Source organism: Anoplolepis gracilipes, unplaced genomic scaffold (assembly GCF_047496725.1).
Source record: "Anoplolepis gracilipes unplaced genomic scaffold, ASM4749672v1 Contig19, whole genome shotgun sequence".
Taxonomy (NCBI): domain Eukaryota; kingdom Metazoa; phylum Arthropoda; class Insecta; order Hymenoptera; family Formicidae; genus Anoplolepis; species Anoplolepis gracilipes.
The window spans coordinates 1544654-1680867 of record NW_027328667.1 but is presented as its reverse complement, the minus strand read 5'-3'; the positions used below and the strand labels follow the sequence as shown (position 1 = coordinate 1680867).

The following is a 136214-nucleotide window of genomic DNA, read 5'->3' as shown; positions in this document are numbered from 1 at the left end:
GTAACCATATAAATTTTAAACATTTACCTTTTATATATTTTATTTGACAGCAATGAAATCTTTGAAGAAAATGTAGCTTGCCAAGACTGATTTTCTAAAAAACTTTGTAACGCACACTCGCACTGAGCTAGACAAACTCAAACTGGTCAGAACTTGTACAACCGCATGCCCGTTAATCTCCAATAGTCTGCATTGTCTTACCATCTTCCGACTTTTCTAAAAAGCTATTGTAACAACTTACCCGTGTAACAACAAGCCCCACTCTCTCCTAAAACATCTTTCCTGGAGACAAAGAGAGATAATAAAAAACAGTTGGACAAAGGTTTGACCACCTGCTGTGCTATACTATTGAAACTTTTCGACTAGAATAACGGGTCATCGAACCCCGACGTTCGTTTATTGAGCGATAATAAAACAGAGATAATAATAAGATTACAGAAAGACCTCCGAATTATTAAATATAAATAAGTAAATAAGAAAGAGGCAATAGGAGCGAGGAGATGTGAATCAAATTATAAGTTTTTTATATAGGTGATGTGTCGCAGGTATATTGACATTAAGTACATTAGTAACATTCTATAAAAAGACGGAAATTATAATAAAAATCTGAACGTTTCGATTCGTGTTTTGAATCCTCTTCAGCATAATATATAAAATAAATAAGTAAATTATAAATATATAAAAACGAAATTAATGAGAAAGCATCGCATAATAAAGGCGTAAGCAATGTGTGAACTAAAAATCGTGATCGTATTCGCATGATTAAATGGATCAATGCTTTAGAACCGCTGTACATATTTGTTGCATGTTAGTTGTATAAATTACATATATATAAAACGATCCAACTTGTTCGACTCTTTTATTGTACGGCTTGCATAATAATCCCGTGAGGCAATTCTCTGAGGTTTCCAGACCGAGGGAGATATGCAGTTAGATTGAGGGGTTAAGTCTGTATTAATAAAATGAGTATAATACCTGTTTGTAATAAAGTTATTTACCGCTACTTTGTGTATAATGGTGGTGACTCAGAAAAAGCTTACAGGATATGCATTCCGTTTGCGTGTTGTTGTATCTATGGTATATATATCGCGCAACTGATATTTAACGTGTGGTTATGCCGATGGTACAGATGGTAATGAGCTCAAGGGCGAAAAATACATTTAAAATGGAAAGAGTTAGATAGGTGACATTAGAACTTAGGCAGTTTGTTTATTATATCATCGTAAATAGATCCAGACTTAACAAAAAATTCGACCATCTAATAAACAAACAACAAAAAGAACAAAAATTATCTACCCAACCTATTCGATATTTTTATCTACATAATATGTCAACACACCAACAAAAATCAACCCATGACCAATCCGTCAATGCTTTTTACTCTTTAAAAAAATTTCCTTTTTTTGACGATAAAATCGACACAAAAATTGAAATCGTACCAAAATTTGACAATCTACATCAGAACAACATATAGACAATTGGTTTATAAATTTATCCTCTACACACTTTCCTAAAGAGATACAAGGCTTTCTACAATTAGGCGATAATTTCAGCGTACCTTCCACCTCTAGATCTAAGATAACTACCGATTTTATCAAAAATTTCGAAAACAGTCTAAAAAAAGTTCCTGTCGAAAAAAGGACATTGTTGAGAAGTCGAACACATACTATCATTAAATCCCTTTCCACATCATCCTCTCCACAAAATGAAACCACTAAAAAACTAATCAACTTACAATCAACTACTAACAACTTCTTAAAGGGAAACTCGAATCTTATCCTTACCAGAGCGGATAAAGGTAATGTTACTGTTGCTTTGGATAAAGACAAATACACCCAAATAATGGAGAATTTATTGTCAGATAAAGAGACTTATATTTTATTAAATAAAAATCCTATTAATAAACTAATCTCAAGCCTCAATGACATACTCAAACGATAAAAAAAACAAGAATACATCTCGACCATTGAATATCGTAAAATGTCCTTCAGTGAAGGTAATTTACCGCGAGCATATGGGTTACCCAAAATCCATAAAATTAACATCCCTTACAGGTTGATTGTATCATCTATCAATAGCCCATTATACAACTTAGCCAGTTGGTTACAGAAAATCATGTACGACAGCTTCCCGAAACCGAATAGTCATATTGCAAATAGTTTCGATTTAGTCAACAAATTATCTAATTTACATATTGATAATGATTATGAGTTGTTTTCGCTAGATGTAATCTCACTGTTCACTAACATCCCGATCAATTTAGCAGTAGAAAGCATATCAAAGAGATGGCAATATATCACAAATAATTGCAACATCCCGGAACCAGAATTTTTAATAGAGACACAGAGGAGAAAGCATTGACATTATTGAATTTTACCCCTTCCATTTACTCAGATACGTAGACGACATATTAATATCGATACCTCCAAAATTTATTGACCAGACATTGACAATTTTTAATTCTTTCCATAACAGAGTACAGTTCACAGTGGAAAAAAATGACTACAACAAGATTAACTTTTTAAACCTCACACTCATTTTAACTAACCATCTAATATGTGACTGGTACCATAAGAACACGTTCTCGGGTAGATATCTCAATTTCCATTCCCAACATCCTAACAACCAAAAAAGAGGTACTATAATAGGCTTAATCGATAAAGTATTCTTATTATCACATCCCATGTTCCATGAAAAGAATATCAAATTTATAATAAAGATTTTACTGGACAACTCCTATCCAACCGATTTTATATTCAAAACAATTAACAACCGTATAAAGTTTTTAATTAACAATAGACCATCCGACAGAAAATCACAAACACCCAATAATAACTCATACTTCACAATTCCATATTTGCATTCAGTAACTGATAAAATAAAGAATGCTCTAAAAGATGTCGACATCAAATTAGCCTACTACAGCATAAACAAAAACAACAAATTTATTAAGACACACAAAGATCCTATCCCTATTCCCATGAAAACAAACGTGGTATATAAAATTAATTGTCTAAATTGCGACGCTTCATATGTTGGTCAAACGGGCAGAAAGCTGAATACTAGGATAAAAGAACATAAGATCAACATAATGAAGCCCAATAACAACAAATCAGTGATCACTGACCACCGCCTAACATACAATCATGACTTTGACTGGGACAATGCACAAATACTAGACAATGAGCCCTATTACACAAAAAGACTGATATCTGAAATGTTACACATCAAACGACAAATAAACAGCATAAATCTACAAACAGATATAAAATGTTTGCCAGCTATTTACGATGATATAATAAACAAACTGCCTAAGATCTAATGTCACCTATCTAACTCTTTCCATTTTAAATGTATTTTTCGCCCTTGAGCTCATTACTATCTGTACCATCGGCATAACCACACGTTAAATATCAGTTGCGCGATATATATACCATAGATTCAACAACACGCAAACGGAATGCATATCCTGTAAGCTTTTTCTGAGTCATCACCATTATACACAAAGTAGCGGTAAATAACTTTATTACAAACAGGTATTATACTCATTTTATTAATACAGACTTAACCCCTCAATCTAACTGCATATCTCCCTCGGTCTGGAAACCTCAGAGAATTGCCTCACGGGATTATTATGCAAGCCGTACAATAAAAGAGCCGAACAAATTGGATCGTTTTATATATATGTAATTTATACAACTAACATGCAACAAATATGTACAGCGGTTCTAAAGCATTGATCCATTTAATCATGCGAATACGATCACGATTTTTAGTTCACACATTGCTTACGCCTTTATTATGCGATGCTTTCTCATTAATTTCGTTTTTATATATTTATAATTTACTTATTTATTTTATATATTATGCTGAAGAGGATTCAAAACACGAATCAAAACGTTCAGATTTTTATTATAATTTCCGTCTTTTTATAGAATGTTACTAATGTACTTAATGTCAATATACCTGCGACACATCACCTATATAAAAAACTTATAATTTGATTCACATCTCCTCGCTCCTATTGCCTCTTTCTTATTTACTTATTTAGAGATAATAATAATAAAACGAATTTGGTCATGTCTGACTGTTTGCGAAGTGTCATCCCGGTGATAATGACAATAAAAGTAGATATGTAAAATTTCGTGTGATTGATGCTATAAAAGGAAAAAGGGTAGTAGAAAGAAACGGAAGGCGATTTAAGGTAAATCGATAAATGTAATGAGATTACTCGCACATATAGAATGGAAAAATATTTTACAAAATTTATTACATCTAATTTTTACATTATTATTTTACACTTTTATTTCTAATATTATTTGTTATTATTAAGTTTTTACATTTTTACATTATAATTTTAATACTATTTGCTATTATAAATTTACAAATTTTTATTTATCACAATTACCTAATACATAAAAACTTTGGTGGTTTACAATAAAATTACGGCTACTGGATCGGAAAATATGCAAATTTGTTTAATGTAATAAAAAAATAGAAGAAGACGCTACTCCGTACATCCATACGGTAGTGAAAACCGACTATTGATAAATCTTCGCTTTACCAATACCGGAGCGCATTCCTTTGTCGGGTCGCGTTACGATCTCGTGAAACGCAGTTCGCCGAATTGCGCTAAAATTTAATTTTATCGCGCTTGTAACTGTTTTATTTTTTCTTCTTTATTCTTTTCTTTTTTTATATTTTCTCATGATTTCTCGCGCTCTAATAATAAGTCTTTAATGCTATTAAAATTAATACGACGGGAGTTTTCAAAATTAAGGCTGTTGTGCCGCGGGACGGTACTGAGTTCGGGATCCGTGGCGGAGAGCAGGTTTCAGGGCGCAGAGAGGCTTCGTTGTTTTCAATAATCGTAGATTCTTTGTAGTAGTTAGAGAATATATATTTTTACCCATACACAGTAGTTGTTTTACAGAGGTTCCTTCTCCTACGGTTAGCGGTGGTCAGGTAGGCCGAGCTCGTTCGGCCAGGAGATAGTTCGAGGAGCGTGGCGGCGTCCGGCGCGGTCGATAGGCGAGTGTCCGCGTGCGTTAGTGATCTCGATCTATGATTATCACTCGTTCACTTTGCGACTGCCCATTGCAGTTATGGCGATTGCCAATTTACTTTTTACTGCCCGCGCGTCCGAGCGCGGGTGGGTTTTTTATACCGTTGGGCGAGCGTCCTAAATTTTGGTCGGGTTGCCCAACTCGCGCTGAGTGCAAGCGCAGCGGATCCAAAGGTCGGATTTCCTAGTTTGCGCTCTTTCGCAACGCTCGCCACGGTGTTCCGGCTTCGTCTCCGATTTCGCGCGTGGCTCGCTATATCAGCGGCACGCGCGGTCAATGCGCCTAATCACGGATATCGCAATGCTTATTGCGTTAGCATTTCGCAATCGCTGTCTTAATGCTTTATCGATATATAATATTTATTTGTATAATTAGTTATAGTCTCGGGCTATAACATCCCTCCCTCGTTGTAAAAAGAAAACGGAGGGACGATGCTTTTCTTACTTTTATTTACATTACTTGCTTACTTTATATATGTATAAATGTACAATTGTTGTTTCTTAACATTAAAATCGTGTACTTGACTACGCTTAAGTATAGGTTTCGGGAATCTATAGTATAGGTCGTCGTCGGATATTCGCACGGACGGTCGTCTGTTTTGCTTCCTTCTTTTGTGTAGTTTAATTAAAAGTATTGTCGTAATTGCTAGCGCTATGGTTATTATGCCACTTACAGATATCGGGATGATAAACTGTTTGTGTGTGTAAAACGTCTCTGTGACATAGGTCATTGTCTATGTTCTGTATTCTATTTTTTAGTTCTGCTAGCTCTGCGCGATGTTGTAGCACGTCTTTCGTTTGTCGTTGTGTCTCATCTCGTATTTCCGTGTCGTCCCGTATGAACGTCAGGTTTGTTTCGGGTAGGAAGGTTTCTAGGTTTCCGCCAAGGATCGTGTCTTTATTTTCTATGGTCATGTCCGGCGTTATTACTTTGCAGTCGCGTATAGTTAGTTTGCTAGTATGTTTTATTTATATTCTTTTTTCTTGCCTTTCTTCGCACGTTATTACGATTTGCGTGTCGCTTGAGTATAGCCAGGCATGTGGATCGTGTAACGGGATCCATATAGCGTTGCTCGTGATGGTGTGCTTCGCGTTACAGTGATTGCGGTACTGGTGTCTTTGTAAGTACATTTGCACTTCGCACGGGCTATCTACGTTTATGCAGCGCATCGGATAGATTTTTTCGCAGGTGTATTCGTTATCTTTCTTGTAACATTCGTTAAGCTCACTTTCGCTTATCTGTAGGTATGTGTGTCCCTCTCGATTTAGTACTATTACCTGATTTTTTACATCCGCGTGCGTGAATATATTTTCTCGGTCATGTGTCGGCAGGGGGATTACCCTAACTACGTCATACGTTGGTTGTGAGATTAGCGGGAATTGTAGTACGGTGAATATTTTCGGTCCGTCTCGATACGCGCTTATCTTTACGTATTCTTCTTCGATATTGGGCTATTCTTCGCTACTTAGTTTAAAGGGAAAGTATAGCCCTTGCGCTCCCTGTGCAGCAGCTTTTTGGAGTTGCGTGATTTTATTCTCGATTGGTGTTAATATCGGGTGCATTGTGCCCTTTCGTATGTACGTTAAGTATTCAATTACATCTTTTGCGTTGCTCGTGAGGTCGGCTATCATTGCTAGTATTACGGTAAAGTGTTCGTCGATCTCCTCGCGAGTACTGTATTCCCTAATCTGGTGGGTTATGAGTCTACCGTTATAGTCTAGCATATTTTCGAGTTTGTCTAAGTGTGTGATTGTGAAGTTTAGAACTTGTAACTGATTTTTCATCGCGTGTTGTACCATGTGTTGTGTGTTCTGTAGTAAGTGTATCTGTTCGTCTATTAATTTTTTATCGTTCGCGTCCATGGTTCCGAATAGAGTTTTGGCTACTGTTCCGATTCCGTCGAACAGTCCTCTACGTTTATTTGTGGTGCGTATAGTGTATTTATGATCGTTATGAGTCGCGTAAGCTGGTCCGTGTCTCTTTTGACTATTTCGTTTAAATTGTGGCAAGTTTTCTGGTTAGTGTTTTCGAGTATCATCTCTGTGCACATTGCGTCCGTCTGTTCTATTTATATTTTCACTTGTCAAAATTTGTCGTTGATTTGGTCGAGGTCTAGTTTGATAACTAGCTTCCATGTCTTCTTTATTTGGTGCAGGCGGCCTATCTTCTCGAAATACAATCCGGGATTATATTCGATTTCTTGTATTTCATAAGTGTCGCTTGCCTTTTCTGCTTCTGTGAGCATCGCGCTCATCCCGTAGGTGAGGTATCTGTAATGTTATATTATATTTCATTTTATTTTTAATTCGCGAACGTCGTCTTAATCCTTATGTTGCGCTTTTTTATCGTTGCGGGTGTTTTTATTTCTTTCGCGGGGTCTGAGGCGGGTCCGTTATATTTTCATTCTTCCTTGCGCGTCAGACTGTTTTCGGCTCCGTTCGCGTCGTGTCATTAGCATTCGTCCCGTAGAAAAAAAAATTTTTTTCTGTCGTTATGGGTCGTCATTGGTTCGTCGATTGCCTGCGGTGCGAAAGTATTTCCCTGCCACCTGCACCCCATTTATTGTCAGCGGTGTTTTTATGATCCGGTTGTGGAGCCAGATCTTTCCGCTGGGCCTTTGGCTCGCGCGAAGGATGCAATTTTTCGGAGTGCGGAGCCGTACTCGCTCCGGGTGACAGTGGACGTTGCCTCCGGCACGCGGTCGGTGCAGGAGGTGGTGCCATATTTCCGTCGGCAGTGGTACCGGTTGATGGAGATTATTAATGCCCAGCGAGAAGAAAAAGAGGAGCTGCTTCTGGCCCTTCGCGGGGAGGATGCTTTCGTGGATCCTGACGCGGATGACTTCAGGTCGTACTAGCCCGAGTGCCTAAGGTAAGTGGCTACGCGAATTGTTTATGTATTTCTCTCTCTCTCTCTTTTTTTTTCTGCGCATGGTGTCCTTTTCTTTCTTTCCTACGCGTCTATGAAAAGCTTGAGCCTATTTACATGCATGCGGGTCGTCTTTTTTCCCCTTTTTACCGTGTAATTTACGTCGGAGTGTTTTTCGGTAATTACGTATGGTCCGGTCCATAGTGATTCGAGCTTTTTTGATCGTCCTCGGCGTAGAGTCTCGTCAAAAATTAGTACTTTGTCGCCTATTTGGAATTTTATTTCTTTCGTCTTTTTGTCGTAATTTTTCTTTGATTTTACTTTTTCGTCTTTGATATTTTCTCTCGCTATTCGGTTTGTTGCCCATAATCGTTCTTTTAATTCTTGCGCGTAATCGCCGTAATTATACGTCGGTTTCGTCAGAGCTGTCGGCATTTCGGCTTGGTGTCCGTAAACTAATTCAAACGGCGTGTATCCCGTGGCTGTGTGTGGGGTGGTATTGTACGTAAACATTGCGTACGGTATCCATTCATCCCAGTCCGTCTGGTCCGCATTAATGTAATGTCGCAAATATTGCGCTAAGGTTCGGTGCGATCTTTCTAATGCGCCGTTACTTTCCGGATGATACGCGGTCGTTTGTAATTTATTTATCTTGAGCAATTTGCACGTATTTTTAAATATGTCGCTTAGGAAGTTCGTGCCTTGATCGGTCAATTCCGCTTCTGGTATTCCGTGTTCGAGTATGATCTTCGTGACGAATTCTTTACTCACGGTGTTAGCCTTCTGATTCGGAATTGGTATTGCTTTGCTGAATTTTGTTGAAACTGTCTTGAAATGTTAGTAGGTATTTATTGCCATTATTCGTTATGGTTAATGGTCCTACTATATCCAATGCGCATTTTTCGAAGGACTTGCTCGACGTGTCGGTTATCACGAGAGGTGCTTTTGTTCGCCGCGATAATTTATTCCGCTGGCATGTCGCACATTTTTTAATGTAATTTTCGACATCTTTTGTTAGACCAGTCCAGTTGTGGTTCAGACGTATTCTTTTTATCGTTCGGTCTGTTCCTTGATGCCCCCCCCGTAGGTGCATCATGGTATTCATATAATATTTGCTGTTTTTTTTTTCGGTGTATGTTATCTCTTTTGAACCATCGTTCTCTTTCTCTTGCTCGATATCTTCTTTGCTGTTGATATCGTGTGTCTTGTTACTTTCAACGATGAGGATCTTCTCTCTCTCTCGTTCGTCGTTGGCGTTCGCGTTCGCTCGTCCGGCTTTATGTATAATTTCGTACTCGTATTCTTCTAATTTCAATTTCCATCGGATTAATCGGGATCCGGGATCATTTACATTGAATAACCAAATTAATGGTTTATGATCAGTAATAATTTTAAATTTCGTGCTATATATGTAGGGTCGGAAATGTTTGACGGCCCGTACCATTGCCAGTAATTCTTTTTCTGTTGTATTGTAATTTTGTTCGGTGCGATTTAACACTCGCGTATGCGACGGGGCGGTCTCTGCCTACCGGCCCCTGTGATAGCACGGCTCCGATCGCGTAATCTGACGCGTCGGTAGTCACGTTAAACTCTTCCGCGAAATCTGGGAATTTGAGCACCGGTGCGGTAGTTAGTTTTTCCTTTAATCTGTCGAATGCGATTTGTTGTTCGGCGGCCCACATAAATTTCTCCGATTTTTTCGTCAGCTGTCAGTGGTCTAGCGATCTTTGAAAAATCTACAATAAACCTGCGGTAATATCCGGCCAGTTCTATGAAGGATTGTATGTCCTTTACTTGTTTCGGCGTCGGGAACTCTTTTATCGCCGCTAATTTCGATGGGTCAGGCGATATTTCGTTTTCGGAAATAATATGGCCTAGATATGTTACTTCCTTCCGCAAGAATTCGCATTTTTCAGGTTGTAATTTTAAGTTATTTTCCCGTATGCGTTGGAGTACTTTTCGAAGTCTTTGTATGTGTTCCTCGAGGCTGCTTCCGTATATTACTATGTCGTCTAAGTAGACTAGACATTTGAGTCCTTGTAGGCCGGTTAAGATTGGGTTCATCAGTCGCTGGAACGTTGCCGGTGCATTTCTTAATCCGAACGGTATCCGATTGAATTCGTAATGTCCATGGGGTGTGGAAAATACAGTTTTTGGTTTATCTTTTTCTGCCATGGGTATTTGATGATACCCTGATGCTAAATCCAATGTGGTGAAATATTTGGCGTTTTCCAACTGGTCCAATATATCCGTGATGTTGGGCAGTGGGAATGAATCGCCTATTGTTATTTCGTTCAGCTTCCGGAAGTCGATAACTACTCGGAGCTTTGGTTTTCCCGATGCGTCGGCCTTTTTCGGTACGACTAGTAATGGTGCGTTCCATTGGCTCGCGCTTGGTCGGATTATTTCATCCTTTAGCATATTTCGCACTTGCCAATTTACTTCCGCTTTATGTTTTTCAGGTAGGTGGTACGGCCTTCTGTTTACGGATGCGGTGTCGGCTCGCGTGCTTATCTCATGTTCCACTGCTGTCGTCCATGTCAGTGGTTCTCCGTCTAAATGAAATGTGTCGCTGTATTCTTCGCATAGCCGTGTGAGTGCCTGTCGTTCTTCTATATTGAGGTGCAGTGTCCTTAACGTCTGTCAGATCTGCACGTGTCGTTCTGTCATTTCCGCTCTTTGTTTTCTTTCTCGCGTTCTGATCTATCACGAGTATTTCTCCGGCGGCCTCTATATTTTCTAGCTCGACTTCTGGTGTTGGTAATTCTATTTAATGTAGTAATTCTCTTTATCTGTCGTATTTATTACGCTAATCGGACAAGAATATTTTTTCGGTTGAACGATGCAGTTCCCTATGTATACTCCTGCTATCGGTTCCTGGGCTTTGACTATACCCGTTCTATTGTGTTTGGTTGCGGCTTTGATTATTGTTTCATTACGAGGCTTTCATATAACCTTGCTATACGGTTGTAGTTTGAGTTTCGTGCTTCCGATCTTTATCTGTTTATTCTTATAGTCGCAAGTCACGGGGTGTTTCCGAAGAAAATCGATGCCTATAATTCCTGCGTGCTCGATGGGGAAATCGTCCCTTACGACATGAATTGTGTGTCGGAGCTTCTCTTTGCCTAGTTTGATTGTCGCGTGCATTTTTCCGATTGTGTTCACGCGATGTCCGGTGACGCCCGTTAGTGTTATTTGTGTATCGTATATTAACGTGTCATCGTGTAAATGTTTTAGTTTTATTAGCGAGATCGTCGATCCGGAATCGTATATCATCTTTGCGTTTCCGCGTTTCGTTTCGCGTATTGGCAAGTCTACGAGTAATAGCTCCGTTTTGTGCGATGTACGAGCTGCATTTTTTATATGTGTAACGCGATATTGTGAGGCAGGTCGCGGCGGCTTCTTGCTGTCCTCCTCTGCCTCTTTCTCGCTTTCGCTGCTCGCTGCGCTGTTATCTGAGTGTCGCGTGTGTGATACTTTTCGTTCGGTCGCGCCTCGTTCGCGCGTTCTTCCATCGGACCTTACGGGTTTTCGTCCGTGTTTCCCTGGTTTACCGTTCAGGCTCCAGCATTCTTCGCGCGTATGGCCATTTTTGCAGTGCTTGCAATATTTATTAATAGTGTTAACTCCTGTTGGCTTTCCGGTTTCGGCAGGGTGTACCTTCCCGATCGGCAATCTCGTCCAAAATGTCCAGATTTTCCACATTTGAAGCACATCGTGTTCGTACTTCGAGGTGATCGCGAGTAACTAGAATCGGGTTTCGTTTTATTCTGATAACTGCTTGCTCGCGCGCTCGTCGGCTTGATAAGCTTCTCCTCGGAGCTCGCGCCGTTTATCGCTTCTTGTAATGTTGAGAAGCGTTGCGACCGTACGAAGGTCTTCAAATCGTCGCGCAATCCGATTTGATAATTAATTAGCGCCTGTTCCTTAATAGTTTGTTGGATGGTGCGTCTTTGCTCGGGGTTATGATCCTTTCCCTCGGTCATCGAGTCGTATAATTTGAGAGCCACTAAATCAACGCGTTGTCCGAATGCGTACGCGGTTTCGGTCGGCTTTTGCTTTAATGAGTTAAACTCAATTTGTAGATGCGTCGTACTTTGTTTCGTTTGGTAACATGCTTCTAGTTGTTTGCGAAATTCGTCGAAGGTACGTATGTCGCGCGTTTCGAAATCTTGTCGCGCTCTTCCGCGTAATTTCGTGTATAAGATCGCTTGCATGAGAGATTCCTCGTCCGTTGGGTTGGTGTTCTGTATCACGTACGTACAGGTGTTTAAAAAATCTTGTAATTTGTGTCGCGACGATCCATCGAATTCCGGGATCATTTGTCTGGCTTCCTTTAGTGTGAGGAAATTCGGTGCCATGCTACGGCGGTTTCTAATATCGCGATCGGTCCGTCCATAGTATATGCTCTCAGAAAGCTCTTCGCGGCGGCCGATATTTTGATCGCGTTGTTATAATTGGATCACTTGCTCTGTTAAACGTTGTATCGCTAAGCGCATTTCTTGTAGCAGTGTGGTTGTTGAATCATTGCCCGTTTCTTCTCGTGGTCGGGTGATTCGGGGTTGGTCGCTAACTATCATGTTTATCGTCGGTGGATTTATTACTTGTCGCATCCGTGCGATCTCAGCTTCCACCGCGTCGTTGCCTATGTTCGCGGAGGTAGATGTGCGGGGAGTTTGTGATTCGGCCATCTCGTTTGTGTGCCAGTAAATTTCTTCGGGATCGAAGATATCGCTCTCGTACGATGTTAAAGAAAATTCTCGCCTAAGAGATACTTGGCTAGGAGTTCGACTGATATACGGTCTCGTTCGTCTCGTTACGTTATGTAATTCGTCGGTGAGGTCAGGCAAATTATCTTTGAGGAGACTTGCGTCGAAAATCGTGAACGGAAATTCGCGTTCTGTTATAATATTGCTCGGTAACTCGGTGTCGCTATCGCTCGAGTATTGTGTTTCGAAATTCCGTCGGACACTATCTCGTATGTCTTGGAGCGCTTCTACTGCTACACTCGCGGGACTGAATTCGCTTAATCTAATTGCTCGTTTTGCCGGTTCGCTAAGCAACCACGACTTATTCGCTATCGGTTTCGGCGCGTTGCGTCCTTCCCATATTCACGCGAATTATGTGTTTAATATAAATTTTCGACTTACAGTATTAATATTGCTCGCATGTTCGCTTGCTCTTCTGCTCGGGTTTCTGCTGACGTTGCTCGGCGGCTGGTACGGCTGGCGGTCGCTGTCCGGCAGGGCTGCGATGTCCGTGAAGTTGATCGGGCGGCTAGGCTCGCGTCCTCGCTCCAATTTCACGTTACACTCACTCACTTTCTTGAAGTATGATGGTGCGCGATTATTGGATGTTACGGATTTTGCACGCTATCTTCTCTTGCCTTGCTTGAGTTTTTGTCCGTCGGTTTTAATTGGTTATTCCGACGTGCCTGTTTAATTTTTCCTTAAAACTGTTACAGGGCTTCTGTACTTCTTGGACGATTCCTGTCGCTACCTTGGTCGTTGCTGCATGCGGATCCCACCGCTGCCACCAGTTGTTGTGCCGCGGGACGGCACTAGGTTCGGGATCCGTGGGGGAGAGCAGGTTTCAGGGCGCAGGGAGGCTTCGTTGATTTCAATAATCGTAGAATCTTTGTAGTAGTTAGAGAATATATATTTTTACCCATACACAGTAGTTGTTTTACAGAGGTTCCTTCTCCTATGGTTAGCGGTGGTCAGGTAGGCCGAGCTCGTTCGGCCAGGAGATAGTTCGAGGAGCGTGGCGGCGTCCGGCGCGGTTGATAGGCGAGTGTCCGCGTGCGTTAGTGATCTCAATCTATGATTATCACTCGTTCACTTTGCGACTGCCCGTTGCAGTTATGGCGATTGCCAACTTACTTTTTACTGCCCGCGCGTCCGAGCGCGGGTGGGTTTTTTATATTGTTGGGCGAGCGTCCTAAATTTTGGTCGGGTTGCCCAACTCGCGCTGAGTGCAAGCGCAGCGGGTCCAAAGGTCGGACTTCCTGGTTTGCGCTCTTTCGCAACGCTCGCCGCGGTGTTCCGGCTTTGTCTCCGGTTTCGCGCGTGGCTCGCTATGTCAGCGGCACGCGCGGTCAATGCGCCTAATCGCGGTATGCGGATATCGCAATGCTTATTGCGTTAGCATTTCGCAATCGCTGTCTTAATGATTTATCGATATATAATATTTATTTGTATAATATTTGTATAATTAGTTATAGTCTCGGGTTATAACAAGGCTTATACCTTTAATTTTATAAATTTCGTGTGTACGACCCTCGGGAGTACGTACAACGTAAGCGTAAAATTTAGGCCCACCAGACACGAACGCCTCGATGTAGCTACCACAACCGTGGCTCTCGAGTTCGTCGGTCATATCTTCCAGAAAATTTCCCGTACGCGGCTCGTACTCGCCAGGCTCACCGGTGCTCACGTAAATGCACGAATCCGTATCGTAATATAAAACGCGACGATCTAAACGTTCTAAATAAGAATATAATTTCAAGCGCGCTTGTGCTGTCGTATATGCAGCTATTACGACATTAGTTATCGGAGAAGGTACGACGGCTTCCTGTCGCAGTCGCCACGAAACATACATCATCTCGTCATTTACAGGCAGTATATTGGTTATTTCGTGTTCCGGATTTGTTATTAGTGTTGCGAAATGCTGTTGCGTTTTAATGATTTCGGTGTTGGGCATATTGGATCGCTGGCCGAATTTTCCCCAAAACGAATTTAAACAAAGTTTCGCGACCGACCATAAACTAGGATTCTGAGCGATGTTATTTTTATTGAGAACGATACCTTCGGTTTCTTTGTACTCCCTCAGGTATCCTTCTTTAGCCGCGTCGTCGTTCTTGCATTCGCTCGGCCATCTGGTTGCCTCTTGCTTAAGTTGCAAAAATGGATTAATATATTCGGCGAATAATCCGCCCTGTCGAGTCGCGTGATTATACTGGCTAACGCTATATTGCCAAATTTTGCTTACCGATGTCACGAAATAACGCTTCGAGTTTCACAACGAAATTCGCGCTCGCTCGTATGTAAGGTCGATCGTGCGTACAGTCCGTCTGTGAAAATGTTTCGCAGCCACTACGACATAATGCGAATAACAATTTTCCGCGAACGCGATAGGGAAGAACCGGATGAAAGAGGTCGCGGGGAGGAAGTACCGTGCAACGAATGAGACCTTCGAGCGAGTCAAAATTATAACAAGGCCCCATTCCGATTAAAGCAGAACATTTTGCACCGACGTAAATATCCGGATAACCGATTATATAAAGAACATACGTTCACGTAATGTATTTTCTCCGTGCCTGTAACCTCATATTGCGTTACGATATTTCCCGTACGCCCGCCGAAAAACGCATCGCGAGGATCGAGCGGAGGTGTTTCCACTAGAGGATGGTTAACGAGATATTCGCGCATCTCTCGATTATTGCGCATTTCGCGATCAAAGTCGCACTCCCACTTTTCCGTTACTGAGTATCCCCGTTGACGAAGCCACCATGACGTCGCGAGAGTTTGCTCGTAACGCAACTCGATCGTATCTCTGCGTTCCGCTGCCGACGAAAGCGTTTTATCGCGATTTAAAGGAAAACAAGTAGGGCACCCGTGCCAAAAACAACCATGAAATTGTAATACGCGCCGTTCTTTCGTTCCCTCAATACTCGTAGCCTCTAAGTATCCATCGATGAGCGTGCCGTCAACCGTGCGATATTCACGCGCGCGCCCCGCATGATTTATCGGATGGCCGAGTTCGCGTTCCATCCATACCAACCACTGCAAAGCTTTACGCGAATAATTACACGTTTTCCTGTATCCGCCTGGAGGAATAACACCGATTTCCTTCTCGCGTAAAAAGTTTTTACGGAAAACGGTCATGCACGTCGAGGCAATAGTTATGCATTCTTCGAACGGACATACGTTACCGCGGTTTATAAAAATTTTTCTAAAGCTATGCACGCCCCCGCATTTATCGTAAAAATGTACAATGCTTCAAATACTCGACTTTGCGTTGTAAGATTTTTCAAGCCGATGTCGATCAAAACACAAAGTACCGTAAAACGTTCTGTTGCACGTCTCGCACTTTACGATTTCTGCGTCGGACTGATCGCATGCGGGCATGGCGAAACAACGCGGACATTTATGTGAGCACCGATGAGCACTTTTTTCGTTTCGATAAGTCGTATTACATGCCGCGCAATAATCACGAGAACCGGCAGCAACTTTTAAATTTAATATCGGATTATAATGATGCGAATGCTCGTAATACATGATATTTAAACGAGTTTTGTATTCGCGTCCAAGAGTAGCGAGCATCGAGATTCCGTCGTACAGCGGTTTCACCCCGCGACCGAAAGTACTAAAATTGTAAACTACGATTGCGATATTGTCGCCGGCGAGATACTATTGGAAGCGCTCGATTTCTTGAAGCCCGCAACTCTCCTCAGGAATCACGACACCGGCGTTGCTCGTCAGGTGTAACGCTAAATTTCGTTGTAACGAGGAATGCTGGTATCTTACCGCATTCCATCTCGCGTGTAATTCCCCCGTACGTAATTTTCCGCGCTCGCAATGAATCTGAACTACTACGAGGGAGCGCGGAAAACATAAATTATCTGTATTTTTGATTAATAATATCGAGCGCTTCGCGATATCGTCGCGTGTTATTTTGACACACCCGCGACCCGAAGGAACCGTGACGTTAAAAACTCGTATATTAAAATTTTGCGCGATATCGAGTCCACTCGCACTCTACGCTACCGAACTCACGAGACGCCAAATATCCTCGTGTGTAAAGTCACGTACCGGACGAAACGATGATCCCGCAGGACCATGAGTCAAGTTTGCCGAATCAAACGATAACTCCACGTAATCACCCGATACGATTGTACAACGTACGCATGAATCTCGCGGAACACGTTTTCTAAAGACTGATAAATACCGCTGCCTTCAGCCAGCGGACGTATCGCGATACTCGCTTCTCTACCGATTACCCCGAAATGTTTAAATTTACGCATATTTTCCGATAATACGTTAATATATCTAAAATTTTCTCCGACCTGCGAAATTTGTTGCACTTGACTATGAGGTTGATGCTGCTGCAGTTCCTTCTCCTCCCCCTCCTTCTCTCCCGCCTGCTCTGTCTCTGAAGCAGATCCAGCGCGATCCCCTGTCGCGATTTCCTCCTCCTCCTCCTCCTCTAGCGCAGACGCATTGTTCCACGCGGACGGTGTTATCCGCGCCGAGTCCACGACATTGCATGCCACGTCGCGTCCTGTTTGTACTTCTGTAAATAAAGATAAAATTAACGTTAATAAAAATAAAAATTGAATTTATGAGATTGTTCTTTATTCATATTTAGATTTAATCATAAGAGTGCTTACTCTGTTAGCCAGTATTTTGTTCCCTACCACTGATCAGTTATTCATATACCGGTGAATATGAAAAACTGGTACGTCGCGGGGCGTAGTTAAAAAAAAAGAAGAAAAAGAAAATTACATTCACTCGTGATTAAATTTAAACATCAATATTCTATAATAAAATAACGACTTTACCTTCTTCCGTTACAAGAGCACCGACGTTCTCTTCTTCCTCATCATCATCATCATCATCGAAGAAAATCTCCTCTATAATGCGCTCTTCTCTACGGTTATTTTCTTTTTCTTCTTGCTCGTGTGGAATTTCGACCACATCTTTACAAAGAGAAACGTTAAATTTTTATTATATAAATATTTTACATAATAATTTAACGTTTGAAAAACTTGTATATTTTGAAAAACTTACCCTGAGTGAAAATCTCAGGATCGGCGTGCTCACAATGTGCATGTCATCCTCGTCCGTTTCGACGTTATGCGCGGGAAAAGGCGAGGGAGATCGTACGCGGACTCTTCCAAAAAATATGAAATTTAATATTAATATTTTATTAATATCTTGTAAATTTTCTGAACATTAATATCTATCATTATCATAAACTTACGCGAAGGTCCAGCTTCAATTTCCTCATCCGCAGGACGCCTTAGCCTTACCACGACGCGAGGAGCCACCACATCGACATTAGGAAGATTATCTTTAATTTTATTGTAAGAAAATTTAGAATAATGAGGGATTTAAAGATTTAACGGTAAATATTATATATTAACTTACCAGTTGGTAAATTTCGGCGGTAGTTTACTAGGAGGAAAGCAACCAGACCTCCGTAATCTTCCTCATCTTCCGTCCTCACGGTATGACGCGATTCTATTATCTCGCCTGCTGTGAATAGCAGGCGAACATCGCCGTAGAACCGACCTAGCCGGTACAAAATTGCTAGCAGTGCACTAGGGCATAGGCTAGCAAATGCAAAAAACACGCGATAATTTGAGCGATAATCATCACTCAACGCGCTCAAATATTTCGCGGTTTCCATCGCCGGCGTGATTTGCTTGCAATAAGCGATGAATTTACTAATTATTTCGCGAATACATGACATTTTGAGCAACTTTTGTTTCACGTATGCACTCAGCTAATTTCAACTATACCGCTACCGAACTTTCAAACGTGCTAGAAGTACGTTAGAGACAGCTTCTCTCGCGAAAAGACGAAACAAATAGTGATTTTTCTTTCGCAGAGCGAGCAATTTATTTAGGCTTTCCTACTTCATCTCCAAAAGGTGGATACAAAAATCACCAATCTTGCGTAGCATACATCATATATAGTACAAATCCTAGGGATTATTTTTCCCTTTGAATTATCTTCTTTTATATACATTCAAGGCAATAATAAAAAGTTTTTAGTTACGTCGTCAAAGACCAGCAATTTTTAAACTTCGTTCATTTCTTGACAAAGGGTCAAAAAAAATATTTTAAGAAATATTTTAATATTTTAAGAAATATTTTAATATTTTAAGAAATATTTTAATATTTTAAGAAATATTGTCTGTTTCCTTGTCTTTGTGAAAGCCCGACAGAACTCTTTTGAATAGGAAAAAATCCATGTACAGGAAATTAGAGGGCGGAAAAAAAATGTTGGAAAAAATTTAAAAAAATCTCGCGCTGGGTTATAAAAGAATTTATATCTCAAACTGTACAATATGTTTGTCATAAATTTAAGACCCTAACAGTTTATGAAAAGCCTGTCATAAACTTTTCTATTCTTTTCTTTCACCCGTTTTTTTTTCTTTGACGTTGACTGCAGAATGTACCGCGCCAATGTGTTGGCTGTAAAAGTACTTTTGCTTTTATGTTATTCAAATTTAATCAAATTTTTAGATCTTTCTCAAAGTTTATCGAACAGGTTTCAACATGAAAAATCCTGATTTTTCACGACTGCTAATTATGCGCGCGCAAGTTATTCCCCCACTTCTCGGATTTTCAACCTATATAAATTGCGCGATAAAGCGCTCGTCTATATTCATTCGAGTCTGCACCTTCAAAGTTTTAATTTAGCTGCGATTTTTCTCGAGATTTTGTTACTTTATCTCGCTGTTGCAACTATTCCTTGTTCGGATTCTCTTTGTGAGAAAAGTGATAACAATGGCGGCATCGAAGAATCTAAACAATTTCGTGAAATCTGAACACGTTTGCGACGTTATCAAGATGGAAAGTAATTCCAACAACCCAATAAGAAACGTACAGCATCATTTATTGCTATCAACAAATATCCCACACCAAGAAGTTACATGTGGGGTTGCAAGTAACAAACGAAGGATGCCACGTGCCGATTGTTAAATTAACAGGAAATTACGTCGACGAGATTTCTTTCGACACCGACACATGGCAGCAGTTTCAACTCAATATGGAGCATATAAAAATATATCTGTGTGAGAATCAAAAAACCAGACCGACTCCGATTATCCTCAATAATATTTCCATTAACTTCACCAGCGCTTACGGCTCGAGAGCGGTGTTGGTAGCATACAAAGAAAATCTGGAATATTTCGCGGAGGGTAATGGCGAAAAGGAAGACCATGCTCAACCACCGGCGAAGAAAGTTCCGAGGAATCTGAGTTTTACGTTTAGACAAAACTTACAACATAGCCGTTGTGATGCAGAAAGCAACTTTCCTCGGATTGGAAAATATTTGGAAAATTGTAAAATGCGTGGATGCGCATCTGGCTCGGCTACATTCTATCGCCGACATTGTTCATATTTGCGAGAAATATGTAATTAACGAAATAGAATTAAAACTTCCTACATCTTACATAGATTACGAAATTATAAAGCTTACTGTTAAAGTTAATTATCAAGAAATTGAACGCAATGTACAAACACAGATAAACAACTTAACGTTTTTAGAAGAGTATTTCAATATTGTATTTTAAAAATTACTCGCTCTTCGGTTTAATGAAATTGTTCGCATAATTTTGTTAAAACGCGAATCTTAATTTTGTAAAACAAAAAATTTTGTAAAAACAAAAAATTTTTAATAAAAAATTTTTTTCTTTTTTTAAAAAATACTGAAATTTTTCTTTATTTACCCTTTTTTCATAAAACGTTTCGATATAAATCAATCGGCGTATCGAGCGGTATTCGAAACGTTAAACGAGCATTTTATTTTTAATATAAGCACACAAAGAGCACCGCATATGAGCTAATAAGCGGCGGTGCTCGAAAAACGCTGGCGCGAGCTTACCGCCGCGAATATGCTTATTCGCGCAACATCCGCGGCTACGTGTCGGCTAATCGGCCGCGGAGCTTTCCGCTCGTACGCGTAGCGGGGAAACGCTAGCGCGAGCATGCAGCCGCCGCGGGTAGGCCCCCCGGAGCGAAGGTAAGCTTATTTCTACGCATTCCTGTGCTCAACATTAAAAATTCATCACGCATGCGTATTTTTAATAAGTTTCATTATTTTTAAGAATGTCTCAAGTTACTTATTTCATTTACGTGTTTGAACGTAAATGGTTCATTTCACAAAATGGATACGCGCTAGAAACATCCTTGGACGTCGATTATCTGCGGGCCTACAGGATGCGGAAAAACGATTTTTGTAAAAACTTTTCTTCGTTATTTATCCGCCATGTGCAATACTCGATTCGAGAGAATTTTATTTTATTATGCCGAGTGGCAAGATGCCTATCAACGTCTGCAGTGTTCGGCAGCTAAAAGAGAAAAAGAAGAGAAAAATGTGGGAAAAAAGAGCGGATACGGTAATAATACTTTGATAAACACAAAGAAAAATATAATCGAATTTCGCGAGGGGTTGCTGCGTCCGGAGGATTATTCCAGCGATCCACTTTCTTCGAAATTAGTAATAATCGACGATCTTATGAGAGAATCGTCTTCGAGCGAGGTTATCGTAGATCTGTTTATGAAAGGAAGCCATCATAAAAATTCAGCGTTATTCTCATCTCGCAAAATCTCTTCCATCAGAGGCGCGGACAGCGCGACATATCTCTAAATGCGAATTGTATAGTAATTTTCAAAAATCCGCGCGATTGTGCGCAAATTCGTCATTTAGCGCGTCAAGTATATCCCGATGATCCAAAGTTTATAGAAGAAGCATACTACGACGCTACCTCGAGACCTCATGAGTATTTATTGCTCGATTTGAAACAATCGACTCCAGAATATCGATTTCGGACGTATCTTTCCCAACGATAAACTGCATTACGCCTACATTTCGCGTAGATCGAGTATTAGAAGGGGCGGAGGCATATAAAAGCACAATATTTACACTCGAAAGCCGTCAGTCGTAAAATTGATGCGTAATGGTGAAAAAAGAAAAGAATAACGAAAAAATCCCTTAGCGGTGACGTCACGCGATTCACCCTGCAGCGCGATAAAAAGTACAGTATTTACACTCGAAAGCCGTCAGTCGTGAAATTGATGCGTAATGGTGAAAAAAGAAAAGAATAACAAAAAAAATCCCTTAGCAGTGACGTCACGCGATTCACCCTGCAGCGTGATAAAAACTGCTAGACGCTCTATCGGTGAGAAAAATGCGTGTCTTTTAAAAACATTATGTTATTTGAAAAAACATCAAAGAGAAGCATTCTTACGCAGCGCCGACAATAAGCTCATAAAGTGTATTCAAGAGTGTGTTTTCAATACTCTTAAGGGACACGTGCCGCTTGGAAATAACGGTAAAAAATGCCTGGCCAAATATAAAGCAATTTTACGACGTATTGCTGCAAAAAAAGGCAATTTGAAAGACAAAAGACAATTGTTAGTTCAACGCGGCGGATTCTTACCTTATCTTATTGTCCCTATACTCGGAGCTATATTATCCCGGATTATTGATGAATAAAAAAAACCACTTTGTATATTCAAGGAAATTTCGAGGAAAAATAAAAGATTAACAAAAGAATAATGGAAAGAGCTAAAAAAATGGTTTTAATTTCAACGGAAAATCTCGAAAAGATGCAACAAATGCAGCAACAGCAACAACCATCAGAAATATCCCTCAATTCGTCGGCTGATAATTTAACGAAGAAAATTAACGAGATACTGAATACTGAAAATGAAAATAATACCGTACGGACACCTGGAATTCCTTTATCGCGACTTGATGCAGAGATTTGGCGTATTCTTATTCTCACGCCTCATGTCACCGAGGAGGAAAGATGGAAAATATAGAAGCAAGTACTGCAACGTTATCTTCACTTTGTTCAAGCTGCGAGAAAACATTTACGCAAAGGTGTAACCGATAATGGCGACGCGGATGAAGAGCAGAACGAAAACACGAAAGATTCGAATGACGAACTCGCAGAAACGAGAACTTTAATTAGCAGCGACGGTAGTCCTAGTTATTACTAGCACTACTACCGTAGTAGTAGCAGTTTCGGGAAAAAACGCGCTCAATCGGCGGAAATGATCAAAGAAATAATCAACACCGTACCGAAATCTTATCGCGACAGAGGCCGCATTCTATTGAAATACTTACTAGATATTCCGGCATCTAAGATTAGCTGGGATAAACGCGGGGTAGTAACTATAGACAGTGCACTCGTAGAGGGAATATCGTTAAATACATAAACGACGCGATACGTGAAAGAAAAGCAGTAAAAGCAACCGGAAGAATTCAGTTTGCTCGATTGCTGTGTGATATAAACACACCTTCCAATCTCATAGGAAATCGCGATTTATTACAGGCTCCTCGCATTGAGAATCCGTTACCTCGCGGGAGCTCCACTCCGAAGAAAACTCCGCACACAAGGTCACGCAGTCGTAAATTAGACGAAACCGACACAGACTATTTGTGTCCGCCGACGAAGACGACGGAGATAAAACATTAACAAGCGACAATGAAGATTCTCCCCCAAGAGAAAAAAAGGATTATTCGCATGGCGGCCGCTCTAATGACGGAGTTTGAAAAATTGTATTACGACCCCGCGTATTCTGCGGCGGATAATTTATCGCGAGCCGTTAAACCGAATTTTACGCGCAATGAGGTTCTCGACTGGCTTAAATCGCAAGACGCGTACACGTTGTATCGCCCGGTACGACGAAAATTTCCGCGTTTACATTATAACGTGACAAATATCGATGACCTATGGAAAGCCGATTTGATCGATCTTCGTAATCTCAAGAACTACAATGCCGGTTATTCCTACTTACTTGCGGTAATTGACGTGTTTAGTAAATTCGTACGGGAATACGAATTTACGTGACAAAACAGCTAGCTGTGTAATAGAAGCCTTTCAACGCATATTCTCGAGAAACAACGGTCGTCTACCCGTATACCTGCAGACCGACAAAGATAAAGAATTTATTGCTCGTCCTGTACAAAAATTCTTAAAAGAAAAGGACATTTGTTTTCGAGTAACTCGCAATCTCGATATTAAAGCAGCTATAGTGGAACGTTTTAATAGAACACTCAAGGAGCATACGTGGCGTTATTTTATGCATAAAAATACACGGCGCTACATAAATGTTTTGCAAGATATCGTTCACGCTTATAATCATACGCGGCATTCCGCTATCAAAATGCAATCAGCGGTCGTTACGTGTGAAAATGCTCGCATCGCGCGTGAAAATATAACTCGTCGATGGAAAAACGAAAAACGCGCAAAACAAAAGGCTAAATACCGCGTCGGCGATCTTGTGCGGATCAGTAGAGCAAAAATCACCTTCGAGAAAGGATACGTGGCGAAGTGGAGCGAAGAGATATTTTGAATTCAGCGGGTTCTTGATTGGCGAAAACCACGGGTGTACGAATTATGCGATTTAACCGGAGAAGACATTGACGGTATTTTTTACGAGCAAGAATTAGCTCGAGTTGAGAAAAACTTGCAGGAAGAAGAGTTTATCGTCGATCGCGAGATAAAAAGCAGAGGCCGTGGTGATAATAAACAGCTGCTAGTTAGCTGGCGTGATTATGCCAGTAAATTTGATAGTTGGATTCCCCGCTTCAAGTTTAACAAATCTTTGAGATGAGGGAGGAACAATTTCTACTGGTTCTTCCGAGCAATAGCAGTATGCGTTATTTTCCGGACAATACTACCTCGTCATTTATTACGGAATTACCTCAAACGATACAGTTACATGGCGAATGAGAAGTCGCGCTCAACGAAATTCAATTCCCCAATACTTTTTTTCATGTACAACGCGGTGAAAATATACTCATATTCGCCGATGTTGATATTCGAAGTAACGGGAAAAAAGATGCTGTGATAACTTCGAAGGAAGACGAAATACGAGTTGACATTTATAAAAATATGGACGAACTTCTCACCGCGATTAATACGACGTGTAAAATAGCCGGTTCGCATTTTCATCTAGATCGACGAGGGTTATCCGTCGGTAGTATAGAGTTTTACCTCGAGTGTGATAAAAATAAATGCAAACTAAATCATTATGTAAACTTTTCCGATAAACTTCTACGAATACTCGGTTTAGGGGATGCACTTTATAATGCTCCTAAGGGGGAAGCGATACTATACTGGGCTTACGACGTATAATCCTGATTCAAAAAAAAAATCTACATCAATTTTTCTTAAACTCGGTTTTGAAAAGGGAGACTTTGGATTCTTTACTCACGAACCCTCTAGTTTGGCTCGCGGTATTCCCGATAAACTATTCGTTTATTGCGATATTTGTGAATTTTATATAATGGGCGATGTACAGTCTCCTCTTCTCCGAATAGTGCCAGTCGAGGAGCATGGTTGCGATTACGAGTACGGAACGAATCAAGTGAAACATTTCTCTCTTCCGTATTATATCCCGTTACGACGAACAAATTTCAGTAGAATTGAAATCGATATAAGAGATCAGTTTGGAAAAAAAATACCATTTGAATCCGAAACATCGACTGTGACGTTACACTAAAGTGTTCGCCTAAAGGCGAACCCGCTAGTATTGTGAACGTCGGCGTCGTTGAGAAAAAGATAGAAATTAAATTCTCAAACGGGTCATGACAGATTAATACGAGTATTACAATTTACAAAGCGATAGGGGTGGTGGAATTCCGTGAGTTTTCGTCGGCGCGCCTTATCAACGGTCATGGTATCGGAAGTTTTTTAGGAGGAATATTTAGACATATATCTTATCTAAGTAGCGGCATACGTAGCGTGGGGAAAGAAGCCTTACGGGCCGGTGTTAATATAATTGACGACATTGAAAATAATATACCGTTAAAGGTAGCGACCGAAAATCGTTTTAAAGAATCGCGCAACAATCTCAAGAAGAAAGCTAAAAAAAAAAATAAGTAGTTCGATGAAAGGATCGGGATATAAGTCAGATGCAAAAATGCGCGTAGCTCAGTTTCTTTTCGCAGGGCTTAACGCTCGCATCGTTAAATCTGCGACAACTTCATCGCGTAAACGCCGTCGAACGAGTAAGAAAAGTTTATCGAAAAAACCCAAAACGAAGAACAAAACATCAAAAAATAAGTGAAGAAGGAAAAATCGCGTCGGTGAAAAGACTTAAGACGTCGTAAACCTAGAAAAAAACGTACATATCCGACATATTCTCTTAAACGTGTACTACGGTAGTAAACTACGTGTAACTACGTAAATACGGTAGACTAACAACGAAATATTGGCCGGCGATAAAAAATTTACGGTAAATAATCATGTCTTTTCTTCATACACATTCGAGCGAGTGTTTAAAAAAGTGAACTCGATCTCTTTTCTTTACCGCCTACGCAGACTAGTATCGAGAGTTCACAATGGATCTATTACAAACCCGTCACTTCGCTCTCGGACGACTCGCCGATAGAATTCGTCATCTCAGGCTACGGAGAAGAATATTTAGATCTCACTCATACCATGCTAAGTCTTCGCGTGTGCATAGAAACCGATCCCGCGATACGCGCGGCGGGTGCCAGCGCCGAACCCAGCCCAGGTCCCGTAAATCATTTACTCCATTCCATCTTCAATCAGATCGACGTGTATTTCAATCAAAAACTCGTGTCGCCCCCGAACAACGCTTACGCGTACTGCACGTACATCGAGGCGTTGTTAAATTATTCTTCACCCGCAAAAACTACCCATCTAACCTCGTGTCTGTGGGACGCGGATACGCCAGGACACATGGACGATCCGGTGGAAACAAAAGGCAATGCTGCTCTTGTGAGGCGCGCTCGATACATTCACGGAGGACGAGCTCTAGATCTTATAGGACATAGGACATCTTCATTACGATGTTTTCAATCAAGACAAGTTTTTAATTAACAGCGTAGAAGTACACTTGCGTCTCGTCCGATCAAAAGATGCGTTCTGTCTTATGGAAAGTAACAGCATATCGAAAATTCGTATACTGGATGCTAGCTTGCTCGTGAGAAGGGCGAAAATTAGCGCCGGAATGTTACTCGCACACGCTAGAATGCTGAGTAAAGTTACAGCCAAATATCCGCTTACGAGAGTCGAGGTTAAAACATTTATGATTCATAGCGAAGTGGTGGGGGAAACGATAGATAACGCAATACTAGGTCAGCTACCGAAACGAATAATAGTCAGCTTCGTCAATAATAAAGCATTTAATGGCGATAGAAAATTAAATCCGTTTAATTTTAAAAATTGGGGTATAAATTTCTTCTCATTATACGTCGATGGTATGCAAATTCCCAGTAAACCGTTACAGCCGATTTTCTCGGTTGAAAAACCGCTTTACGTCGAAGCTTATCAAACGCTTTTTTCGGGAACGGGTATCCATTTTTTGAATGAAGGAAATTCTATAAGCAGAGACGATTATTTCAAGGGATATACGCTATTCGCTTTTGACCTTACGCCGATCTGTCAGCTAATTGCGCCGGACATTGGAATCTCGTGAAACACGGAAGTTTGCGATTAGAAGTGCGATTCGAAAAAGCTTTCTCTGAGACCGTTAATTGTATTGTTTACGCCGAGTTCAATAACGTGATAAAAATCGACGTATCGCGTCAAGTCATCGTCGATTTTTCTGGCTAGATTTCCGTTGTGTTTCGCATGTTATAACACAATACTCGGGTAAAAATTTCCCCCTCCACTTCCTACTAAAATATCGCTACCTGCGTATTTTCCAAAGCGTATATATATATCGTAACAAAAGATGCTTTAGTTTCATTCGAAACGTGAATGCGAACGTTTCGTAAAGAACTTATAACACGTCATTGAAAGTGAATAAATTTCTGCAATATGGACATAGTCGTCGACATACAGCGATGGCGACGATAAATTTATTCCGAAAGAAGTCGCCGTTATCGCAATTGACGTCAGCCATTGGATTATGTTACCTCCGCAACCATTTGGAGAACTATCCGCGAGAGTAAGACGAGAAAACAATTGGCTTTCAAAAAATTATCACGGTATCGAGTGGTTCGACGGCGAACTAATCTACAGTATTTTACTTCGCATCTGCGCGAAATTTCAAGACGCGTACGTCACATTTACGTCAGAGGCAACGAAAAAGCAAGATACCTGAGGAACCTGCTTTTCAGAGATATAAATAATTTGGAAGTCATCTCTCCATCATTTAAAGATTTAATGTCAGAAGAAGAACACGGGTGATATTGCACTTATCACGGATTTCGCAAATTCGGAATCTATCATTGTGCATCGAATAATGCTTATAAATTAAAATGTTGGTTGGTCGCGCAGAATAATCGTACCAGCAACACCTCACTTAGTACTCGGGCTACTTGTAATACTGACGAAAATTGGAAAATAATCGAGGAGGACGAAGACGACTACGAAATCGATATCAGAGATTATGAGTCTTACGATATAAATGAAAATATTAAAATATCTAATGAAATAGAGAACAAAAACCTGTAGAAAACCGAACAGCCAATTGAAAAAGAAGAGATATTCACGAAACCAGAATCATCGACGTTGCCGAATAGAGTTTGAAATAACTAGCAGCTCCACGCAGACTGACTTTAAAAATTTGAAGATACAGGTATAGACAAAAACTCGCTACCAAAAAAGGTAAATGCCGGTGTTATTCAAATAATACCGCACGTTCGTTCGTCTTTAGAGCAAAAAATGAACTCTCGCGAAATTCTACAAGCATTGCAACATCTCGATGTCAGACATGTGGAGTCTATCCTGCCGACAGAGTTCCGAGGGTGTGGACGAGGTCAACAGCCATCGTCGCTAACACCGACAACCACAATCGACCTGGAGAACATTGGGTCGCCTTCTTCCTCAATGCAGATGGTACAGCCACGTACTTTGACAACTATAGATTACCCTCCCTTTGTACCCTGGATTTTTCCTCCGACTTCGACGAAACTCAACCATCCATTAATGGAATACTCAGCAACTACAAGGAATTTTTTTTCAAACATGTGGACAATATAGCTGTCTATTTTTATATTATATGTGCAATGGTTATGATCTTAATCAGTTTCTTACTCTTTTTTCCGAAAATTGTGAACATAACGATCGTTTAATCGTACGCTAATTTCGTAAAATTTTTCTTCAGAAAAAACATAAATCATCAAAATATAACGTATAATGTCATATTTAATCCTGTAGCTCAAAGCACGCATAATATCATATAATTTACTCATATGTAATACTCTTAAGTGTATGTAATAAAAATGCGAATTTTAAAATATAGATTTTTTTATGAAAAAACTAGTATATTAATAAATGCAAAGTTTTTTGTCTTAAATCGCCTTCCGTTTCTTTCTACCACCCTTTTTTCCTTTTACAGCCGCCAAGTTTCAATAGTATATTTTATTATCTTTGTTTTATTATCACTCAATAAACGAACGTCGGGGTTCGATGACCCGTTATTCTAGTCGAAAAGTTTCAATAGTATAGCACAGCAGGTGGTCAAACCTTTGTCCGACTGTTTTTTATTATCTCTCTTTGTCTCCAGGAAAGATGTTTTACTTAATTATACAACAGCGTCGCATCCAGACGCCGTTTTTTCGTAGCACGTGTTTTTTTATTTATGACGCTTATCCTTTCTTTACCCCCACTCTCGCTGGACACTATGGAGCGGACCAATCCGCTGCATGGGCACCATGGAGCAGACCAATCAGAACACTTCCCTCTCCAGACAATCACCCCCCTCAACCAATCAGAACGTAGACATCCTCAACACACGGCGCCGCTGGGTCGGTGGTGGGGGTTTGTTTTGACGCCTCATAGTGCCCACCCTACTACTGTCTTCTAAACAACAAAAATATGTTGCATGTTCAACAGCATAATCGGAATACATTTCAGCATTTGAAGCAGTCCAGGAAGCAATGTGGTTGCGTCAATTATCGCAAGAATTAGTGAATAAAAATCAATTATCGATAGAACTATTGATTGATAATCAAAGTGCAATAAAATTGGCTAAAAGCACAGTACATTATAGATTCACAAAACATATTGATGTGAAATACCATTACATTTGCGACTATATTAATAATAATTTATTATTGCCCATGTACGTTTCATCAGAAAAACAATTAGCTGATTTTTTAACTGAATTACTATCAAAAGAAAAGTTTGTAGGTAATTGTAAGACATTAGCAATAGATTCATTCTCTAACAATAAAGAGGATAAAAAAATATTAACCAATAAATAAAAGTGAGAATGTTGAGAGGAAGGTTTATTTATCGATCACCATATTGATTTTATGCTTATATCGATTTTTATGTTTATCACAGTTTTGTATTTCTTTATTTTCATTTAATTTGATTATCGCGCACTACATACGTTTTTCCTTTTCTTTTCTGCGCGCCCTCTCTTATAGGATGTGTTCATGATAAGCCTTCTGACTGTAAGCCTCTCAGATGTAATAATAAAAGGTGTGAATCCACTAAAAGACTGTTTTGTTGTTTTTCTATTATCCGATTCTAACAGATCGAAGATCTTCTGTGCAAATTACAGAATTGCAACAGTTTTTATATCAAATGACTTGTTTTGGCTCTACAATATCAACAATTTGACAAGGCCAATATGGACACATTTATTGCCCATACAGTTGTTCACACTGTTGTCACGCTAGTTTTATATATACATATAAATTCATGAATATTGTAACTATTTGTCTAAAAAAATTCACAAAAATCATTGTCTTTTATTGTTTCTAACTAGGTGGAAACCCCTTAACTTATTAATAATAAGTAAATTTTACTCTTTCGGTCCGCTATCATTTCTGCCCATACCTTTATTGACCAGATAGTGAAATGCACTTTATCGAATGGTGTGCGGACTTTCTTATCACAACAAGAAATTATGCTGTTAAATATTCTATTGTAAAAGTGGCTTGTCCGTCCACAAAATGCGATCGAAGAAATATCATTCCCCCGACACTGTGCGAGAAACCCTATGTGTATTTTATCGATAGTTAAGATTTTTTAAACATATCACAAACATTAAATAAAGATAATAAAAATACCTTCACAAAAGTAGACACGTTATTCTTCATTTCCTGCTAAAAGTTGCTGCACTTGTTGATAATGATATGAGTGCAATCTGTTCTGATGTAGATTACAATACATCACGTATTGCGAAAGATTCAGCATTCGATCCGCATGATGCACGTACGTTCCAGGATTCTCTCTTCTTCCTTTATGCAATGACGCACTGGTACATCAGCGGTTCGACAATTTAATAGAAGAGATTCTGTCTCTCTGATATATCTCAAAATTACATTAAACGCTGGATGTGGTTCACGTTCGGGGAATCGTAATTCCGCGTAAAGACATGCCACGGCACAAGAATTTTCTTCGGTTTTTCCGTATATGATAATCATATCGGTGTATTCTTGTGCAGTAAATTCTATTTCTTTTTATAATTTTTTATGAAACGTTTCATGAAACATGCACGTCGTATGTTGGGCATTTATTGTTGTGGAGAACCTGTGAACTGTTTTCACCGATAGTAATATATTTATTTTATAGTGTAAATTATTTTTAGTCTATTTCTTTTTAATACGTAAAACAAAAAGCCTAACTAAACATAAAATTGTTATTTATTTAACAATAAAAAAAGGATCAGTCCTTTTAAAGTTTAAATACAATAATTTTTTTTTAAATAGCTACAAATTATATGCATATGAATATTAAATATTATATTAACTTTTTTAACTCTTCTTCTTAACCATTTGCATTAACAAAGCATATAAATTTTCTTTAATGGTATTTTACACTTATAGAAAAACTAATTATGAATGACATTGTAATATGTAGTAACTTTATCTTGTTGACGTATTAGTTATTATTAGGTACATAAAAATGTAATGTTTAAAATTATATAATAAAATAATTAACTATATTGTACTTAATTTTGTATTTTTTATATTCTGTAACATCAATTCATTCCTGATTTTAACTATCAAAAATATATTTTAAAAAATAACAAAATGTCTCATTATTGACTCTCATACTTCAGCAAAAATTCCATGTACTGTATGATATGTATAAATACTGCATCTCATATTTTTTTCTTATAATGCAGAAAGCCTAATCTGATATCTGGGGAGAAAGAAATAGTCTATAGAAATAATATATGATAACAGTTGATAACATATACCAATTGTCTCAATCTTACAATAAGAAAGTACTGGCAAATAATCACAAAATAACTACACATATATTCACGCATATGTTGTTTGTAATGATTTATGTAATAACTTCTTATTTCCTTTATACTTTCAAATAAATCAGTCTATTATATCAATGAAAAGAAAATGAATAGTCTTTTATTACATGTTCGCGCATAATCATAACTATAATATACTATTATTGATATTTTTCGATGTAATATATAGAAATGTATTATTTCCTTATACTTTTTTATCTCACATATTGACAGCTAATGTTTCAGTTGGTAGTAAGATGTTGAGAAAGCTAACACCGGAAAAGGTTATCACTTTCACAAAATTGAGTTTAGTTATATCCCTTTCATGGCCACTACCAGCTACTGCTACGAAGCGGCAAGTTGTTGGTTTTAAAGTGTTACGTTTTTTGACTTACATGAACATATGGTGTCTTTTTGTACCATTGTCTATGACTCTTCAGGATTGGAGTGACCGTCCTGATATTTGCGTCAAATCGATTCCATTAATTGCTGGCAGTGCTCAAGCTTTTATAGAAATGTGGGTATGTCACGGACAGCACAAACATCTTCAAGTAAGAATTAAATAAACTGTAAATTTTTTTCTTTATATATGACGTTTTGTTTCTTTTTAAGTATATTAAAAAATTACCTTTTTAACAAAAAGGTAAAAAAAGCATTGAGTTCAGGGGCGTGTTATACAATTGTGCAAAACAGTTATATTAATTATATTTATTCTTTACAAAAACTAGTAATATATTATTATAAAGAATTGCGTTAAGTTGATAAACATAAAGTAAAATTTTACAAAATGATATTTTAATTATAAAAAATATAATTAGAACAACTCAACGCTGCCAATTTTATTGTAACATAGCTTTGGTAGAATACATAGAACAAAAATAAAAACACTTTCATGATATAATCCGAAAGCCAAGCTATTGATTGAGCCTAGTAAGAACTTGATCGGTTCAGCCGTTATTGCAAAACTTATAACCTGAGATATTTTCAAACTGCCTACTCGTGTAAAGATACACGGTCTTGTTCAACTAAAAAAAAACTGAACTCAACGCAAGACACTACCGTGTCTTTTAATAAATATAAAAATTAATTATACGATGCATTAAATTACATTTAATACAGAAAATAATTATCCTTAGTGAGTGAGTGCGTGCGTGCGTGCGTGTGTTAAGAAAAAAAAGAAAAAAATTTTACTTCATTGATGAAGATGTTAAACTATTTTTTAAAACCCTATTTTTCTATAACCTAAAATTCTTTACCTACAAAGTTAAAGAAAATCAAGAAAAATATTTTTATGTAGATTTCTAGATTTGTAATTGTCATATAATTAATTATATGATAATATAATTGATAATTATTTTCATATTAAAAGCCATAAAAAAATTAAAAGACCGCACAACTATATTCCACCTTATCAAGTATAATAATTTTAATTTAAAATATAGTAATAAAAAAATTAAGTTTTAAATGCAATTTTTATTCTCGATCTCATCACAATTCTTTGATACCTATATAAATATTAAAAATATAATTATAAATATTTAATATAAGTATTTAAAACGTTAAAAATATAAATATTTAACATAATAATTACATATATATCTATTTAATACATATACACATATTTATATGTTTATTTTAAATTATAAATATAAAAAAAGTATATTTTCGTTATAATTATAATTATTAAACAATTTTTTACAAATTATTTCAACAATTAAAAATCAAAATACATTAACATTAATGTTTTAATATTATTACAACATATTCAGTTAAAATATATTAATTTTTTACTAAAATAATTTTTTACAAATGATATATTGCAGTTATTAATAGCTGAGATGGAAAACTATTGTAAACATGCTATAGGTTACGAAAAGGATATCTTGCAACAGTATGTCGACAGATACGCAATGTTTTACGCTGTGACCGCAATGTGGTTTTATTTAACAGCGTTCGCCGTTATGTGCAGTCCATCATTTTTATCTGATCCTTTTCCAACGTATGCTAAATATCCATTTAACGTTAATTATCAGCCATTAAAAACGATCATTTACGTACAGCAGAGTTCTGTTGGTATACAGATGGCATCTATTTTATGTATTATTGTTCTTATTGCACTTCTACTTTGGTTTGCTTCAGCTCGATTTGAAATGTTGTGTAATGAATTACGAATGATATCAAATGTTTACGAATTGGCACAGTGCATTCGGAAGCACCAACAAGTACTACGGTATGATTATAAATTTAACTATAACAATTAATCCTTATTTTATAATAATCAGCTTTGTCAATAAGAATTTTAAAAAGCAGAAAAAAATATTTCTTTTTTTTTTAAATAAGAATTATTTATATTTTATGTGTAATTTATTTTAAGTTTATTGATAAAATTTCATCTAACTTTACGATTATAAAATATGAACATTATATGAATTTACAGATACGCAAATGATGTAACTCACACTGTTCGTTTTCTGGTTTTGATAATAGTAGGAGGAAGTGCAGCGGCAGTATTATTTGTTGGTCTCACTCTTGTCAGTGTAAGTGCTATCAATGGAATAAAAGCTTACTCAATTGTTTTATTCCTTTTTGAAATATTGTTTATTATTATAGTTACTCTCAGTCATTATAATCATTATACAATACATATACATATACAGGCTTTCAAACTACCGTCTTTCTACTAGTTCCAATTTTTCGAAACAAACAAAATTTCAAATAGATAGGGTCGGTGCACCATTTGTGGCCACTTTAAAGATTTTCGACGAAATAAACACATTTTTATGAAATTCTTTTCGTTAATATAATGCTTTTAACTGCTTTAATACATTCATAAGAGTCTTTAGATGATAAATTCAAGATCGACAAGCAAATAAAGTAAAGTAAATATTTTAAGAATAAAAAATTATATTATAAGATCCGATTTCACCGTTTTTGGCCATCAAAACATCAGTTCTCGCTACAATAAGTACCGTTTCTGGTCACATAAATGAAATTGAAATTAATTTGTAATTAAAAAAATAATGAAAAGGTACAGATACGTAATAAAATTTATGATTTGTTTCTAATGTAATAGTTTATTTTTTGTAATAAAATTATCAAATATTATATTAGTCTACAATACAAAATGTATCTTATACATACATGTTTAACTTTTATTAAAATTACTTTTATACAAAGCAATTTAAAAAAACTATATATGGAACTTAAAAAACAACTTAATTAGAATTATTAAAATAAAAAAATATTAAAAAATTAACATATTAATAAAATATTAAAACATTTAATATTATTTTAATCCAGTTAAACTTTTTACTTTAAACTTTTTTTTAGGAATTAGCGATTTGTTTGCATTTTTCGTATTTTTTTAGCAATTGTTTCTTCCTTCTTTTTTTCCTTTTCTTGTTGCTTTCTCTTTTTCTCCATTTCCCTTTTCTCTTTTTTTCTGCTTTCAGTTTTAAATTTTCTTCTCGTTTCAACGCTAATTCTACTTTTCTTTTTTGTTTTTGTTCTAACAATAATTGCTTTTCATTATTTTCTTGTTCTTTTAACTCTAACCAACGATCACTTGTAATCACTGAAGGTAATTGTATTTTATTTTTATTTGTATTTTTCGATTTTTTTATTTCAGGATAAACCAATATGCTTTTTAAAGTTTCTTCTATGTTATTTGAAATTACTTATTTGAGTTGTACAAATTTCTTTAACATTATTAGTTAAATTATTGATTAATTTATTTAAATGTAATTTATTTAAAGTAGAACATTTGTCTAAATTTTGTTCAATATTAGGCAAATTTTCATTAATTTTGATCAAACCTTGGTCTACTGATAAATCTGAATTAATTACAAGAGAATTGTTTTTATTATTTTTTTGTAATTCATTATTGTTTAAAATATTTGCAGCAGAAAATAAATTTATACTTGAAGAATTGTTACTCTTGCGTAAAGGGTCTTTTAACAAATCCATATTCAAGGGATTATTTTCGCAATCCACAATTTCTATTGGGACATCGTCAATCTCTCCGATGAATGTAATAGACTCTGCTTCAAAATTATTATTTGAATAATTGTTTTTACCTACGATGAATAATAAAAATTGTATGTAAAAATTATTAAATATAAATTAATTTAATAATAAGATTAATTTAGTAATAAGATACATTAATTTATCTAATAATTGTACATATTGAAATTAAATTTGATGAAAGGATTAATAATTTTTTATTTTCTTGAACCACATTTATTTATACATACATACCATCCAAAACATTTACATCGGAAATAGGAAAATCAGAGTTTTCGAATAGGGATCTTTTAGTACATATAGTTTTATTTTTTCCATTTACTTCATCGATTACTTTGCTCCATGTATCAAATAAAGCTTCATATTTCATATTTCCATTCCAGACATTTCCATTAGCCTTGAGATCTTTAAATTCTTGTGAAATGTTCGATTCGATATTTTTTTCAAAGATTTCTAGATATTTTTTATTTGATTCATTGTCAGAAATATGGTCTTTGTTCATATTTATAGTGTTTAAATGGTGTTTTAATAGTTTCAGCTTCTATCAGCCGTTTTACTGAATACAATAAACCTTCTCTATTAACTGGAAAACCCATTCTATATGTATTGAGAAGCCAGTTAACCAGAATTTCTTCTATTCGAGAACCTAAAATAGACTCTGGACCAACTCGACCAGATGTTATTGGTGAATCTCCTTTAAGTTTATTTCGCAGAGTTGTTCTTGGAATATTAAAAATCTTGTTTGCATTTAATATAGATGAACCGTTTTGTATTGCAATAATGGCATTTCTTATTTTTGATGGTGAATAAGTAAAAAGTTTTCTTTTCTGTTGATGTTTCTTTTTAAAACGATTCTTATTATCCATCTAAAAAACATATAATGTACATATATAATAACATAATATATAATAAAATATAATAAATAATAAAAAATATAATATATAATAAAAGACATAATACATAATAAAAAATGATAAAAATAATGATAAAAACATAATACATAATACATAATAATAAAAATTATTGTACGTACAATGTAATTATATAGGATATCTCATTTTATACTACGCGTTTTTTTCTATAAAAGAAAAAAATAATAGGTGTCGAAAAGATCATGTATTAATCTAATTCTTTAATTTTGAGATATATATGTTTATATAACTATATATTTATCTGAAAAAAACAATTTGTTTATACAGTGTTTTATTTTAAATGACGAACACAATAATATTTTTTTAAAAAATACATTAAAAATGTTTTCTTTCGGAAACAACCAAACAACTTTTATTTGAAACATTTTTCTTTAAAATGTATTTTTTAAGAGATATTTGAGGTCGTCATTTAAAATGAAACACTCTGTATAAAAAATTTATTATATTAATTATTATTTTATATAGAATTTGTTTCCAAATAAATATGTAGTTGTGTTGCATTTTCATAATTTTACAAAATATACTCACTATTTTTGTTAGCCACAACTGGGATAATACAATAACCAGTTCTGGCCATCCTATGGCTAAAAATAGAGAATTAGATCAATACGTGATCTACTTTTCGACACCCATTATTTTTTCTTTTGTAGAAGTCAAATGCATAATTACGCATATTGAGGTTAACTTTTAGACTTTCCGCGCACCAATTATACAAAGGTTACTCACAATCGTGCCTTTTATACAATTATTTTAATGTTTAACTTACCTCGTATCCTTAACGATTTGCACAAGAAAATACAGAAGAACACACTTTCGTTGGAAAGATCGATTAGTTTTGTCGGAAAGGAAAAAACTTTACAACTGTTAGCGGATAACGTAACCAGTGGAGATGTGAGGAACTAAGTTTTCCCACTTATGTAGCGCGCACTTGAATCATAGACTAAATAATTTAAAAAATTCGTTGAGGTGGCCAAAAATAGAACAGTGGCCACAAATGGTGCACCGACCCTATATAGAGAGATCTCAAGTGGGATATCATTGGATAGAGTTTTTAAAAAGAAACAATTTTTACTACAGTTTTATTAAAAAAAATAGTTTTAGTAAAAAACTTAATTCAATTATCTTTTACAGGTTTTGAGAGAAATGCATTTGTACATTATTATAGATATCCATACATCCAAACGTTTTTCTCGAGATCTATAGGAGATAATTAAATTAAGTTTTAATAAAAGTTTTGTTTCTTTTTCAAAGCTTTAGCTTCCGATACATTTAACCCATATTCCTATTTAAAATTTCAAAGTTGACTTCTGTTACACCTACTTCCGGTTTGTCTCGAAAAATGAAAACACCAATAAATACTTTGGGTGCCCTTTAAAAACGAAAATTTTTTCAACGTAACTTTTTGTAACATAAGGTTCTATTTTTGAAAATGGACGAAGAAAATGGCACGGGTAGTCTAAAACACTCTATATAAGTATATATAAGTTTTAACTCTGAATTATTTAACCAAATTTGAATCAACTAATTTTTAAGAAAATTGAAAAAAAAATTTCATTACTTTCTTAACAATTTTCAATTTTTTATATTTTAGCAACCAAGCTTCACAATAAGATTCTATTGAATTAAAATCTAACTGAATTTATTGTGTTAAGTTTTTTATTTGTTGATAACTTTAAAGTTCTATTTTCATAAAACTCTTGTCAATGATTTATAATTCAAGAATTGATATCTTGATATTTATGAAAAACAAAATAAGCTTTTAATTAATTAAAAAATTAGCAATTAATGGCACTTTTTAGTGTTAATAAGAAAAATGGAGCATATTTGAGATACTGTTGGTAATTTGGAATACTACAAAAAATATATATTTTTATAATATGTAGTAGTAGTAGTAGTAGTAACTTTATTGTTCCCCTTGGGGTTACAATTCACATACAATTCTACCATCAACTTAACCGCCAGAACATAAATACATATATAAAAAAAAAGAATACAGAAATAAAAATAAAAATATAAATGAAAACAGAAAAACTTAAGACTACCTTCGCAATAAAAATCGAATATACATATTAATAATAAATTATATATTATGCCAATAATACATAACTTCAAAACAAAAGAAAGTACTATTCATATAAAAATATAAAAATAAAAATAACAAATAAAATATCTCAAACTATAATTAAAAGAAAAACCAAAACATAACAATCTAACATTATTGCTTGCTTATTCTAGACAGCTGTAGGTGTAGGTTTCTCTTCCTCCACCCACAGCCATCCCTCACACACATACACATGCCGCCTTGGGACTTTCGTTTCCTCTTGCCGTTTTCTTTTCATTCTTTGTCATTTCCCTTTCTCATTCATCCAGTCCATTCACTCCCCATTCGTCTCCATTCTCTCCCTCTCTTACATTTTCTTTCCCTCCTCCTCCCTCTTCCTCTTGTCCTTTCCCTCCTCCCTTCCCTCTCATCTTTTCCCTCTCCAACTCCCTCATCCATCTTTTCCCCTCCCCCTCTTCTCCCAGCACCCATTGCACCTTCTCTTGCCAACTTCTCCCTTCCTTCCCCCATTTCCTACATCCCTCCCATACGTGTTCTCATGTCTCTCTCCCTTCCCCATATAATCTGCACACCCTTTTCCCTTCCTCCTTCCAATACCTACTTTCCCTTACCTCATTTCCCAACCTAAACCTTGCTACTCTCCTCCACTTACTCTCCCCCCAACCCTTTTTCAAATAACCCGGTATCCCCACTCCTTTCACCTCTTTATACCACCTATTGTACGTCGACCCCTCGATCTTCTCCCTCTTCTCTCCTCTCTGTTTTTCTCTATCCCACTCCTCCAATTCCCCACACCAATCCTCTCCCTCTTCCTCCTTTCTTTCTACCTCCTCTATCTTCAACCTCTATCCTCAAAGAAACTTTTTCTCTCCATTTCCCAATCTGACCTCTCCTTCCCCTCCTTCCAGCTATTCTTTTCTCCTCCAAACACTTCCTCGCCAGCTCCCCCTTCTCCCTTCCCAACCTCTTTTCATACGCCCACGCCTTTCTCCCTGCTTTCAATCTCAATTTCTCCCTCTGTAGTTCCTCCCTTACCATTGTAACGAGTCCGCGATCGAATAGCTCGGTCGTGATCAGGATTCGGAACAGAGTCGGGAGGACGAACGTAAGCGTGCTTTCTTAATAAATTTTGATTTATTCTGAGTAAGTGTTTGTACAGTGTATTGGGTATGCAGAGAAAGAGTGTGCGAGTGTGTGTAGAGTGTGTGAGTGTATGAGCAAGTACAGTTTATGTGAGTGTATGCGCGTGTACAGAGTGTGGGAACGTGTGTACGGATATGCGAGTATGTGTGCGGGTACAGTGTATGTGAATGTATGCGATTGCATGTATGAATATGCGGGTACAGATGAAGGCACAGCTTGTCGGTGTGGCTAAGCGGAACGTATGAATTTCGAGCCGTATAAAGGTTGAATCAGATTATACGGCACGGACCGACACGTATCGGCAACGATATGTATTGGCACCAGCACGACAAATTATTGCATTTGTTCAGACTGCTTCGGCAACTGTCCGTCAGTTGACATTTAGCAGTTACAAATTATAAAATGGATGAATCATTCAGCGACGATGAATTGGCTCTTATAGCTTTACTTTTAGACCAAGCTGAAGTCAAAAAAATAAAAAAAAGAAGTCGAAAATGGGTACATCCAATATTAAAAAAGAGAAAACTTGAAGGAGAGCATTGGACATTATTCAAAGATTTACTTAAATATGACGATAAATTTTACCAATATTTTAGAATGCCGCAATGTAAATTCTATGAGTTATTAAAATTGATCGAGCCTATGTTACAAAAACAAAATACGTCATTTCGTGAGGCAATTTCACCGACAGAAAAAACTTGCACTTTGTTTAAGGTAAAACATTTTTATTGAAATTACAATTTTTCTGTATAAACGTATTCTCATTATACGCTGTTTCTTCGCTGAAATGTGACATTGTAAATGAAGATGATAGTAAAAAAACGTGATACATTATGTGGCCCAGTATGATATTGCATTTGTGCAGAATGTTGATGTTGTATGTGTGTGGGTGTATTAGATCCAAAAAATGGTTGTTCTTGCGTAATTTGCTTCATTTCAAGGTCAGTGATAATGGAGAATATTTGCGACTTAGTTATATTTTGATAAAAAGGAGAAAAATTCTTTACTTTTTTTTCAAAGCTCTTCTAAATGAGTTTCGGAGATTCGTCCATGTTTTTTTGCAAACAGCAGCTAGAAAAAAACGAACAATATGTATAAAAATTGACAAAAAAAAAATATATATATATATATATATATATATATATACAGAATGGACCATTTTAATCCATCCATCGAATATCTCGAAAACCAAGCCCGGGAGAGAAAAATGTTTCAGATAAAAGTTGTATAGTTTTGAGGGGACCATAAGATGGTACCATTGGTTTGACCATGAAAAGTCATTTGAAGGTCACGTGAAGGTCACTTCAAGTTTTTTAAATGGAACACCCTATATATTTTTACATATTCTTGTAGCTCATCTCGAGAGCTTTCCAAAACACTTATGACAAAGTATTTTTTATTAAGTATTTTTTGAGTTATAAGGCTTCAAAGTTGCAGTATTTTGACATAAAATACAAGATATCTCATAAAATATTCATTTTTTGATTATCTTACTCTAATACTTTTATACACAGAATAACGAGACGAATCAATTGGCATAATTAAAACACAAAATTATGTTAAAGTAAAAATGTGTAACTGTTAGTTGCAAATTCAGATTTTTACTTTAACATAATTATGTGTTTTAATTATGTCAATTGATTCGTCTCGTTATTCTGTGCATAAAAGTATTAGAGTAAGATAATCAAAAAAAGATATCTTGTATTTTATGTCAAAATACTGCATTTTTCTCTCCCGGGCTTGGTTTTCGAGATATTCGACTGGGTGGATTAAAATGGTCCACTATGTATATATATATATACATAGTGTATATGTATATATATATATATATATATATATATATACATATAATCAACTATATGAAAATAAAATATTCTAAAAAAATACTTTATAAAAATGAGATATTTTAAATTGAATATTTTAATTTATGTTTCGTAGGTTCTTAGCTACTGGTGATTCATTTAGAACAATAGCTATCAGTTATCGACTCGGACATTCAATAGTGCAATTGATTGTTATTCAAGTATGCGAAGCAATAATAGAGAATTTGATGTCATTAACAATGCCAAAGTCTACAGAAGATCATTGGAAAAAAATTGCCGAAGAATTTTGGAATATTTGGAATTTTCCAAACTGTATAGGCGCTCTCGATGGGAAACATGTAGTGATTCAAGCCCCCTCAAATAGTGGATCTCAATTTTTTAATTATAAGAAAACATTTTCAATTGTCCTCTTAGCATTAGTGGATGCATATTACAAATTCATCGCGGTATACATAGGCAGATATCGTAAGAATAGCGATGGAGGTCTATTTTTTTGCTAATTTGAAATTGGGCAAAGCGCTTGAAAAAAATTAATTAAATGTCCCGAAAGATAATGCGCTTCCTAATACGCAGAACGTTATGCCATATGTCATAGTTGGCAATGAGGCATTTCCATTAAAAAAAATATCTTTTGAGACCATATCCTGGTTCGTAAATTCAGGAAGATAGATCGAAAAGAATTTTTAACTACCGTCTCTCACGCGCACGAAGAGTTTCCGAAAATGTGTTTGGAATACTGAGTCAAAAATTTCAAATTTACAATCGAAGGCTGAAATTAAAACCAAAAAATGCAGACAAAATCATTATGACTACGTGCATTTTGCACAATTATCTCAGAGATTTTAGTATTGATGTACAAGATTATACACATAATTATAACACTAGCAATGGCTTGCAAAATTTATTACGCCAAGGTAGAAGTGCAATAAACACTGCATTTACTGTTCGAGACACATTCAAAGAATTTCTTACGACGGAATATGGTCGTGTTGAATGGCAAGACACAATAAATTAAAAATTATAAATATAAATGATTGTTGTGCCTCCGTGAGGGGGCACAGGGTTTTTTCGGGATTCGTGCAGGGAAGGCCGGGGATACGGCGGGCAGTGGCCTCTATTTATTTTAATAAAGTTCTTGTTTTTATATGTGTTTGCTTCTTCCTTTTATTGTAATAAATAACAGTTAGATAGACTCAATGGGTTGGTATTTTGTCACTGCTCCCAGCGAACGTTATGTCACTCGCGTTTGATATCGGTTGAAGTGAGAGAGCGGTATTTCTTGTACGCTCTGTCGCACGGGTAGTCTGATACGCGTCGACTTATCTCAGGCGCGCGTATATCTCTTAGTCATTCGTGTGTGACTCTGTTGAATCTGGTTAACAGCTGCCCGTGACGATTATTACTCGTTAGATTCTAATCAACGACTGCCCGTGACGATTATTCCTCTTTTGGATCTGATCAAAGACTGCCCGTCGCTTCATCGCGGCGGGTGCTGAGCTTCCCTCCGAACTGCATGGTTTTTCGGAGGGGGTCCCTTAGCAACATGACCAAATATGGTTATGTTGCTGAATTCACGTTTTAGTGCAGGCGAGGAAGTTCAAAGTCGAATTTCCTCGCTTGTACTTTTAGCAATTCGGTGACACCTTTCTGGTTTCGTGTTCGCGCTCGGTCTCGGGCGCGCGTGGCTCGCTGCGTCAGCGGCTCGCGCGATTATCGCTTCGCTCGCGATGCATTCCTGCATCAATATAATTATATGTATATATATATATATTATATGTATATATTCATTAAATCTGTAGCCTTTTCTGGGGCTATAACACCCCTCCCCCGTTGGAAAAGAAAACGGAGGTTCAACGTTTTCTGTTTTAGGGAATTTATTTCTTTTTCTTAAGTTTTAAGTTTCCCGATATATATATATATATATATATATATATATATATATATATATACATATATACATATATATATATATACTATATATACTATATGTTTTCTTTTATATTATTTTCTTATTCTAGTTTACAATTTTGTTTGTTTTCGCGTTTACAATATTTAAATATAATCGTTTTTCTTATCTAAAATCGCGTGCTTAGGCTACGTTTTAATATTGGTTTCGGGAGTCGATCGATCGGTTCGGATCGCTCTTCGTCGTATATCCTAATTAATGGTCGCTTCCTTCTTTTATTTTTGTTTCGTATGACTATGTAAAGTACAATTAATATTATTATTATTGTTATCGTGATTGTTCCGCTTGTCGCCATTGGATATACGAATTGTTTTTTCGCGAAGAAATTTTGTTCGTTACTTTTTAAATTGTTGTCTATTTCTTCTAGTTGTAATTTTAATTTTGTCAGTTCCATTCGGTGTTGACCTATGTTTTGTATCGTGTCATTATCGTGTGTTATCGTGTTGCGTTCTCGTACCAGTGTCAAGTTATATTCAGGCAGGTACGTTTCTATATCCGTTTCATAGATTGTCTGCTTCGTCTGTATAGTCATGTCTGGAGTTATTAATTTGCATTTTCCCTTCAGCGTAATTTTCCCAGTGTTTTTAATCACTGTTTTGTATTCTTGTCGTTTGTCGTATTGTATTGTTAATTGTTGCTCGGTAGCAGTCGAGTAGAGCCATGTTTGTGGCTGTTGTAATGCGATCCATGTGGTACGCATTGATATAATGTATTTCGTCTTACAGTTACGTTGACGCTGCTGTGTATAAATTTGTATTTCGCATGGTGCATTTAAATTTACTCTATATGTCGGTGTCGCATGCTCACATGTGTATTGTGAGTTAATGTTAATACAATCTTTTAAATCTTTTTCTGTTACTATAACGTATGTTAGTTTTTCTTTGTCTACCGCAATTATTTTATTGTTAATTTCTGTTACTGCGAATATATTGTTATAACTGAATACAGGTAACGCAATTACATTCATTATGGTATAGCTCGGTTGCGCAATTAATGGGAAGATTAGAATGGTATAAATGATTGCTTTATCGCTGAATGCGCTTATTTTCGCGTATTTTTCTATAGTAAGCCAATCTTCGGTGTGTACTTGAAAAGGGAAGTACAGTTCTTGTGGCAACTGCTGTGTTGCTTCCTTTAAATGTGTTATTATGCTCTCTATCGGTGTTAATCTCGGATGCATTGCTCCGTTTTTTGTATATGTTAGATATTCTATAATGTTATCCGCGTCGCGTATTAATTCTGCTATTACTGCGGTAATTATGGTAAAGTGTTCGTTTATCTCGCTGCGTTCTATATATTCATTTACTCGTTTCTGTAAGAGGTATTCGTTACGTTGTATTGTATTTTCGATTTTATCAATATGCCCGATAGTTGTATTTATTATTTTAATTTGATTTTGTACGGCATGCTGTATTGTTTTTTGACTGTTTTTTAATATGTTAAGTTGTTCGTTAATTCGTTTCTCGTCGTTAACGTCCATTGTGCCAAATAAAGACTTTGATGAGGAACCTATTCCGTTTATGAGTCCTTGTCTAGGTTCACACATGTATCTCGAAGATAATGAGTGTGAAATTTCATAGTTTCGCATAATCTTTCGGTCTGTTTTAAATATTCGTTTATTTGCTCGTATCTTTTGTCTAAGTTTGATAAGTCTAATTTTATTATTAGTTTCCAGTTTTCTTTTGCGTAGTGGATTTGTCCGATTTCTTCGAAGAATAACCCTGGGTTATGTTTAAATTCTTGTATCTGGTATGAGAGATTCGTTTCGTCGTCTTTCGTGTGACCTTTGCTGATCCAGCAGGCGAATGTCCTGTAATATCATATTATATTTCATTTTATTATATTTTATCTCTTGGGTGTCGCTCGCCTTCTCTGACTTCGCGGGGTTCGCGCTAATCCAGTGGGTGATACACCGGTAATATTATAATGTTGGTTTAGTCTCTCAACGACTTTTGGTTGAGGTAGATCTTTAAGATGCTGCGATTTTTGCTCCAATGGAGCCTGCCGATTTGTCGCCAGTGCGATGGATATCGGGATGGTATTCATCCCGATATCTGCCGCGATTGTTTTAGGGGTCGCCTACCGGTTGTGGGTCTACCGCCTCCGGTGGACCCCGTAGTACGGGCGCGGAGCGCCGTTCTCCGAAGTTCCCGGGTCGCGGGGGGTACTTTGTCCCTCCGCGTTACGTTCTCGGTGCCGGGTGTGAGGTTTGTGCGGGCAGTGGTGCCCGCCCTGGACCTAATGCATCCCGTCCGCGTGGAGCTGAGGAAGGTCCACGACCAGTTCGACTTTTTCGAGTTGAGATGTCGCCGGGGGGAGAAGGAGGAGGACACGGATCCTTGAAGAAGGTGAGTACTAGTTTTCTATATATGGCTTAAGCTTGTTTACGTGTAAGCGGGTGCTTTTCCTTCCTTTCTTTAACGTGTAGTTGATATTCGAGTGCTTTTCGATTATTATGTACGGTCCGATCCATAGAGATTCGAGTTTTTTCGATCTTCCGCGTCGTAGCGTTTCATCGTAAATGAGTACTTTATCGCCGATTTTGAACTTTGTTTCTTTTGCGGTTCGATCGTAGTGTTCCTTTGATTTCAGTTTTTTCTCTGTGAGATTATCTTTTGCAACTTGATTCGTGGCGCGTAGTCTTTCTTTTAGCTCTTGCGCGTAATCGTCATAGTTGTATGTCGGTTGTGGTGGTTTCGTTAATGCTGTCGGTATTTCGGCTTGGTGTCCGTATACTAGCTCGAAGGGCGTGTATCCTGTAGCTGTATGTGGCGTAGTGTTGTAGGTGAACATCGCGAACGGAATCCATTCGTCCCAGTCAGTCTGATCATTATTAATATAATGTCGTAGATATTCTGTTAATGTTCTGTGCGATCGTTCTAACGCGCCGTTACTTTCAGGATGATACGCGGTCGTCTGAATTTTATTTATTTTTAATAATTTACACGTATTTTTAAATATTTCGCTTAAAAAATTTGTGCCTTGATCGGTTAAAATTTTTTCCGGTATTCCGTATTCTAAAATTATTTTTGTGGTAAATTCTTTACTCACAGTGTTCGCTTCTTGATTTGGTATCGGTATTGCTTTACTAAATTTTGTCAAACTATCTTGAAAAATTAGTAAGTATTTATTTCCAGTATTAGTTATCGTTAATGGACCGATTATATCTAATGCACATTTTTCGAACGGTTTACTCGGTGTATCGGTGATAACGAGGGGTGCTTTAAATCGTCGCGATAATTTATTTTTTTGGCAAGTGTTACATTTTTTAATGTATCGATCGACGTCTTTCGTTAATCCGGTCCAATTGTGCGTGAGGCGAATTCTGTTTATCGTCCTCTCGATACCTTGGTGTCCTCCTGTGGGTGCATCATGATATTCATATAATATTTGTTTCTTTTCATCTGCGCTATAGGCACGTGTCGCATCGTTGCTATCTTTCTCGTCCTCTTCTTTATCTCTTTCTTCGCTGCTGATATCATCCATCTCTTCGTCTTTGGTGGTGAGGATCTTTTCTCTCTCTTGCTCGTCGTCGTCTCGCGTTACGTTGCGGCTTAGCGCATCGGCGTTCGCGTTCGCACGTCCGGCCTTATGTATTATCTCATAATCGTACTCTTCTAATTTTATTCGCCATCGAATTAATCGTGATCCTGGATCGTTCACGTTAAATAACCATATTAGAGGTTTGTGATCTGTAATGACCTTAAATTGTGTTCCGTACACGTAGGGTCTGAAATGCTTTACAGCCCATACAATAGCTAATAGTTCCTTTTCGGTAGTGCTATAGTTTTGTTCCGCGCGGTTCAGTACTCGGCTGGCGTAAGCTATCGGTCGGTCGCTGCCTATCTTTCCTTGCGATAAGACCGCTCCGATCGCGTAGTCGGATGCGTCTGTAGTTATATTAAATTGTTCAGCGAAATCTGGATATTTTAATACGGGTGCCGTTATTAATTTATTTTTAAGTACTTCGAAAGCATTTTGTTGCTCTGCGGTCCACACAAATTTTTCGGTTTTCTTTGTCAGTTTCGTTAATGGTTTAGCTATTTTCGAGAAATCTTCTATAAATCTTCGATAGTAACCGGCTAGACCTATAAATGATTGGATATCTTTCACCTTTTTTGGCGTCGGGAAATCTCTTACCGCTGTTAGTTTAGACGGGTCAGGAGATATTCCATGTTCTGATATTATATGGCCCAGGTACATTACTTCTTTGCGTAGGAATTCGCATTTATCCGGCTGTAATTTTAAATTATTAGTTTGAAGTCGTTGCAGCACTTCCTTGAGTCGCTTGTTATGATCTTCGAAGCTTGCTCCGTAAATGACGATGTCGTCTAGATAGACCAGGCATTTGAGTCCTTGTATTCCTGTCAATACAGAGTTCATTAATCTCTGAAATGTCGCCGGTGCGTTTTTCAATCCAAAGGGCATTCGGTTGAACTCGTAATGTCCATACGGAGTTGAAAAGGCAGTTTTAGGCTTGTCCTTTTCGGCCATTGATATTTAATGATATCCAGATGCTAGATCTAATGTTGTGAAGTATTTTGCGTTTCCCAGCTGGTCCAGTATATCCGTAATATTAGGCAGAGGGAAGGAATCGCCGATCGTCAAGTCATTGAGCTTTCGAAAGTCTATAACTATTCGAAGTTTCGGTTTACCTAATACGTCGGTCTTTTTTGGTACTACTAATAGCGGAGCATTCCATTGACTCGCGCTGGTACGAATTATTCCGTCTTCCAACATTTGTTGCACTTGTTTATTTACTTCCGTCTTATGTTTCTCCGGAAGGCGATACGGTCTTACATTTACCGTTGAGGCGTCTATGCGCGTATTTATCTCGTGTGCTACCGTCGCAATGCACGACAGTGGTTCTCCATTCAGGTGAAATATGTCGCTATATTCATCACATATCCTTGAGAGTGCCTGTCGTTCTTCAGAGTTGAGATGCTGTGTTCGCAACAATTGTCAGATGCGCTCGTTACGTGGGGTATTTTTATCGTCTGTCCCCACAGCTATTGTATAGATACCGTGCAGGTTATCTTTATCGATGTCGTCTATAGTTACAACAGGTGTACGTATCTCAATAGTCTCGTCTGTTCTGTTAATAACGCTGATTGGGCAGAGAAAGTTTTTCGGTTCTACCAGACATCTTCCTATATATATTCCAGGGGCTGTTTCTTTCGCGCGTACTATTCCCGTTTCGTTTCGATTAGTCGCGGCTTGCACGATGGTTTCACTGCGTGGTTTCAAGATAATTTTAGTATATGGTTGCATCTTGAGTACATCCGTACCGATTTTTAACTCTTTATTTTTGTAATCGCAGGATACCTTTTGCTTCCTTAGGAAATCGATTCCTAGTATCCCGTCGTATTCCATGGGAAAGTCGTCTTTTACTACGTAAATTGCATGTTTAATGTCTTGTCCGGTTAGATTAATTGTTGCATGCATCTTCCCTATTGTATATACTTTGTGTCCGGTTATTCCTATTAACGCTAATTTTTTATTGTATATCAATGTTTCGCCTTTTAAATGCTTTACTTTTATTAGTGATATGGTCGCACCAAAATCGAATCGTATAGCATGTTTATGCGCCCTGTCTTCGTTTCGCGTATGGGCATCGTTACGACGTCGAGTCCTTGTTTATCTCGCGTCTGTCGTACGTGTGTCACCTGATATTCCAGCGCGCGCTTTGCCTTGCTATCGCTTCTTTCTTCTTCGTCGTTACTACGCTCGGAGTCGGAACTCTTTCCTCGCGTCTTATAACGCGTTCCTTTTGAATTATTTTGAATATCGCTCGATTTATTCGCATTATTCGGGTTTTTTCGATCCTGTGGTTTTCCTTGCGGTCGGCCGTTTAAAGACCAACACTCGTCGCGATTATGTCCGCGCTTTTTACAATACTTGCAAAATTTTTCTACCACATTGACGCGTGGTCTTTCGGGTTTCGGCAGAGCGTATCTGCTCATTCGACAATCTCGTCCATAATGTCCTATCTTGCCGCATTTAAAACATATTGCATTAGTATCTCGAGGCGGTCGCGAGTAATTCGAGTCGAGTTTATTTTTATTTTGATAACTGTTTGTTCTCGCTCCCATCAGCTTGATAAGTTTTTCTTCCGAGCTCGCGCCGTTTATCGCCTCTTGCAATGTCGAGAAGCGTTGTAACCATACGAGTACTTTCAAGTCGTCGCGTAGTCCGATTTGATAATTAATTAACGCTTGGTCTCTGATAGTTTGCTGAATCGTGCGTTTTTGTTCTAGAGTATGCTCTTTTCCTTCGGTCATAGAGTCATATAATTTCATAGCTACTAGATCGACTCGCTGTCCAAACGCGTAGGCGGTTTCGCTTGTTTTTTGCTTTAATGAATTAAATTCGACTTGCAAGTGTGTCGTGCTTTGTTTCATTTGATAACAAGCTTCGAGTTGCGTCCGAAATTCATCGAAAGTGCGTATATCGCGCGTTTCAAAATCTTGTCGCGCTCTTCCGCGTAACTTTGTATATAATATCGTCTGCATAAGAGATTCTTCGTCTGCCGGATTTGTATTTTGTATTGCGTATGTGCATGAATTCAAAAAATCTTGCAACTTGTGTCGCGACATTCCGTCAAATTCCGGAATCATTTGTCTCGCTTCCTTTAACGTCAGGAAATTGGGTGCCATACTACGTCGGTTTCTAACGTCGCGATTGGTCCGTCCGTAATATATGCTTTCGGAAAGTTCTTCTCGATGGCTTGTATTTTGATCGCGTTGCTGTAGTTGAGCTACTTGCTCTGTTAAGAATTGTATTGCGTAGCGCATTTCTCTTAACATTGCGGACGTAGAGTCATTTGTCGATTCTTCTCGCGGTTGTATCGGTTGATTAATTGTTCGTCGCAATCGTGCGATCTCGTCTACCGCGTCATTAGACACGTTTGCGGACGTAGACGCGCGGGGATTTTGAGCTTCTGCCATCTCGCGCGTTTGTGCGTAGATTTCTTCGGGATCAAAAATCTCGCTCTCGTAAGATGTCAATGAAAATTCTCGCCGGAGTGATACCTGGCTTGGAGTTCGACTAAGATACGGTCTCGTTTGTCTGGTTGAGTCGTGTAAATCGTCAGTGGGGTCAGTCGGATTATTTTCAACAAGACTCGCGTCGAAACTCGTAAATGGAAATTCGCGTTCTGTTATAACATTGCTCGGTAGCTCTGTGTCGCTATCACTCGAGTATCGAGTTTCGAGGTTCTGTCGGACACTATCGCGTATGTCTCGGAGCGCTTCTACGGCTACACTCGCGGGACTTAATTCGCAATATTTTATAGCTCGATTTGCTCGTTCGCTAAGCAACCACGACTTATTTGCTATCGGTTTCGGTAAGTTTCTTCCTTCCGACATTCACGCAAATTTAATTAAAATTAATTTGGTTCGGACTTACAGTAGTAGTATCACTCGCATATTCGCTCGCTGTCTCGGTTTTCGCTGACGTTGCGTCCTTCGCTCGGCGGCTGATAAGGCTGGCGGTCGCGTTCCGGCGGCGATGCGTCGTCGATGGAGTTGTCGTAGGTCGGGCTGCTTGGCGGCTCGCGTCCTTGCTCCAATTCTGCGATGCTCTGTTTATTCGTGGTCCGTAGTCGTCTGCTCTGCATGTAGTTTTTTCTTGGCTTCTTGATGTCCGTCAGTGTTTGCTAACTTTCTAACGTGCCTGCCTGTTTACGCACTTTGTATTTTATTGCAGGTCTTGCACGACGGTCGGGGTGCCAACTCCTTGACATCCACCGGGGGTGTTCCCTGGATCCCACCGCTGCCACCAGATTGTTGTGCCTCCGTGAGGGGGCACAGGGTTTTTTCGGGATTCGTGCAGGGAAGGCCGGGGATACGGCGGGCAGTGGCCTCTATTTATTTTAATAAAGTTCTTGTTTTTATATGTGTTTGCTTCTTCCTTTTATTGTAATAAATAACAGTTAGATAGACTCAATGGGTTGGTATTTTGTCACTGCTCCCAGCGAACGTTATGTCACTCGCGTTTGATATCGGTTGAAGTGAGAGAGCGGTATCTCTCGTACGCTCTGTCGCACGGGTAGTCTGATACGCGTCGACTTATCTCAGGCGCGCGTATATCTCTTAGTCATTCGTGTGTGACTCTGTTGAATCTGGTTAACAGCTGCCCGTGACGATTATTACTCGTTAGATTCTAATCAACGACTGCCCGTGACGATTATTCCTCTTTTGGATCTGATCAACGACTGCCCGTCGTTTCATCGCGGCGGGTGCTGAGCTTCCCTCCGAACTGCATGGTTTTTTGGAGGGAGTCCCTTAGCAACATGACCAAATATGGTTATGTTGCTGAATTCGCGTTTTAGTGCAGGCGAGGAAGTTCAAAGTCGAATTTCCTCGCTTGTACTTTTAGCAATTCGGTGACACCTTTCCGGTTTCGTGTTCGCGCTCGGTCTCGGGCGCGCGTGGCTCGCTGCGTCAGCGGCTCGCGCGATTATCGCTTCGCTCGCGATGCATTCCTGCATCAATATAATTATATGTATATATATATTATATGTATATATTCATTAAATCTGTAGCCTTTTCTGGGGCTATAACATAACCATAAATATATATATGAAATAAATTATTTATCTTACCTGGCTGGTTCATATCCTTTGCAATTCTCCAAACATTTTCTTTATACACGGTATCACTATATTTCACATGATTCATTACATATAAAGGTTCATGGAACTTAACAATTTCTATTAATTTTTCTTGATCCATCTTTTACTGTGTCCGTTCTCGTACGTTTTCTCCGTTTTTGATTCACACTGACAGACGAGCATCGGAACATCACCGACACGTACCATCAAAACATTCTTTACGAGAATGTCGGTCGACGGAACGTTCCGTTGACGAAACGTGAAGGTTTGTACTGGATAATGTGAACAGTTACATAAAAATTGCATTGTATAATGTTTTGTCGTGCCGATGCCGGTACGTATCGTTATCGATACGTGTCGTATAGTCTGAATCGACCTTTAAAGGTTTATTTATTTATTTATTTATTTATTTATTTATTAATCATTAATTCATTCGTTTATTTATTGATTCATTCATTTATTTATTGATTCATTCATTCATTCATTCATTCACTCACTCACTCACTCATTCATTCATTCATTTACAGGAAACAAAAGTCCCTCTGATACAGAATGCAAATTTGCATAGTAGACAAAATATAAGTAAAGAATAAAGAATAAACAACATAATAGACTATATATAACTAAGAAATAAAGAAAGAATAAACAAATCAAACAGCATAAATAAGATTCACAAATATAAATAATAAGTAAGTAACGCTTGTCGCCACAAAATTACAATGGATTAGAGTCGGCAGAAAATCTTTACATAGAATTGAACCACATTGCCCTGAATTACGAGCAACATTTAAATTGGTAGATTTCTTAACATAGATTTGAAAGGTATTAAGGTATGGGCAGAAGAAATCAAGTTCATGCGAGAATGTACCGAGTGAGCAGAATCTATTTAAAGATTTAAATTTCTTGTAGGACGTGCGGTGGGATTCCTCATGGAAAATAATGTTATTTCTGTGTGGTCTCGCCAGAACATGTAGGTTAATTTTTTTGCAGTATCTCCGGACAATCAATGATTCCATTCAGAAGTTTATACATAAATATTAAATCATAGTTAATTCTTCTATTAATTAATGGTAATAGTTTTAGATTCTTCATTACATTGTCATAATTATGATCCAAGGGCCCCATCGGCACACCCCGGAAATAACAGATTTTACGTAGGAAACGATGCTGTATTCGCTCTAGTCGCAAGCAGTGAACCTGCTGATAAGGAGACCATACTGCAGATGCGTATTCAAGTTGTGTCTTATTAGTGAGCAATACAGTAACTTAAGAGTATTTACATTCTTAAAATAATTATACGGAGTAGAAAGCTAAGTATTTTGTAAGCTTTGCCCAATATCATATTAATGTGCTCACCGAAGGTCTAATTAGAGCAAAAAATTACGCCCAAGTCATGGAATCAACAACCCTGAGAGCGGTTCCGTCCAGCAGATAATCAAAAGAAATATTTTGTTTCTTTTTTGAGAAGTGGATCACATAGCATTTCGAGAGGTTAAAGTATAAATTATTTACTTTTGACCAAGAATTTAAGTTATTAAGATCTTGTTGCAAGCAATAGGCATCGTTCAAGTTTCTCACTCTGTAAAAAATCTTTAAATCATCGGCGTATAGTAGAAAATTAGCAACCTTTATTACTTCTTTGATGTCGTTAATAAATAAATAATAAGGGTCCCAGATGAGAGCCCTGAGGTACACCAGATAGAACCTTTATTTTCCTAGAGACAGCACCATTAAATCTTACAATTTGAAATCTGTCTGTTACAAAACTTGTCATCCATGATAGAAGGGCACCATCAAAGGCTTGCAGTTTTTTTATGAGAAGAGTATGATTCACGCTGTCGAACGCTTTTCTGAAATCAGTATATACAGCATCCACTTGACAACCGCCCTCAGTTTCTGTGACTACATAATCGTGATACAAAAGAAGATTCGATGTAACCGATCTACCCGCCATAAAACCGTATTCCTCACTAATAATTACATTTTTAAGTAATGCGGATAATTGTGGTAACAATATTTTCAAAGATCTTCGGCATTAGGTTTTGTTTACATATTGGTCTGTAGTCATGGTGGACTTGTCGCCGCTTTCAAAAATGGGAGTTACAATACATATTTTCCACGATTCTGGAAAAATTCCACATTGCAAAGATTTGTTAAAATATAACCATAATATCCTTGCCATAATAAATTTACATGATTTGATAAATATCGGCAGAATATTATCCGTTACCAATCCAGATCACATATTTAGGTTATCTATTGATTTATAAACCTCATCTATTATGATATTTAGATTCAAAATATCAACGTCGTGCCTACGTACGTACACATGTGATCCAACAATATTTGTAGTAAAAACTGATTCAAAGTAGAGAGTTGGAAAGATGGCGGGTGGAGAGAAGTTGAGAGAAAGGATAGAGAAGGTGGAAGAGGTTTATAAAAGGAAAAAAGTGATCAGGAGGTGAAAGTGAGGATGGATGGGAGAGCGGAGGACAGGTAGAAGGTGGGAAAGTAGAGTGAAGCGGAGGGCAGGTCTAGAAGGAAGAATATGAGGGAATGAAAACGGGAGTGAAAAGACAGAAGATGATAGAGAGAATGGGACAGTGAGAAAGAAGACGAGGAAGCGAGGCATAGAGGAAGCAAGGAGGAAGGAGAGGAAGGAGTAGCAGGGGGAGAGAAGACAGCGGAGGAAGAGGAAGATGCGGAAATGAAAGAAAGGAAAAGAACAGGAGTGAAAAGGTGGAGTGAGCGATGAGGGTGGAGAGGAGAGAGGAAGGGAAAGAAGAGGATGGTGAAACGTGGTAAGATCGCGGTGACGGTGAGCAGGCGCAAGGCAACGGAGAGAAGGAGTTATAAGGAGACAACGATAGATGGCAGGAGGAATGTGTCGGAGCATACAGCACGAGGAGGAAAGATCGAGAGATCGATAGGATGGCGGAAAGCATGATGAGATCAATTCGAGACGGAAGACAGTATAAGCAATAGACACGTGTGGCGGTGGAAGCAGGTCAAGAAAAAGGTGAGCGGGTGACAGGAGGTTAAGAAACAGAGCGGTGCAGAAGGAGAAGGGTAGTGAAAAGGAAGAGGAAAGGAAGAGAAAAGATAGAGGAAGTGAAACAGTTAAAGAAGAAGTGAAGGAGATAAAAGGATATATAGAGAGTTGTTAACAGTGGTGAAGGGGAAGAGGAGGGAGAGGTGGAAGAATATCGAAAAACATACGGGGAAGAAAGGGAAGTGGAAGAAAAGTCGAGGAAGCAGGAAGTGGAAGAGAAGGATGGAGGCAAAAGAGGAAAGAAGAAGAGTGGAGTGGCAAGGGGAAGAGAGAAGAGGAAGTAAGAAGGAGGAGAGAGGGGGAGAAGAGTGTTCAAAAGCGAGTGAAGAAGAGGGCAGATGTCATCGATAAAGGGGATCGTGAGATAGTGTTTCAAAGCGAGTGGAGAAGAGGGTGGTTCGTTATAAAGGAGTTCGTCGAGATATCAATGGATAGGAAATGACAGGTGCATTTTGGAGATGCAGGTGGTGAGGAGTTGGAACGGAAAGCGGGGAAGAGATGAAGAACGAAGAGGAGCGAGTTGAGAGCACAAGTAGAGCGAGGAGAGAGGAGAAAGAGGAGGGGAGAAGCAGGAAGAAAGGAAAAAAGAAGGAGAGAGGGGAAGAGGAAAGAAGGAAGGAGAGAGGAAGAGGAGAAGATGAAGAAGCGGAAAAGAGGAATAGGAGAAGAAGAGAGAGAAAGAAGAGAGAGAGAGAGAGAGAGAGAGAGAGGAGAGAAAGGGAAAGAGAGAGAGTGTGAGAATGAGGATGAGAGAGTGAGAGTGGAGGAATGTAAACGAAGGGAGAGGAGGTGCATGAGACGGGTCACACAATGGACAGGTGCGGGAAGAAAAGGGGAGGGTGATACTGTATCGGATAAGGGAGGGGGCGGATAGAGATGTAGGGATAGTGTTAGGGGTGTAAGCAGGTAAACAGTGCATATGTAGTATAGGTGTATTATTAAGAAAGAGTAGGAAGGAGTTGTAAGGGGTATAGAGAAGAGAGAGAGAGAGAGAAGAGAGAAGGGGAAAGAGAGAGAGAGTGAGAGTGAGAGTGAGAAAGTGAGAGTAGAGGAACGTAGTATAGTGTAAGAAAAAATGTATAGTGTAAGAGCGCGGAGAGAGCAGAAGGGGAGCAGAAAGGGAGAAAAGATAAAGCGCCAAAGGAGAAATGGGCGGAGAGAGAGGAAAGAAGGGAGAAGAAGGAAGAGAAGACAAAGGATCAGAGGTGAAAGGGCGGAGGGAACAGAGGGGAGCCAGAGAAAGATGAGAGAAGGAGAAGGGAAGCAGGAAGAAAGGGGTGAGAGAGAGAGAGAGAGAGAGAGAGAGAGAGAGAGAGAGAGAGAGAGAGAGAGAGAGAGGATAGAAAAGGGAGAGGAAAGGAGGAGTCGTGAGGGAGGGAGTTGGGGAACAATTTGTAAGGTCGCATAATGGCCAGGCTCGCGGAGAAGGGAAAGAGGAAAGAGGATGGGTAACAAGAGAATGTAATGGGGATACAAAAAGAAGAACATGGGTAAAATTGTATGTTTGTAACTGGTATATTTGTAAATATGTTTGAGAAGAGGAAAGAAGGAGGAGGATGTAAGGGCTTTGATGGTCCCCGGAAAACATCATGATGTATGAGTTGAAAACCCCAAGGGGATTCAAATAAATTTTATCTATCTATCTATCTATCTGATTGAAAGTAATCAGCAAATAGATTTGCAATATCCATATTACTGTCTGTATAAGAATTATTATGAGAGATATAGCTGGGCACGGCATTTTTACGCCTAATAGAATTCACAAAATTCCAAAAATATGTTGACATTGTCTTTAATGGCCATTTCCGACCTCAGTGTATAGTCATTGAAACATTTTAATGATAGGGCTTTACACCTTGCTCTTAACTGAGAGAATTCGATATAATCCGAATATGCGTAGGACTTCTAAAACGTGAATGAGCCAAGAGTTTATTATTTATCTTTAACTACCGATATTAATTCTTTAGTAAACCAGATCGGAAATGAGGACCTACGCACCGGATATTTAGGTACAAGTGTTTCCAAGGCATAATTTATATGTTGATATAAAAAATTTACAGCTTCATTGACATCTCGATTAATCAAGTCATTGTCTTTGATGGCGTAGGATAGATAAGTATTAATTAATCCGCACGCTTAAAGTTATACTTTCATATAGTATTATTCTCACTGGAAACATTATTCTTTAAAAGCACGGTTATAATAATGAGCGGATGGTAGCGATCGGAGGTTTTATCAACGGTTCCTCCATAAGTTGAACCTTTACATTATTCAAGTTTGAAAAGACCAGGCTCAACAGGTTACCAGTCGCATTAATTACATCATTGTGCTGATATAAATTAAATTTGTTTAAATAATCCATTAATCTGTTCGCCTTTTTTTTTTTTTTTTTTTTTTTTTTTTTTTTTTTTTTACGCGAGGAAATGCTTTACGCATCCATCGAGGAGCGGAAACTCCCCGGGGGTATGTGGAGCTTCCCCTATAGACGGGGTATACCCACTAAAACCTCACGATGGTCTTACCCGGCGGTTGAATTGTGGGTGGGCCCTTTCGCATTCTACCAGGACCCACCCCCGCCAATCCCCCCCCCCAAATCTCCATAATGGAGGTGGCATCCGAGTCCCCTGGGAAGAGGGAAGCCGACAAATCAGTCCCCCCCACACTCCACAACAGGGGGCTCCTCCATCTCCTGGGCCACCTGCATCGGGGGAGACGTCCTCCCCGCACCCGACGAAGGCGCCCTTCGCCTCTTCTTCTTGCTCCTCGCTTCTACAATAGGCGAGGGACACTTCGTGCCCCCACCCAAGGCATGGTCGGCAGGAACACCCAGATCAGCGGATAAAGCGCATCCGGGTGTCCCCCGACACCCCCATCCGAGGTGACTGGGGACACCGCACCGGTAACATCGGTCGCCCCGGTACACCTCGGACCTGCAGGCGGCACCAATGTGTCCCCCCCCTGAGGCATTTAAAACACCTCAGGGGGCCACTGATGCCGCCTCCTCTCCTTTTCCTTCCATTATTCGGGGAGGAGGGCCGCTCCGGAGGCCCCTTACTCTTAACAGGTGGGGGGATACCTCCGGAGCCAACACTCCCCTTTTCTTCCCCTCGTCCCTCGCCGCAACCTCTGCCCATGAAGGCGAGACAGCCGCCTTCTCGCGGGGGGCAGGGGAAACCAGGCGATAGCCCGCCTGGATCTTTTGGCGGAGCCCGCTTATTCCTAAGACTAGAGCGGACTCCACCTCAAATCTCACAAAACTGCGAAGGGACTCCGCATCCATACAGTGATGCGGAGCCCCCGCAATCTCCTGGGTCTCCTGGATGGTCTGGAGACTTACACTCTTCATATCATGCGGAATTGGGCATGCGTGGATGCCCACATTCCGCGTCGCCTCCAGGAGGGGTCGAGGACCCCTCGCATGGCCCTCGTCAGATCTAAAAAGATCTGACGGAGCTCATCCAGGTCCCGCTCAGCTCCCATCCGACGCCCACCAGATTCACATAGGTCCACGTACCTACTGTGGGCCTCCATGTAGGCGTCGCACAGTGGGGCCAAATGAAAAATCGTGTTTCATAATTGTTTACAACCTTCAATTCTTAACAGATTTTAATGTTTTTTTAAATTAAAGCTTATTTAATTACTAATAAAGTTATCGAAGCCGATTTTTGAATTTAGGCTTTTTTTCAAAATGGCGGATGTAATACGGCAGCTGAAAAATAGGAAATTAAATCGATTTATACCAAATTATGTATATGCATGTTTTTGATGTTGCAAATTATAAATCTATTATTAAAATTACAAAATTAACTATATAATAAATTGAATATGGCTGCCATAAACAATAAAAATATTATGAATATGAATAAATGATAAATGAATTGTTATGAACTGATTAACACAGCATACGAATAAATATTTTGAAAGTCTTTAATTGTAAATATGTTATAATAGTTTAAGGGGTCACTGATTATTATTCGCGCGAATAGTTATACTTCCCTTATAATCTCCTTATACAACAGTGTTATTTTCACGTTTCATCTAACAGTAGTTGTTGAACTTCGATGTCAATATCTTTCGAAGAATGTTTCCATTGATTCCGTTGACTACTTATATAGGGATCAGACGAAATTAATAGCTTTTTAATAATATCTTCATTTGTTGCAATTCTACAATGTTTTCACGTGTGGTATTCTCTAAAACGCTTGAAATCTTTATTACGTGCTTCCTGCGCTTCTTCAGATAATTCACGGATTGGTAATAAATGTAAATTTGTAATCTTGCTCCCATGAAGAAGAATTTTGTGCACTGAAGCAGGCATGTAATACCAGGGATAAAGTTTTATATACAGTTCTGTTGTTTCAAATGCATATTTTTCAAATTGAACAATATTTATTTGTCTTCCACAAGCAAGCGTCTGTAAAATAATTCCAAATCTTCAAATAAGATTTTCATTAACACCAGTTATTTCAGGATCTCTGAAAATCTTCTCGCCGTGTTCTCATCGTTTGAGGATCCTGAACCTTGTTGTGGAATATCTATATACAGACCCATTTGTTTTTTAAATTTTTCTTGAATATTTTTTTTTATTTCTTTCATCGCCCTATGATCCTGAGGTTCCTTTACAGCCCATTTACAAAAACTTAGCTGATAAGATATATGCAATATACACTCCATAAATCGAATCCACGCGTGCAGTGTTGAGAGACCATATTCAAAATGTTGTACAATTTCCTGCTTGTTTTTAATTTAGAAAGATTATAGAGAGTATAAGAGAGTTCTAATATAGGGATCTGGGGAGGGTGAGGTAAGCGGGGGGAACCGATTACCTCACCCCCCAATACTGATATGTTCGTGGGGGGGTACCAAATGTCCACCCAGATTGAGGGGAAAGGGGGGTACCAAATGTTCCCCAGATTGAGAGGGAAGGGGGTACATATGGTTCTGCAGGTGGAAGGAGTGTCCTTTCCGACTGATTGCGGAGGTCTGAAAGAGAGGAATGTCAACTGTTATAGATAAAATATTCACTCCACTCTGTTTATCCATAATGTATATTTGCAATAAATAATTAGATTAATATTAATAAATTTTTTATATCCCAATGATAACGACGCGATAAACGTTCGCAACGCGGTAGAGAGAGAGAGAGAGACGGTGCGATAGGCGTTCTATATAGCGTAGGACAAGGAGAGCATGATGGTAAGGAAAGGAGAGAGCAAAGGAGAAGGCTGCAGTAAAAGAAATATAAATGTAACTTATTAAGATATTAAAAGTATTCTTGACACATTTCCAATATAATAGCTCAGATTAATTACGCATTTCGATTAAAAAAATATATGAATGTAACTTGTTATTATTATATAATATATAGAAAGAAGGATAGGATTTTATAAAGAAGATGCATAGCGATATATATGTTTAATATATATAATTTTTATTCAAAATATGTTTTCATACATATTATGTGTGTGTGTATGCGTTAAAATTATTATAATATAAAAATATAAAAAAAGAATTAAAATTATAATAGAAAATTAAAAAAATTAAAATATTTATATGTTTAATTATAAAAATATAAAAAGAATTAAAATTATAGTAGAAAATTTAAAAAAATTAAAATAATGATCTAAGGTAGCAGCTCTGAAACAGAAAAAAAACATAATTTTATTAACATCTTAAAAAATATTTTCTAAAATGATAAAAATTATAAATACTCGCAATCTTTTCGGAGTCTCTCTCATCTGACGACCTGGAATGCTCCTGCGGAGTTTCGGGGAGCCACGGTTCCTCTGTCTCCCACACCTCATACGGAAGCTCACCAAAGAGTTTCCGCAAACAAAGACGATCCTGGTTAAACTGAGGAGTCACCTCCTCCGGTTCTCGGGAGTGTCGCCTCAAAGATTATCACGCACCCATGCGTAACAATAATAGTTTTTGTTGTTTTCACATAAGTCCTCGGTGTATGTGCGTGTACAATTCATCTACACTACACAATAATAGTTTTTGTTGTATTCACACACAAGTCTTAAGTTATACAAATCGGACACATATTACAAGGTAATATTTGATATAACAGATTTCGACACTCGCTACAAAATAATTCGAGAATTAATGAGTAAATCTTAATTGCGCGTACCCGCACAGCACGAATCTCTTCAAACAGTTCAGTCACTCTCATAAAACATGATGCGCAATATCGAGTACCATCTGTAGTTGCATAATAATATATACAACACATCCTTTTTAGTTCATCATACGAATTAATTTCCGGTAAGTCTATATCATGCTCGATTCTTTCCGAAAAAACACTTTCATCACTATTATAGTCACTGTCTTCTAAGGGTAGTACTTCAATATCCGATCCCTCTTCGTCAGAATCGTCCATATTATAATCACCATTATTTTCAATATCATCTAAACCGTTATTCACAATATTGCCAATATTTTCATCCTCACTGTCTTCTAATAGTGGCACTTCAATGTCCGATTCCTCTTCGTCAGAAATGATCATTAAATAATCATCACCATTATCTCTGACATCATCAAAACCGTCATTATTCATTTCACCCATATTCTATTAATATTATATACAAAGCACAAATTTACGGAAGACACGAGCACAAAGTACAGACTTACTCGCGACACGAGCACGTAATAAACTTCTTCTTAGAGCGTAGAGAAAAAACTAGCGCCACGCACATTTATCTCAAATATATAACACAAGATCCCATATCTCATCTCTTTCTAAATAGACTATGCATATGATCCTATGAAAGGTAAACGTCTTTGTTTGACTGAGACTAAGATAGCGCGAGGAGGAGGAAGAGTCGTAGAATAAAATAGTGTGAAGAGAAGCATTAATGTTAATAATAATTTTTTACTAAGAACAATAAATTATAATCGGCAATAGAGAGCAAAAATGTGTCATGACAAACGGAATAGGTAATAATTAACGAATGATATAATAAATAACAAAGTAAGGTATATTATAAATGATGTTAGAAAATTTAGGACTTAATCATACATATGTCGCAATACACTCAAGTAATAAATTACTAATAACCAAATTATATATCGTAATAACGCAAAGTTACATAATCGATGATAATAAAAAACGATAAATGTTAAAAAAATTAAAAATACAATTAATTACATAGAATGCTGACGTTTCGAGCTCTAATTTTGAGTCTTCTTCAGCGCGATAATTAAACTATAATTATAAAAATTAAGTGAACCAAGAAATATAAATAATAAATTATACATAAAAATGTAATTAAGCTATCGACTTAACTATTATGGACCGTCTCCGATGGGTGTTTAATTATGATTTAACAGACGGAGTCAACATTACAAAGAAGTCACTGACCTGGTAATATTGTATGTGAATAAATAATGATCGTTGAAATCTGTAAAATTGGTGATGTTTAAAAAAAAAAGTAAAATCTGACTGTAATAATCACTATTCAATAACTGTTGGGCGGTCACTCAGTCTTTAACAATATTTTGTGACGGTTGATAATAATTTGTTGACTCAACTACGTGTACTGTGGAGGTTGCTCGGATAATGTCAAAAAACGATGCAAGTTACGTGTTTATATAATGTTGTTCCCACCACTATATTTTTGCAAGAGTATTAACAATATCATGATCATGATAGACACTCGATAGATTATCCGTGTCAGTTTGTAGATTCAGACCATTCCTTTGTCTTTTGATAAATAGCATCTCAGAGATAGCCTCTTGGTATAAAATGAAGCCTCATCAAGTATTTTAACGTTATCTTAGTCAAAATCATGGTCAAAATCCCGTCTATGATTAGTGATTACCGAGTTTGTGTTTGTATTATGATGTATATGTCTTTTATGCTCTGTAATTCTGGTTTTTAGCTTCCCGGATGTTTGGCCAACATGCATCACAATGGCTACAGTTAATTTTATATATGACATTAGTTTTTAATTCTGTTGGAATAATGTTTTTGTGAGCTCTAATTAATTTGTTCATTTTGTTAAGACTATACTGTGCGAGTTTCACTTTCGAATTTTTTGTTATACTATTAAATTTCTCTGTTAATCCATGTATATAAGGAATCGTGAAATAAACCGGTTTCGCTTCACTTGGTGTGTCATGATATTGTTAATACTCTTGCAAAAATATAGTGGTGGGAACAACATTATATAAACTCGTAACTTGTATCGTTTTTTGACATTATCCGAGCAACCTCCACAGTACACGTAGTTGAGTCAACAAATTATTATCAACCGTCACAAAATATTGTTAAAGAGTGAGTGACCGTCCAACAGTTATTGAATAGTGATTATTACAGTCAGATTTTACTTCTTTTTTTTAAATATTACCAATTTTACAGATTTCAACGATCATTGTTTATTCACATACAATATTACCAGGTCAGTGACTTCTTTGTAATGTTGACTCCGTCGTCTGTTAAATCATAATTAAACATCCATCGGAGACGGTCCATAATAGTTAAGTCGATAGCTTAATTACATTTTTATGTATAATTTATTATTTATATTTCTTTTCACTTAATTTTTATAATTATAGTTTAATTATCGCGCTGAAGAAGACTCAAAATTAGAGCTCGAAACGTCAGCATTCTATGTAATTAATTGTATTTTTAATTTTTTTAACATTTATCGTTTTTTATTATCATCGATTATGTAACTTTGCGTTATTACGATATATAATTTGGTTATTGGTAATTTATTACTTGAGTGTATTGCGACATATGTATGATTAAGTCCTAAATTTTCTAATATCATTTATAATATACCTTACTTTGTTATTTATTATATCATTCGTTAATTATTACCTATTCCGTTTGTCATCACACATTTTTGCTCTCTATTGCCGATTATAATTTATTGTTCTTAGTTTATATTTAAGAGAGCACTGATTTTATTTATTTATTAATAATTTTTTATTTTTTATTTGTTACAAGTATCATAAAGTATATCATTTATAGCACACGCCAACAATTCGCAATCTACGAGTGATTCGCTATCGAATGCGTCACTCTCGCGTATCGCTTTCACAGCATCATTTACATTAGTAATATTGTTACATTACAAAATTGTTTAAACTTTTCATTAACGGGATGTGTATTTTGACACAACCATGAATGCATATGATCGATACATTCTTCAAAATCCAATAAATGTAACAATGTTTGAGGTTGCATATACAAAGACTTATTAGATAATATTAATTTAACAATTCTCGATCCGTTTAATGTAATCATTTGGATAGATAGATCGCAAACCCATAATGGCTGACTTTCAGTCGATTGTACATGTCGTTCAATGTACGTTTCTGCATCAATGAGTGCCAAAGTACGATAGGCAATACTACTCAATTGCCTCGGTTGTCATTAAGTATCAATTCCACATACGACATAGCTCCAACGCTTACTCCAATCTCCAAATATTTGTAAGATGTCGGGGTAACCTTCTCCCAAGTATGCAAACCGCACGAGATGAAACGCTATATAAAATATTAAAATATATTAAAAAATAATATTTAGAAAATAATTGAAACTTACATTTTCTTTGATTGAATTTCACCGTTCTCAATCGGAATGTAAAAATTCATCTTGTTGGTTTCTTTTGTGGAGCACATTTTTTTGCACAACTTTATGTACGAACAACTGATGCGATACTAAACTATTCAAAGTACTGCGAGCAAATTGTAATATCGCAAAACGTAATGAGGAGGGGAGTATTTCTGACGTAATTTTGCAAGTACCAATGTAAGGCTGCTAAAAATCATTAAAAATCGTCCCCACGTGCTTTCTCGAGCGCCGTGAGTGGCTGCCGTATCATGAAATCGATTCAAATATTCGGTTACAAATGTATACGACAAAGCGTGAGATAAAATTTTTGCTAAATGAAAACATATACAGAACGCCGACAGTACGGATGTTTGCGCTAAAGAATAACGTTTCGCATAGTGGGTGGGCATTATCATGTATATTTAATTTGACTATAATATAAATAAATATAAATATAATAAATATAATAAATATAAATATAAATATAAATAAATATAATCCTATACGGATTGTCATATTATATTACATTATGTACAGGATGTCATATTATATTACATTACCAAGAAATATGTGTGAGATAAAGAGACATGATATTATAGAAATGACGGATGTTTACACGAAAGAATAACGTTTCGCAACGCGAAAAAAATATAACGATGAGATATAAATCAGAACAGAGAGTCACATTTGGCCATTATTGTCGAAGCTTGTGCGAGTGTACCTTATATGTTAAAAATGGAGCAGGTTTTAACACAACAATCCACCTTGATAAATTCGGTGGAAGAGTACTTTGCGTGGGAGCTGCGATGCGATGAATATATCAAGTCGTTGGAAGAGCAGAGTCGAATTAAACGACCCCGAATATCAATCGGATATCAACAATTGTTGATCACAAAGATCGCGCGACTCGAAGGACTGAAAAATGCGTTGCGCAAACGTTTCGTACACGCGGGTGCCGGACACAGCGCGCATCAAGCTGCACTATTTTGGCGAGAAATTGATACAGCGTTCGAGAACCGTATATCGACTGGTGCGATAGTCAATATCAATTATATCGAACCTCGCCAGTTTCTCGAAGACGCGAGTGATATCGTGCTCGAACATGTGCTATCAAAACACACTGCAGTGTGAAAGTGAATACCGTGTTTAACGGTGAGTTTGTGACGGGTGAAAAGCACGACAATAAAAGTGTAAATACAAAAAACTGTGAATTACTTCGTACATCTGATTTACGCGAATAGTACGAGCAACGTGTTATCGAGCCCACTTTAGCATCTCTCGAAGAATTTCAAGAACGTGATAGTGGGTGGGCATTATCGCGTATACTTAATTTGACTGTAAATATAAATAAATATAATCCTATGTGTGCGGGATGTCATATTATATTACCGCAAAAGATAATGATGAAGCGAGCGATAGTTATCGTGCGATCCAAAGACAATGCATGTTTTGCATGGGCAGTGACTGCTGCTATGTATCCTGCTGAAAGAAGCATTGAACGAGAATTATCGTATCCGCATTATACAGATGTGCTAAATCTTCGAGACATTGAGTTTCCAGTGATTCTTAATCAAATTAAAAAGTTTGAAATTAACGACAATATTTCAATCAATGTGTATACCATCGAAAACGAAAATATTGTTCCTATTCGTCTTTCGGAGCAAAAGAGGGACAAGCACGCCAATTTGCTCTACATTCAAGATGCGCAAGATATCGGACATTTCGCGTGGATCAAGAATTTATCCCGGCTCGTGAGTTCGCAACTCAATAAACACAATGGACAAAAATATATCTGCGATCGGTATGTATATTTAATATTATTGATTTTTCTTCAAAATAAATATATAATTATTATTTCTATTTTATAGATGTTAAAATATATATAATTATTATTTCTATTTTTATAGATGTCTAGATTATTTTTATTCGAATGAGAAACTACAATCACATACTGTAGACTGCGGGAAGATGACTGCGCTATCCGATTACCGAGCGATAAAGATAAGTGACTCGTTTTTAACAACTATAACAGGAAGGAGCAAGTTCCTTTCGTCGTGTATGCTGACCTGGAATGTGTTTTGAGAAAGACGGACAAAGAAGAAGCAGAAAAAAATGTATACCAGCATCATCAAGTATTTAGTATCGCTTATTATATACATTGCTCGTACGACAAATCGTTATCCACGTATCATTCATGTCGGGATAATAATTGTGTTGCATGGTTTGCTGAAGAATTAAAATTTAGCAACGCGCATAAAAACAATTTTATCTACAAATCTTCCCATGATAAATTTGACGCGTGAAGAATTGGAAAAGTTTAATAGCGCTACTCAATATTATATAAGTGAGAAACCATTCGCGGAAGATACGCGCGTATACGATCATTGCCACCTCACTGAGCGGTACAGAGATCCTACGCATTCAAATTGCAATCTAAATTATAAGGAATCCTTTTATATTCCAATTATTTTCCACAATTTATCCGGTTACGATTCACATTTTATAATCGAGGAAATAGTCACAGCGTTCGAAGGAAGAATCGATTTACTTCCGATAATTAAAGAAAAATATGTTTTATTTACGAAAGATGTTAAACTTACGGAAGACAAATCACGAAATCATATTAAATTACGTTTCATCGATTCTTTTAAATTTCTCACAACAAGTCTCAACAAATTAGCATCTTTTCTCAGTAAAGATAAATTAAAAATTTTACAATCTGAATATCAAAATTTACGTGTAGAAGACTTTGATTTGTTAACGCGAAAAGGTGTCTTTCCGTACGAATATATCGATTGTGTAGATAAATTGCACAATACATGTTTACCTCCGCGCGAATTATTTTACAGTTCCTTGACCGATGACACAGTATCCGAGAGCGATTACGCGCACGCCGAGACTGTTTGGAACCGATTCTCCATTAGAACCCTAGACGAATATAGCGATCTATATTTAAAAATTGATGTCTTGTTATTAGCTGATGTTTTTGAAAATTTTCGTGATAATTGTATCAAGAGTTACGGGCTCGACCCTGCGCATTACTATACTCTTCCCGGATACACGTGGGATGCCATGTTGAAGCATACAAATATTATGTTTGAATTGCTCACTGATATCGATATGGTAATGTTTATAGAACGAGATATACGCGGTGATTTGAGTCAATGTTCCAACAGGTACGCGCATGCTAATAACAAATACATGCAGTCGACCCATTGAAAACGTCATCGTATCTAATGTATTTCGATGTAAATAATTTATACGGATGGGCAATGTGTCAACTTTTGCCTTACACTAATTTTCAATGGGTCGACAATATATTCAATTTTGATCTATCATCGATCGCGTCCGATTCGCCTACAGGCTATATCCTCGATCTCGAGTACCCGCAACATCTTCACGACGCACATACTGACTTACCGTTTTGTCCGACACGTGACAAGCCACCCGGCAAGCAAGAGAACAAGTTGCTCGCAACTTTATACGATAAGAAACGATACGTAATACACTACCGCAATCTGCAGCAATGTACGCGACACGGTCTTCGCGTTACAAAAATTCATCGCATATTATTCGCGCAATCTCCATGGTTACGTGCATATATTGAACTAAACACACAATTTAGAACAATGACGAAAAATGATTTTGAAAAGAATTTATACAAATTAATGAATAATGCAGTTTTCGGTAAAACGATGGAAAATGTGCGCAATCGCGTAAATGTTAAACTTATAACAAAATGGGACGATAGGTACGGCGCAGAGGCAATAATCGCGAAACCAAATTTTCATAACAGGAGCGTTTTTTCGGAAAATTTAATCGCTGTGGAATTGCGTAGACTCGAGGTGAAGTTTTATAAATCAATCTATGTAGGTATGTGTATACTTTATGTATCGAAGATGTGTTTGTACGAATTTCATCACAATTACATGATTCCAATGTATAAAGAAAAATGTAAAGTCATGTACACCGACACGGATAGTCTCATATATCACATTGAGACGTATATGAGAATATGAAGCGCGACATCGGCAAGTTCGACACGAACGACTATGCGATAGACAATGCGTATGGTACACCACTTAGGAATAAAAAAGTTCCGGGTTTGATAAAGGATGAAAACAACGATATGATAATCACAGAATTTGTCGGGCTTAGAGCAAAAATGTATGCGCTAAAAGTAAATGGTAAAAAGAATATGAAAAAGATAAAAGGTGTCAAGAATAGCGTTGTCGCGAAAACGATAACATTTGACGATTACATGCAGTGTTTGAACGAAGAAATTGAAATGACGTGGCAGTAATCGAGTATAAGATCAAAAATGCATAAAGTATATACCATTAGGCAGAAAAAAATTGCTCTAAGTCCGCACGATGATAAACGATATATGATACCTAAAAATATCGATACGCTACCATGGGGGCATTACAGAATACCGTTGTAAAAAGAAAAAAGTGTATATTTGAATATTATATGTAAACTTTATATAATATTTGTTATATTTTTACAATACATTATTTTTATGTATCCAAGAATTCCGTGAACTATCGAATCCCAACCATTTCACAAAAATTTCATCCCCCTCTTTCTCAATATCTTTTCCACAAGATATATATCGGGATTATAACAACACGTTGTAATTCGTATTCGTAAAATCCACCGGTGACGGGATTTCCGCGCGAATCTTTTAATATATATGTCACGGGATTAGTTTTCTGTATCTTAACAATTTCAAACACTTCGGTGGTCCAATTTGGTGTGTAGTCTTTTTCAAATAAAGTCTTGAATTTACTCACGCGCACCGAATCGCCTATTTTAAATTTCGCCGGCACTGCAATCTTTACGTTGCTGTACACCGTATTTAAAAGTTTCTCAGCGACGGCTGGAGTAACATCGACAGGTCTCATACCGATAGTGCGATGTTTTTGCGTGTTGTACTCTTCAACGAGTCTCGATAGTTCGTCGATCCACTTATAGTTTCCATTGAGCGTAAACATTTTCCACATTTTATTCTTCAAAGTACGATTGAAGTGTTCCACGATCGAGACTTCCATGACGGAAAATGTCGAATAATGATTAATATTGTGTTTCTTCATGAGGTTTTGTACATTTGCATTGTAAAATTCTTTTCCTTGATCCCTGTTTGAAAATTTTTCGGGCATCTCGCATCGTCTCGAATTATCTCTGCAATCGCATCAGCCGTCTCACTTCCACCTTTACTCTTGAGCACGACCCACACATACTTGCTCAACACATCGATAACAGTGAGTATGTAATTGTTGACTCGAGCATACGGACGCATCTCGACGATGTCGGCTTGCCACAAATCATCGTATCCCCACACTATGACGTGTCTTCGGGGAAAATTTTTTCTCGCTGGCGCGTGCAGTTCGTTTACCAACTGCCGTCTCTCCAAACTATGTTGATTCTTTGTTTTGTCAGTTTTTCTCGATGGTCGTTTGTTGTTTGCTTTTTTATCACTCATTTTCGTTTATTGTCTTTTAATAACCGTTCTTTAAGTTCCGTTTTTGACGCGTTTTTTCTACGTTTTTTTCGCGTTTTCTGATCCGTTCTTAATCCATTCGCAGCCGTTCTTGCGTTGTTCACCGCCGTCCTTCACCCATTCGAAAATCGTTTCTGACTCGTTCGCAGCCTTTTTCGCAGTCGTTTTTGACTCGTTCGTAGCCTCGTTCACAGACGTCTTTTGACCGATCGTAGGAGTTCTTTGTAACCTTGAGTGTAGCCGTTAAGAACGTGTTCGTAGCCTCGTTCGCAGCCTTGCTTGAGATGCTGAAAGCCTCGTTCGAAGCTGTTGTTGTTGCTGCTGCTGCTGCTAGGTCGTTCATTGCCACTGCCACTTATTGTAGTTAGATAGCAGTTCGGTAATTCTTCGTACCTGTTCGATAATTGTTCGCAGCCGTTCGATAATTCTTTGTAGCTGTTCGATAACCGTTTGATTGCCGCTCCTAACCCGTTCACTGATGCTCATTCAGGTTGATAGCTGTTTCTGAGTTAGCGTTAACCGCGCGTTGAAATTTGTTTAGCACAATCTGTAATGCTCGCACGTCCTTCTCAAGCGAAGTAAGCTTCTCGTCTGATTCCTTCTGTCGATTCATTAATCTTTTAACGCAGGACTGCACGTACAATTTGTTGACGGCATCGGTGTCAGCCTCAGGTTGCGCTACACGGCGAATCTTACGCAACCTTGCATCGAAGTCTGTAACGACGCAACACAGAGCGTTTTCGTGCACATAACTTTTTACCAATCTATCCCAAGAGCCGTTTGTGCCGGTTGCATCATTTCTTGAATCGAATAAGCCAAATTTGTTGATAGGAATTTTTTCCGATGCTTCGTAAAGTGTCACGCGACGCTGATCGAATGGTTAGTTTTGTCGAAACATCATTCAATTTATAATAAGACCAAACTTCTTCGCGAAGTTCTTCGATAGTCGACATGATTTCATTGTCGTGAGCATTGTTACCGGCTCGACGCGAAACATCCAGTAATTGCAGACGAACAACTTGTTTGGATCGTTCCAATGCACGTAGTCGATCTTATTGTCGTTTAGAGTCATAGCGCGCGGTAGTATACCTTTTCCAGCTTTTCTGCTAGAAAGTAACGGTGCAATTACATTTTTATACTTATATCCTTTAGTCCCTAATACTGGATTATATGCTTTGTTCTCACGTTTATGCGCATTCGTCGCTAGTAATATACTTTTATATTTAAGCAAATCATCTTCGGTGTATATTTCATCGTCGGGGATTTTTTTGAAAATTAATTCATAGAGATCCGGCGTTCCCGTATATTTTACTTCATTGCTAATTATATTATCATTTTTGTCTATGTCAAAATGTTTATCACCGAGGATTATTCCATCGTTAGAAAACTTAATGCCATAATCCATAGCTTTATCTCTATCTTGATTCATAAAAGTTAGTATATATTTTTGTCCGAGTGGGCCTAAATGCTCTCGAAATATGTTTACACCTTCGGACGTTTGCAATTCACGTTGAACCGTTGTAACCAACGAATCGGGTGTAGTTTTAAAAATTTCTTCAGCGGGTGGTTGCTCGTCGATACTTGACGCGGTTGCGCAATTTTTATCTGAGTAGATGTGTCCGTCTTTGATTCGGTGTAGAAGTTATCGGCAAATCATTTAATGAGACACTTAATTGTTTTTGCTTTGAGCTCATATCATTCAATGAGATTCTTGATCGTTTTTTTAACTTTAATAATTTTTTTTCCACACGGTCTTTTCCGAATATATCAAACGGCTCGATTTTCGATACGTCAGATTCTACATCGATGGTATTTTGAACAAGCTGTTTTAGAAGCTCACTAATCGGCTTAAACTGTTTCTCCAACGCTACATCTTCCTCAATTTTGCCAGTTTTTAACGCGCGATATTTTTTGCGAATTGACTCGCTCGTCTGTACAATTTTTCGCGCAATCTTTTCACGATCATTGTTATCACTCATGTTTTTTTTTTTATGTAGATGTTGCTCTGTCTTGTTTCGTTAGCAACTGACCACTTTACGGTACCGCAAATTCATTAAAACCTCTTCTGTAGCGTCCATTGCTCATTGAACTGTCTTTATCAATTACTAGAAATCTATACTTGTGCTGCCAACATTTTTGACATAACGCGCTAAAATCATCGTAAGACATGTCAGTATTTACATGATCGTTGTACACATGTCGCAAGTTTGTACCGTCTTGTTTAAATAAAATCAACAGATTAGTATTGTCGCGAATAAGATGCTTGGGTATCTTGGCATACGTTTGACAGAAATAGAAACAATCGACGCTTGAGTGTCGACCCATTGAGAAGTACTCTCTTATCGTATCTTGCTTGTCACATGCCACGTCATCAAAGATAAAAACAGAATTCGGAAGCGCCTCTCTCGATAGAATGACATCGCTGTTATTAGAGAACGTAAAGTAACCAATTTCATCTATCGATGATAGTAACTTTTTCAAATATTGATATTTTGGTTGTTGAAGCAATTTTGACTATATGTATAAATTTTCAAATTTTTATATCGTTTGGATTTTCTATCAAGCTTATCAACAAGTTAGATTTATCACAATTCGAAGAGCCGCAAATGAGACCGCGTATTGTATTCGGTAACATTTTTCCATGTTTGTGTATTTCTTTTTCAGGCATTAGCATATTGTCAAAATTTGATACTTTAATTACGTTGGTTGTAACACGAATCGCATGACTTGTCTAATCAGACTTAACACTACTTTCTGAGAAGGAGGAGGAGGAGGAGAGCCTATTTATAGATGCGCATCAAATCGAAACCGCTCAGTATCAAACACTGTTTCTTTCACTGTCGGATGACTGTGATATTCTCAACCTTACCTCAGAACAGTTACGATATATACCAAAGATTATTTTATTGAAAAAGTTTGTTCGTTACGTGGAGCGTCTGTGGGATAAACTTCCGGAATACATAAAGGCGGATTCGGAGGTTCAGACCTATCGTCGCTGTTTCGAACATTACAATCGACCGTGGCAATAAACGCATATTGACGGTCTAGCGCCGATAATAAAAGATTGTTATGAATGTCAGCGAGAACTGTAAGAGACTGTGGTCAGAATCGCACGATAAACGCACTTTCTATCGAATTACATATTCCTGGATATCAGTTTTGCGGTCCGGGAACTCGTTTACAAGAACGATTGGCTAGAGGTGATCGAGGCATCAACCCATTGGACGTCGCGTGTCGTGAACACGATTTAGCTTACTCGCGAAGCAACGACCTCGGCGAACGACACGTAGCGGATCGTATACTAGCTGCGAGGGCGCGAGAACGTATTACCGCGAAAGATTCGAATTTTAGTGAAAGAGCAACCGCCACGGCCGTTTGGACGGTCATGAAAGCAAAGACGAAAATGGGTATGGGGATGAAAAAGTCGTCGACGAAGAAAAAGATTACGAAAAAACGAATATTTCCGGTAGTGAAACGCGGGGGCGTATTACCGATTCTACCAGTGTTGGGTGCTCTCGGATCTCTGATTGATGGAGCGGCTGGTGTAGCAAAGATGATGAACGACGGAAAAGCTACACAACGTCAGTTTCAAGAGATGCTACGTCACAATCGCGCCATGGAAGGTCGCGGATTGTATCTCGCGCCATACAAATACGGACGAGGAGTCTCAATGAGAAAGAAGTAAAAAAAAGTCAAAGAGACACTAAAAATGCCAGAGGATGCAACTACCAACATACAACTGCTGCAACTAGCAAAACGTATGCACATTCCGTATTTTAGAGGTGTTTTTATGCGTGACTCATTATCGATCGGTGATATATATCGAAACGAGAGCGATATCATAAATTTGGATAACGCTAAAGGCTCGGGTACTCACTGGGTAGCGTATGCAAAGAGGGGGAATCGCGCTATATATTTTGACAGTTTTGGCAATCTTCGCCCGCCGAATGAATTGGTACGATATTTGAATGTGACAAAAATAGATTATAATCACACATCCTACCAAACTTATTATTAAAACATCTGCGGACAATTGTGCTTGCAGTTTCTCCGAACAGTCGATGCACACGAATTTTAAAGACATACATTACGCTATTTAACTTAGCTTAGTATTTGTTAAACAGTTTGGTCAACATATAATAATTTTAACACATAGACAAACACACACACACATTATATGTATGAAAACACATTTTGAATAAAAATTATATATATTAAACATATATATCGCTATGCATCTTCTTTATAAAATCCTATCCTTCTTCCTATATATTATATAATAATAATAAGTTACTGTAATCTTATTATTTTAACGCCGGTGAAAAAATGCGTACCTCTCATTCTTCATACTTTGACAGAGTCAACTTTTTATATGGACCCATAGCGGTAGATTATTTAAAGTCATAGATAAAACTCCGTAAGCGGATTATTCTTAACAAGCTAAAAATCAATTTTCTACACAAATGCATGAACTATAACATACTTCCGCCGCATTGCCATAATTTAATAAAAAACAACAACATAACTTTTCTTAACCATAAATCCCATAACATTTTTACACATTTTAGAAAGAATTTCCTCATGAAGGTGATACGTTTAGAAATCAAAGATTTATACGACTCTGTTAGGCTGGCACACAGGAAAATGTTTGATTTTACACACTTAATCCAATTACACATACCGATATCAGTCTATAACCTATTTTTTATATCTCAAAGTCGACCTCTATACTCTTATTTCATTAGAGAACGATCCAGACTTAATAAAAAATTCGACCATCTAATAAACAAACAACAAAAAGAACAAAAATTAACTACCCAACCTATTCGATATTTATCTACATAATATGTCAACACACCAACAAAAATCAACCCATGACCAATCCGTCAATGCTCTTTACTCTTTAAGAAAACTTCCTTTTTTTGACGATAAAATCGACACAAAAATTGAAATCGTACCAAAATTTGACAATCTACATCAGAACAACATATTTGACCTCAAAGACAATTGGTTTATAAATTTATCCTCTATACACTTTCCTAAAGAGATACAAGACTTTCTACAATTAGGCGATAATTTCAGCGTACCTTCCACCTCTAGATCTAAGATAACTACCGATTTTATCAAAAATTTCGAAAACAGTCTAAAAAAAGGAAGATGGTTGTGTTCGACTTCTCAACAATGTCCTTTTTTCCTGCCGAAAAAAGGACATTGTTGAGAAGTCAAACACAACCATCATTAAATCCCTTTCCACAAAATGAAACCACTAAAAAACTAATCAACTTACAATCAACTACTAACAACTTCTTAAAGGGAAACTCGAATCTTATCCTTACCAGAGCGGATGAAGGTAATGTTACTGTTGCTTTGGATAAAGACAAATACACCCAAATAATGGAAAATTTATTGTCAGATAAAGAGACTTATATTTTATTAAATAAAAACCTTATTAATAAACTAATCTCAAGCCTCAATGTCATACTCAAACGGTGAAAAAAACAAGAATACATCTCGACCATTGAATATTGTAAAATGTCCTTCAGTGAAGGTAATTTACCGCGAGCATATGGGTTACCCAAAATCCATAAGATTAACATCCCTTACAGGTTGATTGTATCATCTATCAATAGCCCATTATACAACTTAGCCAGTAGGTTACAGAAAATCATGTACGACAGCTTCCCGAAACCGAATAATCATATTGCAAATAGTTTCGATTTAGTCAACAAATTATCTAATTTACATATTGATAATGATTATGAGTTGTTTTCGCTAGATGTAATCTCATTGTTCACTAACATCCCGATCAATTTAGCAGTAGAAAGCATATTAAAGAGATGGCAATATATCACAAATAATTGCAACATCCCGAAACCAGAATTTTTAACAGCAATAAACTTAGTCTTAAACTCTACATATTTTGTTTTCAATAACAAATTTTACCAACAAACTTTTGGCACACCAATGGGTTCCCCACTCTCTCCGATCATCGCCGACATAGTCCTACAAGACATAGAGGAGAAAGCATTGACATTATTGAATTTTACCCCTCCCATTTACTTTAGATACATAGACGACATATTAATATCGGTACCTCCACAATTTATTGACCAGACATTAAATTTTTAATTCTTTCCATAACAGAGTACAGTTCACAGTGAAAAAAAATGACCACAACAAGATTAACTTTTTAGACTTCACACTCATTTTAACTAATAACCATCTAATATTTGACTGGTATCATAAGAACACGTTCTCGGGTAGATATCTCAATTTCCATTCCCAACATCCTAACAACGAAAAAAGAGGCACTATAATAGGCTTAATCGATAGAGTATTCTTATTATCACATCCTATGTTCCATGAAAAGAATATCAAATTTATAATAAAGATTTTACTGGACAACTTCTATCCAACCGATTTTATATTCAAAACAATTAACAACCGTATAAAGTTTTTAATTAACAATAGACCATCCGACAGAAAATCACAAACATCCAATAATAACTCATACTTCACAATTCCATATTTGCATTCAGTAACTGATAAAATGAAGAATGCTCTAAAAGATGTCGACATCAAATTAGCATACTACAGCATAAACAAAAACAAATTTATTAAGACACACAAAGATCCTATCCCTATTCTCATGAAAACAAACGTGGTATATAAAATTAATTGTCTAAATTGCGACGCTTCATATGTTGGTCAAACGGGCAGAAACTGAATACTAGGATAAAAGAACATAAGACCAACATAATGAAGCCCAATAACAACAAATCAGTGATCACTGACCACCGCCTAACATACAATCATGACTTTGACTGGGACAATGCACAAATACTAGACAATGAGCCCTATTACACAAAAAGACTGATATCTGAAATGTTACACATCAAACGACAAATAAACAGCATAAATCTACAAACAGATATAAAATGTTTGCCAGCTATTTACGATGATATAATAAACAAACTGCCTAAGATCTAATGTCACCTATCTAACTCTTTCTATTTTAAATGTATTTTTCGCCCTTGAGCTCATTACCATCTGTACCATCGGCATAACCACACATTAAATATCAGTTGCGCGATATACCATAGATTCAACAACACGCAAACGGAATGCATATCCTGTAAGCTTTTTCTGAGTCACCACCATTATACACAAAGTAGCGGTAAATAACTTTATTACAAACAGGTATTTATTATACTCATTTTATTAATACAGACTTAAGTCTGTATTCTGAGGGGTTAACCCCTCAATCTAACTGCATACCTCCCTCGGTCTGGAAACCTCGGAGAATTGCCTCACGGGATTATTATGCAAGCCGTACAATAAAAGAGCCGAACAAGTTGGATCGTTTTATATATATGTAATTTATACAACTAACATGCGACAAATATGTACAGCGGTTCTAAAACATTGATCCATTTAATCATGCGAATACATTTATAATGTATATGTATATGTATATATATATATATATATATATAAATTACATAAATATATATGTATATATATGACTGTATATATATATATATATATATATGTATATGTACATATGAAATGTATTACATAGATATACATATACATACGCGTTAATTTTCGTTCGCATTTAACTAGCGAGACATTTACTACACAATAAAATTGCATATAAGTAGTATATGTATGAGAAGTATTTTATACTATCAGGAATCTATTAAATTTAGATTTGAAAAATAAGAATCGAAAGGACTAAAAAATACGATCACAATTTTTAGTTCACACATTGCTTACGCCTTTATTATGCGATGCTTTCTCATTAATTTTGTTTTTATCTATTTATAATTTACTTATATATTTTATATATTATGCTGAAGAGGATTCAAAATATGAATCGAAACGTTCAGATTTTTATTATAATTTCCGTCTTTTTATAGAATGTTACTAATGTACTTAATGTCAATATACCTGCGACACATCACCTATATAAAAAATTTATAATTTGATTCACATCTCCTCGCTCCTATTGCCTCTTTCTTATTTACTTATTTATATTTAATAATTTGGAGCTCTTTCTGTAATCTTATTATAAGTTACATTTATACATTTTATGAGATTTGCTAATACCCAATCATCCGGCACTAAGAAAAAGAAATTGAACGCATCAAACGTTGCGTTTTTACAATCTTTGGGATTACCGGTGCGAAACATTTGAACGATGACTGACATTCTTAACATCGCGGACAAGCCAATCTTTGACGATCGCATCGTCAAGATTGAGACTCACGCCTACAACTCATTCGCCAACACAACGTTCGGACACAGTGACGAGATAAGAATACCCATACAACAACAGGATCTGTATACTGTATTGCCGTACGAGAGTTTCTTATACATCGAGGGAGAATTGATAATAAACAATCCAACTGACGGATCCAATGTGGTACTGCAAAATAATTGCGTCGCATTCATGTTTGATGAGATTCGATACAAACTCAATGGTGTAGAGATTGATCGCAACAGAAACGTGGGAATAACAAGTATGCTCAAAAACTATGTAACAATCCGATAGAAGCGTGATTATGAGAAATGCTGGCTGGAGTGATCCAATTATTGTGAATGGACATTTTAATTTTTGCGTACTCGATAACACGTTGCTCGTACCATTCGCGTAAATCAGATGTACGAAGTAATTCACAGTTTTTTGTATTTACACTTTTATTGTCGTGCTTTTCACCCGTCACAAACTCACCGTTAAACACGGTATTCACTTTCACACTGCAGTGTGTTTTGATAGCACATGTTCGAGCACGATATCACTCGCGTCTTCGAGAAACTGGCGAGGTTCGATATAATTGATATTGACTATCGCACCAGTCGATATACGGTTCTCGAACGCTGTATCAATTTCTCGCCAAAATAGTGCAGCTTGATGCGCGCTGTGTCCGGCACCCGCGTGTACGAAACGTTTGCGCAACGCATTTTTCAGTCCTTCGAGTCGCGCGATCTTTGCGATCAACAATTGTTGATATCCGATTGATATTCGGGGTCGTTTAATTCGACTCTGCTCTTCCAACGACTTGATATATTCATCGCATCGCAGCTCCCACGCAAAGTACTCTTCCACCGAATTTATCAAGGTGGATTGTTGTGTTAAAACCTGCTCCATTTTTAACATATAAGGTACACTCGCACAAGCTTCGACAATAATGGCCAAATGTGACTCTCTGTTCTGATTTATATCTCATCGTTATATTTTTTTCGCGTTGCGAAACGTTATTCTTTCGTGTAAACATCCGTCATTTCTATAATATCATGTCTCTTTATCTCACACATATTTCTTGGTAATGTAATATAATATGACATCCTGTACATAATGTAATATAATATGACAATCCGTATAGGATTATATTTATTTATATTTATATTTATATTTATTATATTTATTATATTTATATTTATTTATATTATAGTCAAATTAAATATACATGATAATGCCCACCCACTATGCGAAACGTTATTCTTTAGCGCAAACATCCGTACTGTCGGCGTTCTGTATATGTTTTCATTTAGCAAAAATTTTATCTCACGCTTTGTCGTATACATTTGTAACCGAATATTTGAATCGATTTCATGATACGGCAGCCACTCACGGCGCTCGAGAAAGCACGTGGGGACGATTTTTAATGATTTTTAGCAGCCTTACATTGGTACTTGCAAAATTACGTCAGAAATACTCCCCTCCTCATTACGTTTTGCGATATTACAATTTGCTCGCAGTACTTTGAATAGTTTAGTATCGCATCAGTTGTTCGTACATAAAGTTGTGCAAAAAAATGTGCTCCACAAAAGAAACCAACAAGATGAATTTTTACATTCCGATTGAGAACGGTGAAATTCAATCAAAGAAAATGTAAGTTTCAATTATTTTCTAAATATTATTTTTTAATATATTTTAATATTTTATATAGCGTTTCATCTCGTGCGGTTTGCATACTTGGGAGAAGGTTACCCCGACATCTTACAAATATTTGGAGATTGGAGTAAGCGTTGGAGCTATGTCGTATGTGGAATTGATACTTAATGACAACCGAGGCAATTGAGTAGTATTGCCTATCGTACTTTGGCACTCATTGATGCAGAAACGTACATTGAACGACATGTACAATCGACTGAAAGTCAGCCATTATGGGTTTGCGATCTATCTATCCAAATGATTACATTAAACGGATCGAGAATTGTTAAATTAATATTATCTAATAAGTCTTTGTATATGCAACCTCAAACATTGTTACATTTATTGGATTTTGAAGAATGTATCGATCATATGCATTCATGGTTGTGTCAAAATACACATCCCGTTAATGAAAAGTTTAAACAATTTTGTAATGTAACAATATTACTAATGTAAATGATGCTGTGAAAGCGATACGCGAGAGTGACGCATTCGATAGCGAATCACTCGTAGATTGCGAATTGTTGGCGTGTGCTATAAATAGATATACTTTATGATACTTGTAACAAATAAAAAATAAAAAATTATTAATAAATAAATAAAATCAGTGCTCTCTTAAATATAAACTAAGAACAATAAATTATAATCGGCAATAGAGAGCAAAAATGTGTGATGACAAACGGAATAGGTAATAATTAACGAATGATATAATAAATAACAAAGTAAGGTATATTATAAATGATATTAGAAAATTTAGGACTTAATCATACATATGTCGCAATACACTCAAGTAATAAATTACCAATAACCAAATTATATATCGTAATAACGCAAAGTTACATAATCGATGATAATAAAAAACGATAAATGTTAAAAAAATTAAAAATACAATTAATTACATAGAATGCTGACGTTTCGAGCTCTAATTTTGAGTCTTCTTCAGCGCGATAATTAAACTATAATTATAAAAATTAAGTGAAAAGAAATATAAATAATAAATTATACATAAAAATGTAATTAAGCTATCGACTTAACTATTATGGACCGTCTCCGATGGATGTTTAATTATGATTTAACAGACGACGGAGTCAACATTACAAAGAAGTCACTGACCTGGTAATATTGTATGTGAATAAACAATGATCGTTGAAATCTGTAAAATTGGTAATATTTAAAAAAAAGAAGTAAAATCTGACTGTAATAATCACTATTCAATAACTGTTGGACGGTCACTCACTCTTTAACAATATTTTGTGACGATTAATAATAATTTGTTGACTCAACTACTGTGGAGGTCGCTCGGATAATGTCAAAAAACGATACAAGTTACGTGTTTATATAATATTGTTCCTACCACTATATTTTTGCAAGAGTATTAACAATATCATGATAGACACTCGGTAGATTATCCGTGTCAGTTTGTAGATTCAGACCATTCCTTTGTCTTTTGATAAATAGCATCTCAGAAATAAGCCTCTTGGTATGAAATGAAGCCTCATCAAATATTCTAACGTTATCCTAGTCAAAATCATGGTCAAAATCCCGTCTATGGTTAGTGATTACCAAGTTTGTGTTTGTATTATGATGTATATGTCTTTTATGCTCTGTAATTCTGGTTTTTAGCTTCCGGGATGTTGAGTAACGGTTTAGATGATATTGAAAATAATGGTGATGATAATATGGACGATTCTGACGAAGAGGGATCGGACATTGAAGTACTACCCTTAGAAGACAGTGACTATAATAGTGATGAAAGTGTTTTTTCGGAAAGAATCAAGCATGATGTAGACTTACCGGAAATTAATTCGTATGATGAACTAAAAAGGATGTGTTGTATATATTTTTATTATGCAACTACAGATGGTACTCGATATTGCGCATCATGTTTTATGAGAGTGGCTGAACTGTTTGAAGAGATTCGTGCTATACGGGTACACGCAATTAAGATTTACTCATTAATTCTCGGACTATTTTGTAGCGAGTGTCGAAATCCGTTATATCAAATATTACCTTGTAATATGTGTCCGATTTGTATAACTTAAGACTTGTGTGTGAATACAACAAAAACTATTATTGTGTAAGTGTAGCGTAGATGAGTTGTACACGCACATACACTGAGGACTTATGTGTGAAAACAACAAAAACTATTATTGTTACGCATGGGTGCGTGATAATCTTTGGGGCGACACTCCCGAGAACCGGAGGAGGTGACTCCTCAGTTTAACGAGGATCGTCTTTGTTTGCGGAAACTCTTTGGTGAACTTCCGTATGAGGTGTGGGAGATAGAGGAACCGTGGCTCCCCGAAATTCCGCAGGAGCACTCCAGGTCGTCAGATGAGAGAGACTCCGAATAGATTGTGATTATTTATAATTTTTATCATTTTAGAAAATATTTTTTAAGATGTTAATAAAATTATGTTTTTTTTTCTGTTTCAGAGCTGCTACCCTAGATCATTATTTTAATTTTTTTAAATTTTCTACTATAATTTTAATTCTTTTTATATTTTTATAATTAAACATATAAATATTTTAATATTTTTAATTTTCTATTATAATTTTAATTCTTTTTTTATATTTTTATATTATAATAATTTTAACGCATATACACACACATTATATGTATGAAAACATATTTTGAATAAAAATTATATATATTAAACATATATATCGCTATGCATCTTCTTTATAACATCCTATCCTTCTTTCTATATATTATATAATAATAATAAGTTACATTCATATATTTTTTTAATCGAAATGCGTAATTAATCTGAGCTATTATATTGGAAATGTGTCAAGAATACTTTTAATATCTTAATAAGTTACATTTATATTTCTTTTACTGCAGCCTTCTCCTTTGCTCTCTTCTTTCCTTACCATCATGTTCTCCTTGTCCTACGCCTATAACGCTATCCTTCTTCCTCTCTATTCTTTCTCTCGCACCCATATCTCCTTTTCCTATCATCATGCACTCCTTGTCATACACATACAGCGCCTTCCTTCTTACACCACATCATACTCTCCTTGTCCTACGCTATATAGAACGCCTATCGCACCGTCTTTCTCTCTCTACCGCGTTGCGAACGCCTATCGCGTCGTTATCATGGGGATATAAAAAATTTATTAATATTAATCTAATTATTTATTGCAAATATACATTATGGATAAACAGAGTGGGGTGAATATTTTATCTATAACAGTTGACATTCCTCTCTCTCAGACCTCCGCAATCAGTCGGAGAGAACACTCCCTCCACCTACAGAACCATATGTACCCCCCTTCCCCCTCAATCTGGGGGACATTTGGTACCTCTCCCACGGACATATCAGTACCGGGGGGGGGGGGGGTGAGGTAATCGGTTCCCCTCCCTGCTTACCTCACCCCCCTCAGATCCCTGTATTAGAACTCTCTTATACTATCTATTGATTATTCATTTCGGATGGTTTTGCTCCGCATATCACACATGTTGATGCAAATAATGTTCCAGTTAAGGCCTGACATACTTTTCCATCTATCATTGTTAAAATCATTTCATGTTTTACTTCGTAATGACTCGTGCCAGTATCTATAACAGTAGGGATAAGATTATTTATTTGTTTAACTTCAAATATTATTTTTTCTTTTGATTCGGAAGCATATTCAAATTTAATGGGTCGACAATACTTTGTTGATGATGGGCGAAGATTTTTTCATAGCTCTTTCCATTCAGATGAAATGTTAATTTCTAAACGTAAAGGAACCATGGAAATCATGAAAATACTTTCATCTGATAATGTTTCATCAGCAAACTTTTGTTTATACTTTGTATGTCCTGATGCTCCATCACATCCCCATTTTGCTATCAATCGTAATGATATTTTTTTTATCTTGTACAGCAAGTTCAACATTTGGAATTAATAATATGCGATTGACAGTGTGACCTAACAGCTGCTGTAAGTTAACTTCCGTAACCGCTTCTGAGATTTTAAATGCATCTGGCGAGGGAAAGCATGTTTTTTTTATTTCAGAAAGTTTTTTATAAGATGGAAATACAATATATCTGCATTTTTGGCAATTGCATGCAAACGATTTGTTTCATACTGACATTTTGTTAATTTAGAGTCATCAAACAAAGTTAGAGCTTCATAATCAGGAAATTGTACAATATTTTTATCATTCATTGTACTTGTCTCATCATTTTCAGAACGTAATAGCTTAGAAATAGTATTTGCCAGAGCTAATTTCCCATTATTTCTTGAGTATTTTCAATTTCATTGTCGGAATGGGTGTCTCTTAAAGAATTACTCTTTCTCCATTTAACAGACTGAGAACACTCATTAAAGTCTACAAACTTTCTGCCACGTTTTTGAGGAGTAAAATGTGCAATGAAATCAGTATCTAACCATTTCTTGTTACTCGACTCAAATTGATGTTTATTATAAATTGCTTTTCGATATTTTTTCTTAAAAATCGGCATAAAGTTTTGAGAAATTTTTTCACATATTACCTTTAACTGCATTTCACTAAAATTAAAATGGAGAGTTATATAATTATAGATTTTTTCTACATTTGTATTGTCTCCTTCTAACAGAACGTCAGAAAGAATTTTGTTTTTTATTTTAAACTTATCCATATTTACGCTTAACTTATAATTTCAAAAGTATAATTAGAATTTAAAGAAAATTATAATAAGAAATGAACAAAAAACAATAAACAGAAAGCAATGAATAAAACGCAATAAACAGAAGGAAGATATATTTACAGCAAATTAATTAAATTTTAATCAGAAATAAACCTTCAAAACAAAGAACGTAAATAACCACAACTCTTTCAATATTCTCAATAGACAATCTTCAAATACATCAAATCTCAACATAAGATTTGACAAATCTCCTTTAATATGATCGGCGTATTTATAATAGTGGACGAGTAATTTCTATCACGGATTTTGCGTTCTTGATGTTCGCCATGTAGTGATGGCAAAATTAATATCATTGTCAATACCACTTAGATGAAACGTGAAAATAACACTGTTGTATAAGGGGATTATAAAGGAAGTATAATTATTCGCGCGAATAATAATCAGTGACCCCTTAAATTATTATAATATATTTACAATTAAAGACCTTCAAAATATTTATTCGTATGCTGTGTTAATCAGTTCATAACGATTCATTTATCATTTATTCATATTCATAATATTTTTATTATTTATGGCAACCATATTCAATTTATTATATAGTTAATTTTGTAATTTTAATAATAGATTTATAATCTGCAACATCAAAAACATGCATATATTGTATATAATTTGGTATAAATCGATTTAATTTCTATTTTTCAGCTGCCGTATTACATCCGTCATTTTGAAAAAAAACCTAAATTAAAAAATCGGCTTTGATAACTTTATTAGCAATTAAATAAGCTTTAATTAAAAAAAAGCATTAAAATCCGTTAAGAATTGAAGGTTTTAGACAATTATGAAACACGATTTCTCATTTGGCCCCACTGTGCGTCGGCGAGCCTCTCCTTCCATGCAATAGCATGTGCCTCCGGGAGCTTCGCAGGCAAGACCTCGGGTAGCTCTTCACTGGTTGACGACGAGGAGGCATCAGGGACAATAACCACCCTCCCCCCAGCCGGTCCGTGGCATCCGAAACCACGGCTTTATGCCGTTTAGATTTCACCATCTCATAAATTGACTCGCTCTTAGCACCTCTCCGGGTCGCCCAGGGATTGTGGGTCCTAGAATCCGACAACCACACCAGGGTCTCCTTCGGGGTGAACCCCCCCACCACGACAAGGTGGCAAGTCATCGGAGGGGATTAATATGTTCGCCTGTTCTATCACACGGCAAGGTTAGACAACATGAAAGGAAGCAATGCCATCACAATTTTCTTATAAGGTATTTGTTAAGTTAAAATCACCAGCAATCAAAATATCTGCGTTCGATGAGGCTGTAATTAATTTATCAATTGCCAAACAATGCGACTCATAAATCACCGAATCTGAATTCGGAGGAATATAAACAGCACCGAGAATTACATAACCGAGACTTAAGCGAACGTCAACAAATAACTGCTCCCCTGACGCGATCGAGATGCTCAGGGATCGACAGAAGTAACAATCTCGAACCGCAATCAACACACCGCCTCCACGTTTATAAATACTATTTGACGAATTTCTGTCCACTCGGTAAATTGTGAAACCGTCAAGGCCCAGTTCGGCATCTGCTATACCGTCAGTCAGCCATGTTCCCCTAAAACAATTATGTCACAGTCATACAAGTTTATAGGAAATGCACAATGCAACTCAGATAATTTCGTTCGCAGTCCGCGCACATTTTGATAATAGATCAGAGGGAGACGCTTCAGTTTTTTGAATTTCGCTTCTGATCTACATTTAACAACTTAGGCACCCCGTTAACATAACGAGTCAAATTTGACTCTCCCGCCTCCTTCCGTTGAATCAGTTGTTGTTTGAGATCATTGAAATACTGCTTTTGTTTTAACGTTTAATCTTGATAAATTCTTGCCGGGCCCGAGTAGTAGGACCTGTTACATAAAACTGACAACACCTCCTCTTTGATACTTAAAGTAACTCTGATCGGCCTTGCACGTCATGGTTTATGTTTTCCCAGTCTCATAGTCTTTAATTTAAATTTTTTGTCGGGTATGATTTTATTTAAAATATCATCAACAAGGTCACTGTCTTTGATATTATTTATGTTATCACCTTTATCAGGCACTAGTTCTTCCAAGTTATAAAAAATAAGATTGCAAGCCCGTCTCTCTCTGTCTGCTAACTCCTCAATGAGATCCTCTTCAGATGTTAAAGAAGCTGGGGCATTTTGTAATGATAAAGATAAAGAATTTACCGGAGAATTCTCGATTTGATCAATTCTATTCTTCAAGTCCTGTATATTCGTGAAGACCTTTTCAAAGTCAGCCCGATATAATTTCATTAATTCCGTCCTAAAAGTCTTCATTTCCGAACGGATTACATCTCGTACCACATTTTCAATTTCAGAACGCACTTTAGAATGTATTTTAGAACGAACAATATCTTTTATGTTCTCGAGGTCATAGTCCATGAGATTATGCTTACAATCTATGAACCGATTATTTGCGTTCGGGTGGTCTGAACGCGAAACGCATTCTGGGTGGCACGCAGCATCACAACCCGTGCATACTACCGAGTTAACAACCGTGGTGCGACATCCTTTACAAATCTTTTTACCATCCATGATATAAAAGATTAAGATCAAACAGAATAAAAAGAGAACGAACAAAAGAGCTCGGAGCCGTTCAAAACAAACGATATTTACAGCAAGACATATTTTAGTAAACTCTAGTAGTTTAGTAGACTTTAGTAAAATTTATTTCATATATATATATTTATGGTTATTTATATTTATAATTTTTAATTTATTGTGTCTTGCCATTCAACACGACCATATTCTGTCATAAAAAGTTCTTTATGACAGACTTAAATGTCTCGAACAGTAAATGCAATGTTTATTGCACTTCCCCCTTGGCGTAATAAATTTTGCAAACCAGTGCCAGTGTTATAATTATGTGTATAATCTTGTACATCAATACTAAAATCTCTGAGATAATTGTGCAAAATGCACGTAGTCATAATGATTTTGTCTGCATTTTCTGGTTTTAATTTCAGCCTTCGATTGTAAATTTGAAATTTTTGACTCACAAAGGAAGTATCACAACTGTCCGACACCGATTTGATTTTTCTTGAAATATGTTGTTAAACACAAAAATCTAAGAGACACGTATTTTTTTATAGGCGATAATTCATGTTTAGGAGGTGAAACACTCCTTTGAAAAAAGCGGTATTTTCTTTCAAAGTCGAATATCATCGAAACTATAAGAGATAGAAAAAAAATTGTTAAATGAAAGTTTAACGATTTGAAGAGTACTTTAAAGTTATGAGAAAAAATTTTTTATTTTTTTGTTCAAAAAACTTCCACTCATATTTTTTTCAAAAATTGTTAATTTTTTTCACCAAATTAAACCTTATTTTTTTTCGAATTCAACCATATATAATAAAGTTATTTTACGAAATATCATTTTCAAAAATTAATTTAAATACTTCTGTATATACAGGGTATCCCAGAACAATCTTCCGTTTGTAAAATGACGGACGGAATACTTTATAATACGGTACTTTATAATTGTATATATATATTTTTTCTTAATCAAAATAATTTTATAATTTTTTAAAATTATTTTTAAAAATTAAATTCCCGCAATTATGTCATTATAAATGGCATGTTTTATGATATTTATAATTTCTACTATGAATAAAAATTGAAGATAATTTTATTCAAAATTTATTCATTTATAATAAAATTATTTTATCGAATCTTTAAGAAATAAACAAAAAAATCATTATATGTATGTGTGGAATCCACTTACAATAATAATAAAAATATTTTTGAGATGAGTATTTTTAAAATAATTATCGTTAAATAATTGTTCTGGAAGGTTCGGTTAAAAATTCGAACGCCGTTACGACCTCGGGATTTTCCGCGCTCGGTCGTTGGAGTTCGTTGCCTTGGGGAGCATCGAGACCACGTCGCGCGTTCGGGTGTTTACGGCGACGGTCGGGCGGTACCCGACTTAATCTCTCACTCGCCGAGATCCTTTGGTCGTAACGGCCGCGAGTTTCGATGTATTAAAAAAGGGCGCACCGCACTTTCGCTTTTGCCCGGCCGGTGTTCGTCGGGCAGCGGACTTCCGACGGATAGTCGGTCGGGAAGGAACGAGGTTTTTAGTAACGGGGGTACCTCGTTACACCATATATCCCGACGTTCTCTCTTCCACTCCTAACACCCATCTTAAATATCTCTCTTCCACTTTTTCTACCTTCTCCCTCTTCTTCTATCCCCATATTTCCGCCCCGTACCCTATCACTCCACACCAACCTATCAAATAGCCACAACCTTCTTCCCTAGTCCCCCCCAAACCTTCTCGGTCCTATTCCCCACAACTGCCCCATTACCGCCGCTGCCTCTATCCTAACCCTATCCCTCACCTGTGCCTCCTGCCCTCCGTTCCCTTGCAGTCTGTACCCTAAGTAGCTAGGGAATTCTCTCATCTCTTCCAATACCTTCCTCTCCCACTTCTAGTTTCTTCCCACCATCATCCCTTCTCCCTTCCTAAACCTCATGATCTTCATCTTCTCTGAGTTCACGTCTAACTTCTTCCTTCTCACATATCTCGCCAGTCTGTCCATCATGCTTCTGATTCTATCTTCTTCCTCCGCAATTAGCACCATATCGTCTGCATACGCTAGGGTACACACATTCTTCCCTCCCAGTCTCACCCCTCCCCACTTGACCTTTCCCATCTCTTCTTCTAAATCCGCTATCAATATGTTGAACAGCGTTGATCTCAGCGGACATCCTTGCCTTACCTCTCTCGCTGTCCAAAAACTCCTCCCCGGTTCCCCCCCTTACCCTTATTCTGCACCTTGTTTCTCTCACTTCCTCCTCACCAGCCGCTTACACCTCTCTTTTTCATTGCTTCTATCAACACTCTCCTGCCTACCGAGTGAACCACTGCTCTCAGGTTCACAAACATGGCTGCCATCTTACCTTTATTTCTCCTCAATAGTCTCTCTATCAAATAGTTTAATATATAAATGTTGTCATTCGCGCCCATCCCCTCCTAAATCCCGTCTAGTTTGGTGGTATTATCCCCTTATTCACCACCTCTTCCCTCAATCTCCCCGCTAACACTGCTACGTATATCTTATATAACGTCAGTAATAATGTTACCCCCCCCCCTATAATTTTTTACTTGCTCTCTCTCCTCTTTCTTTACTATCGGTACTATTACCCCTTCCCGCCAATCCTCCGGTCAATCCTCCCTGCTCCATACCCTGTTGCAGAACTCCCAAACCCTTCTTTTTAACTCCCCTCCGCCGTACTTCTATACTTCCTCCAGTAGCCCATCTATCCCTGACGCTTTCCCATTTTTCATCCTCCTTATCACTTTTCTAATCTCCTCTAGCCTGATTGCCCTGCTCCCCATCCTCTTCCCCTCTTCTGTCTTTGCAGTCCCTAAACATCTTGCTTCCTACCTCTCCCAGTAGCGTCATGAAATATTCTCTCCAATCCCCCATCCCTATACCCTCGTTTATCTTCCTCCTCTTCTCTCTTTCCCTGTTTACTGTCTCTCATACATCTCCTTCCCTCCTTGCCTCCATCGCCCTTTTCTCTCATCTTCGATTTTTTTTTTCTTCTTTGTTTCGCATATTTTATTCATTATATTCCATCTTCTTCTTTCTATATGATTTTCCTTTTCCTCCATTCCCTCAACTCCTTTCTTACCTCTCTTTTTTTCTCCTCACAGTCCTTGTCCCACCACCTTCTACGCTCCCCCTTCTTTTCTCTCCTTCCCTCCTCCGTTTCTCTTAATGCCCTCTTCACCTTACTTTTTATCGCTTCCCACTCTTCTCCCAATCCCTTCCCTTCTAGCTTTACTTGTCCCATCTTCTCCTTGAACTCTTTCCTTCCCTCTTCATCCCATACCCTCCTCCAACCCTTCCACTTTCTTTTAGTCTCTCCCCTACTTTTTTTCTTCTGCTCCTCACTCTCTAGCCTTACCAGCACTGTTTCGCTATCCTTTTCTTTTCCCCTCCGATTCTCTTCACCTCCTTCACCTTAACCTCCACCCCTGTATTCTTAAGAATCTCCTCCACTAACTCTCTTCTTTTTCTTTCTTTTACCTCCACTTCCTTTTATTATCAAATTCTTTCTCCTTTCCTTTACTTCTCTCATCTCTATCCTCCTTTCCACCTCCTTCACCCTTTTCTTAACTTCCTTTTCCTTCCTCCCCTCTCTTCTCCTTTGTCTCCCCCTCACTCTCCCTTGTCTTCTCTAGCTCACTTACCTTCCTTTCTAGCCCGCCAATCCGTTTCCTCATCTCCTGCCTCTCTTTTCGCCATTCTTTCTCTCTCTCCTTAATTCCTTCCTTAATACCTCCATCTCATCCTTCATCATCCTTCCCTACTCTTTAAAACCTTCTTTTACCTCTTCCTTCATTGACCTCAGATCTTCCTTTACTCCTTTAATTCCCCTTATCTCCCTTAAAATTTCCTCCATTATTCCTTTCTATCCTTTTATCATTTTCTCCAAATCCCCCTCCCGCTTTTTCATTGGTGATCTGTGTTTTCCTGCTTTTACTAACAATCTCAAATCCTTCTCCTTCCCCTATCTTATCTTTTTTCCTTTTCATCAACTCCTCTATGTACATTCCCGTAGCTCCCTCTTCTCTCCTTTCCGCCTATCCTGTCTTCCCATTTCCGCCATTTTTCTCCTGTCGCGTTCCCTACCTGTTCACTTCTCCCTAGATCCCTGCCCTATTCCTCTCTATACTGTCTGTAATCCTTGTTCAACCGTCCGTATTACCACTATTCTTTCCCTTCTTTCTCCTTCCCAATTTCTCCTCCCCTCTTTCCTCCCCACCCTATACACTCACACACCCCTCACACTCACTACTCTCACTCTCTTACACTCTCACTCTCTTCACCCTTCTATTCTTCACCTATTATCTGGCCTTTTATACGGCCACCGAAACTCCACGTGTCACTCTATTTTGAAACGGAAGTCCTATTTTTATAATATGATTTATCAGCAAATATTGAAAGTAAACATATAACAATTTACGGGAAAACATGAAAGGCATAAAGAGCCAAGTACCAGATGAAGGAGCGCAAATAAAAACAACGTTTTGTAGTAAAACAATTAAACTTTATTTTCAAATGTTTCGATCTATTGTTGAATTGTCTTCAATGATAAAAAACTATTTTAAAATATAACAAAGGCGCCCATGATTTCGCAATTACATCAAATTATAACGCTGAGTTATAGTGTGAACCATTGAGTTCCCCAATGGTTCACACTATATAATTAAAAATAATGCTGCTCAAATGTACTCTTAAGATCAAATGCCATAATGGCGAGAATAAAAGAAAAGAAAAAAACCAGAGGGAGACTCATCACAAACTGTGAGCAACGCGAGACAAAACGCATGCGACCGTCTCACGCCGTGTCAGACGCAAGGGTAAACATAAAATGATCCGAGAGCTGTTCATCAGTCGTAAATTATAACTTCAAAGAGGGGGAATAACAAATTTATTTGCGCTCCTTCATCTGGCGCTTGGCTCTTTATGCCTTTCAGGTTTTTCCGTAATTTTAATTTGAGAGCCTTTTAGTCTTTATTATTTATATAACAATTTATATAAAATATCTAAAAATTCCGCCAAAATTCCTGCTAATATTTTATTACAGCTGACAAGCAAGTTTGTGCAAGTTTAAAAATTAAAACCTTTTTTAAATTTTAAATTCCTTATTATAACATTATTTTAATATTTAGTAATTTTTATAATATTTATACATTAATTAGTTCGTGTATAGATTAATTTATTTTATTTTTTTGGTAAAACTGCATAAAAGATTACACCTCTCCGATTTTCTTGCTACTTATATATACATATTGTTCGGGGAGTTGTTCTGAATAATTCCCCGCAAGAATTAAGTGGGGAACGACATTGGTTTAAAAGATATAACAGTAAAAATGCCGAATAGGGGATTTAGCCCCAATGACCTTGACCTTGACATATGTTGTCAAGGTCATGACCCTGAGTAACATTCAAAAGGTTTTAGCTGTCACTCGTTGTTTGTTAGAAAGTTATAAACAAAAAATGTTTTTAATAATTTGAAATACATAAGGCTCCGAAATTTACAAACAACAATAATAGACTTGGCAATGAGAGCCGTGCGCGGATGTCGATGCGTAAAATTTCTTATTTAGAAATTAATTCTTTTTCGCTATAGAAATTAATTCTTTCGCGAAATTTGATTCGTGCACTGGGCACATATTTTACTTGGTGAGTTTCACCAAGTAATAGATTCTCATTTTTGAGAATTCTATATCCCTCTTTACCTCTCTAAAGAGATGTAGACGAGAAAAAATATCGGGGCGAAGTCGCTGAATCGGGAATCGAACCTGAGTCTTTCGCTTGCCGGGCGACTACTCTACATCTCTTTAGGGGGGTAAAAAAGGATATAGGATTCTCAAAAATGCTCTCATTGCCAAGTCTATTATTGTTGTCTGTAAATATCGGAGCCTTATGTATTTCAAATTATTAAATTCATGCGGGCTGAAAAATCGCGTTTTTTGGTTATCAATCAATAGGTTTATAAACAAATAGACGAGAGAAGTATCGGTGTTGGGCTGAATAACTCAATGGTAAGAGCAATTGCCCGGCAAGCAAAAGACTCGGGTTCGATTTCCGATTCAGCGACTTCGCCCCGATATTTTTTCTCGTCTACATCTCTTTAGGGGAGTAAAGAGGGATATAGAATTCTCAAAAATGAGAATCTATTACTTGGTAAAATTCACCAAAATAGTAAAATATGTGCCCAGTGCACGAACCAAGTTTCGCAAAAGAATTAATTTCTATAGAAAAAGAATTAATTTTTAAATAAGAAATTTTACGCATCGACATCTACGCACGGCTCTAATTGCCAAGTCTATTGTTGTTTAAAAAATGTTTTATTTTGAAATGTCGTAATTATTGTATTTGTTACTTTATCTTGATATATATTTTCAATATTTTCATAACATACACACACACACGGGGACGCCTTCGGCCCCCCCTCCCGCACCCACCCTGTCCACCTCGCTTCTCATGTACGTTACAAGACAAAACAAAGTTCACATGGGTTTGCAACTTTCCACGCGAAGCGAAGTGGACGGGGTGGGTGCGGGAGAGGTGGCCGAAGACCTCCCCTTTGACCTCCCCCCGTGTGCGTGCGTGTGTGTGTGTGTGTGTGTGTGTGTGTGTGTGTGTGTGTGTGTGTGTGTTTTATGAAAATATTGAAAATATATATCATTAATAAAAATTAATATCAAGTGGTTCATTCAACAGTATAGATATCCTTCAAATAATGTAAACAAAAACTTTTTCTGTGTCGCACACATTAATAGGATGTAAACAAACCTCTCTGTTGGTATTATCAGTTTATAACCGAAGGAACAGCATGAAAAATATGAAATTTTATTTTGTTATATCTCCTAAACCAATGCCGTCCCCCATTTAATTCTTGCGGGGAATTACTCAGAACAACTCCCCGAACAATACATGTACGTAGCAAGAAAATCGGAGAGGTGTAATCTTTTATGCAGTTTTACCATTAATTTTAATTGTCTTTATTTTTTTTTATTTATTGAAATACTTTTTTCTATTTAAATTTGACGTAAAATAATATATGTTTCTAATTTGAAATGTATGTAATGTATGTAACATATACTCTGAGTATTCAGTCACATTGTAATTTCTAACCCGAATGATCAAAATGCTATGTATTTCTTTTGGAAAAGATGCTTCATGATAAGAGTTAATTATGGACGATGTGCTATTGGATACACAGTGAATGTACTGAGTTCGATACTTATGTATGTGGTTATTACAAATAAAAAAATATTATTATAATTTAGATACTATTCCATAATAATCGACATTTTGAATTTTGATCATTTAGATGTTAGTTTTTATTTTGATTTTTTAAAGAGTAAGAAATCTGTGAATTTTTTTTATAATAAATGATTTGTTTGTCCATCAAAGGAATGTTTTGAATTTCAGAAAGCACGGTTCCAACACTATAAAATAAAATTAATATTATAAATATGTTGCACTTATAGTTGTTACTTAAATTGAAGTATTACAAAAAGACAGAAAGAAATAAAATTAATATTCTAAATATGCAGCACTTATAGTTGTTACTTAAATTAAATACTTACAAAAAGATAGAAAGAAAAAGAAAATAATGAGTTATATATGTAACTATTGTATACTGTATATATATACATATACAGAATGTCCATCCATAAATGTCGGAACAAATATCTCGTAACTAGTTGCAGTTACAAGAAACCCAGCTAGCAAAAGATGTCTTTTTGACATCAAAATAACTATTTTTGCCATCAAAATAACTATTTTTGCTACCTGGAAAGTTAATAAAAAAAATTTCCACGGTTTTTACATAAAAGCAGTTACATATTTTTTCTTAAAACCTATTATGGTTTCTTTACACCAATTGATTCTCCTTAATATTCTGTGCATAAAAGTATAGAGAAAAGATAATTGAAAAATAAATATTTTACAAAATATTTCATAATTTATATAAAATTATATTAAACTAAAGTATGTGTAAAATATATCGTAAATTATTCAAAGGAAAAAAAAATTTTTGCTATCCTTATAACTTTTTACGTCGAATATTATAAGAAATTAATTTATATAAACAACTTAGGATTAGTTGCATTTAAAATAATGAAGATGATCTTTAGAACTAGAAAAGATCACGAATAAAATTTTTTTTGTCGCGGACAAAACCTCTTATTAAAGTTCTTATAACTTCAATCAGTTACGAGAAATTTGCCTGACATATACAGGATGTCCGGCAAAGATTGAAACGCTCGTGAGCAAATAAAGCGCCTTAAACTGAACAAAAAGGTCTTTTACGATTTTGCGATTTTCGCAATAATTATTGAGAAATTAATTAAAAAATATCGACTAATTCGTGTCAATATTCGCGATGAATTGATTTATATAAATTAGAGTGATTATATTTAATAAAACTAAGTTAACAACCTACTTTACACTGACTTTGACATTTACATTCAAAATCAAACTAATATTCCTATCTTATTTTCCCTTTTGTACCAAACAACTTTTGTTTGAAACTTTTCTTCTAAAACTCTTTGATTTTTAAATATTGGACTAAATTAATTAAAATGAAGCATCCTGTTTATATAATATTATTATTAAATATATCATATTTTTCAACAGCCACAACCGTTAATTGTTAAAATGCAGTTTTATGTGATAATTTTTACCTGCCTTTCCCAAGTATTTATGTGTTGCTGGCCTGCTGATAATCTACTGATTGCAGTACGTATTTTTATATTTATATTTTATGAAACACAATTATACACAAGTAATTTTATTAATAAATATAATATATATATAATTCTAATACATACTCATAATGAGTCTACTTTAAAAGTATTTTTTTCTACTCTATTAATGAAAAAATTATCTATAGATGAGAGAGAGAGAGAGAGATTATCATCTACTTTCGATAATTTTATTTAAATATTTAATTCTCTAACAAGAGAACCTCTGGAACCCGAAAATTTTAATAAAGTTTCAGCTGCTGTCCAAAAATGACTCTAAAGTATGAAACCTCCCTCATATGTAGATCGGTTTTTTCATTTTTTAAATATATTTCGAAAATTATTCAAGATATCAAAAAATGTTTTATACAAAAGTTTTATAGTAAAAACGTCTTTATTTAACTACCTTAATAAAATTAAAAAAAATTTTTGAAATATAAAGTAACATAAATAAATTTTAAAATAATTTATTTACCTTTCCTATTTTGTATGTAAAGTATCATCAAAATCAGTGTTAGAATCTTTAATATAACAAACAAAATGTTATATATAAATTCTGTAAATGTTTTTAATAAATATTAACGTTAAATATTATTGTTCCATTAAAAAGAATTTTTCATGATATCTTGCCCCTCTATGACGCCATACTTGTGATCGTCTATCGTTTCCATAAAGGCAAAATCGAGAGCCATCTGTAAAAAGAACATTATCACAAAATAAAATCAGAATTTTTGGGTTCGAGAAATTTCTTTGTAAGTTGTAATTGTTTTTGAAAGTTTGGATAAAACCTAAATAATATTTTAATAATATTATACATACAAACACACACATATATAGACAGAGTGTCCCAGAATTCGCGGACATGGAATGCACAGCGTGATTGTCCGTGCTAAAAGATAGCAACTTTTTTCTCAGCAAAAATGTTGAAGCATCAATAGCTATAAGCAATTGAAAAAGACGGGTTTTTCGCAAACTAAACTTTGTAGAATTAAAAGATTAACACAATTATATTCTTTAGTTAATTTTAGGTGAAGTTTACTTTACTAAAATTTTTATTTAAGACTTACAAAGTTGTTAGTTACAAAGATATTTAATAGCAAAATTTGGAAATTAGCAAAAAATGATATTTTTTTTCGTCATTTTTGCTAAGGAAAAAGTTACTTCTTTTGGCACGGACAATCACGCTGTGTATTCCATGTCCGCGAATTCTAGGACACTCTATATATGTATATAGGGTCTCTGAGACCACCCGTACACTCTTTTTATTTCGGAAACAGAGCATTTTAGAGAAAAATGTTTCAGACAAAAGTTGTACGGTTTCGAGGGGGCCATAAGATAGTACCATTAGTTTGACCTTGAATAATCGTTTGGAGGTTATATAAAGGTCACCTTGAATTTTTTAAACGGAACATCCTGTATATTTTTACATATTCTTGTAGCTTACCTCGAAAGCTTTCCAAAACATTACTATAAAATATTTTTTCATTAAGTATTTTTCAAGTCATAAGGCTTCAAAGTTGCAGTATTTTGATGAAAATACCTAAAAAATGTCTCGTAAAATCTGAATCACGCTCGGATCTTGCCTTGGTTGGCTGGATTATGTCTGAATCATGTCTTGACTGATCGGACAATGTAAGATAAGACTATCGGAAAGTGAATACTATTTTACAAGATATTTTGTAGGTATTTTTATCAAAATAATGCGATTTTGAAGCTCTATGACTCAAAAAATATTTTATTATAGTGTTTTGGAAAGCACTCGAAGTAAGCTACAAGAATATGCAAAAATATATAAGGTGTCCTATTTAAAAAATTCAAGATGACCTTTATATGATCTTCAAACGACTATTCAAGGTCAAACTAATGATGCCATCTTATGGCCCTCTCTAAACTATACAACTTTTATTTGAAACATTTTTCTCTAAAATGTTCTGTTTCCGAAATAAAAGGGGTGTACGAGTGATCTCAGACACCCTGTATATATACGATGTTAGAAAAGTCTGGGAACGGTCAAATATCTCGAAAACGAAACGTCTCTGAGAAAAATCTGAATTTGCAACTAGCAGTTACATATTTTTACTTTAACATAATTATGTGTTTTCTTTACACCAATTGATTCGTCTCATTATTCTGTGCACAAAAGTATTAAGGTAAGATTGCCGAAAACTGAATGTTTTACAAGATATTTTGTATTTTGAAACAAAATGTTGAAACTTTCAAGTCTCATAACTCGAAAAATATTTAATGAAAAAACATTTTATTATAGTGTTTCGGAAAGCACTCGAGATAAGCTACAAGAATATACAATAATATATAGGATGTTCCATTTAAAAAAATCGACGTGAGCTTCACATGACCTTCAAATGAAAATTCAAGGTCAATCCAATGATACCATCTTATGACTTCCTCAAAACCCTACAACTTTGGTTTGAAACATTTTTCTCAGAGACGTTTCGTTTTCGAGATATTTGACCGTTTCCAGACTTTTCTAACACCCTGTATATATATGTATACAGGGTGTCCGGTAATAATCGCCCAACCTTTCATGGGCAGATAGGGCCGTCTTTTTTGCCATCTTTTTTGCGGCCGGTTGATATTCGCGCCGGATGTGCCGATCTTTGTAAATTAATTTCTCAATAAATATTCCGAAAATCGCAAAATGGTATAGGACTTTTCTATTCCATTTAACCCGCTCTATCTGCACCCGAGAGGTGATACGGTCATTTTGAGACACCCTGTATATGTATATATGTATACAATAATGTTCCACATATAGTAACAGATTTTACTAACAAATATATTTTTATATTAGAGTTCCAACGTTGCGTTAGCAGCTTATGAATCGTTATGGTATTCTCACAATGTATACATGCAGAAGAATTTACTTCCTCTCTTATTACGATGCCAGAAACCAGTTAGTGTCACCATCACCTGTATTATACCAATTTTATCCTTAAAATACTTTGGATCGGTAAGATTGGACTTTTAGTACAACTATTATTAAAATTTTTATTAAAACTTTTATTAAAGTTTATTATACAATAAAATGATTTCAATAAGTGATATCATGACAGAAATAAATGTTATCCGATAATATAAGTATTATTTATATATAAATATGTATATGAGAACAACATATTAAGGGAAACCCTTTGACTATACACGTATGAACTGCTAGCACTCCAATTTTTCTCATTAGAGCAAGCGAGAGGTTTTGTATCCCACATTGATTGATTTTCAGCGCCATCAAATATCAAAAGCTCAAGATTCAAATCATGAGGTCATATTAATTGTAAAAATAGTAATGATATTTAAAATTCTAAAAAAATTATTAGATATGTATAATATTTATTATATTTTTTATGTTTTATTTTTTATATTTTATAACAGTTCTACACACTTTTATTTTGGTTCGCCGTTTTCTCGTTGATATTTTATAGCGCTGTAAGCACTTAATGTTGACAATAGACCTGCAGTTTACGTTAGCAGTCCATACATGTATAATCAAAGGGCAAACCGGTATATACTGACACACAGAACATGGCTGCTTTCGCGACAAAATTAAAATGATCCGTGCACTGTGATTGATCAAATATGAAATTTTATTATGATTGGTTCTTTCTTCAATGCCGTATCAGTCATCAGCTACATACAGGTATATAATAAAGTTGATAACATTTCTAAAAATGTTTAATTCTACTGTAAAATACAATACTTCTGAAGAAATAGAAAATCATAGTGCTACTACAAAAGAAATTGTTACAGTAAGTATTTCGGTCAAAAATTATTACAATCAAATTTGTTTATCAATTAGATTGAAGAGGTTAGACGTATATTCAGTTTTCCTCAAAATTTATCCAATTATACATGTATAAAAAAATGACATTAAATATTAATGTAGCTCTATATTAAAAAATAGTATACAGCCTGCAATTCTTATCAAAATCTTAAAATAAAAAAAAATTCAATCAAATTATTTTTATACCTCATATCTTTTAACAAAAGCAAATTTTTGGAATCAGTTATAGAAAGAAAGCGATAGTGATTTGATTTTACTTACATGAGATATTTTGTTGAAGAAATTCTTTGATTTTCTGATCAAGAATTAAAAAATAGGAAATAAATAAGAGAGATATCGTTAATGAATCTTCAATTCCGTGCCAATTATATGATCAGAAAATTCTAAAACATATATATTAAATTTAAGTTGTTATAGCCCGAGACTATAACTAATTAATATTATAGATATACATTAATATTATACATTAATAAAGTATAACCATTAATAAGAATTCATAAAGAGAACGATTGCGAAATAATAACGAAATAAGTAATGCGGAATCAACGATATCCGCATACCGCGATTAAAGCGTTGACCGCGCGTACCGCTGACATAGCGAGCCACGCGACGAAGCCGGAACACCGCGGCGAGGATGGCGAAAGAGTGCAAGCGAGGAAATCCGACCCTTGGAGCTGTACTTGCACTCAGCGCGAGTTGAGTGACTCGACCGAAATTTAGCACGGTCACTCAACGATATAAAATACCCACCCGCGCTCTGACGCGCGGGCAGTCTTAAGGTCGAGACAAGTGTAATCATAACTGCAGCGGACAGTCATAAAATCGAGTGAAGAGTAATCGCCACGGCTACGAACCGAAGTGAAGTGAAGTTCGTGAACAACAAGTGTTGTAACGGGCAACCCGAGAGTCAACCCGTGAGACAACACCGCAGTCCTTCAACGAGAAGCCTGCCAACGCTTCATAGGGCATACGCAAACCATTGTACTACCTGACTGTTAGTAAACGAAATATATTCTAACACTTTTGGTTACAAGAAGACTATTTTCAGTAAATAACGCCATCCTGCGCTCTGAGTCCTGCCATCCTACGCGGATCCCGAACCCAGTGCCGTCCTGCGGTATAACAAAGTAAAGAAAATAGTGAAAAAATACAAACAGGGAAGAATGATTACAATCTTTCCAAAAGGTTTAAGGCTTCTATATGGTAACTAGACAGTCATTTACTATAAAATATTCACCTTACATTTTATAATTTTTCTTGTAATTGTATTTAGATTATAATTTCGCTAGCAGAATGTTTGAATACGCAAAAAAAATGGAGGCTGAAAAATATAAACAATCACCTTATATACTAACATACTACGAAACAAATAAGCACTTTTAAACTGAGAAAAAATTAACAATTTGAAGCTCTAAATATTAATACATAATATAAATTAATTGTTATTTATTTATTTTTTATTGGCGTGACGACATTTCCATGACTTTGTACCGTTTGAATTTTTCGTTACGGTCTATCATTTGTATGCGTGTGATCGTGCGATCTCGATCTACCCTTCGTCGATCCAAGTAAGTTGCCTCTTTCAAGATTAATGTGAATTTCGCACTTGAATCTTTTATTCATCATAAGTTGTGTGACCCCTTAGTGCATTTATCCTTGCGTTTGACACCGTGTAGGAGGCGTTTTACGATTGGATAGGCGTTGAATTATGGCGTGATGTATCGCGGTATGTTAATGTTGGTATGATGTAAGTATAATTTTTTGCACTTTTGCTCCGTTTTACTATCGCCATTTCAATTTTGATTATTATTTTCCATATGTTAAAGTCACTGAAGAAGGCTAAAAAACGGGGGTGTCCCGTTTGACCACGTTAATATTGACTATGGTCCCGATTGACCACCATCCCGATTGACCACGGTCCCGATTGACCACCATCCCGATTGACCACCGTCCTGATTGACCACGGTCCCGATTGACCACGTTAATATTGACGTACGTGCAATGTACGTTGCAAGACAAAGCAAAGTTTACATGGGTTTGCAACTTTCTACGCGAAGCAAGGTGAACAGGGTAGGTGCGAGAGGGGGAGGGCCGGAGGCCCCCCTTGCACTTCCCCGTGTGTGTGCGTGCGTGCGTGCGTGCGTGCGTGCGTGCGTGCGTGCGTGCGTGCGTGCGTGCGTGCGTGCGTGCGTGCGTGCGTGCGTGCGTGTGTGTGTGTGTGTGTGTGTGTGTGTGTGTGGTCAATATTTACGTGGTCAATCGGGACTGTGGTCAATATTTACGTGGTCAATCCGGTCTGTGATCAATCGGGACGGTGGTTAATCGGGACCGTGGTCAATCGGGACGGCGGTCAATCGGGACGGTGGTCAATCGCAACGTGGTTAATATTAACGTGGTCAATATCAACGTGATCAATCGGGACCGTGGTCAATATTAACGTGGCCAAACGGGCGCCACTCCTCAAAAACAGAGTCCGAAACGTTTGAAAATATAGTAGATTTACATATGATTGAAGTTTTTTTACGCCCTTCACCTGCGTTGGCTCTTCATTGCTTTTTTTATGTTTAATTTATATTATATAAGCACTTTTATTTTTTCTCGTAGAAATGTTCAAACCACAAGTATAAAAACTTACTTATATAGAAATGTTATCATTAAGTTATTTAATCTTAGTTTTATTATCTACAATTACAAGGATCGAAGGACGGTCGCTAAGCGCGCGCGGCGTAAATAAGCGCCATTGCCTCGCGATTACCAGGGGCATAGACGAGAAGCGTTGATAAGAACAATAGATTAGCGATTATTATTTAGCGACCGGTCTATCGGTGGGCCATCCTTCTCGCCATCTCTTTTGCAGCGGGCTGATACTCGCGCCAGATTTGCCGATCTTTGTAAATTAATTTCTCAATTATTATTCTGAAAATCGTAAAATGGTACAGACTTTTTTATTCTATTTAACCCGCTCATGAGCGTTGGCTCGTTAGTTATGAGACACCCTGTATGCAAGATATTTGGAAGACAAATGATATTTTTAATGAAACATTTCTGAAAACATTCGTTCATGAGCGTTTAACACTTCATGCGCATTATTTTCAGTCTGCACTTCTGGAATATTTGATTTACTTAATTTACTGGATGTAAGTCTAACCTCTTCAATCTAATTGATAAACAAATTTGAGTGTAATGGTTTTTGACCGAAATACTTACTGTAACAATTTCTTCTGCAGTAGCACTATTATGATTTCCTATTTCTTCAGAAGTATTGTATTTTACAATAGAATTAAACATTTTTAGAAATGTTTTCAATCTTATTCTATACCTGTGTATAGCTGATGACTGATACGGCATTGAAGAAAAAATCAATCACAATAAAATTTCAAATTTAACAAATCACAGTGCACGGATCATTTTAATCCAAATTATTTTGATTTCGTCGAAAGCAGTCCATATTGGGACATTAGTATTATCTGCTATCTGAAAATAAATTGGCAAATTTATCATTATATTTTTGATAAGAATCGCGTTTAGTGTTTCGCTTAGTCTTGGTGTGGTGTAAGTGAGCTCGTATACCGCGTAGCATGCGCGCGATTCTCGTAATTTTCATGTGCGCTACGTGTCGACTCGTAATTATTTTTAGTAATTATTTTGTGTATCCGAATTAGTTAACTATTGTAGTCTCGCACTTTGCATCGAGGTACTCGTTAGATGTAAGTTGCCGTCTCGCGTATATTTGAAATTTCGCGGATTATCGAAGATCGTCGAGCGACTCGACGCGCATTCGTGCGCTCTATCGCTGCGAATCAAATTACATCTACGCATTTCGATTTGAGTATTAACAACCATTTCCATGATCGGTTGCAAGGATCGCTTTATCTTTAATAGCTACCGTGGCCCGACCAAGCCACGAGCTCCGTAAAGTTAAGTCGGACGTTTCATCTTCCAACGGGGAAAGATCTCGAACCACGCGATATCCTTGTGTCTGGTCGCGATCACGTGCGCTCACACGTCCAGCGCGTGTATGTACAGCTGCCACAAATATTTTTCTCGCAATTATTTCCATCCCGCGAATTTCTTACATCTTTAAATTTTGTATTATTTAATATTGTTACGTTCAGGCCCGTGGAAAGGATGGGAGGGCGTAACAGGAACTGTTCCGATGTCAAAAGTTTTATCAACGAGTGACTCGGTCGAGCGAGCTGCAGGTTAGCAAAACAGGTAAACGACGGGTGTCGTTATTACTCTGTTATGCGAACGCTCTCTCGGTGGTCCCTTTTTGGTAAGAGAATCGAATCTCTTTTACGAGGGACGGGACCAAGTGTGATCTTTCGCGTGGAGAGTGAGGAAGTTAAATAAATTTACCGATCATTTAATATTTAGGTTTACATTTATTCAATTAATTCTTAACGATATACATATGATCTTATTGTTTTAGAGTATTAATATCAGCCTTAAAATTATTTGTATGAGTTGTGTGTGTGTGTGTGTGGATCGCGGGTGTTACATAAGTACGGAGGTCATCAACCAGAAAAAAAGGGGAACGAGTGCGATTTTAGAGATTTTATTCTGGTTGGTATTCGTTACAATAGTTTATTAGAAAAAAAAATAATGAAAATTTACGAAAAGTGTAATACGTGTTACGACGCGATTTCGACGTCCTCGAAGACACTATCTATCAGGTTGAGGAGAGCGGAAGAGGACATAGATGAAAGCTTCGATTCTAGAGAGGGGAGCGCGAAGGTGTCAGGATCTGCTGGAGAGTATTCCAGAGAGGAGTCGGGTAATTCTATCGTGTGGTTCGACGAATTATCCGAGAAGATCACGAGGAATCAAAAAAGGTTGGGGGAGACGACGGCGGTGAGTCATCGGATATGTCGATGACCGAAGGTGAAAGGGGTACGGGGGAATATGATGGGGAAGGAAAATCTATTTCAGGGTAATAATGCGTAGATGGGAAAAGCATCTTCAATGGGGTGGAACAGCGCGGGTACTCCGGGGAAGAAGGGGGAGAATCAAAATTGTTGTTATCGCACACGGTCGTGTCGTCCGATCTATGGTCTCGGTTGACTCGCGAGAATCGGCGGGTCGGCGCGATTTTAAGAACTTAATAAAAGAACAGGGTTGAATAAAGGGAAAAGAAACGACGGCAAAAAGAGAGAAGGAAAGTAGACTTACTACTTAGGCAGATTTTGTCGTGTTTCGGCTGCTGGTCAGGTTGTGGTTTAGCTGTGGCTCTTGCTCGGCGGGTGGTCGTTGGGCACTGACTTTAATTGGTTTTAAGATTTAACCAGAACTCTTGATATGTGAAGTGAATTTTTTTGGGTGAACGACCGAAATAAGTATGATTGAGCGAGAGTAATTGTGCCGAATGATTCTAATGCTGCACTATTGACTAATTTGAATTTTGTGTATGTGTAATGTGCGAGTCTTCCCTTTTTATATTAAATCTTGAGGGCGTGTTAACAATTTTGGACGGAAGTATTCTTGAGACTTCGACGTGTAAAAAGCTGTCGTTTGGTGAGATCCTTCTCCTCCTTATTTTTGATTGTGCTGATTGGTGAGCTTTGTACGGCCTCTTAGGAAATTTGGAGATTCTTCATTTGGTTATCTCTTGGGATTATGCAGCTGTCCATTTATGTTTGTCCATTTATTTATTTAGAGGATCTCGCTATCGATCCTTTTCGGTCATTTCTTTGAACATCGATTTCAATGTTTAAAATAATTTTCGTCGCGCGATCCTTTTATGATTGGTCGGGCGATTATTGCTTCATCTTTATAGGAGGTGAAGACGTGGAGCTGACAGTACAAAGCGGCATTATTTGTTCGTTTCTAAAGATTATGTAGTTGTGTTTGTTCTGTTTCGTTGTTTTAGAGGATTTCGTTATTGATCCCTTCCGGTATTTGTTTAGATATCGTTTTTAGTATGTCTAAACATTATTTGATAATAACGGTTCTTTTCTATTTGCGCGATCCGTTTTTTTTGTGACTGATCGGACGATTATTGTTTCATTTTCGTGCGAGAAAAAACGTGGAGCCGACAGGACGTAACAATATATTCTGCTATTAATTACATTTTAATATACTTGTTATTAATCTCTGTTATTATCTCAGCGTACTTTTATTGAGACTTTTATTGAGTACTTTTATTGATCCGAAGTCATCGATCCCCGTTCCTGATCCTCGCCATCCGGATTACCTTCTCTATCAATTAGTATGGCTAAGTGGCCGAGTGATTACCGTCGCGATTCTAGCCCTTTCGTTTGTCCTGTTGGTACATACTTTAGTGTGACGCAGATTTCTGTGCCCTGGCGCCCAAAATCATAAAATTTGCTTTTGTGAAAGCTATGTAATCGTGTCGAAAATGTGCTGCGCATCGTTCTATCGGTCTCTAGAACTTTGGAGCAATATCTATCATTCGAGAAAAAATTCACGGTCACAGTATACATATATGCAGGGTGTCCCGTAACTCTCAATTAATACTTGAGGAGGTGAAAGAAGGTGGAAGTTTGAATAAAAAGTTCCTTTTCCGATTTTGGCTTAGACTATTATTTACCGAGTTATTAACAATTAAAGTTGACTAATCAAACGGCGCACGGCCGGAGTATTTATGTAAGAGCGTAGCATGCCATGGGACCCTTCGTGCTTACCGTACATTTTCTCCATTAAAATTCTATTTTAAATTTTCTTGTTAAATAATAAATAAATTAATAGATAAATAAATAAATAAATGAATAAATAAATAAAGAAAAATAAATATAGTTAGAAATGTATACAAATTTCTGATTGCTTTTTATTCTCATTTATTATTTCTTATTATTTTGTTTATTTATGTATTATTTCTTTATACATTTATTCAATTATTTAACTTATAAATTCTCACGGCTAATCAAGCAGTGATGGAAATAACTACGGGATGTTCGCCATGAGTATTTAGGAAGATTACTGGCAAAAAAATTATCATAATAAATAAATTGTTTAAACAATTTCTTAAAAAATTGTCTTTGCATGCGTCATATACATATGATACTTATGTCATTTTTTTCACAGAAACGATGATGCTCTCAGTTTTTACTTAAACTTCAACTTTTTGAGAAATTTTTAAAACAATTTGTTTATAAAAAATTTAATTGGATAATTTCGTCATTTTGGCGTATCATATATGATTCTTACATAAAAATTCATCGGATTGTATGAAAAAAAATTTTTTCCATCACAATTCGATGGATTTTTATTATTATAATTTCTATAGCGCTATTATTTTAATCCGAAATTAATCAGTACGTATTTCATCATTAATCATCGTCAATTCTTCAAATAATTTTTTTATTTTTTTATTTTCTAGTTATGTAGAAAAATTTTTCTTTTAGAATGAGAGACGTAAGAGCCAATAAGTTTGAAATAATAAAATAATAGAGGTAATAAGGTTGAAATAATAAAATAATTTAAAAGTATTTCATATTTAGCAAACCGGTTTATTTCAACGTTAAGTTTTGTGGCTCTGAAAAGGGTCGATTTTTTTCATATTTCCGGCTCAAAATATTCTCGGTTTACTACCAAACATGCTCTCCGGAAATATGAAAAAAATATACCTTGAATAATTGTTTGAAGGTCATCTTGAATTTTTTAAATAGGACACTCTATATATTATTGCATATTCTTGTAACTTATCTCGAGAATTTTCCAAAACACTATAATTAAATATTTTTTCGAGTTATGAGGCTTGAAAGTTCCAATATTTTGACATCAATTACGAAATATCTCGTAAAATATTAATTTTTCAATTATCTTACCCTAATGCTTTTATACACAGAATAATGAGACTTAATTGGCGTAATTAAAGCACATAATTATGTTAAAGTAAAAATGTGTAACTGCTAGTTGCAAATTCATATTTTTTATCTATATGAACTTGGCATCCGATTAAAAAAATTTTTTTTAATGGAAAATGTAGTATTTTATTTTTAGTTTGTAGCAACAATAACACTTCGTTTGTAGTTTAATCCATTAACGAACCGAATGTCGAAGGTATATTTACATATATCTACGTATGACACTCGATATGTTATGATTCATGTAAATAAACTGCAATTAAAAGGAAAGAAAAAACAGAAAGAATATTGTAAAAGAAGTGCTTAAAAAATTAATATATACATGGCGTGGAAATAAGGCAAATGAATTGATAGAGTTTGGTGATATGGAGCTTGCAAACCTATATCAGAAAATGTTTTGCGTAAAGCAAAACAATTGTATCGTAATGAAGAATTAGGAGTTTCAAAAATAAAAGAGCCAATCTTTTCTTTAATACAAGTTAAATATAGAGTTTGTGGCTATATCCAGCAAATAAGTATCGATCAATTTTACATTATTTACTTTGAGAACAAATACTTTTATTTAAGGATTTAAAAAAAACGATAAAGTCGGTAGTATCAGTGATGCGACAGAGTCTTTAGTAAAATCACTTCTGAAACCGGACGGTTTGAAAGCTTTATATTCTTATATCAAACAATTATATTATTCAATGCAAAAATATTGCCTATATTTCAAATGTTGTCTGATAAACACGATACAAATAACATATTGGATGAGAGAGAAGCTGTGTTCAGAAGTGCCATGTCTTAAACAGGTAGTGACGGATTATTCACTAGTGCTTTTTAACACCGTTACTCTTTCGTTTAATAATCCATCTACAAAGTTATGTTAACATTTGTATGAATATGCTTTCGTTACAAACGCATAAAACATTCATAATTCGCATAATACGCATCGATATTGCACATATAATAAAATTAGTGCGTTGATGATTTTGCTTTAACCATAAACTAGCTAGCAAGAACTTTTTTGTTCGATGTGTTGGTATCTTACCAAAATGTTTCACAACTAATAGTTTTAAACGTCTATGTACAAAAATATTGTCTGTTTTTCTAATTTACAATTAGATCTTTTTCTAGAAAACATAGAAAATACTAACAACCATTGTTACAATGCCCAACGTAGACTTCTTCAAATCATAAAGACATATACGAATGACTGCAATGTTTCAGAATCTAATTTATTTGTTACATTCACGGATTCTGAGGATGACATACGGCTGTGAAATTTTTTACAGAATATTGAGAAAATTAGTAAAAAAGAAGACAGTGAAACTCGTCCTAATCCCTATTATTGCCCTGATTTCTTTCTCTCAAATTGAGGGAACAGCTGAAAATTCGATTGCGTCTTTTGTTCGTAGCGAGAAATATTTTAGAGAAAATATTTTAGAGAATAAATTTAAAAGAGCTACATCAAACTGAGTGGACAAATTTATCATTTTTCACTTGAGATCGTTGGCCAGAATAATGAAACTTTTGAAAGCACCTAATATTGTTATCAGTATGAAGCTAGTCAGATTATAACGACCTAGCAGTTGCTAAAGAAAAAATATTTCACCATTGCGATGCTTTCAACGATCCCTGTATTTCCAGTCTCAATCCAGAGTAATATCGTTGATACGAATAATAATGGCGATTGCAGGTTACAACTAAAAAATTCTTACAGAGACTACAAAACTTAATAAAAAAAATAACTGCTTACAGATTAATACGCCACAGGACATCAAAATATCATGCAATTTTCCTAAATAAAATGGAGTCATGGAAAGACTTAAATAAAATAAACAAAACGAGGAAAATATTTAATCTCAGTGTGCCCAGAAGTTGAACATTTACATAAATGCAATAACGTTGCACCCTTATTAATAAATGGTAACGCTTTATCTGCAATTAGAATCGAAAATAAACGCATATTAAAAGCGCCTGTCCCTTCGATGCAAATGTAAAGTGCATTATTGGCGACTATAGTAAATGATCAGAATATAATATACAGAGTGATTGTGCAATTCAACTTTTACATTAATTAAAAATATAAATATAGCAGGAATTACACAGAAAACATATTGTGAAAAACCTGCAATAATAAATTGTATTATTTCTTCGAAGGACAATGTTCTATATTGTGCCATGAACACGTCTTCTTTAATAACGACATTAATATATGATGTGCCATCGTTAGAATATACATACGATTGTAATGATTGTGGATTTTAAAAAAATATATAAATCCTATATTAAAAGTAAACATACCATTATACCAACAAGGGATGAAAAAGGATTGAAAAAAGCCGTACATCAATGTTAAAAAATGCAAAATCCTATTTGTAATCGTTACAAAGGCTCTAAAATTAATTCAAGGTACATTAGTGGAGAATAATTTGTAGATATTGAATGCCTTGACAGCGAATTATTGGGATTATGGCTTGGATATCCAAATTTATCCAAACAATATATGTTGGCTATCCTAAATATCCAACTAAATTGTATAATATTTTCGTGATATAAACTTGTTGCAGCTGTAATATACATTCCGGACGAAATTATATGCCACTATATAACATACATACGAAAAATAACTAATAAATGACCCAAGTCTTTCAGCAGATAAAAGAGCATGTCTTATAACAAACCACGAGCTTTTACAAAAAGAAATACATATGTTATATTATATTAAAACTCAAAAGAGTAGTAGTAGTAGTAGTAGTATTATTAGAGCGGAAGAGGCTCATAGAGCCCTTATTTTGTCCAAGTCCTGAGGATTTAAGAACATACTACCCAGATACCTGTATCTTTTTAGTACTAGGGGCAGTTACATAAAATATGAATGCCTTCCTTCCTATCTTCTCCGCTATCTGCTCCATAAGCAGCAACATTTTTGCTTGGCTAAGCCAAGGATGAAAAGATGGGCTCTTATTGTTAGTCCCACATGTCTGGTGATGAGGCCGATACTAGTTTTAAGCCTTCTTTTATTCATAGACAAGAGTTCTTTGGTCCTACTTATCGAGGGTTGACTCATCGCGATTTTGACTTGGCGGCAGCCACTAGCTTTGTTCTATGAGCGTGTGTGGCCCCGCGCCAGCTGGGCCGTAATTCGTAATTTTTTTCCGGTAGCATAAGGAACTCCAATAATCTGGTCCGATGGGTCCTGTAGGGTGCCCATTTAGGCCAGATCATCCGCCACCTCATTACCATGTAAACCTAGGTGACCAGGTATCCAGGCTAGGATAACTTTATTTGTTTCCCCAAGCTTGTCGAGGGCCAAAATGCAGTCCAAACCACTGCGGATTCTGTAGTAGACTTACCAAGGACACCTAACGCTGATCTACTATCTGAATAGATCTGGTTATTTTCTTGTTTTTAAGCTTTGATAAAGTTTGGAATTTAACGCACACAAAGATAGCCAGAACCTCAGCTTGAAAAACCATGGTTAAGGCATCCATAGGAATACTTTTCCTATAATCTCTCTTAGTGCCGTAGATACCTGCTCCGAAGTGTCCATTACAGCCAGAGCCGCCCGTGTACCAAGTGTCCACTTCTGGCTGGCTTAAGAAGCCTGGATTAGACCAGTTGTTCCTAGTAGACAAGTCTATTTGGAATGATTTGACCACATGAAATTTCTTAGGTATGCGATGTTGTTTTAGTGTAAAAGAGTGCTCATGGAGAAACCCAAGACTGGTATAACCCAGCCCTGTGTCCCTAAACTCCCCCTAACATCTGAAATGGTATGCTGTGAGCTTTGCCAGTTCAATGATCCTTTAATTCAGAGGGGGAACGCAGAGTGCTACTTCGAGCGCCTCTCCTGGGGCGGTTTTCCTAGCCTCTGCTGCAGCCCTCAGGTAACTCCCTTGCAGGCTCTTCAGCAGGTTCCTTGCCTCTACCCCTTCCACCCTAGGCCACCAGATCACAGCAGCATAGGTTATTCTTAGTATGAGTATCGCTTTATATATCTAAAAAGCAACACTTGGTGTAATACCCGAGGTTTTGCTCATAGCTCTTATACACGCCCACATTGACGTATAGAATTTGGTTCTCTTATTTATGAAGTGTTCTTTCCAACTCAATTGTGGGTCAAGTAAGACACCCAAGTATTTTATTGAGGAGGAATATTCCTGGTTCCGGAACTTTAGTGGTTCAATTTGTATCTCTTGTAATTTGGATTCAGGTTTGTATCTCTTAGTGAAGATCATGGCCTCAGTCTTTAATGGGTTGACTTTTAGGCCTGTGTCTTGACACCAGGTTTGAACAATCTTAAGTGCCTTGTCCATGAACTCCTTAAGGGATGTCAGAAAGTTGCTCCTCACCAATATGGCCACGTCGTCTGCATAGCCATACGTGAGGAAGTCAGCTTCCTGTAGTTTCCTTAGGAGTTCATCTACGACGAGACACCACAACAGGAGGGAGAGAACCCGCATTGTGGACAATCCCCAGTCGGGACGCCTTTCAGGATTAAATCTCCATGTCTGACAGTCAGCGTTCTGCTCAACAACATGCTTTGAGTCCAATCACTCAATGCGTCGGGAACGCCATGTCCAGTCATGGCTTTTTTAATGACATTATATGAGGTGTTGTCAAATGCACTCTCAGCGTCAAGGAAAACTCCAAGGTCATATCCCTTGGCAGTTAGTTGCGTTTCCACTTTGCTCACAAGGTAATATAGGACAATTTCCGTAGATCTGCCCTCCGTATAGGATTGTGAAGATGTAAGGAGGTAATGGATTTAATGGCCCATCTTTCAGAAACCTACCTGTTAGCCTTTCTAATGCTTTCAACAGAAAAGAGGTAAAGCTTATAGGTCTGAAGTTTTTGGCTAGAATGTGTCCATTCCTGCCTGGTTTGGATATGAAGACCACTTTGGCTCCTCCCTAAGCCTGAAGAACGTGTCTAAGATCTATACTAGTTCTAAAAATTTTAGTCAGGGAGCCGATTAGAACCCTTTCTGAAGAAGCACTGAATAAATTCTGTCAGGTCCAGAGGACTTGAAGGGCTTAAAGGTTTTAACAGTTCATTCAACGCCCTTTGGATATATCACCTCCGCTGCTAGGGACCATTCCTTGAATTTGTAGACAGTCCTGGGTCTGTCCATGATTTCCTCCGCGGAATGATAGTTTGATTCTTGAAAGCCAAGGAAATGAGTTTTCATTAACAGCTTCAGGGTCTCCTCTACATTATTGATATAACTCCCATCAAGACGTTTAAGGCAACCCAGTAGGGGGCGGTTGTCTACTGAGAGAATTCTGTGTACCCTCAATGCCTCAGGGGCACTTTCGACGCTCTCACAGAAAATTCTCAAGTTTCTTCGTTTTGCAGAGACAATTACCTTGCTGTACTTGCGTTGGAAGCTTTTAAAGATCTCCCAGTGCGATGCTGCACCAGTTTTCCTGGCTTTATTAAAAGATTTTTTTTTACCTCTGACCTGAACTCAGAAAGCTTTTTGTTCCACCATAGGACCTTAGTCGAGAGTTGTTTCCTTTTCAAGGGGCAATTGAATTCATATGCGTTCACAATAGTGTCGCTAATGATCGTGCTGCTACTTCTAGGTCTTCTTTGGTATAGAATCTGTTTGGGGCTTTCCCAAGACTGGCCGCCAGATCCATCTTGTAACCCTTCTAGTCGGTTTTTCTTTTCTTTACAAAACCAGATTGTATCAGGGCTATGGCGTAGGGGAAACTGTATAGATCTATGATCCGATTCTGAAGGTTCATTAGAGACTCTCCAGTCCGTGATCAAGTCTGCCACCTTATCCGTCCACAAAGAGTAGTAGAAGAGTACTAGAAAAGTAGAGACTAAACCAAAAGATTAAACCCTTTCTATAATTCCTATTATTAAATATAATTAAAGATTTTTAGTATTTTTTATTAATTATATTTTAATTATATTTTATTAACATTTATTCTACTTTATATTGTGACAAAGTCACCAGGGGCCGAACAGCCGCCCCTGCAAAACAATCGCCGCCTTTCGGCGCCACCAAACGGTACAACGTTGGGGCTCCCGGTCTCCCCACTCGACCGCCTCCCTACTCTGCTCGAAACCGAGAGTGGGAGGCCGGCCAACGGGTATATAAGCCGGCTCGGCTAGAGAGCCGGCACCTAGTCCTGTCCTGATCCTTCCTCGAAAGAGTTCTCTCGAGGTTCCAGACAGCAGCGACTATCCTCTACCACGATCCTCCGGACAACGAGCGTTCTCGGCCTCCAGCACCTTGTCCGACCATCCTCCGGACAACGAGCGTTCTCGTTAAATCGACCGGGCGTCCCCGGCCTCCAGCACCTTGTCCGACCATCCTCCGATCAACGAGCGTTCTCGTTAAACCGACCGGGCCTCCCCGGCCTCCGGCACCTTGTCCGACCATCCTCCGGACAATGAGCGTTCTCGTTGAACCGACCGGGCGTCCCCGGCCTCCGGCACCTTGTCCGACCATCCTCCGGAAAACGAGCGTTCTCGTTGAACCGACCGGGCATCCCCGGCCTCCGGCTCCGTGCACGAGATTGAAACCGTCCGTTTCCGGACGCCAACACGCAACCCGCCCGTCTCCAGGCGAATAACGTTGACATCCGTCCGTTTCCGGACGACACTCACCGATCCGCCCGTCTTCGAGCGACCAGAGAGAGAGAGAGAGAGAGAGAGAGAGCCGTCCGCCGCCAGGACGCCGCCGACCGAACCGTCAAGTCGTCCGCCACCAGGACGCACACCACCGACCGAATCGCCGTGCCGTTCGATTCCAGGACGCCACCATCGAGCCAGTGTCGTCAGGGCTAACACCGACGGCCCAACTTGTATATACCGCCTTTTGTACATATTTCCCCCGCCACTGCAAATACCGCATCCACGAATGAATGTACGATAATAATAAACTCGACTAAGCACGACTTACGAAAAGAGGAGTCTATCACCCGTCGTGCTTATCCTTTTCCCGAATCCTGGAACCGACAAGCTTGTCCGAGACTCGGGAGAGGCGGATCATTACAATATTTTGTGTAAAAAGTTTTCATTTCGTTTTTCCGAAAAACAATTTATTTTCTCTAAAAATACATACTTGCCAAATTAAAATTTTTAGTCTTTATTTCAGAAGAGAACCACCAAAAAAACAGGCGTTTTTTCACCATTTTTGGTTCCGCGATTTTGGGATTAATTTGTGTGTCAAATGATAGCTTATGATGAGATATCAATCACAAAAAATGTTTAAATTGAGGTGACAATTAGTTTCCGAGATATGAGGGATCAAAGTAATCAAAATTCGCGTCAGCTCCTTCCTTTTGAATGGATAGACAGAATTAAATAAAAATTGAAAAATTTTTAAATATGCGGTTTATACTAAGGTCTAAATATTTCACCGTAGTCAACTACTGTTTCCTAAAGATTTGACTTTAAATTTATAATAACGATCCAAGAAACTCTTAGATATTAAGCGTTTCATAGAAATTAAAACTAATTTTTAATATATGGTCCGTCATATTGCTTCTGTCATTTTGAATTTTAAAAATCTGACTTCAAACTTTGTTGTTAGTAGCCAGAGAACCTTCCGAGTACGAAGTTTTAACTTATCGGACAGATAAAAATTCGTGATTCAAAGAGAATGAGCTGACGTGTTAATGAATTTTGACTACTTTGACCACCTCCTATATCTCGAAAACCAATTGTCATCTCAACTTAAAAATTTTTTGTAATTAATGTCTCATCATAAGCCATCATTTGGCACACAAATTAGTTCCAAAATCATGGGATCAAAAATAGGTGATTTTTGCGGTTGTTTTTTCATAATATGTTTAATTATAGTATTTATTAAGTATAGTATTTTTAAGCATGATTAAGTATAGTATTTTTTAATATTAGTATTTAAAAATTAATCATAGAGAGTAAGAATGTAAGTCAATTCAAACCATATTACAATAAAGAGTTAGAGTATATAATTCAATAAGTCAAAGTATAAAATATAAAACGATAAATCACTTGTATGTTAGAACTGATAAGTGAACAATATTAAAAATTGAGTAACAAACGTTTCGGCTTCCACTTTGAGCCTTCTTCAGCGCAATATGTATACTATGTTCAATTAAATATAGAAATAGAATAAACGTAAATCTAAATTTACATAATTTTTTTAAAGATCGTGATTGAAATTCGAGCGGACGCAATTTATAACTTCGCATACAAAGGAAATTTGCAGATGTTAATCAAATAAACCTCCACAGTTGATGAACTAAGGAGAATCATTTGTTGGATTTAATAAAAATAGAAGCTTAGTGATTCGATCTCAATACCCGTTAAGTCCTAGAATGATGGAAAAGACGGGTTTCTTTATGTGTGTAAAAAAAAATTTTTAGATATGAAGCAAGTAACCAAACTGTACATAAGATTATTACTGTACTTACAATATTAGACGGTTCCGCGAAAAGTTTTTTCTCTTAGGAACGACAGTTTAGTTCTTGTTTCGATCGATTATTGTCAAACATTTGATGAGGTAGACTCGTTTATATACAAGTTCATGACTTTGAGATTTTTGGAAGCTTATTTATTATGTCATGATATAATGTCGGTAAATTTTCTGCGTCTGTTTGTAAATTTAATCCATATTTTTGCCTTTTTATAAACACCATTTCCAAGATCAATCTTTTATTATAGAATGGATCTTTGTCTAATATCTTTACGTTATTCCAACCAAAATTGTGGTCATACAAAAGCCTATGATTAGTAATAACAGAACGGTTATTCGTATTTCTTTTAATTTGTGATTTATGCTCCGAAATCCTTGTTTTAAGCATTCTCAAAGTTTAACCCATATAAGTTGCATCACAATGAGAACAATTGATCTTGTATACAACGTTAGTTTTACAATACTTAGGTATGCTATCCTTATGCACCTTAATTAAACTGTTAAGTTTGTTCAAACTAAAAAAAGACAATTTTAAAATTCTTTGTAATATTCCTAAACTGTTCTGTGACGTTAGGTAAGTAAGGTACAGTGAAAAATGAGGAGGAATTCTCGCTTGTCGTGTCCTTGATGAAATCACGTTTATTAGTTAAATATTTTACACGTTAATTGATAACGTTAAAAATCAAATTAAGCGGATAACAATTGTCTAAGAGAATTCTGACAATGAGGTCAAAGTTTTTTGTGTGGAATTTTGGGTATGATAAAGAGAAAGCTCTGTCCACGAGGCCAATAACGATTATTGGATACATTGCAATAGTAGTTTTTTTTATTAAAAATTCAAAATATTTTCTATTTTAATCACAAACAGTTAAATAGAATTTATTCTCTGCTTTAACTAAACCATTTTACATATTATGGGTGTATTTCTGAAAAGATGAAACAATATTTTCACACATATAATATACGCACGCACGTACGCACATGGGGGGGGGGGAGGTGCAAGAGGGGCTTTCGGCCGGAAATTCAGAAAATTCAGAAACTTGTGCAAGTAGAAAGTAGTTCATTCGTAACACAAAATTATTTTTTGTTCGTGCCATATTACGATTTGAGGAGGTAAAAAAAGTATCGAATTTTTGCATTTTTTCATTTTAGTAGTTTTAATTATTACTCTTGGCACAATCTTATAGCTTGAAATACCATACAATTTTTTTCTGAAACATTTTTTCTAACAATATATAAGAAAAAATAAAAAAGTTTTTAGAAGTGGTCAATTAAAATGATTTTATTTTTCCTTTGAATGTCATTAAAAGCAAAATATCGAAAAATTATACGACTTTTCGAAAAACAATCCTAGCTGAGGAAAGATTAGCTATAACTTTACGATTTCTTGCAACTGGCGATTCCTTTACCAGTTTAAAATATCTGTTTAAAATATCAAAACAATTGATATCGGAAATAGTTCCGGAAATGTACCGCGCAATAATTGATTGTCTCATCAGGTACGTAAAGGTAAGTAAAAATATAATAATATACTGGTTATAAATATATTATACAATATATATATTATACAATATACTAACACTTTCCTAAAAAATAACCCGGACCTTATTCTTACCCGAGCCGATAAGGTAACGTCACAGTGGCTTTGGACAGGAACGATTACCTTAATAAAATTGAAACGTTACTTAGCGATAAAGATACTTATACAATTATTAAAAAAGAACCAATTAATAAAATTATTTCCAATCTTCATGACCTATTGAAGAGATGGAAAGACAAAAATTACATCTCTTTAAATTGCTATCGCTCGCTTTTATTTAGTGAGGGTTCTCTTCCCAGAGCATACGGACTCCCTAAGATCCACAAAGAAAATTATCCGTATAGACTTATAGTTTCCTCTATTCATACACCGTTATATGACCTAGCATGTTTCTTACACAATATAATGAAAATGAATTTTCCTCTCCCATTTAGCCACATAGATAATAGTATTGAACTAGTGCAAAAAATTTCTGATATTGACTTCTCTGAAGATCACGTATTTATTTCTCTAGATGTTATATCTTTTTTTACGAATATCCCTATTGATTTGGCCTTGGGAAGTGTTTCTAACAGGTGGCATTTAATAGAGGATAATTGTCAGTTACCAAGATCAGAATTCATGGGGTTGCAATGATTCTCAACTCTACATTTTTTAAGTTCAACAATTCCATATATCATCAAACATTTGGTACCCCTATGGATTCCCCTCTATCCCCCATAATAGCTGATATCGTCTTACAAGATTTGGAGTCTAGAGCCTAGCAATCTTTGAGTTTTTCTCCTCCATTCTATTTCAGATATGTTGATGACATTGTTTTAGCAGCCTCTGCGAAATTTGTGAACAACACACTCACAATATTTAATTCATTGCACCTGAGATTGCAGTTCACATTAGAATTAGAGAAAGATAACAAATTGAACTTCTTAGACATCACCCTTATCAATAATAAAAAAGAGAGGATCATTACAGACTGGTATCATAAGAGTTTATATTCGGGTAGATATCTCAACTTTTTTTCTCAACACCCGTTTTGCCAAAAAAAGGAAACAATTATTGGACTAGTCGACCGGGCATTCCTACTATCCCATCCTAAATTTCTCCAAAAAAATTTACATAACACCATTAATACATTACTTGAGAATGGTTACCCTAAAAAATTAATATTCGACACAATAAACCAGCGATTAAAATTTCTCCATAAAAAAACATTATCAAAAATAAAACTAAATGAAAAAGGAAGAGGAAAGATTTCATATTTTCCCGTCCCCTATCTACCTGGTTTAACAAATAACTTCAACAATTACATTAGAGAATATAATACTGTTGCCTCATTCTATAGCATTAATAAACTTAATAGATTTATTAAAGTTCACAAAGATACCATTCCTAAATCCAGCAATACCAATGTAGTCTACAAAATTGAGTGTAAAGATTGCAGTGCATCTTACGTGGGGCAAACGGGGAGAAAATTGAAGACTAGAATTGCCGAACACCGAAAGCATATTAACAAAAACACATCCGTAAAATCGTTCATCACGGATCATAAACTAAATTACAATCACGAAATGGGATGAAGTTATTGTTCTTGATAATGAATCATATTATAATAAGCTCTTGATCTCGGAGATGATACACATTAAAAAACAAGAAAACAGTTTGAATTTACAAATCGACACAGATAACCTACCTGACATTTACAATAATATTATTAAGAAAATTCTAAACTAGTGACTGAGTTATATATAAGAAGGTTGAAGCATCGGAGGAACATTATTGTTTTGGTTTTTAACGCGATACCATGTTATTAAAAAATCAAGGAGTTTGTTTTCCACATATTAGAAGCTGGAATGTCGACCGAACTGCAACGCCTTGTAAGAGAAAAAAGATTTTTGTCATTTAATCATAATACGCTAACCGTTTGAATTAATTAATCATTAGAATGTTAATGAAAAAAATCTCAAAGATCGTGCCTAATCTGCTAATAAGATTAACTTATTTCATTCAAAACGATTAATTCTTAGAACTTTGTTTCCAGAAATATGACAATTTTTTTAAAAAATTGATCTCTCTAACTATCGAACTAGAGAGGATCAATTACACTATCTGAAAAAAAATATGTTGCCTACATTTACATTCTCGTCAATATATGTTCGTTGCGTCTCCACCTTGGCATTTGCGAGCAGTTATTAATCCTCGGTATTATGCGTTCTTCGCGTCTCTGTTACAGCAAATTGTACTTAACTTTCGGTCTTTGTATAACGTCAGTTTTTTCTTTATATAACCGTGTAGAAACTAAGTTAATTTTTGCGCTGAAGATGACCTGAATGATTGGGTCGAAACGTCCGCCGTTATTTTTATTTTTATTTATATTTATGTTTATTAAAAATTCTCCTAATTTGTTTTGATTATATGTTTTATACCATCTCTATTCATATTTATTTATATTTTAAACCTTTTTACCTTGTATTGAGCAGATGCTTTATAATTATTATTATTCTTTATTCGATTATATTATTGTGACAATGTTACTCAATTAATTTGTTCTGATTTAATTATATTTATTTTATGAATAACTTGACTTTAGTTAAGAATCCTTTATTTTCAAGCTCCTTTATGCCTTTTTTGTAATGTTTTTTAAAAATTGTATGGAGCTATTACTTAAGTTTTACAATATATTATATTGTATATATTAGTTATAAGTTATAATATATGTATATATATATATATATATATATACAGGGTGTCTCAGAATGACCGTATCATCTCTCGAGTGCAGGTAGAGCGGGTTAAATGGAATAGAAAAGTCCTGTACCATTTTGCGATTTTCGGAATAATTATTGAGAAATTAATTTACAAAGATCGGCAAATCTGGCGCGAGTATCAGGCCGCTGCAAAAAAGATGGCGAGAAGGACGATCCTAAGGACGGTCGCTAAGCGCGCGCGGCGTAAATAGGCGCCATTGCCTCGCGGTTACCAGAGGTATAGACGAGAAGAGTTGATAAGAACAATAGATTAGCGATTATTATTTAGCGACCGGCCTAGCGGTGGGCCGTTTTTCTCGCCATCTTTTTTGTGGTAGGCCGTCCTTCTCGCCATCTTTCTTGCAGCGGCCTGATACTCGCGCCAGATTTTCCGATCTTCGTAAATTAATTTCTCAATAATTATTTTGAAAATCGCAAAAAGGTACAGGACTTTTCTATTTCATTTAACCCGCTCTACCTGCACCCGAGAGGTGATACGGTCATTTTGAGACACTCTGTATATATATTGTGACGTTGCCGTCACAACGGGCGTCCACCCCGTTAAAAACAATCGCGAGGCGTAAACCGAGCGGCCGCGCCGGTCAAGATATCGAGAGCCCTACTGCGATTCCCGAGGAGGCGAGCGCGTCCGGTTATAAAAGTTATTATTAATCATTGTCAATATTATGTTTTACGGGTGTCATAAATCACCGGTGACGACGAAGGAATAACAAAAGAATTAGAATAATAGCAAGAAGAAACACAATAGGCAGCGAAAGTCGCAAACCGAGCACCGACGAAAACAAGGGTCGGCCACCTCGCGGAAGATCAGAAAATCGGCCCAGCGCAGCAGGACCGGCCGGCGACAAAGAGCGCCATAGGCACCCCGCCACTAGCCGAAGAATCGTTCCAGACGTCCGGAACAACCACACCTTCCACCAGAGAGAAGAAAAATGGCGGAGACAACAGACAACCCCGCCGACGGGAATCGCTCCGATAAATCGGTGACGACAAAATTATCGTAGCACGAGGCCGCACGAGACGCGAGGGCGCGAGCGCCTGATACGTCCATACGCATATTCAAATTCCGAACGCGCAGGGTAGAAACCCGATACCCCTCCTCCTCGTTAATGCGAATGGTGGAACGATCAGGAGATTTATAGAGAGGTTGACGGAAAGATCGAGATAGATTATCGCGGACGCTCGGTACGTGCGAAACGGCAATCGAGACAACATTACGAAGATCAGCACAGCGAGATTACTGGTGAGCTGCCCGGCTACTTTTTGCGTGTTAATTGTACCGTGTTATACGCCACCACCGATACGGTTTGCGTATTGATCCCTCTGGCTCGGGCGCGGTGTTCGCGTTAATTTGGTGATTTCTTTTTGTGCTTCGAAGAGATAGAGTGCGACCGCAGTCAAGAGACGACATAGAATCGTCCATCAACTTTACCCGATATACTCGTTTACCTTCTCCGCGGGCCGGCGTGTTCTGTTCAACACATTTTTTGTGTATCGTGTCGTTCTTCATGTCAAAATTGTCGCCGAGTGGAATTGTATGATTCCTCCTGCTCAGAAAGTGCTGTCGATTGTCCGCCGATCGTATCGGTCGTCGGGGACGATCCTGTAATCGAATGTGTTCGTGAATACGTGTGAAAGTGTGGGTGTGAGAGTTACTCCTCTCGGAAGATCTGTGTTGTTGTCGTGTGCGTAATTAGCGAGGTGGCTCGAAGGAAAACCAGCCTCCTTCCTTGACAGCGAGGGGTGAGTACCATTCGAATTATCGTTGGCGGAGCGCGCGATACGCGCTTTAGAAGAGGGCGTCGATTCTCGACCATCAGTCTCGCCGTGCGTTTTATCTTGCGACTCGCCCGCACGTGAGCGATCGGCTGTCGGAGGCGCGAGCTGTCGACGTGTCACGCCATGGCGTGTGCGCTCGTTCGCGGCGCCTCGTAGCTGTGTTAAATCAAGCGATAGGCCGAAAACCTCGCGCAACACCATATTGTTTTCGCGCTTACAGTTGTACGCACTTTTGTCTTGCTGTAACAGCTCATAACGCCGCTACGTAATTATCCCGTGTCTCTATCATATACATTTTGTTACCGAGAAGAGTGTTCAAGCGTACTCTTTCTTTTTCTATTCTCATCACGACTCTTGGAGCCGTTTTGTCTAATAAAGTTTGTCTATTATTTATACCAGAAACCGTGTTCTTTCTACGAAGGAGGTCCCCCTCGAACATATTTAGTGTCCCTATCTCTCAGGAAATATTACTCTCCTGTACGCCCCGCCCCTTTACCGTTAGATGGGCTAGCCAACCATGACGGACGGAGAATTTTTAGTGGCGATTTGCGACCTTCGCGACCTTTAGCAAACTGGCGCGTGAAAGACCGCGTCTGGCGTTCAGGGTTTGTATCTCACGTCACTTCTCCCGCCCGCCACGCCGCGCCCGGAACCCTGTCACCCTCGTTCCCGAATCGGCACGTGCCTATGTCATTTCGCTTTTTTTGACAACGATTCACATACGAAATTTCACTCTCCCGTTCGTTCTCCCATCTTGATCACCCGAAAAAATCGTCACAATATATTGTATATATATATACAATATATTTTTTAAAATTAATATACAGGGTGTCCCAGAACAACCTTCCGTCCGTAAAATGACGTATTTCTGACACAATTCTAAGACAATTTTTCCTTTATCAAAATTTGATTTGAAGCGTAGTTTTTGTGTTATAAGCAAAAATAGTTAGCAAATCACGCGTCAAGTATAGAAGGCAGGCAGGAGCGGCGCGGCGCACCGCGAGCGCGGGCGCAGCTAACCGTCCAACGGGTGATTACCGCCACATGAGTCGCTAACTATTTTATCTTATAGCATAAAATTATGCTTTAAATAAAATTTTGGTAAAAAAGAAAATGTCTTATAATTACGTCAGGAATACATGTTCCTTAAAATAACATTACTTTAATGACCAAAAGTTGCTCCGAATCACCGGCCGTCGAACGCTGCGATCAGCTGATTGCTACACGCGATGTGTGTATGTCTGAGTGTGTGCGTAAAAGGAACAGAGTGAGTGAAAGAAAGAGAGAGAGAGAGAAATACCCGCCTCCGCGACGGCGACGCTCCTTCGATTGTCATCGACATTGTCGTCAACGACTTCAGACTGATCGATATATTGATTTTCCGGCTCAGCTGAGAGACACATCGCGTGTAGCAATCAGCTGATCGCAGCGTCCAACGTTATTTTAAGGAACACATTCCTGACGTAATTATAAGACATTTTTTTCTTTACCAAAATTTTATTTAAAGCATAATTTTATGCTATAAGATAAAATAGTTAGCGACTCATGCGGCGGTAATCACTCGTCGAACGGTCAGCTGCGCCCGCGCTCGCGGTGTGCCGCGCCGTTTCTATCTGCCTTCTGTACTCGACGTGTGATTTGCTAACTATTTTTGCTTATAACTCAAAAACTAAGCTTCAAATCAAATTTTGATAAAGGAAAAATTGTCTTAAAATTGTGTCAGGAATACGTCATTTTACGGACGAAAGGTTGTTCTGGGACACCCTGTATATATACATATATGTATATTAATTTTAAAAAATCAACCAATTCGTGCGAGTATTAGCACGTGACGAAAAAAACCAGCCCACTCTGCGAAAAGAGACAGTCCGTTGTCACGCGGTTGCTACGAGCACAGCGAGAAGAGACAGCCCACTATTACACGGTTACTATGCGTGCGACTAGCAAAATATGAATTTGCAACGAGCAGTTACGTATTTTTTATTTAAGACAACTATGTGTTTTCTTTACACAAATTGATTTCTTTTATTATTCTATTAAAAAAAGTATTAAGGTAAGATTATCGAGAAATGAATATTTTACAAGATATTATGCATTTTAATTCAAAATACTGTGACTTTCAAGTCTCATAACTCGAAAAATACTTTATCATAAATGTTTTGAAAAGCTCTTGAGATAAACTACAATAATATGCAATAATATATAAAGTGTCTGATTTAAAAAAACGAGATTGACCTTGAAATCTTCGAAGCGCCTCCACCTAAAAAAAATTAGTGCTAACATATTATAGCTCTCTTGATGCCGTACAACTTTCGTAATTACAATATTTTCATATCTCTAAAAATAGCGGAGATATTTCAGGTGGACAGCGTTACTGTTCCACTCTGTGTATATACAGGGTGACCCATTTTAAACAATACGGTCAATTTTCTCGTAAACTAAGCGAAATATCGAAAAATGGTTCAGACATGTGTTGCATGGTTTCAAAGGGGCTATAAGATGATGCCATTGGTTTGACCTTGGATAATCATTTGAAGGTCACGTGAAGGTCACCTCAATTTTTTTAAATGGCACTCCCTATTTTTTATTACATATTCTTGTAGCTTACCTCGAGAGCTTTCCAAAACACTTATAATAAAGTATTTTTTGAGACTTAAAAGTTGCAATATTTTGACATAAAATACAAGATATCTCGTAAAATATTCATTTTTCAAGTATCTTACCCTAATACTTTTAAACACAGAATAATGAGACGTATCAATTAGTGTAAAGAAAACACATAATTATGTTAAAGTAAAAATATGTAACTGCTAGTTGCAAATTCAGATTTTTTCTTAAAGATAACTATGTGTTTTCTTTACACCAATTGATTCGTCTCATTATTCTGTGCATAAAAATATTAAGGTAAGATAATCGAAAAATTGAATATTTTACAAGTTATCTTGTATTTTGTGTCAAAATACTGCAACTTTTTTTCCATCTTATGTCCCCCTTCAAACCATGCAACGTTTGTCTGAAACATTTTTCAATAAAATCATCGATTCGCAAGATAACCGACCAATATATACAATATATATATGTGTGTATACACTGGGCAACAAAATTATCGCAACAAAAATTTATACCAAAATATCACATAACTTTAGATAATTACAACTCTACGAAAAATTGTCGTATTTAAAATTTTTTTTTTTATTTTGTAGGTTAAAGCCTATATTTTAAGAAGCATTTGTCAGATTTTGAATTTTTTCTTCCCCCTTTCCGTCTTTTTCTTAAAAGTAAGGACGTGTTTTGTCTCAGAAAATTTGCACAGTTTGACACACTCTACGGAATGGAATGAATTTTTTTCACAAGTATTATAATAATTATTGTAAAATTTGGATTTTTCCTTGCAAATTCAAAAAAATTGAGATCAATACGATTTTTTTTCGCGAACTTATGACATATTAAAGTGACCTATACATTTTTGTGCCTGTTACCACCAACATTAGCTTTATCCGATGCGCACCACGGAGAGATGTTGGACAGATTTCGCGCGCGTGCATGTGTGCGTACGCGTGCATACGTGCACGTGTGTGTAAGTATATATACAGGGTGTCCCAGACTTACCGTATCACCTGTTAATGGTGTATTCCTGAGGCCATTTAGAGACAAAAATTCTAATGCCAAAATGTCAATGCTGCAATAGTCAAATGGTAAGGGTTTAAAGTTGACCAATTAGCATGACAAACCTTTGCGCGCTCAGGCACGTCGCATATTGAAAGTGCCCCCACACTAAATTTAATTACCGACATTGAAATATTGATAAATTATGTATTTAATTTACTGTTAAGTTATTGTTACGTAGTAATATTACTACTATTACGTAGTAATTTATTGTTTTTAAAATAATTTTATAAATTTATTTCTTTCATGTGTAGTTAATAAATTTTGGTATTAGAATATCAACGCAATAACAGAAAATCCTCGTAATTCCGCGCGCAACAAATTTATTAACCAAACATAAAAGAAATAAGTTTATAAAATTATTTTAATAACAATAAATTACTACGTAATAGTAGTAATATTACTACGTAACAATAACTTAACAGTAAATTAAATACATAATTTATCAATATTTCAATGTCGGTAATTAAATTTAGTGTGGGGGCACTTTCAATATGCGACGTGCCTGAGCGCGCGAAGGTTTGTCATGCTAATTGGTCAACTTTAAACCCTTACCATTTGACTATTGCAGCATTGATATTTTGGCATTAGAATTTTCGTCTCCAAATGGCCTCAGGAATACACCATTAACAGGTGATACGGTAAGTTTGGGATACCCTGTATATATATATATATATATATATATATATATATGCAGAGAATATCCCAGACACACACACACACACACACACACACACACACACATATAATTATTATTATGTTTTAGTATATTTCGACGGCTTTTTCTTATTTCACGACTTTACGAGTGATGTTGGAAGAAAATGGAGCGGACGAAGTTTAGTTATAAAATAAAAAAATTATTAGAAGTCTACCACTAGATTACAAAATTGTCAATATTTCAAACAATATTGTTATAAAAGCACCATATTTAATTGTTTGTTAAATTTACAATAACATTTTTTATGTTACATGACCATGTACACAAAAAGTTATTTCGTATTATGTATAATTACTAAATGTTGCAACTATGTATGTTAAAAGTGTATCATGTATTAAAAGTATTTTAAAAATTTGTGCATACGTTTTATTTGTAACTTCTAATTTTTTAGTGTTTCTTACTAAAATGCAAATATTTTTATAATAAAATATAATAAGGTTCTTACTCTTATTAGAACCTTGATTGACAATAGTTTTCTATTGCCATTTATTTTTAACACACTTCATAAACAATTTAAGATTATATTTGTAAAAGGACATAAAAACGATTTGATTATACTATTTTTGCTGTTGATATTAATTCGGCTAGTGTTTTGTATTTGAATATTCCTTACGTGTCTAATTTTTCTGAACAGTTAGATGATATGATCCATGAGCTTGATATAAGGAGATCATGCACGGGAATAAATAAGTTACAGTTTATTTATTCGTGTTCATAAAGATACCTTAGCTAAGATTGGTAAATAATGTAATATATATAAAATTTCGTGTAAAAATTGTAAAATCTCATATGTTGATCAAACAAAATATACTTTTAAAAATGCTTATTAAGGTCATTCTACATTAGTCGCAAGCGAGTGGTACCGTTTGACCACATTAATATTTACCACAAGACCCAATTGACTACGTTACAGTTGACCACGTTGATATTGATCACGTTACGATTGCTCATGGTCCCGATTGACCACCGTCCCGATTGACCACGGTCTCAATTGACCACGGTTCCAATTGACCACCGTCCTGATTGACCACCGTCCCGATTGACCACGTTGCGATTGACTACTGTCCCGATTAACCATGTTAATATTGACCACGGTCTCAATTGACCACGGTTCCAATTGACCACCGTCCTGATTGACCACGTCGCGATTGACTACTGTCCCGATTAACCATGTTAATATTGACCACGTTGCGATTGACCACCGTCCCGATTGACCATGTTGATATTAATTATGTTGCGATTGACTACAATTCCGAATGATACAAAATAAAATTTTCTGGTATGAACATGCGAATAATCGAAAGCGTAAGCAGAGTATAATTATAGATCTTGTTACGTGTCCGAAGCACGGGGCGATATGGGTTGAACCTAGCTTTGCACAGAAAGTCGCAAACCCATATGGAACCATATAATTATAGACCTCGTTACGCGTCCAAAACGCAAGTAATATGGGTTGAACCTCGCTTTGCGTGAAAAGTAACAAACTCATGTGGAACCGTATATTTATAAACTTCGTTACACGTCCGAAACAGGGCGATATAAGTTGGACCTTGCTTCGCGCGAAAAGTCGCAAACCCATATGGAACCGTATAATTGCACATTCGAAACTACAATCCTATGGTCAATCGGAACTGAGTTCAATCACAACGTAGTCAGTATCCACGTGGTCAATCGAGACGGTGGTCAATTGGGACCGTGTTCAATCGGAACGGTGGTCAATATCAACGTGGTCAATATCAGCGTAGTCAATCGGGACCATCATCAATATTAATGTGGACAAGCAGGGCACTCCCATCGCAAGCAGCCAATCGCATGAACGCCAGCAGTACCACTTTCGGTTGCAATGAGGTTGCAAACAGCAAACGCAAGATTTAACCAAGTCCAAAATTTACTTCTTTGCGATTTTGCGATAGCCAATAAGCGTCGTGCTTATATTATTATGGAGTGTTGTATGTTCGTTTAGTTTCACATTTCTGCATTTATTGATCGGAAAAAGAAAGTTTTAATCAAAAATTTTAACAATGAGTGATTTAAAATATTATGAAGATGAATCTTCAGATCTAAGTGTTTATGAAAATGATGTGGATGAATCGAATTAATAAGGCTCGTACAAAATATCCTCTGGAATAATAGTTCAAAGACATAGTAATACTATAGAAAAAGATAGGATCTGGAAGTCTGTAGCACCACTTTTGCCAATTAAAATGACGGGTAAGAATAAAAATTTTAAAATTTTATACAGAGTGTTTCATTTTAATCGTCCCAGACAAATATTTTGGAAAATAATGAAAATTCTCTCTATCTAGGCCGTTCGGAACCAGCATTAAACAGTAGGTCCCTATGACTGCAGATAAAACGCTCTCTGCGGTCATATGCTAGAGGGAACGGAAAGGGTTTTTGGAAGGAGGTGTAAAGAAGGATGGAAGGAGTTGGTGTATCTGAAAAACACCCCAACAATCCCGAAGGAAGTTCGGTATAAGTCCGTTAATCTATAGATATAAAATAAATCTGTTAAATCTATATAGTATTACATATAATAAATTATATGGCATCATAAAGTATCACAATTTTTTAAATTATTAAATATATATGTATGTACATGTATCTCTAAAAAATAATAAAGTATTGCATAACACATGTTACGTCCAAGCCCGTGGAAAGGATAGGTCAGAGGAAGAGCGTAACAGGAACTGTCCCGATGTCAAAAGTCTTACCGACGAGTGACTCGGTCGAGCGAGCTGGAGGTTAGCAAAGCAGGTAAACGACGGGTGTCGTTATTACACTGTTTATGCGAACGCTCGCTCGGTGGTCCCTTTTTGATCAGAGAATCAAATCTCTTTTACACGGGACGGGACCAAGTGTGATCTTTCGCGGAGAGAGTGAGGGAGTTAAATAAATTTAATGATCATTTAGTATTTCGATTTACATTTATTCATTAGCGTTATACATATGATCTTTTATTTCATACTTCTAATAACGGCCTTAAATTTAAGTGTGCGTGCGTGCGTGCGTGCGTGCGTGTGGATCGCGGGTGTTACATTGGTACGGAAGACGTCAACCAGAAAAGAAGAGGAACAAGTGCGATTTTAAAGTTTATCCTGGAATTTAGTACAATAATTTATTAGAAAGTAATAAGAATTTAGAAAAAGTATAAAGAGAGTTACGTCGTGATATCGCAATCTTCGAAAACGCTATCTACTAATTGTAAGTTAAGGAGAGTGGAAGAAGACATAGAAGTAAGCTCGGATTTTAGAGAGGGGAACGCGAGGGTATCAGGATCTGCTGGGGAGTACTCAAGAGAGGAATCGGAAAGTTCAATCGTGGGATTTGATGAACTATCCGACAGGATTATGGATGAGGAATTACTTAAGAAAAAGGTTGGGGTAGACGACGGCGGTGAGTCATCGGATATGTCGATGATCGAAAGTGAAAGGGGTACGGGGGAATATAAAGGGGAAGGAAAATCTATTTCGGAGTAATGTGTGTCGGCAGAAAATGCGTCTTCAAAGGAGCAGAGCAGCGCGGGTACTGAGGGGAAGAAGGGCAAGAGTCGGAACTGCTGCTATCGAGCAAGAGCGCTTCGTCCGATCGACGGTCCCGGCTGATTCGCGAAAAACGGCGGATCGGTGTGACTTTAGGCACTTACAAAAAGAAACAATTTTGAATGTATGTATGGGGAAAAAGAACGACGGCAAAAGAGAGGAAAGTAGACTTACTACTTAAGTTGCAAGTTGAGTAGTCGTTCAGCGCCTAGATGAGTCGTGGTTTTGGCTGAGAAGTCGATGTTTCGCACTGACTCTAATTATTTAAGTCTTATGTTAAGCAACAACAACCGAAATAACTCAAAGTGCAATAGAGCGCGACTTAATGGTATCGAATTAATGAATCTAATGTCGAACTACTGACTGGATCGAAATGAATGAATTTTTGTACACGAGTATTCCCTTTTTATATAATTTTCCTGAGGCGTGTTGAGCGGGACCATGTATTGCGAGTGGTCTGAAGGTATCTTTTCTCCGCCTTGTTTTGATTGTTGCGGAGCTCGTGAAAATTAAGAAATTTTGGAATTTACTCAGCTGTGTTTATTATTCGGTTACAGAGAAGATTGATAATTTGTCGTTGGTCCCTTCTGTACTCGTTTGGAAATTGCGTCTAAATATTTAAGGTATGGTGTGGCAAGAACGGTCTATTTATCGCGCGGCTTTTCCTTATTACTAGTTGAGCGATTATCATTTAATCCTACGTAGTGACGAACATTGAACTGTAATGTATTTCATCATCGAGCCTTTCTATATTCGTTGGGAAATCATGTTGAAATGTTTAAAGTAATATTTGACAAAAACGGTTTGTTTGTCGAGTGACCTCTTGTTTATCGCTTATCAATTAATTCGTGTGAGAGGAAGAAACGTGGAGCCGACAGGACGTAACACACAAATAGAACATAAAAAATTAAAATAAAAAAATAAAAGTTTAAATCATTATTTATGATATAAAATAATAGCTTTTTTATTGCTTTTTTTCGTTTTCAAGTCTCTATTAATAAATTTTAATATAATCTTATTCTAATAAATAGTTTTAGCAAATAAATTTTTGGAAAGTCACAACGATTGAGAGAACTGAATAGTACATAAAATTTACATAAACTTTTGCATAACATTTATTTGAGTAATAATATTAATATTTTCGAAAAATTTTGTATGCAATTCTGTGATATAATTAATAAATACTGCATTTGGTACATATAAACTGCCAAACATATTATTGTACAACGTTATTATCATACGTTTTAAAATAAGTGTATAAGCGAGCTTCATCTAAATTACAATCTTTTTTAGCTAACAATGCACATATCTCACAAAAATGTTTTGTAAAAAGGCGATGCAATAAATATTCACAGATGTAAATAAAAATATTTTCTTTTCTTACTGGTAAATTACGAAAATCATATTGATCTATATCTGAATTAATAAATGATATTGCTTCTGAAGATGTTTGAAAAACACTTTGTGTTTCTTTAACGTCCTGACATCAAATTAATATTGATTCCTCATCAACTGTGCAATTTCCGCTATCTACTTTAACGTAATCAATAGAAAATAGTTTTTTAAAGGCGTAATAAAATTGTATTGGTGTAGGATTGTATGCGTTTCCACTTTGTTTGTGTATGGCTCCAAAAATGTTTTCCAAACTGTCTTGATTTAACCGTTTAGTAAATAAAAACTGAATAGGAACTGATAACTGTTGCAAATAATTCCATAACTGTAGTACAGAATTAATTGAAATAATCAAACATTTTGACTTAAAAGAATTTGTTATATCTGTGGGATATGGGGGACAGAAAGATGTTATTAACTAAGAAAAGGATTTATTGAGGATATAGAGTATAATATAATGGTGTACGCACAGAATGACGGCTGGATACAGACTGCCCTGAGAGACTGCACTGATTCATCGTGCTCTCCCAATATCTTAATCTGTTATAAACAATGCTAGATACTCGCACCGTATGATCTAGCCGCTAATGACGCAACGGTGAACCGATACTTTTCTGTTATAAACAATGCTAGATACTCGTGTCATATGATCTAGCCGCTATCGCCTGCAACGTCGCACGCGCGCACATAAAACTTATCTTCTAATAACAGTGCTCTAAGGAATGCAGTATATTAAATAATGCGTTTTTAATCTTACATATCCTTTCTATCGTTTCTAATTATTTTAATGCGTTGTAAAAACTGTATTGTTTCATTGAGAAAAGTTACTTGTTCGTTTGTATGTGTGAATGCTTGCTTATTAGAAATGCTACTGTGACGTTTGGAAGAATTTAAAATATCGGACAATTTGTCAAATCTCTCTATGAACTCTGCTGTATAAATAGCCTCCGTAGGTAAAGATCTTAAACTAACAAATGTATTTATACCAGCTGAAACAGAACGACTTAATACTTGTGTTGCATATTTAATTTTTATTTTTTCGAAATTATTTGGGTAAATGTAACTATCTGTCAATCTAGGAGCCGCTCTGAATAATAACTGTGAATTATTTTGTGAATATCCAATGTCTTCAAACCTTATGACTTTATCTGTTGTTATATTGTAAAATAAGTGTGATTTTAAAGACATTTCATCTATACAACATATGCAGAATTTATTAATATCTGGCAAATTATCAGTTTTAATTTTTAATATTTTAAATACGTTCTCTTCTAATCCTGAACATATATAATTTTGTGTAAACCTTTTTAGAGTTGCACAGCTAAGTAAACAAAACAATTTAGATTTATTTGCTAAATCTTTATATACTTTGGGACTTAAAAAATATAGATAAACAATGTTATTTGAATGAAGCGTTATCATATCTTCTATCTTTTGCATTCTTTTGAAAGAGATGTATTTGCATTTTTTAAAATTCGGATGTCTGTTTTGGAAAATATTTCTCTAATAGTATATCTAATGTATGAATATCTTCTTTTTTCATTTTTTTCGCTTTCTGTAATTCTAATTCCAAATTGGCTATCTTTCTTTTATAACCTCTTATCTGTTGATAAACATGTACTTTTTGTGGAGATGTAGATAAAAATGACAAAGGCGTTTGTGTTCCTGATTCTGATATTTTTGTTTTGTCTATATGTGTTATATCCACGTCCCCTTTCATTGAATGTAATCATGTCTAATGGAGTATCTTTTTCTCGTGTATTTTCAGTATTTTCTTCTTGTGTATTTTCAATATTGAAAATATTTATGCAGGGCGTTTTACATTTGAAGAACTACTTGAACTCGCTTCTTGATCTGTAAAAAAAATGTTATACACTATATATAAATCCAGTAAAGACTAACGAACAGAAATATGAATGTAATAACCCAGATAACCAAATGCTAGCAGCATATCGACAGTATGACAACAGATCTAATCATGATTTTACAGTAGATTCCTATCTACTGTGTCCGCAATTGTTTACTTTCTACCGTCATAAATTGCTAGTATAGTATAAGAGCAAAAATGCAGCAAAAATTAAGCATAGGTTACCATTATATTATGTCAGTAAAAATATAGAAAATATTATTAGATTTGTTATATTAATTATTGATAGTAAAAATGTATTAGAAACGGAATAGGTTTTGTCATCATGATACGATCGCAGAAATACAGCAAGAATAGAACATGCTTGTCATGATAGCTACTATCGGCAGAAACATGGCAGAAATCGTGCATAACTTAATGTAATGGCGGAATCGTAGCAGGAATAGAGTCGGGTAGCGATTATGTAACTTTTTCCTTTAGGTAAAAACGTGAAAAGTGAAAAATTTCTGTGTTTTAATTGCTTAATTTTTGGAAATTAATCAATCAAGACAAAGAAATTTTCATTTTTTATCTTTCCACCTTTAGAAGAAAATTATACATAATCGATATCCTTTGATGTCTAACAAGTCACTCCTTATACGTTTTTTTCAATTTGTTACTGAACACTGCATAAAAATCACGAGACTTACGATTTTAATTTTTATGATATATTTTTCATAGATTTCGAAACGCGCGTGTATATTTTTAATAACACACACGTATATCGCAATTACATGAAAACTAAAAATTATATTTTTCTATATAAAATAAAAATATTTATCCCTTGTGATAAATATTAAAAATTGATAAAGTTATTCAAATTTTCAGTTTGTTTAACAAACTGAATATAACTTTATTATTTTATTTTAATTATATATATTTTTTTAATTAAAATTAAAATTTTTGATATCTTTTAAGATATTTTATTTTTACATAAACCAGGCAATATGTAAACTATATTTTTTTCGTTATTTTGTGACAGCAGATAATGTCACATTTCTGCAATGTTTCTGCTATTACCGTCTAAAATAGCAACACATGCTTGGTTTCTGTTGTATTTCTGGAGTCATAGTGTGATAGTAGATAAGCTTAGTTTTTGACAATTTTATCTCTCTAATGTGACATTATTTAATGCTACATTTTGATTGCTTCTTTGTCGATTCATAGCGAGCTCATGTCATGCTCAACTTCTACTATTTTAATGCCAGCAAGGTCAGTTTCAATTTTTATAACATTCTACCATCATATCACGATGCAAACCCTGCTTGGTATTTGTCGTCATTATTTGAAACGATAGATCATGTTATCCTATTGCCAAGATTATACCAGAATATTATGTAGTACACAGTTTGCAAAATATTGTAAGAGATTTATAAGTCACCTGATATGTAAGAGCGTAGCTACGTCAACACTGACACACTATTACGTCACATGCGATCATGCGCAGTTTGGTCCTTTCGATGGATCCTTTTCGCGCCTCGGAGTTCGGAGTGAATAATCGAGAGAGTCGGAGTCTGAATCCCGAATCGACAAGTTATCCTTATCTTGAGACTCTTATATCAGTTATTTATCATTTGTGCTGTGCAGCGTGAATATTAAAAATATTACTTGAAAATATTACTTGATCGAAGAATGAAGATGTTCGATTATGGGTTTAGCGTGTGGATTGAATTGCACGTATACATCGAGCCCCGGACGATAGCGGCTACCAGTAGATTGGCTGGAATGGCTAGGAGATGGTTCGATCTAGGAACCGGTACCATGCTGGAGTCATGGGTTGGATTTAGTGAAGCCATTATCAAGAGGTTCGATCGTACAGTACTTTCTAACGTGGTTCTACAACGGATAGAAGCCCGAAAATGGAATGCGGGCAAAGAAACATTTCAAAAATATGCCATGGATAGATTGGCTTTGATGCACAGTCTTAATTTGCCTCAATGAGAGTCAATCCAGATGTTGATTTCGGATATTAATCAATCGTTGAGAAGACTGGCTACTACTTTGAAGGTGGAAACAGTCGACCAATTTCTAGATGAAATGCATAAGATAACGGCGGCTACCTATGACATGGAGCTAAAACGACCAGGCGGAAACAAGCCTATATTATACAAAGATCATCGAGGTCAACATCGAGGTCAACATCAGGGCCAACATCAAGGACAGAAGTGTGAGAGCTGCGGCAAGATAGGACATCTCATAAAGGACTGCCGGAAGCCGAAGTTCGCTTGTGCATTCTGCAAGCAAATGGGACACTATCGTTTCAGCTGTCCTAAACTGAGGGATAGGCGGCAGGGGTCCAGCACAGCGCCGGCGGTATCAACAATGGTATCGGTAGCAGTATCAACTGTGCAGTCTGCCCAGGACTCCTCACAGATGGTAGCGATGGTCAGCGGTCAGACCGGTAAAAGTATTTT

At 36.6% G+C, this 136214-nt stretch overlaps 2 protein-coding genes, 1 long non-coding RNA gene and 1 pseudogene across 4 annotated transcripts; 3 read left to right on the top strand and 1 right to left on the bottom strand.

Annotated features, from left to right (window-relative positions):
- Window positions 1–24290: 24290 nt before the first annotated feature.
- LOC140675561 (uncharacterized) lies at window positions 24291–25185 on the top strand (annotated as a pseudogene).
- A 941-nt stretch (window positions 25186–26126) lies between these two features.
- On the top strand, window positions 26127–28437 carry LOC140675595 (uncharacterized protein F54H12.2-like). Its single transcript, XM_072910175.1, has 6 exons — window positions 26127–26415; window positions 26516–27004; window positions 27100–27230; window positions 27484–27603; window positions 28096–28236; window positions 28348–28437. Exons 1-6 carry the CDS (start codon window positions 26127–26129, stop codon window positions 28435–28437), a joined length of 1260 nt encoding a protein of 419 aa, XP_072766276.1.
- A 3686-nt stretch (window positions 28438–32123) lies between these two features.
- Window positions 32124–127134, top strand: LOC140675541 (uncharacterized). 2 transcript variants are annotated; one of them, XM_072910132.1, is made up of 5 exons: window positions 32124–32417; window positions 33690–34096; window positions 34304–34403; window positions 99270–99428; window positions 127009–127134. In XM_072910132.1, exons 1-5 carry the CDS (start codon window positions 32124–32126, stop codon window positions 127081–127083), a joined length of 1035 nt encoding a protein of 344 aa, XP_072766233.1. In that variant the 3' UTR covers window positions 127084–127134. The 2 variants fall into 2 exon arrangements, with proteins under 2 accessions (XP_072766233.1, XP_072766234.1); XM_072910133.1 differs by lacking the exons at window positions 99270–99428; window positions 127009–127134 and adding an exon at window positions 35769–36016.
- LOC140675542 (uncharacterized) lies at window positions 35671–37797 on the bottom strand. The gene is made up of 3 exons (XR_012048407.1): window positions 37588–37797; window positions 36124–36755; window positions 35671–35942 (listed from the first exon to the last, which is right to left on the bottom strand). It is a non-coding gene; the product is annotated as an uncharacterized lncRNA (long non-coding RNA).
- Window positions 127135–136214: the final 9080 nt, after the last annotated feature.

What these genes read in the sequence shown, in the direction of transcription:
- LOC140675595 (XM_072910175.1), top strand. Translation starts at nt 26,127, where the DNA reads ATGCTAAGTCTTCGCGTGTGCATAGAAACCGATCCCGCGATACGCGCG. An exon ending in CGATCCGGTGGAAACAAAAG is followed by an intron (nt 26,416 to 26,515) that starts GCAATGCTGCTC and finishes TTTTCAATCAAG; the next exon opens with ACAAGTTTTTAATTAACAGC. An exon ending in TTGGAGAACTATCCGCGAGA is followed by an intron (nt 27,604 to 28,095) that starts GTAAGACGAGAA and finishes CTAATGAAATAG; the next exon opens with AGAACAAAAACCTGTAGAAA.
- LOC140675541 (XM_072910132.1), top strand. Translation starts at nt 32,124, where the DNA reads ATGTTGAGAAAGCTAACACCGGAAAAGGTTATCACTTTCACAAAATTG. An exon ending in GACAGCACAAACATCTTCAA is followed by an intron (nt 32,418 to 33,689) that starts GTAAGAATTAAA and finishes GATATATTGCAG; the next exon opens with TTATTAATAGCTGAGATGGA. An exon ending in TTGGTCTCACTCTTGTCAGT is followed by an intron (nt 34,404 to 99,269) that starts GTAAGTGCTATC and finishes TTTTTATATTAG; the next exon opens with AGTTCCAACGTTGCGTTAGC.